Source organism: Dermochelys coriacea, chromosome 22 (genome assembly GCF_009764565.3).
Source record: "Dermochelys coriacea isolate rDerCor1 chromosome 22, rDerCor1.pri.v4, whole genome shotgun sequence".
In the NCBI taxonomy this organism is placed as follows: domain Eukaryota; kingdom Metazoa; phylum Chordata; order Testudines; family Dermochelyidae; genus Dermochelys; species Dermochelys coriacea.
Genome location: NC_050089.1, coordinates 6,082,416 through 6,226,594, shown reverse-complemented (window position 1 = coordinate 6,226,594; position 144,179 = coordinate 6,082,416). Strand labels below are relative to the sequence as shown.

The window sequence follows — 144,179 nt, the reverse complement described above, 5'->3', positions numbered from 1 at the left end:
TAAACTATTGAAACTTCTGTGTGTAGACAAGGCAGGCGATGGGGGGATGGGGAGGAAGAAGGACACAGACAAAAGCAAGAAAATTCCTGACAGCAGCAATCAGCCTTCTAATTAGTTCTCAGAATAGATGTTTGAAATTAAAGCAGCCTCTCCCAACCATCCCGCACTAAGTCTGGGACAAAAAGTAACTTCATCATGTTCTTAACCAGATACCTAAAAATTAGATTCCATGTGCATCCAATGAAGTGAGCTGTAGCTCACAAAAGCTTATGCTCAAATAAATTTGTTAATCTCTAAGGTGCCACAAGTACTCCTTTTCTTTTTGCAAATACAGACTAACACGGCTGCTACTCTGAAAGCTGTCTCCTGACTTCAGTGGACTGTGGATCAGGTCCCCATATGCTTTAGCAAGCTAAAAAGGGTAAAAAGAAAAGGAGTACTTGTGGCACCTTAGAGACTAACAAATTTATTAGAGCATAAGCTTTCGTGAGCTACAGCTCACTTCATCGGATCCGATGAAGTGAGCTGTAGCTCACGAAAGCTTATGCTCTAATAAATTTGTTAGTCTCTAAGGTGCCACAAGTACTCCTTTTCTTTTTGCGAATACAGACTAACACGGCTGCTACTCTGAAACCTGTAAAAAGGGTAAGAAATTGCTCAGACTATTTTAGAGCAATAAACACTAATGTTTAAGGCTTTGTCTACACTAAAGTAACAACCAAGTCCAGGGATAACAGGGTTTCCATTTGTAGCATAGGTGGGATTTTAACTGCATTGGATATTTGGGATATTTTCTACAATTAAATTTACATTCTTTCCCACTATGAAGGGGAATCATGATAGGTGAGCACTGAAGTCTCTTACCTTCAGTTCCTGTTTGGGCTCCACATTCTTAATTGTTGTATAATATATATGGTGGCCATACTGGTATGCCACCAGGTTCTGCTCCAGGTGGTTCTGGGCTGGACGCACAAACATCATCCAGTTACAAAGCGCCTCACTGGACAGCTCAAACCACAGATCCTCTTGTAAATCCCTGTCTTTTCTGTCACCCTTCTCAAGAGACACCTAAGGCAAAAACCAAAATACACAGAGTAGTCGATGTTCCACAGTGGTCACATAATACAAAGGAACCTGAGCTCTTAAAAATCTGTTTTGACAACTACAGCTTCTCCATGAGGAAGGTAATGCAGCCAGAGCTGAGATTTTCACTTTCCCCACAGGACTCCGGCAACAGACAGAACTTAGCAAGGGGCTTAAAAATAAACAGAGATGGGATCCATGATTATAAGGGACATGCAAAGACAGTGGTCCCTTCCTCAGATGGTGAGTGAAAGAAGTATGTTCATTCATCTGTACCTGATGTACCTCTGCAAATGGGCCATGGAAGATGGAGATGACAAAGACCTAATGTATTAGGTTATATGGACTAGTGGTTGTTAGTCAGTGACTCTACAGATTCTCAAAGCTCTTTATGGCCTCACCTCCACTGAATACAGGAGTACTTCCTGCATCCAAATCAGTGAGCAAATAAATCAGAGCCATTCAAATCCCTCCTCTTTTATCCAAACAGACTTGAAAAAGGGAGAAAATCCCTCTTCCATCTAGAAGTCGGGGGAGGAAGAGGCAGAAAGAAGAAATTTTGCCAACTGAAGTCACAGCATGCCACAAAGCAATGGCTGCAAAATGTCCTGAGACGGAGTTGCAACGTTTGTGTTGACACTCTGCTTTAAGTCTACTAACAGTGAACCATGTATGTCACAGCACAGTAGAATCAGGATGTGCACCTTGACTATTTTGTGGCTCCCTGCAACTACCTTGGACAACTAAGTAGCTCTCTGGCTGTACATGATTGGGAACAGTTGCATTGCAGTAAGATGAAGGTGTCAAGAGAACACCTCTGATAAAGTCAGAACAACAGATTCTAGGGCACAAAAAACAAGTAGGTGTAAGGTGTCTCTCTCTCTCTCACACACACACACACTCTCTCTCTCTCTCTCTCTCAGAGTGTTACCTTTAAATGGATGTAGCAGTCTTTCAGTTCAGTTTGTCTGACCAGAGGTCCCTCCACGGGGCCAAACTGTGTGCGTTTGGGAATGCGTCTTTTGGAGAACACTCCCCCCAGGAACCTGTCTATATAGAGCACCAGGGGGAGGCTGGCTCTTGCTCTGGTCAGCACTGGCCGGTTTGGGATGGGGTGCAAGGGTCCATGTTTCGGACACACCGAGGGATGTGAGTTATTACATTCTTCACACCCTGCAACACAGTCAGAGAGGAAATGAATAACTGACATGAATTCCCATGCACTGGCATAAAGAAAAGCCCTTACACATAAGATATGATCCCCCTTTAACCGCCTCTAACCTGAATATTTGCCAGAAACTGATGCAGGTACCACAGCACTCAGGTCAATGGTCTCTTTATGCTTTAAGAAGGTTGTTATCTTAAAGTGAAACACAGAAGAGAAGCCTCCCATTTTACTTATAAGCAAACAGTGCACTCACTCCTTGAAAGCTTCTCAGAGGCCCCAGCTCATGGAGAATGCAGCTGCCCACCCTCCAAGTCAGATAGGCTGGTGTGAGTATATATGCTTCTAGGTGCAATCTGAGGTGTTGGCTATGACCTCTAAAGCCCTGCATGGTCTTCGACTCCACTTACCAAATGGTTGAAAAAGGTAAGATTCCTATTTGAATTTTTGCCTGAAGGACTGGGACCACTATAATGGGTTATAAAGTTAGCTGCCTCTTTTTAAAACAACAGCCACAGAGAAGGAGGAAAGAGAAAAGGACCAACTACCTTTGGGGAAGAGGGCAATAAACTAAATGCTTCCTCTTACGCTTACACAGATCATGGGGGTCAAAGGGTCGAGGTGGATCTGGGTCCCATTCATCCAAGTCGGTGTCTTCCCCTTCTTCGTCTTCATCTTCATCATCCTCATCATCGTCTTCCTCTTCCTCTTTCGTTTCCATCCTCCCCATTGGATTCTGGAGAGGTGCTAAAGGATCAGAACTATCCACAGCCTCCATAGGAGGTAATACCTGGTTATGCACTGGTAATGATGCCTGAGGAAAGAATTCACAACACAGAGTTAGATGGCTCTCCTCTCCAGAGGGGATCAAAGCTCACAATTAGATCATCACCTCTATCACAAAGGCAAGAAAACAAGATTATTGACAATCTACTCTTCACCTGTTTGTTTTCTTTGGTAACCAAACAGACAATGAGGGAAAATGAAATCAAGTGTATATCACTGCTGAGGCTATGTGCCCTGTAATGCTTCACTGTTCATAGTATTGTGAACCTTGCCCAGTAGGCACTTTGTGAAAATATCTACCTAACCCCATAAAATAGTGACATGTGGGAAGGATGCACCAAATGAGAGGAATTTTGAATCTTCACAGAGTGTCTTAGCAACTAAACAAATCCCACTCCCTATCTGTGCTTGAAGAAAGTACCTTGGGTCTCCATGGTCTAGTTTATTTTATTTTGATTTATAAAATGCAACTATTCAATGCTCTGGCATATGATCTTCTCCCTCCTATCACGAAAGCAAATGAAAACAACCCCTTACATACACACAGAGGCAGAGTTCACACACTCTCTCTCTCACACACACACATACACACTTTATCTCACATGCACAAGTGTACACACACATACACACACACACATACACACACAGAGGCAGAGTTCAATAAGGCAGTAGATAATTAAGATCTAAAACCCTAACATAAGACAATGAGGCTGATTCTTAATAGCTAAAGGGTGTTTGGTTTTAGCTCTGATTTTAATGAAGATTTACTTTCTCTTCACCCACACAAAAAAGCAGAGGTAAATTCTACACAGTGTACAAAAATATCCAACCTCCAAAACAAGTATCTCAGACAGAGAACAGGAAAGATTATATATTGTAAAACCTGTCTCAACAGACTACCAAAAAGAGACCAACAGACACTGGTCACATATAATAGTAGGGATTACTAAATTTGATACTCAGAGCCTTTGGAGAATACTTTAAAGCAGGGGTTCTCAAACTTTATTGCAACGCAACCCAGTTCTGACAACAAAAATTACTTCCTGACCCCAGGAAGTGGGACTGAAGCCTGAGCCTGCCCGAGTCCCACGGCTCTGGGCAGGGGGGCCAAAGCTGAAGCTCAAGGGCTTCAGTCCCAGGCAGGGGGCCTGCAATCTGAGTCCTGCCGCCCAGGGCTGAAGCCCTCAGGCTTTGGCTTCAACCCTGAGCAGTGGGGCTTGGGCTTCAGCCAAAGTTTAACCCAGCCCTGGTGACCCCATTCAAAGGGGGTCCCGACCCACAGTTTGAGAACCGCTGCTTTAAAGTGATTGCTTCAGATAGAACAGTCCCTAGAACATGTTGCCGTATACAATAAACAAATATCCCCCGCCCCCTCAAAAAAGTCCCACATTGCATGACAAGACGGCGGAATGATGTAGAAGCCTTCACTAAAACTCTTTTTTGCATCACTTCCTGCATCACTCCGACATATTTAATCATCTGTTTCCATGGAGCAGTGAAATCAGAGTACCTTTACATTTAAAAGAAATGGGGTCCTGGCAACTTACTCTGTCTGCTTGTGGACCCTGCTCCAGAGCCATTTGCTGCGGGGATTCGGCAACGTTGCCGAGCACGGAGAGGTTGGTGGAATTCATGCTCTGAGCAGCAGCAGGCAAGAGCACAGTTACCTAAAATCATAGGCACTCATTTTAGCACTGCAGCATTTCCATCAGTCACTTACATATGGGCAATGCCTTGCATACAAAGCTTCTTGGAGCTCTTCACAAGATGAAAAAAATTCAGAGTTCTAAAGGTGTTTTTGGTAGAGATGATGGGCCTGAACAAAGCACCTGGACCCAAGCATTCCTGAATTTGAGGGAAAGGGTTTTGAATCCAGATCTGAATATTGCAGCTTTGGAATAGTCCATCTCCAGTTTTCAGCTTTAATTTAAGGTCCTTTTCAGTCTGGGATTAAAACCATGCTAGCTGCAAATGTGTTTAAATGCCCTTTAGCTAGCTGGTTCCTGCTAGAACTAGTGTACTAGGGACTTTATTTTTTCTTTTGCTCTTCCCATATACACACTTTTCCCTCCCTTTTCCTTTCCCTTGCAACAAAGACTATAGCTCCCTAATTTCTTCTCTGTTTCTTTTCCTTTAACAAGCCAAGGGACAATACATTAAAGAAACTAGTAATAATGAGATTAAGTTGAGAGATGAAGCACTCAAAACTCAGGTTTCCAAAAGTTAGCATTATCTACCACCCTCCTTAGTTGGCCACACGGCACATGCAATATTTTTCTATTCTTGTTTTCCTTGTTATAGTAACGCGCATTTTAATTTACAGTATTATCGAGTGTATTAATTTTCCTCTCCCATAGAACAATTGAGCTGTGTAAGACTGCTGAATTAACATTACAGGAATGACCTTTCCTGACTTCTGAGTGCTGCTTTCTACTTACCAGTGCAGGTATTTTACATGATGTTCATCACTGTCCTGTCTGAACTTTCAACTTTTTTAACCATTAACACTGCACTGGCGCTAGTGTTGTATATAATTATATAAGCAGTCTTTCAACTGAGACACAAACCCTTGTCCATCTATAGAGAGGCCTTGAGAGAACTAAATGATGATCAAAAGGTGTGCAGTCAAAAGCAGGGAGGGAGAAAGTCCCTCTTATAGATATATACATGGAGGTGGTATATGTTTTCTAATTCTAGTTCTGCTCTAAAAGAGATAATATTAGAACAGCCCAGGCTTCCCTATGGGCTAGAGTGGGCACAACAGAATGGATGCATTGGCAAGTATATTAGGGCTTGTCTACATTACACGCAGGATCAACAGGCAGCAATCGATCCAGCTGAATCAATTTATCGCATCTAGTCTAGATGCAATAAATCGACCGCTGTGCACTCTCCCGCCAACTCCGGTACTTCACCGGAGTGAGAGATGCAGGTGGAGTTGACGGTGGAGCGTCAGTTGTCGATTCAACGCAGTAAAGACACAGCGGTGAGTAGGTCTAAGTACGTTGACTTCAGCTACGTTATTCACGTAGCTGAAGTTGCGTAACTTAGATTGATCTCCCCACACTTAGTGTAGACCAGGCTTTAGAGAGCTGTAAATTAGTGCAATTCCCCAAAAGGCTAAAAAGTATTCTCTCAGGGAACAGACAAAAAAAAAAAAACAAACCCCAAAATACATGGATACTCAAGTTCCTAGTTCCTTTGAGTTTGTTGTTGTTTTAATTGGTTTAATTTATAAAATTGCTTTCAAATTAGGACTGCAGAGAACAGTGTGAAAATGACCAGGATGCAGCCAAGAAGACAGCTGAAATTAACTGTCTGGTATTGACATTTCCTGATGCCAAATGGCAATGCAATAGGCATCTTTATTCAGTGGCATGCCTCCAGGCCTGCCAGCAATGAGGCGTTCACACAAAGCTTGTGTCTGTGCATATATCATATTAGCACCTCCATATATATCACACTTCAAACACATTGTTACTCTCACCTCCATTACACGCATTGAAGGAATCAATATTACTTTTACAAAAATCTTGAAATGGCCCTTTCATATCAAGTTCTTTTGAAAGACAGGAGGAGCCTTCACTATCATTTTAAATGCTATGATTAGTTCAGATTTCACACAGGAAATGTGTATGTATAACACTCGCAGAAGCAGCAGCTGCTCTAATGATATGATAATGGTTCACAAAAAACATGGAAGTCCTAGCCTGGGAAAATTATGATATTAAAAGATGTTGGTGTAGGGACAGGAACTTGGTGGGAGGGTTGGGGATATAGAGATAAAGCGCTTAATACCCACGTGGCATATCCTGTCATTATCAGGAGTTACCGTATGTGTGGGGATGGGAGCCAGTATCTTTGCTGTGTTTTAAGTGTATAACTTGCATTGTGTACATAAGGTTTCTGATTTTAAGTTTGATCATACATTTACAGCTAAAAGCCTGCTGAAAAAACACAGATTAAACAGACAATAATAAAGGTGGGGGATATTTGTTATTTTTAAATGTGAATCCAATCTAATAAAAAATGCCAGACTGGCAACTATGGACTGCAATCCTCTATTCACAGAATAGGTGGAGCACAGACAACAGCACTGTAAGCTTTCTTCACATTCTACCAATGTGCCTCAACCCTGATTTGGAGGGTCTCCTTCTAGCAGTGAGAAAGGACCTTGTTCTTGTTTCTGTTCATTCCTTCGAGTCTCTGCTGAGGCTGTCAACAAGGTTGCAGGATAGAATCAATTGTAGTGGTACCTTTTATACAGTGGAACTGATTGAGATCTACCATTTCACTTCATATAGGTCACGAAACAGCTATCAAATGGTAATGATTTTTAAATCAGTAATGACTAGGGCTGACTTTGAACCAATAACTTAGATGTGAAAGTATCCATATCTTATTACCATTTCCTTGAACTATCCAGATCCTAGATACATATTAGATAAAATGAAAAACAATCCTTCCCCACCCACCCAGAAAAAAAAATCTTGCATCATCCAGCCTTCACAAACACAGTTCTCAATTTCATGCTGCTCCCAGTCAATTTCAAACTGGTGAGCACATCAAGCAGAAAGCCTGAAATACACATATCAGACATGGACCAAGTAATTTAACTATTTAGCCCTTACAATTACTTTCCTAAGAAATACCTGAGAAATTTTGGCAAATTAAGAACTGGATCCATAGTCCATTGACATCAGCAGAAAGATTCCATTGACTTCAATGGTCTTTGGATCAGACAAAAAGAATGTATGAGGAAACTTAGAAGCCCTGGCTACCTGTGACTACACTAAAAACCAAAAGAAGTAACAAAACAAAACAAAACAAAACAAAAAAATCAGACAGATCGATTCTCCCATTTAAAAGGGACACTGTTGAGGGATTTTTCATAATATTAAGGAGAAACAAATCAGAGCAGTAGTAATATAACTCCTTTAAAGCTTAAAATTGAATTCTGCTACAATTTTTCTACTCATTTATACACTCATTGGTCAAGATAGCACTGACTTGTTATTGTAAGGTTGGTTGCTCGTGATCACCAAGAAGCTGGTACTGAATGACTGAAAGAGAACACGATTTGTTTTGGACATAACTAAAAGTACCACAGTCGAATACACAATCCACAGTCGAATACACAATCCACAGCCGAATACACAGTGCCCCTTTACATTCCCTGAGAGTTCCTTCACTGTAGTATTCAGGATCCAGTAGAAAAAAGTGCTTCTCACCTGCTGTGTTGTGGCATCCTGCTGGACATAAGCCACTTGGGATGGGTCTGTAAACAGAGTCTAAACAAAGCGAAAAAGGCTTATCAATCAGGCCTCAGTTTACTACCAAATCACACAAGGAAAATTACTCTTCTGTTAAGAAGCAACCTATGTAAGAATTATTTATTTTATTGAAGTTCTAAAGTGCATATTACTGTGGCAGCTGTATTCAATTTATACCAGTAACCCTATGTATGTAGAAGTTAAACTGAAACTAGTGGCCTCCATATAGACTAGTGGCAGCTCCATAAAAGGATAATAATTTTACATTAATATAGCTCCTTTCATTCAGATACCCAAAAGGTGTTTACAGACTTTACTGAGCGTATATATGGAATAATATTTTTCTCCATTGCTAAAGGTAACAACCACTAGGATGAAATACAACAGCTGTATAACAGTACACAGTAACACTACAGAACAATTTAGGGCAAGAATTTAGACATATTGGATTTAATTGAAATTACAGGGGGATTTAGAGAGGTAAAATGGAATTGAGCCAGGATCAAAGAAGTTGGAGACTGCTAATTCCATCATTCTGCAAGTGTGGGAGAAGATGTATCAAATAGCTCCTATATTTAAACAATCTTTAATGGCGACAAGTGGTCAGGAAGTTGGGTTTTAGTCTCATGTGAGAAATGACACCTCCAGCATTGTTTTGGTAACTAGAAGGAGTGCCACCCAGTGAACCACAATCACTGCTTTTCACAGAATATGGGAAGAGAAAACCCTAGGAAAACCAATTACTGACCAAGGTCAACTCTGCTTGGCTTCCGAGATTTAAAAATATCACAGCTTAAAGGGGTCTGGCTGCAGGTTGAATAAACCCAATACTGTAAAAACTCAATCAGTGCTTTATAATGTACTGTGCTTAAATTTAAGTTACTGTCCTATTTACAAACTACAGCATCTAAGTCTGAAGGTCTTTTGAGGTACATGATTAGTAACTTTCTAGGCAATTTCCACTCGTGAGCCATCTCCTCTCAACACCTCAGTCCCTCACTACTTTGTTCTCAAACTGGATGGGACTCGAAGACTGCTGGCAGCCTATGCACCAAAGTATGAGAAACTCTGTATATACTAGCTCAGAGCTGTATGACATAGGTGGAAAATGGGGCAAAAGGCAACTCTGGTGTTGCCCCATATACCAAATACAGTTCCTTTACAATGTTAGTATAAATGCTGCCATATCAGCAAAGGGATTAAATGCTCTTGACAAGGTCTCTCTCCCTTTAAATATATTATATATACACATGGAAATATAGATACATACATATATATATCACATAAAATATATGTTATCAGGAACAGTAGTTAGTAGATATTTATTTAATCTAATAATTATGCAGGACAAAAATCAGGCCTCTGAAATCAGTTGTTTTGCCTAAATAAGGATTACTGGGTTAGAGCCAATGCTTTCAGATCCTATGACAAAAAGTGCTATGCAAGTGCAGACTCTATTATTATTAATTACTAGAACTGTGCTGTGCAAAATAAGGAGACTGTTTCCAAGAAAAGTATGGATTAAGCAGCACCTCTTCCCTCTCCTAAGTATTTACAGCCTACAGCTTTTAGCATTTTATATATATATAGTGCAGGCAAAATTTCTACAGTGATTAAAAAAACCTTTGATTTAATTACAGTCCAGTCTAATTGAAGTGAAATAGCCAGTACATTGTGATTAATAGCCCCAACATCCCTTGATTACCACATATGCAGAGTTGACTGGAATGAACAGTACATACTCCCTCTTCACCAATGGTTAGAGAGAGGTGGCTATGCACAGCTGATGGCCATTAATACAAACCATATAACTTTGCAGGTAGCTGGCTTTAATCCTGAATTAAATTATTACTCTGTACAGACCACAGGGGGCAGAAAGAGGACGGATGTGGAACTACACGTGCCTGCGTAGCCTCCACAGGATGGATGTAAACCAACGTGTGCTCCGAGGTGTCCACTGAGGTGTAAGAGGTGCCATCTGCTGTGTAGACCACCTGCTGCGGGGGACGGTCCTGATCATCACTGTACACAATTTGTGCCACTGTTCCACCTTCAGGGACAAAGTGCACCTGGAGAAGAAATGAAGATGATATCCTTAAATAAATGTCTCTGTGAAAGTGTCCACAAACACACTCCTAATAGCCAAATTCATCATGTAAAGACCTCCTGAGTCCATTCTACATAGCCAATTGTTATGGACATAACACAAAAATCATTGTATAATTTGAACTGAGAAGCCTAATCTTAGCCAGAGTATATGCAGGTACTGCACTTTCACAGAGTTTGAAATAAAATTCATCTTATTTTATTAAAACTTGTTATAAAATAATTGGATTTTGCTTGATCTTTTGGGATATTTTTTCTAAGAAAAAACGTAAGCATCTTAGTTTAGGCACTACTATAGATCTTGTAAAATAAAATGCCATTTCAAAACTAATAACAATGATGAGACTAATACATAGCATGCATACAGTGCCTTTCATTTCCAGGATGCTGTGAAAATACTAATGAACCCTCACAACACCCCTTTGCTGTAGCCAGAAGCAGTAAGTATTGTTATTTCCATTTTACAGCTGGAGGAGCTGAGGTACAGAGAAATGCAGTTTCTTGCAAAGTCCAGAGAGCAAGTTATTGGGACAGCCAGGATTCCAAGGTCTTACTCACAATCCTGTGCAAATTCAGCTCAACAAAAATTGAATAATTGTTTTTAATGTATATTTTAAATCATTCCTCTGCACTGCTGAGACTCTGAACAACCGTATCTTACTAATATTTGAGAAGTAAACATGAAACTGATTTGAAACTAATGTGAAACTAATCAATCTCAGTTTTGCTGTCCAAACTGAGTGGAATGTAAAGAGTGAAACAGAAGCAATGTAAAGTAAATGAGATTTTTATAAATCTAAGGCCCAATAATAACATTGGTTTTAAAAAAATTCTGTATTTACGATATTACTCTTGACAGTGATGCTTTAAACTGATCCACATTGGTGCTAGAAAATTAAAGAAAAGCAGATATGTGATGCGACTTTCTGTTATGCTTACAATGAAAAAATGGCAGTAGGAATCTACTACGTATGTATTATAGTCTTGTCTTAGTCATGTCACTAATCCTACTGACATCAGTTGGACTAATTTAATGAATCCTTATACATAAAAGAAGGATTTGGCTGTAGTGGTCACTGGAAATTACATATTTCCTTTTGGCATCACCCCCTCCCGCACTACCACAAAACTTTAACCAGAGGTCCAATTAGAAAGAAAGAAATTGTGGTACTTTCCCAAGCTTCCACCCACGCTTCCAAGCCCAGCTATGTCCGCTTCTGATGCCATTACCAGCAGATTGTGAAAAGCTTCTTATGATTGTCGTCCCCCTGCCCTGTGTGCTTATACTAGCAGTGAAATTGTAAACAATGTTGACATTTAAATGACCATTGGTAGGCTCCAGAGATCACACCCCTCAAAATGAATAGAGATAGTTAATATCTCTCAGAGCTACTGTTTCAGGCTGTCTGCAAACTCAGACAGACTTCTCAGCATTGGTTTTACACTCAGTTCAATTGCTAAAGCTTTACTTTGCAAACATAGTCGCTAGGCTTCGATTTCTTTTCAAGCTTAGCTTCTGGAGCACAAGATGGCAGGCTCCGGAAAAAAAGTACGAGCTTGTTGACCTGCTGCAAGCAAGCCCAACTCAATCCCTCACTCTAAGAAATAATTAGAGAAATTTCTAGGAGCCACTAGTCACCTGAGCAGTATTCTGTTCCTGCTCAGTAGATTCAGACCACACCTGTGGACTTTCCTCTTTTGAGTCCATCTCGTCCCTGCTGCGGTGCTCCATGGTGATAGCTAATTACAGGAGCAGTGTTTGGCTGAATAGATTCATCTGTTCGCTATGTCTCTACGCACCCAAGACAAGGTGAGCTTCTGTAACATGGCTATAACGAGAGAAAAGAGACCCAAGATGTTAAATAGTCGAGTACATTGCAGTCAATTTCAATTGTAGCTGAAAGGTGTTACTATTACCACATGCAGGGATGTGCTTCTATGATAGAAGTCTTAATTTTATGAACATATTTTTTTCTCAGTTCTCTTTCCCAAATCCTGCTGTACAGTATTTTCTATCGACAGTCGATGAGGAAACAGGCCAACAACTGCAAACGGCGGAGCTTCTGAGGAGGCCTGGGAGAAACAGATACTCATGAGCAACCCTCCCATCCTGCCGCACTGAATGTGATAATTATTGCAGAGCAGAGAGGAGTTTAAAAAGGATCCATTTCCCTTCCCTCAAGGTCATCACATTACAGGGACCATCCATCAGCTTAGGGTTAGATTGGATTCCCTTTGAATCCCATCACTGCTGCTCCTGCACTGGTCAGAAGGGGTTTGTTTCTTCCTGGCAACAAGGTGTTCCGTCTACAACTTTCGCAGCCTCTAATGGCCTAGGGATCAAGAGACAGTGCTGGGAATTGAACCTCAGTCTTTCACAAAAATAATCATTATGTTCAGAGGCAGCCACTGTTTTCTCAATGTATTTGTTTAATTTTTAGTGCAACCGATCCTGCGTTTAGAGGCAACTCTCCACGTGCACAGGTCTGAAATCCCAGCTGGCATTTCACATACTATTAAACTAGACATTTTTTTTAACAGAGAAAGAGAAGAACAATGAAGCTTAAATTCCTTTGTCTCCAATGTCATATTAAATGATAGACTGAGGAATTAGCATGGGGCTGAGCCCATTTGATGTTTCAGCAAGTCCAATTAACTTTATTTTATCCTGGCTGTCTAGTTGGGCTGATCTGATGCCAGCACCTGCCTGTGCAACAGGAAGAAAGCAGAAGGTCCCTGTCATAAATATAAAGGGAAGGGTAACCACCTTTCAGTATACAGTGCTATAAAATCCCTCCTGGCCAGAGGCAAAACCCTTTCACCTGTAAAGGGTTAAGAAGCTACGGTAACCTAGCTGTCACCTGACCCAAAATGACCAAGGAGAGGACAAGATACTTTCAAATCTGGAGGGGGGAATAAAGGGTTGGTCTGTCTGTGGGATGCTTTTGCGGGAACAGATCAGGAATGCAGACTTACCACTCCTGTTAAGTTAGTCAGTGATCTAGCTAGAAATGCGTTAGATTTCCTTTTGTTTAATGGCTGGTAAAATAAGCTGTGCTGGATGGAATGTATATTCCTGTTTTTGTGTCTTTTTGTAATTTAAGGTTTTGCCTAGAGGGATTCTCTGTGTTTTGAATCGGATTACCCTGTAAGGTATTTACCATCCTGATTTTACAGAGGTGGTTCTTTTACCTTTTCTTTAATTAAAATTCTTCTTTTAAGAACCTGATTGATTTTTCATTGTTCTTAAGATCCAAGGGCTTGGGTCTGTGTTCACCTGTACAAATTGGTGAGGATTCCTAACAAGTCTTCCCCAGGAAAGGGGGTGTGTAGGGCTTGGGGGGATATTTTGGGGGAAGACGTCTCCAAGTGGGCTCTTTCCCTGTTCTTTGTTTAAAACACTTTGTGGTGGCAGCGTACAGATCAAGGATAAGGCAAAGCTTGTACCTTGGGGAAGTTTTTAATCTAAGCTGGTAAGAATAAGCTTAGGGGGTCTTTCATGCAAGTCCCCACATCTGCACCCTAGAGTTCAGAGTAGAGAAGGAACCTTGACAGTCCCTCACTTATGCTATCCTTGATTTACATTTTAAAAGCAAATTATTATAGTCATAATTTATACCGATAAATTCTGACATTTGGTTTGTCACTGACAAGCTAGAAAAAGAAAAAGAAAGGGGAAAAAAAAGCAGGCATTTTCTGCCTTCTGTTAACCTCACAAACAATGAAGGAGCCTTGCAGGACCTGAGCACATACATCCTACACAGGCCTTCCCTACAATGCACAAAGCAATAATTCAGGAAAGCTTTACTATAACGTGGAGTGATGGAAAAATTAAGACCATCGCCACACTGAAAAACAACAAAAGAAGGAAAGAGGTTTTTGTGCTTTATTAGACAGTGTGTCAAGCTATCATCACTGGTAACAGCCTCCCATTGACTCCCTCATGCTAAGAAACATATCGCATGCAAGTTTTGCTCAACCCAAGGGGTGACAGAAGAAAGTAGGATATGTCATGTGACTTCATAAACACTCATGCTGTTAGACTCTGAGGAAAAGAAAACAGAAATGTTACATTCATGAGTGAAGGTATATATATCCTAAAATATAATCCTAAAATCTGGGCAAAGAGCAGAAGAGGTAAGAAAAAATGCAATGCCAAATCAATGAGTGACGCTTTAGCCAGGGATCTTACTAGTAAGAAAAAAACACTATTAGCTGCACTGAACAATGGTCAGTGCTGAGAATCATCTAACACTGCTGTCCAAGAGGCTACATTATAAGGTGTTAAAGAAAGAGTTTACTATAATAAATAATAATACATTGTATTTTGACCTTCTATAGCATCTTTCATCCAAACACTTCGAAGTGCTTTGTAATGTAGGTAAGTATTATTATAAGACTTTCTTCTTATTCTTATCAAATCCTTCCTTTAACTGAAATAATTCACTGATTTTGTTAGCCCTATGATCACCAGGGTGTATATAATGGATTGTGTAGCACATGACAGTGTTCATAATATTAATAACAAAGTCTGAACAAGCCAGCGTTTAGCTGTATTTATCTAAATATCATAACAATCTTTCTTGTGCTCCTTTTCTATTAATTTATTCTAAATTTTTGGCCGTCAGTATTAACTGAATAGCAGCAATTGCATACCCAGTATTTTAATCAATTATCCAATAACTACCGGCCTAAAACAATCAAAATGGATCAAAATAAATGCTGAAGTTTTATCGTTTGGTTTATTTATTCTATTTATACACACAAGAGAGAGAGAGAGAGATTTGGTTACTAAGAATCTGATCAAGTAAACCAAGCACTGAATTAAGTGGAAGGAATGAATATAACCAATTAACAGATGGTGTAACAGGGTGACAGAGTTTTTTGACTGACTCCCCCTTTAAACAGGTGTTGGAATCTTGAAGGCAGATGCTGATTCATTCCTGTTGGCTCATGGTGGTAGGAATAGCTCTTCTATGTTGAATATAAGGGAAGTTGGGATGACTCTTTGGCCCCAAACTGAACTTTACAATATAATCACAGCAGGAAAACATCAGGAACAACCAAGCTTAGGGAGAAAGCATAGGGTGTAGTTTAAATTTTTGCGGTGGCTCTGTGAGTTACTGATAAAGCCAAATCTTAGGAAGAGAGGAAGTTTGTTCTACATTCAGTGGGTCAAAGACTCAGCTTCTATCGACTGTCATAGTTCCATTATAGCTCCAGTTCAATGGAGCTATGTTGTTATACAGTGGCTGAAGATCTGGCCTGATGTATTTAGATTCTGTTCAGAGAACAGTGAAGATTTCACTGCTTACAGATGAGGAAATTTTGCTTACACCATAGCAGAACGGAGGCAGAGAAGTTAAGTGATTTGTCCAAGGCCACTTATAGAATCCAGGAATACTCAATCCCAGTCACTTGTTGTAACTACTAGACCACGTTGGTTCTGAAAACCACCTTCTTTTGAGAATCTGCAGAACTTGTTAGTGCCTTTGATTCAATTAGTGTAAAATAAATCTGGTAAGTTATTGTTCGATTTGAATGGCTATATAGCTGCAATACATGGCTATCAAAAATTGGTTCTTCATTAGTCTTTTAATTCTTCCATTGTAATCATCAGAATATATAGCAAAACACCTTTTCCTGAAACAAGGCACGAGGAACTTTGCAAGTCTCTTTGTAACCACTGCAGTGCATTTGCCCCAGTGCGGCTAAATTAGAGCAAAAGACTTCTAGTGGAGACAAGGCCTTTGAAAAAGAGTCCACGACTTCAGAAAGTTTGAAAATGGTTTAGTTAGAAGTCACTTTCCACCCTGAGACATTGAAGGTGAGAATGCCAGGAAATGTAAATACCTGAGGGTGTCTACACTACAGCAGCACAGCTATGGCGCTGTAGCTTTGCCACTATAGCGCCTTGGTGTAGACACGTCCTACATTGACAAAAGGGGTTTTTCCACTGATGTAGATAATCCACCTTTCTGAGAGGTGGTATAGCTAGGTAAACAGAAGAATCCTTCTGTCAGCCTAGCTGTGTCTACACTGGGAGTTAGGTCAACCTAACTATAGATTGCAATTGCATGGGCATGCAAGTTTTCACAGCCCTGAGCAATACCTAGGTCAACTTAAGTTTGAGGTGCAGACCATACCTGAATAAGTTTTATAATTGAGCTCACAGAAGCTCATAGAAGGATGCTAAGGGTACAGGCTGAAAGAAGTTTCCTTGCTGATCCTTATGCATAGGTGACCCTCCTTGAATTAATCTGGGAGGTTGCTATTCTTCCCTCCAAATGCATCCTCAAGATCCACTCCAGCTTTCTGACCTATAAGAAATGAGTGCTAATTTCTCTGCACTTCAGGGCTCCCCTATGATCTTTTCTCAGTTCTCCCAGCAGTACTGGCTCAGTGACAGTGGAGTAACAGATACCCAAGCTAGCATGTGGCTATGGAACTTTTAAAAGGCAGTGACAGTTGGGTCAAGTCATCTACCAAGGAAAATTCTTGACATGTGTCCAATCTCCCTCTGACTCATTACACCCAACAGAAATGTTGCGTTTAGATTAGCTGTTGAGAAAGGGTGGTAATTGAGTGAGTTGACAGTGACTTCACAATGGCCAAACTTAAGGGTTACATGAACTGTTTACTTTCTGTCTGTAGCCTATATAACAGGGGTGGCCAAACTGTGGCTCGTGGGCCACATGCGGCTCTTTTACCATCAAAGCGTGGCACGCAGAGCACCCCAGTTCCCCCCTCCGCCATTCTCCACCTACCAGACTGGGGTGGGGGAAGCTCAGGACCTCTGCCTTGCAGCAGGATGGTGTGGTAGGGGCTTCTGCCCAGGGAGGAGGGGGGTCTTAGGGCTTCAGCCCTGTGGGGCACCCCTGCCAGGGCTCAGGGCTTCAGCAGGAGCGGGGCTAAAGCAACAACCCCCGGCTCCCGGCAGGTGTGCCCTGGCTCTCGAACTTCTGAAGATTGTCATATGTGGCTCAGAGGGCCAATAAGTTTGGCCACCCCTGCTATATAACCATGAAAACAAGACACAATTCTCATTAATATTTAGCTTAATTACAACCTAGTTTCTTCAAATATAGACTATGTACAAGATTGCAATTAATTTTAATTACATGGAAGGTTTGTTGAATCTGTGCTAGTCCATCATTCTGACTGGTGCCTCCATTAAATTATAGATGAAAGATCTTTTCTTGGGCTTTTGCATATTTTAGAAGGTGACTTGCATGGGCCTTGACCTTTGCCTGGGATACGCAAACATCTAGCATAATGAGGGAATACTCTCTTCTATCCATGCTACCTGTCTCTGGATCATTCTCTACATGTATACATTTCTCTTTCCAAATATTTTGGGGGCTTTTCCACACCACGTATAGAAGTCTGACACCTTAGGAATACAGGGATATCAGTGCAAATATGCCAATGGGAGATTTTGCGGTGTCAGAAGGGATGCATGCAGATGCAGTATGAACCTGATGTAACTCAATTACTTGCATTTCTATAGCATCCCTGAGGCATATATAGAGCATAAGCAGCATGTTAAGCAGTATGCCAATGTGCAATATGCTAAACCATTTACAGCACCCCTGAAGAGAGCATTTTCCTCCTCAAAATAGCAGGCATGCCTCACTCAGTATGGAATCAGGTGATGACACAAGGGCTGCAATGATAATGGGTACATCAAATACATCATATCATCATCCTTGAGTGTGAAAGAAACAGGATACCAATAGAATGCAGCATAAACAACACAGCGGATATAGTGTGAGGTGAAACCCACACATTTCCCTTTATTAGGTCCAGCCCTCCAGATGCCAGCATGTAGAATGCAGCTGCCTGGCGTCTCAAATCTATAAAGTGCAACCCCATCAGCAAACTCCTCATACAATTCCACTGGCTCCTCATTCATTTCAGGATATAGTTTAAAATTGCCCTACTTTTGTTAAAATCCTCTGGGGACTCCTGCAAACCTCACAGACTCTGTCCCTCTTCTCTTCCAGCACTTGCTTCCTCTTTGACCTTTCCAAAATCTCATCAATGTTGCTCCAGTCTCTTGCCTCTACAATTCTCCATCTCTTTCCAAGCCTCATGTGTAAACCTGCCTTTATTCCTTTGATACCTTCTCATGTCTCACTTCTTCCCCTTGTCATATATTGTCCGTAACTGCAACGCTATTATTAATTCTTCAAATTCTTTGAAACAATTATATACAAAATAATATATTATTCCATTGAGATTCCCCAAAATTGGAAGGAAGATTGGGGCAAGACAAAAATGTAGGTGTGCACCTCAATAGTGACTTGGAAAACTGGAAATGTACAAAATAATGAGCTTAATTCAGAAATTCTCAAGTGAAGGGGCTTGACCCCACACCACAGGGTGGTTGAAACTCACCAATTACACAGAAAAAAGAAACTAGGGGTAACTGGACTCAGCAGGAGCAAGGACAAGGAAGGGAAGGAGCAATTCCTTCCCCCTTCCTCCTCCTCTCACCTTCTGTGGCTGCCCCCACCTTCTCCCTGTTCTGCCCCCTCCCCTAACCAATTTGTGTTCAGCTCTCACATTCACAGCATGCAGCTGTGGGGGAATCAGAAGTGGCATGGCCCAGAGCTAAGCACTGGGCATAGACAGACGCACCTCATTCACAACTCCGCACCCAGCATCAACCCCCTCATGGGTCCTGCTATCCCCAGCATGAGCTACCCTCACCCAGACTTCTTAGTCAGTTGCCCATCCAAACACTATCCTCCCTAACAGCACCACTCACTCTCAATCTCATCCCAATCCATACCACCACCCAACACCATCATTTAATATCCTCATCATAAAGCACTTGTTCCACTGCATGCTACCCAGCAATAGCCCACCTGCATCAGGACCCATATACCAGCCATAGTTTCTTGCCATGAACCCAAGGACAGGTACACAAAAAACTGTAGAATTTGGTTTCAAAGTGGTAGCCGTGTTAGTCTGTATCAGCAAAAAGAAGGAGGAGTGCTTGTGGCACCTTAGAGACTAACAAATTTATTTGGGTATAAGATTTTGTGGGCTAAAACCCACTTGGATTGGTCACAGCAAGATGCCATGGCTAGTTTCTGGGTCCCAAGTGGTAAAAGGTTAAGATTTGCTGGCTTAAATTGTTTATTTGATATTACTTTACATTGTAAAAGGCAGAGAAGGAAGGATTTTAGGATAGCACATTTGAAACACTAAAAATATTAGCATGAAGGGAACTTTTAGTGGTTGGACGGAAAATCCTGGATCACAATGAAACCAAAAAATGTTCCTTTTTTTGATACAATAAACGAAGATCCCTCAGTGTCCACGGTGTAGAAAATACAGAAAGAGGAAAGCAGACAGTATCTCCTGTACAGACCCTGCACTAAGCAGACAGTTTCAAGGAGCTCCTGATGCACAAGCAGCTGCACTTACATTGATTCAGTCATGCCCTTAGTCTGAGAAATGTTCACTAGAAAATAAAGCTGCTCAACCATTTACTGATATGATGGATTTTGAATTAGAGAATGATAAATAATCTGTCACTTAGTATTTGTGTTACTGCAGTGTCAGGGACGGGAGCTGTTTTGTATACTGGTTACTAAATTTTACAAACGTAAAATTCTTAATTTGTCTCAATTTATTCTCTGAATAATAGGGGTCTAACCTTTTACTTGCAGAAAATAACCGTTCAGCTAAGAAAGTAATTTGCACAGGGACAGTGGCACCTTTATAACAAATACAGAATAATAAATACCCTCTACTTTTGTACTCATAACACCAGTGTAACCTCACCTCAGAGTGAATTCCAGCAGCAATGTCTGTCATTTATATGAAAGTTGATGTTTCTATTTGGTAAATATCTTCCATAACAGAAAATGTCTTTAACCAAATTAATAATTAAAAAATAAACACACACACAAACCTTTTTAAACACTTGGAAGGCTTCAGACGCTTGCAGGAGAGAACAGTGTTCTTCATTTCTAGACCACCAGTTTGAATCCAGTTTACATCAGTAGCGACTAACTTATTAGCATCCCAGGGCAGCTCTAGTCGAGGTCCACGGGTGCAATTGCACTCACAGAAATCAGGCCCAGACCAACCAATATGCACTCAGTCCATTTGCACAGGACCCCCATCTCAAGCTTGGCCTAGCTGTCCCCCCATCACGATGCAGGCACTGCCAGGCCAAATTTGAGAGAGTGGCACTGTGACCCATTGTTGCAATGCCAGGTTGCAATGCCATTCACTCAAATTCAGCCTGGCCCCCCCTCCAACGAAGGGTTGGTTTGTCCTAGTCTGATGGAGGGACGACCAGGCCAAATTTGAGTGAGCGGAGTTGCAAACTGGCGTATGCAGTTTCAGTACCAATCAGGTTTGGCGCCTGCCATAGGTAGTGAAGGGAGCAACTTGCTTGTCCCAGATCCCACCATCACCGTCACTGGCATCATCATGCTGGGCCCAAGTCAACCTGCCAGGGCAAGAGCTCGGCGGTAGGCGCAGATTCGGGGATACCGCTCCCATCAGCAGTGGGTCTGGAGCTCAAGGAGAGATAGAACTGGAAGCAGACCCCCAGCTGCACGCAGGGCAGAGCCCGCCATCTCCACAGGGAAGGCAGGAACCCCAAAGGCCTGGGCCCTCTCTTACCCCCACAGCTCCCCACCCTCCAGTACTCATTGAATCAGAAGTCTACATCAGCCCCTGTATCATCAGATCACTGTGAAGTGAGTTACGGACGGGAGGTGAAATCCAGCCCCACCAAAGTCAATGGGAGTTTGTTTGGCTTTAATGGGATTCTCAGTTCAAGTTCTGGTGGACAAGTATCCATATCACCACAACTGCAGCTTGCATTCTTGCTGGCAGCCTCAGAAAATACATGAACTACGGGGTCTAGCCAAAGCACTGGTTTTCCCTGCATGATGTTATTACTGGGGTTTCCTAACTTTTTGAGAAGGAAGGTTTGAAAACTCTATTATGATGAATCCACTCACTTCCGACTGAGCCAGAAGACAGTGGGAAAGAGTTCCCTTTCAGTATCAAAGACTTTCAGAGAGGCTATATTTATCTCTGGTTTCAGAGTAGCAGACGTGTTAGTCTGTATTCGCAAAAAGAAAAGGAGTACTTGTGGCATCTTAGAGACTAACAAATTTATTTGAGCATAAGCTTTCGTGAGCTACAGCTCACTTCATCCGACCAAGTGAGCTGTAGCTCACGAAAGCTTATGCTCAAATAAATTTGTTAGTCTCTAAGGTGCCACAAGTACTCCTTTTCTTTTTATATTTATCTCTGAATACCTGAGAAAGTACATCACTTTCTTGTACAAAACATGAGGTTTGGTGTCCCCCAGCTGGCAAGCATAGGCCATGGTCATAGTATTGGCTAAAATGAAGACATGCTGATAATTTTACCTTACGAGAGCTAATGACATACCTTAGTTCTGGAAAGCTGATGCTGCAAGAGTTGGCCCCTGCATTAACTGATTGTTTGAATGGGCTCCCCAGCTGAAAAGACTGGTATCCACTGATGGGGATCTGGTCAATTCGATTTAGGATGAACTGCTTTGACCCTGTGCTTCTCAGTCCAGTAAACTAAGCAGATTATTGATTGGGGAACAGTATTATTGAACTGGGGATGACTCAGAAATTCTGGAGAAAGAGATACAAATCCAGAATTCCCAACTCCACCAAACTGTTTGAGAACCAAGAAGGAAGAGTTGACTTCCTGGTACCTCTCTTTCCTTAGAACAACTTCTATCACTCCAGTCTGAACTAACTTCCTGAATCTGGAGTTCTTGGGGAAAATGGACAAACTGAGAAGAGGGAAGAATTGATTATGAAGATGTTGAAGGGAGGGAGGGTGCTAAGAGATTCTGTTGCATACTCCTTACTACCTGTTCAAAGCAGAAGCCCCAGGAGTTGCTAAGTTGAGGAGTCTTCCCCACGGGACACCGATCTTTAGGCAGGCAAGGTGGTGAATCATGCTAAGGTCATGTTACAGCAAAGTGCTCTGAAATAAGTTGATTCTGAGTGAGTTCTGAGGTCATCTGATATTAAGTTCCTGTTTTCTGGTCCAATGAATATGGAGGCAGAGAAGTAGCCCCACAAGTAGGGCTTATTTCTATGAAATGATGTATATATTTCCATCTGCTTGGAGGGAAAAGACATCTGCTCCTTGTCCACTGCCTGTATAACTGCTTTCTTGAAAGGCTCTCCAAAGAGCTTTCCTCCTCTCATATGATTCCACTTCTTTTGTCTTCTATTTAGGTTCTTATATTACAATAATTGCTATGGTGTTTGAGCACAGGACATTTGCTTCCCATTTTTTGGGGCACAGATAGTGTTGCTTGTTTGGTCTGAATGGTTAGCCAATACATGGGGCCTTGCAGTATTATTTCCATTAGGGAGAGAAACCGATGAAACACTCAGCTACATTCTTTGGTTCAATCCTATTTATTTACAAAGAATATACACAAAGTTTTGCATCCCTGAATACAGTAGAAACAAAAAAACAGCAGGCAGTTTCCTTGCTCACTATTTCCAAGTCTGCTCCTCCAGTCAGTTCTGTGCCCAAGGAGCTGTCACTCTGATCCTTTTCTGGGTCATGCTCATGACAGCTTCGCTGGTTGTCTGCTGGTTCTCTGCCTCTCACACAGAGCCTGTCAAAACAATCTTCTAGCCCCTGCATTTACAACCAGTACCAGGGAAACCCTCTTACTCTCCCAGGGTTAGTTTTTTCTCAAGCCTCGTCGTGTAGCCCACTGCCTTGGACAGAAGCTTCTATAGTTTTCAGTTATCTCACTTCATAAAGGAACATTTAATTGCTCCTTCCAGCCAGCCAGAAAGAAGGATGTTTAGCACACCCATGATTTTAACCAGGTCTGTGATTGTCTATAGCAGCGGTTCTCGACTGGGGGTCTGTGAGCCCTTTCAGGGGGGCTGCGGAGCCCCATTACTGAAACCCGATTTCCCTGAGCCCCAGCACTGAAGCCGGGAGCGGCGCAGGGCTGAAGCCGGCAGCCCCCCTGCCCCAACTGGGAACAGCATGGGGCTGAAGCCAGCAACCCGCCTGCCCCAGCCAGGAGTGGCACAGGGCTGAAGCCGGCACCCCCTCCTGCTTCCAGCCAGGAGTGATGTGGGGCTGAAACTGATGGCCTGCCCCACCCCCAAGCCAGGAACAGTGGATGGCTGAAGCAGGGAACCCCAGCGCCCCCCTCCCCGCTGAAGCTGGGAGCCGCACAGGGAGCCCCCCCGACCCATACACAGGCCCAAGCTGCCCCCTGAGCTACCCCCTGCTTGCAAACACCCCCTAGCTACCTCCTGCCTGCACACAGCCTGTAGCTACCACCTGCCTGCACCCTGAGCTACCCCCCTGCCCGCACACAGCCCCTAGCTATCCCCTTCCCTGCACCCTGAGCTACTCCCCTCATTTCACACAGCCCCTAGCTACCCTCTGCCTGCACCCTGAGCTATTTTCAAACTTTTTGAACTGACCCCGCCCATGGAGTTATATTTTTGATTGCGTCCCCGTACAGCCCAGGCAGTCTGGGTGGCCTCCTGAGTGAGTCAAGTGTTGGAGGTGGCGCTCCCTCCTTACACCCTGCTGTGTGGAGTTGGTTCAAGCCCCGCCAGCCCTTGCACCCCCCCTCATTTAAGTAAAACTATGCCTATGCCCAAGGGTCCCCCCCGGCCCAGAGGCTCACGCTGTCCCCCCACCCCCTGCCAGGCCCTGGCATTTTTATAGCATATTGAGGGGGGGTCTCAGCAAGAAAAAGGTTGAGAACCCCTGGTCTATAGATCAAAGACCTGCCTGATGGCATCCATTAACAGCTTCCACCATACCAATATCTTCTGGCCACCACAGTAATTCTTTCTCCACTTTTTTTTCAGGGAAGCAAAGAAGGAGAGTGATTTCTTTCATCTCCTTATGAGGAGACTCAGGGCATGGCTACACTAGAGAATTTACAGTGGCGCAGCAGCACCCCTGTAAGCTCTCTAATGTAGCCACTCTAAGCTCTCCTGTCGACTTCATTACTCTAGCCCCTGTGAGCAACAGAAGCTATGTCGGTGGGAGAAGGTCTCCCACTGACAGTGTTGTCCACATTGAAGCTTATGTTGGTGTAACTTATGTTGCTTGGGGGGGTGATTTATTTACCCCCCGAGTGACATAAGTTATACCGACATAAACTGTAGTGTAGACATTCTCAGATCAGAGTCGCTCAGCTGGAAACCGTGGCTGGAGGTAGCATTTTTCTCCTGGGAATAGCTGGGCTCAATATATTTTGGTTCTTTTTCCATGGAGATTTTTGATATGGCGGTTCCTGAAGTGGACACACATACAAAATACTTAACAGTATCTGTATTTCAAGGCTATTGCCCTTCTATATTCCTGCTGTTGGGGAAAGGGCACCTTTCCTCAACGGTGAGAATATGCAGAAGACTGTAACAAATGGAGAGGACAGATTCTGCAGCAGGACCCTTGGAGTTAAAGCAGTGACCCTGCTGAGCCCAGCATAAAAGGGTTGCTTTGATTTACTCAAGGCTACAGAAGAGGTTTGCATACTGACTGAGGTTCCTTACAGCAAAAACAGGAATGGTTATTAACTGAATGCTAGTGGTGCTGAGCATTGAATACTCTCTTTCACCACTAATCATATACAAGGACAGCAAGATCATCATGCAAGGTGGGTTTTATACTAAATTATGCTGTGAATTGTCATCCAGCTTTTAATATCAAAATGGTTTATTATGCTCAAAAGTAGTAACCCATGTGTCTGTAACAAGCTGTATCCTACACTTAACTTAATTATCCCAGCACACATGGGAGGTAAGTCAGTAAATTTTCTGAGAACCTTTGGAAGAATTTGCTCTCATGGCAGCAAGAAGGCTGGAAGGTGCAATATGTTTAACCTCACTGACTACTGCGTCATGACTGCTGTCTTTTTTCTGAATTTTCATTCATCAAAAACATATTTATTTCAAGGAACTCTGATTCTAGTGCATTCTGGTTGGATGTTAGTAATCAGGTAAAGTAGGACCACAAGATTTATATTTCACTCGTGGAACAGAGATAGAAATCACACTTACAGTTAGAACACAAAAGTCTATTTATTTCCAGGACAGGAATAATGGTTGCAATTTATTTAACTATATAATAGAGAGAATAATTTGGCCAAACACAAATAAATCATTACTCAAATTGTGTGGAATGGATCTATCTAGGTTCTTATATCACATCCATCATCATATTATCTGATCATCTAAAATCTTATTATGATGTTCCTAAATCGTTTCCCACAGTTTATTAGATTTAGATGCTAAAAATCTATTTATTTTAACCATGGAGTATAACAGGGAATCAACCATTCTGAATGAATCCCAGGACAGTGTAACATTCTGATGCTTGAAGTTTTTCAAAAAGCAATCATACCAACTGATTGTGGGTTGCAAATTATAACAGGAATCTTCTACTCAGAGAAATGTGATTCTTTTTACAAACTCCCAACTGTAATTTGCACCCAGATTTGTCTATCAAAGAAACAGTCCTAGTCTTTTTTACTGGACTACAATGACTTCATCAAACTCCTACCTAAATCTGTGTCCTCATTTCATCCTCCACCTCCTCTTGTCGGCTAAGCTGCTACACATCAGCTTCTCTAACTACTCCCTTTGTCTTTCTCCCATTCTTGGCCTTCTAGTCTTTATGCTGCCCACTAAATTTGGTATGGTCTTCTTCAAACTTCCTTCTTTCACAAAGATTTCTTGCTCTAATCTCATTAAGATACTGCTTTGCCTTCTGGTACTAAGACTGATCTCCCACACATCAAATTGCTCAGACTTAGGGCATGTCTACCTGCAAGTGCTTCAACAGTGCGTCTGGTGAAGACGCTCTATGCTGACAGAAAAGAGCTTTCCTGGTGGCATAATTAAATCTCCTCAGCAAGCAGCAGAAGCTACATGGGTAGGAGAAGCACTCCTGACAACAGAGCACTATCCACACTGGCACTTATGTAGGTGTAACTTACATTGCTCAGGAGATTCACACCCCTTGGTGACTTAAGTTCAGTCGACATAAGCTGTAGTGTAGATTAGCTTCTAAGCAATTTGAGTCAGGGCTCTTGCCTGTTAAATTGTTCGGGAAACAGCAACATATCCTTACAGTGTTATGTAAGCAATATGTGTGGTAGTAAAATAAAGCTACCTAATGAAAAAAAAATACAGAGGCCTCAGAAACGGAAAAAGATAAAAGCAAAATAAGGGCCTTTATCAAAGTACATGTGCCACAAGCTGACATGTACAGAACATCCAGGCACAGAACATTCTTAGATTTCCATGAAGGGAGGTGACAGAAACATATCAACACTACAATACTGCTCGGTCTACATTTGTCATTTTGTTGTATTCCTCCTCTTGCTCACCACACTCATGCCAAAGTTTTATCTCCTAATTGCTCCGGTTCTGTATTTTCCTTTCTCCTTTCCTCTACTAGTGTTTCTATCTTTTTGCTAAATCTCTAGATTAAAGTATCATGCCATTTTAAACTTCTCAAAAGATTTGGAAAACAAAAGCTGGCTCTATGACAGAGATCCCAAATTGTCAGCATATCTCAATATATACACTCATTTCAACTGCCCGCCCCCCCCCCCCGCCCGCCCCGTGATTTAAGGCCACAATAGTGTCCCATGAGCTAGGGACGGAAGGATCACCCCCAACAAAAAACAGCACGGTGCCAAAAATGCTGGGATAGGTAGTCACTGTAAGGTAGCCCTGCCATAGTATTTCTAGGATAGCGATTGCTCAAATGGAGAAATCCTCAGACGTTGCTAACAAATTTATTAGAGCATAAGCTGTAGCTCACGAAAGCTTACGCTCTCATAAATAGAAAAGGAGGACTTGTGGCACCTTAGAGACTAACAAATTTATTAGAGCATAAGCTTTCGTGAGCTACAGCTCATGAAAATGCATCCGATGAAGTGAGCTGTAGCTCACGAAAGCTTATGCTCTCATAAATGTGTTAGTCTCTAAGGTGCCACAAGTCCTCCTTTTCTTTTCGCGAATACAGACGAACACGGCGGCTACTCTGAAACGTTCCCGTACCCCAAAGCCAAATCTGGGCCCTGCACAGGTCGCTGCATTGCAACTCATTGTCATTTGGATGGGGAGGGGCGCCGCACCTTGCCCTTGGGCTGCACTGGCCCCCCCCCCCGAAGCACCCACAAGGTGTCTGCCACCACGCTGGGCACCCCTCAAGGCTCCTGCCGGGCGTGGGGAGGAAGCCAGCGGGCCTCAGTCCCCAGCACGCCAGGAGAGGGCACCCGCCAAGCCCGCCCTTGACAGCCAATCACGGCAGGGGGCACCTGGGCAGAAAAGCAGCCCCACCCATAGAACTGGGCTCTTGCCGCCCCACGGACTCCCCCGCGCCCCAATCAGAGAAGGGGGACAAGACACAGCCCAGCCAATCAGAGTCGGGGGCAGAACCTCTCCCCCGCCCTCGAGCCTAGCGGTCTCCCCACCAGACACACAGACACCCCCGCCACCAGCCAATCAGAGGGTCCGCGGGTCCAAGGGAGACAGGGGTGCGAAGCCTCCGGCCAATCAGAACAAGGCTCTCTCCACCGCCCGGACTACTCTCCCCGCGACAAAGCGTGAGGCGCCACAGCCCCCGGCCTGGCCTGGCCCCCAACGGTCACTCAGCCCCAACCACTCTGGGACCGGGAGGGGGGAAGAGGCAGAGCGGTTGCGCCGCAAGGGCTGAGAGAGGAAGAAGACCGAAGCCGAGGGGGGAGGGGGAATGATCCAACCACGGGGGCAGGGGAAGATGAACGGGCCATACGGAGGCAAAATGCCCAGCGTGTTGGGGGGGAGTAAAATGGCTCCGACACCCCCCCCCCGTTAATGAGGTGCCGGGGTCCGGACTGTACCATCCGGGAGGGGGGGAAGTCGGGTGGGGGCAGCCCCTTACCCCCCTGTCCGGGGCGGGTGGGGGATCCCGATCGGGGAGGGGGGGGAAGAAACGGACTGTACCTCTCCGGCAAGCGGGGGGGGAAATGACAGCGCCCTACTCCCCCCCACCCGCGGGAGCGAACGGTTTGTCCCGGCCCCAGCGCTAAGGAGCCGCCGGCTCAGGCGCCATCTTGGGTGCGACTAAAACAACAAGCCCAAATCCCTGGCATGTCTCTGCGGTGCCCCTGGGCCGGACTCCCCTCCCGGACCGTCCCATCGCGTTACCTGAAGGGGTCCCATGCGGATGCCGCGCCCCGGCCGCCGCCGCAGGCCCCGCCGCTGCCCCAAACCCCCCCACCTGTCCTCACCTCACAATGGTAGCTGCAGACCAGGAGGGGGGGCGGCCGCCCGGACCTCATTACCATAATCTGCCTGGCAACAGCTATCAGTGCCGCATGCTGATTGGCCAGGAATCCCTAGCCCGCGGGGACCGGGCAAAGGCACCCCCATCCCAAAAAAGCACAAAGCGGCCGGGTCCCCAGGGGGAAGGTGAAGCAAAGCCCCCCCCCCCCCAGCCACAGGAAAGGGGGAACCCTTGCCAGGGCTTCCACCCCACCCCAGCACCACCCACCAATCACAGCGCCGCTCTCATCCAAGCGCAGCTCCGCCGGGGGCCTGCTCGCCAATCACAGTGTTTCTCTCAGCGTGGTGCTCCGCCCTCTAGCTGTGGGAGGAGGTGAGGGGAGTAGAGCAGCGCCCCCTGTTGGGTAGATGGGGAGAAGGGACGCCCAGCAGCGCCCCCTGCTGGTGAGGGGAATGGCCCAAGGGGTAAGGGGAGCAAATAGATGAGTACGTGGAGAATTGGGCTGGCTAGCTCGGCAGTGACAGGGCAGGGCGTGGAGCCCAGGAGTCCTGACACCCAGCCCCTCAGCCTATTCCCTCTTGTCCAGGCCCCCCACTCCAGGACTCAGCCAGCCCTTCATCCTCCAGGTAAACGGAGTTCAGTATCGTTTGCTGTGTGTGTGCGCGTTTCAGGGATGGGTCCTTCCATCCTGTGTCTCCATCTGCTCTGCCCATGGGACCTTTCTTGTAAGAGGGGGGCTTCTGCCTGGTACTCTTGGTCTACATTTCCCCACCCTCCCCCCTGGGCACTGGGGTGCAGCCCTCTGCCGTTGAGAGGTGGCTGCACTTTTAAGTCGAAGGCATTCTTGTGCTTGCATCGTATGTAATGGGTTTTTAGACTCTTTGAGATGAAGGGTGCTGTATAAATGTAAGGAATTATTATATTATAGACATAATAAAACACTGGTGCACATGCTGTAGGGATGCTTTCTGGAGGGAGGAACTAGATGACATAATGGAGCCTTTCATCTTCACTGTATTATTCTGAAGGGGAAAAAATAAATTTAAAATCTAACCTAAACTCACTTTTTGTTTGAGAATGTTGGTTTTCTTTTTTGTTGTTGGTTTTTGTGGGGGTGGTCAGTTGGCTTCCGTTGTATAATAAGGACATTGATCCTAGTCCATTTACACTTTATATTTTTGTATAGCATCTTTAGCACAGATGTGAACACAAAATGCTTCACAGGTATTTTTAAAAAAACATGTAAATACAAAATTATTAATCTAATGCACATTTTACTCTGAATTTGGTCTAGCCTGGCTGAAAAAGGTGTTTTTTTAAAAAACATTACCACTATCTGCACTCTCTCAAGATTCTTTGGGAAAGGATATTTGCAAATTATAAAAGAAACAGCGATTTGGTTTGTTTCTTCATAGACTCACTTAGAATTGGTGTTCTAAAGTGAAAACTATAAAATGTTATTGGGGTAACTTCAGTATACAAGGAAATGCGTATTCAATTAGGGGTGATCCTACCTGACTTTTAGATAATGCCCTGATATACTCTGGATACTCCTGCATCATTTGTCTCATTTACTGCTACTTTCTGTTCATGTGTTATATAAGAAATTTGAGTTTTAAATGTCATCTAAAAGAAATCAAGGATAATAATTGACATAGTTCAGAAACTTGATCTACCCATTTGATATTTCGGTTTCTTTTGGCATTACCATTGTTCTTTCTAAGGGGGAAAAAGACTTTGTATTGGTTATGGGACAGAAAAATACTCTTTTTGCTAAGTTTCAGAGTAGCAGCCGTGTTAGTCTGTATTCACAAAAAGAAAAGGAGTACTTGTGGCACCTTAGAGACTAACAAATTTATTTGAGCATAAGCTTTCGTGAGCTACAGCTCACTTCATCGGATGCTTTGAGTATAAGCTTTCGGGAGCTACAGCTCACTTCATCCGATGAAGTGAGCTGTAGCTCACAAAAGCTTATGCTCAAATAAATTTGTTAGTCTCTAAGGTGCCACAAGTACTCCTTTTCTTTTTGCTAATTATCTTAGTGTTTGTTTACCACATACCCAGAAAGTTTTTTATTTGGCAAGTTCTTTTTTAAAAAAGAATACTTCCGAGCATCTTTCATTCTCATAATCTTCCAAATTGCTTTACAAATGATATATTTACAGAGCCACTGAAATGCAGCCGCCTTGTGAGCAGTTATATCCTCAGTGGAATATGGCAGCTAACTGACAGAGCAGGGCAGTGGGGGGAAGGGGAAATTTTGATCAAGGACGCAAATCAAGCATTACTCTTACAAAAAGTGCCACAAAAACGCAATATCTTAGGAGAGCACAGAGAGGACTAGATCCTCATCAGACATAAATTGATGTAGCATTATTGATTTAATAGAATTGATTTTCAGGTGAGGATCTAGTCCAGAACCTCTATTTTTAAGATGTATGATACTTAGTTTTTCTATGCTGGAAGGGCTAATGGGTATATACTGAAGTAGTCTCCTCAAATGTTGAATGTTTACTAGATTATTTAAAGTTAAAACCTACAGGGACACTGTCAATTTAAAAACCATATATGCACATTGCCTACCCTGTATCAATAATTTCACCTGAGATTATTAAAACTAAAGTAGTTTTAAAAATTGAAGACAGTAGGATTACTTGCATGAGTAAAGGGAGCAAGATTTGGTCTGTTTTGCTTTTCTCCACTTATACTGTGTGCTTGCTTAGACAATTAAAACAGTATTTTTTTTCCTTTATTGTTATTATTATAGTCAGTTTCATACTTTCACACTGGCATGATCCTGAAATGTTTGAGTGGCAAACGCAGGAAGGGAATGTTTAAGAACAAAGAAAAACAGGTTCATTTTTCCTTTTATTTTAACTTCATGAAAACATTTTAATCATACTAGTTTTGTAAAGAAAACAAGTATTTTAAGCAAATCTGCATTTTAGGCCTATGGTACCTGATAGTGCCTTTTTAGTGTTCTGGACTGGAGAATAGGAAAGTTGTTACTTAAATACGCATATGCTACTGTGTTATATTTTCATGCAGACATGTCTTGGGTTATAACTTGGCACATAAGAATATGCGGCATGGGCTCCATTCTTTCTCTTCCTCCAGCACTGGCCACAATCCAAGGGTTATTTATGGGTATTTGCTTCTCTTTTTAGCGGAAGAGAACGATTGGGCCTAAGCATACAGTTCATCACATGATATAATGGGCTGCCAAATGCAGAAAACCATGTGTCATCAACTCTTGTGTTTGAAATCAGACGTAAAGCCTACATTTCCTTTCTTTTAATCCTTTTTGTTTCTGGTGTTTTGATGGAGAGCCCATTTATCTAGTATCCTCATGTTTACACACAGATCCCAGAAAGAAAGGCCTTCATTGTCAAACCAATGTATTTTTCTAGGTACCCAGAATAAACTACATTAATTAATTCCCCATTTTCCTTAACTGTGTGGAATATTGGTGTAATCCTTGATCCTGAACTTTTCCCCACATCTCTGCATTATCACCTTGGTATACTGCTGCCTCAATAGTACTTCAGCTGAATTTCTTATCCATTCCTTCACCTTCTCCTGTCTTATCTATTGCAATTCCCTTCCCTGTGGCCTCTGCAAGTCTCTCAGATGCCTGGAGAGTGGTACTCTCTGCCTTCTCGGATGTACAATACACCCACATCCTCTCAGCAATTCTGCTTTCTTCTTTTTCATTTCAAAATCCAGTTAAAAAGTTAATCTTGTGTCTTGTTTTTGAACCATTGCCGTGTATCAGCCTACTTCACAAAACTTGTGCGCCTGAACCCCGCTTGCTTATTGGTATACCACTCACACAAAGCCACTGTCAGGACAAGAACCTTCTCCTCTGCAACTCCAGCCATCTGGAGCAGCCTTTTCCTAATGTCTCCAGCTCATCAACTCTCCACCTCATTTCAAATCTAAGCTCAAGATACCTCTATTCTCCCCTGCCTATATCTCTGAATTTCCTTCTTTGCTATTATGTATTTGATTCTTTTGTGTGATACTGTCTAATTCTGTAAAGTATTGTGGGTTACAGATTATATAATCTGTATGGAGAACATTGATCTAATCTTGTAAATCCTTGTGAGCTGTTACATAAGTAGCCTCATTGACGTCACTGGGACTACTCATACACATGATGATTACTTGCATGAGTCAGGGTTTGCAAATTGAACCATAAACTGGACTGTGTATTCCATCACTAGTTTGTCACTCCCCTGCTGCTCCTCTGTGTCTGTCTATAACCTAAATAACTGGAAGATTGGAAAATTTCAACTCTATCTGAATTATTTACATACGATTGACCACCTCTGAACTGTTTGTATACATTGCACTGTTTTATACTGTAAGGGTAGAATACTAGATATAGTGGAGGTGTTGATATAAGATTAATAATTTAGAAAGAAGCCATCATGAATTTAGATTAAGGGGATCATTGCATCAATAGACCATACAAATAAACAAAGCTTTTCTCCTTTATTGGTTCTGCGTTTTTTCCAAACCAGTTCAATCTCTCATCGTCACAAACCAAGTTAATCATTTGTCATTCTCTAACAGAAAACTTAGAGTTATGCAGATGTGTGATATAATAGCGTCCACTTAACGCCCACAAAACTTCTACACTTAGTTTTACAGAAGATCTGTACCTTTTTTAAAAAAAAACCCTGCACATCTACACAGTTTTCAGATGAGCAAGTCAGTTCCCCACTACCATCTTTATTACTGCTGATGGCCACTTCACCTGGTGTACACCACACACAGCCATAATTTTGCCCTCTAATATTTGCAAAAATGTATGCAAAGGTCAAAATAAGAAATGAGCAAGAAAGTCCAGTTCCCATTCAAGGGATCCATTTTCAGTACAAAAGTTGCAACATTACTTACACAAAAAATGCATGTTAATTTCTAGACAGTGTCAAACTAATACAAGCTTGGAGACTCCATGCGTATAGACACCATCATATAATCAGCACACTTCAGAACATCAGACAGATCATTCACAAAAAATATTCCAGTCAAGCACATCATCCTATGAGAATGTATAGAACTCTGACATAAAGTAATACACTCTAAGGCAATGGTCCAGATCTTCAGCTCATGTAAATCACTTCAGTGGAGCTATGCTGATTTATGCCAACTGAGGATCTGGCTACATAATCCTTTCAAAAATCTCCATTGCATGCTTAACAAACAATATATCAAAGGTCTAGGGAAAAAGGTGAGTTTTACAGTTCCTCCTGAAGGTCTGCATTAACAAAGCCAAGCTCTAGTGTACCAACTGGAGGAATGCATTCAGTCAAGCATCCCCTCATGGAAAATGTCTTGCCACTAGCCTGCCAATATTTCTGTGGCTCCAATGTAAAATTATAAAACCTGCTGCCTAAGGTAGCATTTACGAAGTCTGCCAGGGGCTTAGGACCAGACAAAATTGCCAAGAGGGTTTTGTGCGTTATCTTGCTTTGATACTTCTGATAGACCCCATCTTAAATTGCAAGCTTTTGCATGGCAGGTACCATTTTTTTGTTTAGAGTCTGTACAGCGCCAAATACAGTGGGTCTTAGTCCGTGATTGGGGTTCCTGGGTGCTACCCCAACTCAAATAATAGTACATTACATGGAGGGCACACAGGGTAGGGTGAATAAAAGAGTAGTGAAGTATTGGCATTTGTCTTTCAAGATTTTTTAATAACTGGAGCTTTTTCCAGAAAACTACAGTGAACAAATTTATTTCAGTTTTAATTCCAATTTAACTAAATTCTTTTGTCTGGGATTATTTATCAGTTTAGAGCATAGTTGTCCCTTGCCTAGGAAACTCTTCTATTTAAAATGTTTGGAACCCAGTTGGCCGATTTTTATATCTAAAAGTTTATACCCCTAAGATAGCACTCCCCCTAAAATCATATGACATCAACATTTTATGGTTCTTATAACATTTTTTGTGCACACCTGAAGCTTAAACGATGGCTCTAACCCTCCCCAAATTTATATCAGCTGTTTGGGATGGATTTCAGCTAATATTTGGAACCCAATGTTAAAAAAAATATTCAGGTTAAAAGATGGATCTACTATGGGTCTTGAGTCAAGTTAACAGGCCAGAGAAGTTTCAGAGTGGTAACCGTTTTAGTCTGTATCAACAAAAACAATGAGGAGTCCTTGTGGCACCTTTGAGACTATCAAATTTATTTGGGCACAAGCTTTCGTGGGCTAGAACCCACTTCATCAGATGTATGGAGTGAAAATACAGGATCAGGTATAAATACATGAAAAGATGGGGGTGCTTTACCAAGTGTGAGGTCAGACTAACAAGATAAATCAGTTAACAGCAGGATAGCAAGGGAGGAAAAATAACTTCTGAAATGGTAAGAGAGTGGCCCCTAACAGACAATTGACAAGAAGGTGTGAGTAACAGTAGGGAGAAATTAGTATTGGGGAAATTAAGTTTAGGTTTTGTAATGACCCAACCACTCCCAGTCTCTATTCAGGCCTAATCTGATGGTATCCAGTCTGCAAATTAATTCCAGTTCTGCAGCTTCACGTTGGAGTCTGGTTTTGAAGTTTTTTTTTGTTGAAGAATTGCCACTTTTAGGTTGGTTATTGAGTGACCAGAGAGATTGAAGTGTTCTCCTACTGGTTTTCTTGCAAGTCAGAGGGTTTACAGGCAGCCTGATGTCAGAGTAAGTGGGTGACTGTATGTGATATACTGTGTCCATTGAACATAAGAAGCACCTATATACTGTGAACTTGAGTCCTTTCCTAGGTAGCTTTTGAGAATGTGTGTCATGTACATTAGGTGCTCTCTGCCTGTATTCAGCATGGCTCCTGGAAGTTTTGCCCTGAACCCAAAGCTGCTGGTTTAATACCTGGCATTTCAAAGTGCTCTATAATCCACATGCATTGGGACGTTATCTTGAAAAATGGTGTGTTACAACAGGTGCTAGTGTTGAGTTTGGGGTGCAAATTTGGGGTCACTTGATCTTTCGCTTCCCACTATTCATCCCCTGATACTATGTGCTCTTTTAAGTGTTTAAAATCTATCTTAAATATTGGTATGCCACAACAGGTGCAGGACTGGGTTTTTTTGGACATTTGGAGTCCTTTGGTCAAGAGTTTGGGGTGCATGTAGATGAATGAGAAAGTACAGTTCTGTGGGACACAACACTCCATATAAAATGGCAAGCTTACCTATCTCTGCCTATTGTAGGGCAGCCCTGACTGAAACGTACCTACAACATATCCTCAGTGGATCTCGCCAGCTCCAGGGACAGAGTTAAGGTTGTGTACTGTGTCTCTGTATTTCCTGGTTTCCAGTGGTTTAAGTATTCAATGTTTTGGAAGGACAGGAGGACACCATTAACTCTTAAAGAAATTTTTGGGAAGTGAATTATGTTATATTTAGTGATGTCAGTTCAGTCCCTGGGTTGGGAATAAGGATGAGGCAGTCTGGAGATTCTAAACAAAAGCCATTTCTCTGCCTGTCTGCAATTTTGCGGATTGATTTTTTTTTATTTCTCTGTACCACTGACTTGTCAGGTGGAAGGTAAATACTTCATAACTAATAATAAAATAAATGCATTATAAGTAGTCATAAAATATTCTGATATCTACTTTTTAAAAGCCCCTGACTGATTCATTTGCCTGCATTGTCTCTGCACTGCAGATATACAATTCATTGTTTTGGAAAGCTTGTAAAATAAAAAGCTTATGGCAGGGTTTAGGGGCAAATGAGGATTTAGTAACAGATTATTCTAATACAGGTTCTCTGTGGATAGTGCCATAAAAGAAAAGAAGCTGCTCCAGGAGCAAATGGGCTTTGAACCCAAGACTGCAGGTCTAGGGTAGAAATCCTGAACTAGAAAATGTTTTGGTAACTCTTATTCTTTGCTTGATGTATACAATTGTTCCTGAGAAGGGAACATGGCAAACTGGCCCTGTGTTTTTGTTTGTGTGGCTTTTTGGTTTGTCAACCTACAGTGTTATATATCTGAAAGGCGGAGACAAAATATAGTCTTAATAGCTGTATTACCTAGCCAGATTTTGAAAAACAATTTCTATTTTCCTATAGTCCCATATATACTGTGTAACATGGCAAGCAGTGCACTCTTTAGGTTCTAATTCCATTTAAACCAACAAAAAATGTTGAGCTTCCATCCTACACAAGAATTAAAATTGGGCCTGATGGTCACATTGTATTGGATCATATTGGAAAATATCACAGAGAATGTGTCTTCAATGCAAACTTAGCCAGGATGTTGCCCATAAGCATCCCTCCCATCTATATAAGCAAATCTCTCACTTGAGTTTGGGGGTGCCTTCAGTCCAGGCTAGCTGGCATGGCAGGGATGGGTGGGTTAGAGCTCAGGTTCCACTTGGCTATATATATTTAAAATGCTTTTACCATTGTTACTAATAATTCATCATTATTAAAACTGAAAGATTTTTTTTAAGAATTTGATTTTCTTTTCGCCCTTTGGGGTTTTGTTTTGCTGTTTACATTTTACTTAGCTTTGAAAAATGAAAATCAGCATGAGTTTTGGTGTTGTTTCTAGTTAATTTTCCAATTCTTAGGCACTTTGTGCTACCATGTCTAGCTTGCATACACTGCAGGAAAATTTAATACCTCAACAAAATGCTCTTTTCATTGAAATAAAATAACTCCACCATGGTAAAAGCATATCAACAGCAAATTTAGGCCTAAACAACTTTACAGCTGTTCTTTAACATACACTAAATGGCTTTATTCACCTTGAAATTATTATAGCTTCATGCTCTTTGATCAGATTTTTCAACATCTGGCCGTTTGATTGATCTGCAATAAAAGAACCCTCTACCACACAGAAGGTGAGGTGCTGTGACTACGCATTACCAACCAGTGAATCATATTATTATTGAAAACCCATAGGCAAATATTTGAGACACTAAATAGGACAATTTAGTGTGCACGTCTGATTCCTTCATCTGTATTTAAAGAAGAAATTTCAGACTGGAACAAACTTGAATGAAGAGAAACCATTTATACAAAAAATAAACTAACTTGGTCATTATGCCAGGTCTACACTAGTGACCTTAGAGCAGCACAGCTGTAGTGATGCAGCTGCGCTGCTGTAAGATTTCCCACATAGCCATTCTTTGCCGACATTAAACCACCCACAAGTGGTGGTAGCCGTGTTGACAAGAGAGTGTCTCCTGCCGACATAGTGCTGTCCACACCAGCGCTTCTGTCGGTGTAACTTATTCCCTCAGAGGGGTGGGTTTTTTTCTCCACACCCCTGGACAATATAAATTATGCCGACAAAAAGTGCTAGTGTAGATATAGCCAAGGGACAACCTGTGAGGAGATGGATGGATGGTTTGTGGCAGATCACTGGGAGGCCAGCTGCTGAGTGCTCAAAGTTAGCAATGGATCAAGAAGGCTTCCAAAAATTCTGCTTTGAAGTCACTGATATTCAGCCAATGGATAAATGGATTTACTTACTTATTATGACTTCTCAAATTCACCATTATGAGCTGAAACTTTCTCTGTAAGCATATGCCTGAAAAGCCCCAGCCAGAAGGGGTGCAAGTGTCATGTCCTGGTTCTGGAACCCCAGAAACCTGCAGAGAGGATGCTCTGGGGGGCCCTCAGCAAGAGTTAGGAGGGCAGGATCCACAGATCTTTCCATGCATATGCCCTGACTCAGACCCATTCAGCCTGCATCCCATGTCAATTATTCCCACTCCTGGCAGGAATAATCTGACTGGGAAAAGGGGATGCTCGATGCATTAGACAAACCCAGTTCAGGCTTCACTGCAAAAATCAGATACGAGGGGATTGGCTGGAAGAGAGCAAGATCGTGCAGCTCATTGTCAGTGGGAGTTAAACACACAGAAACTAGAGTTGCACTCAAACTATAAATTTTAGATCCAAGTGTGGTTTTCAAATACCTCAGAGTTGGGGCTTTAAGAATTAATGCTTTGATTCAAGCCAGTCTCTAGCACTGAAGAGAACCTCAGTAGCTTTGATACTAAACAAATAGAATCAGGAAAAAAAAATCAAGAAAATAGATAAAAGGCACACAAAGTTTTGTTTTTTATATTCTTCCCCTGCCCTCCACAATGTAAGTACCTCTTTGGGGAATACTTTCACTATTAACTAATTGTTCAGATTTTGGGATCTGCAGGTATTATTTAGTCTGTGACTCTGCCAAGGGATCTGTTATGGGATTTAACTTTTTGCCCGTTGAAGCGAACAGCACTCTGCATGTGCACAAGGGTCCATGCTAGCAGAACCCATTGCCAGATGAGGGCCTTAGATACGGGTGGCAACTTTGGCCCAGATCCTGCCCTGCTTTAGGGTGTTTTTGAGTCAGTGTCCTATACAAATTAGTCTTAAAACTGGCTTCCCTTGCTACCCTCCAGTATAGTGGAATCCTTGGGTGGAGTGTCACTGTAGTAGCTCTTATACTACCACCCACCACTCAAGGATGCCAGTGTGGGGATTGCCAGAAAAGGAGGCATGGCAAGGGCATCCTGGCAACCCCCAGCTGCCACAGTGGCCCCTTGCCCATTGGCAGCAGCCACCATGATTAAAATAGCCTATAGACTCCTCTGGTTTATGCTGCAGAGCAGCCTGATGTCCTTCCTGTGCAAATGTTCTCCAGCCACAGCTCAGGATCTGTGCCCTTTCTATAAAGCACCATCTTGGGGCTATCCAAATACTGTATACTTTTGTAACTAGATATTATTTGTTAATATTAGACTGCAATGGACATTTAGCTTTGTCATTCCTTTGTAGAAAAACATTTCATTCTCCTTATACCAAATAAATCCATTTTTGGAGGCATGAATGGGATTAAAATTGTTGTGTGTATGTGTACGAATGTATCTTTTTGGAAGGGGTTATATTAAAATGTGAGAATCAAATATATTTTCCAGGAGATGGAACAAATAGCAGATATAAGGACTTTAGTTTAACTACTTAGAGACTGATCCTGTGAACATTCTGAAGGCCCAATGACTTCGGTAGAAGACAGTGTCATTTAGCACCCAGAGAACTAGACCCAAATAGTCTTTACGAGGGTGCAGTTTTTTTAAAACATAATCTGGTTCAAGGGCATAAGTGTTTTCTGACTTATTAAGTTGTCTTTTATGTTTTATACTTGAAAAACTGGCAATTACTGAAAGTGAAATGGAAGAATAAGATGGCAAATTTCCCTTTAGAAAAAATTAAAGAAATCTCACTGTCACTTCATTGTTGGATAGATACCCATTTTAGAGAGCCTGTCTGTCATCTTTGAAGCTGAGATTGAGTGAGTGTATAGTAGGTAAAGGAGGCAAACAACTCTGTTAGCTGGTCCTATTTTCAGGATATACATGCTGAATTTTTAAGTTCTCAAAAACGCAGAATATTTAAGTGATTTCTTTTAAAGAGACAGAGATTTTTGCACTAATATATTTAAATGTGCTGATGTATAATTTTTACAGAGTAGACAATAGGGTCAAATATCAACTTCATATACACTCCAGTGAGGTTGCACCAAGGTGTATGTTGGGGCAGAATTTGGCCCGAAGCAATGATGAGTTATGAGTAATTGTGTTTCAATATACTGCCCCCTGTTGGTGAAGGTGCTTAAAATCCAAATGAATAAAGATATCTGACTAACTAGAAGTATCTGTACTCATGTAATGATGTTTCTTCATCCACACTACAGGACTTTCTGAAATATATTTTAAATTCAGCTGTTAAATCCCAAATGGGGAACTAACTACCAGCTATTTGCATTTTAAAGGGAAAAATCAAACCCCAGTAGGGCTCTACTTAAAACATCCTTTGTGTAACTTACCAGATAGCTACATCTCAGCATAGTCCGGAAGGATTCAAACAAATGACTGAGACAAGTGAGGAAAATTTAGAATCAGAATAATCCTTTTAAGTCTGTTTTAAAACTGCAGGTGTTATTGATATCTATGTTAAAAATGCCAGCTTCCCCTAGAGGCTGTCTTTGTGCAATGGTATTCCTCTACTGCTCAGAAAACAGGGCCCCCAATCTCAAGTGAATTGATGATGTTGGAGGCATGGGGTGCTGTATCTCATACACAGAGGAACACTGTAATAAGAAACTGTAAAACACTTGAGCAAAGAACCTAGCCACCCAAACTAGATACATTTATGAAGCGAGCTGTAGCTCACGAAAGCTTATGCTCAAATAAATTTGTTAGTCTCTGAGGTGCCACAAGTACTCCTTTTCTTTTTGCGAATACAGACTAACACGGCTGCTACTCTGAAACTTGTCATTTTAAATTCAGTTCATTTCAAGGCAGGTGCAATAATAAGCAAGCTATAGGAGAAGTGGCTTGGGCTTTAGAGAAGCAGAGTTCTCCCTGGGGGCGACCCCTCTTCTGCAACTCCAGAATACTTCAGGAAAGAATCAAAGTCATCTGATTTTCCTTTAAGGCTCTAAGATTGTGGATGTAAGCTACAGGAGAACCACTTCTTCTGATGGAGATGCCAGGGTCCATTTCCTGGTCAGCTCTCAATCTCTCCTAGCCGGCCTTACTTCCTTCAACATGAAACACCTTTTCTCATTGGGTCTCATATTCAACTGAAACTCAAAACACCTGCATTTCATGTGATTACTAAGAGTATTTGTTCTTATTTTCAGCATTTAGGGTTTAAAGAATGCTAAAGTGCAGCTACCTTTAGGTTGTCATTTGGAAAGCCACTGTACAACAGATGGAAGAACCCCACACATGAGATTCCTATTTTCTAGGAAGTGACTATTTTAATAGGGGCTCTATGCTACTGATCCAGTTGCAAGACTGGGGCCTAACTCAGTACCAAACTGCTTGGCTCCTGCCAGAAATGTGATATTGTTGCTAGCCCAAAGGACTGAAAGCCAGGACTTCTGGGTTCTGTTCTTTGCACTGCCACCCACTCACGGTATACCTTGTGCAAATCATGTAACGTTGCAGATTGCCCCTGAGAGGAATTGTGAGAAGTAATATGGCTACAGTATAAATGAATTTGAATTGGGAAGCACCATACTTCCATCAAGGCTGCCAATTTAATGATTTTAACAGCTTTATGATGACTATCAAAATGGGACCGTCAGAGATGTAGTCACTGATTCAGATCTCAAACCAGTGTAAATCAGGAATAATTCCATTGATGGAGGTACATTGGTGTAAAAACAGAATGAGAGAAAAAATTAGCCCTAAGTATCAGGTATAGGTGCAACTGATGCAGAGAACAAGACCTGGTAATAGAAAAGCTTTCAGAGTATCATGATTTAATGTCTGCTGGACTTTAAAATTACTCTGTTCTTGTGTGTCATATTACCACTTAACACAACCTGCTGCTTATGAACCAAGTAACCACTCCAACAAATGAAGAATGAAAGGGCAACCTCAGGGTGCTGTAAAAGAGCTTGTTAGCATAAGCTAGTTCCATAATGTCTGACTGAATCGCACCCGATTGCTCCCCCCCCCCCCCCAAAAAAAGGTAGGGTGCGGGGAACCCACTTAGTTTTTATTGTGCTGCAGATGATCTGACATCTTTACCAACAGGACAAGTTGAGGTTTTTCACATTCCATGTTGCTTATTTGCCATGTAACTTGTTTAGGTGATTTCAGTTTTAATCTATGAGTGAAAACTGAACTCTGTTATGAATCAGATCGCTGCCTTTGCTTGTAAGTAGTCCAAGTCATTTTTTATTTTCATTTTCATGTTTATTTTACTGCAGAAGGCAAATAAATGTACATTAATAAAGTTCAAATCTCTCCCATAAAATAACTTCTACATCAGTGCTCACCTTCCCATCATGTGTGAAGTCATTATTAACAATGCAACTGTAATATTTTACATTTATATAGAATATTCCCATCAGTGGCTTTTAGCCAGAATGGGCAGGGATGCAGCCCCACACTCTGGATGTCTCTAAACCTCCAACTGCCAGTAGCTGGGACTGGATGACTGTGGATGGCTCACTCAATAATTGCCTTGTTCTGCTCATTGCCTCTGAAGAATCCAGTGCTGCCACTATCGGCAGACAGGATACTGGGCTAGATGGACCATTGATCTGACCCAGTGTGGCCATTCATATGTTCACAGTGCATCTGCACAACAGGCAGGCATAATCCATTCCTCCATGCTCTGGTCAACAAGGCGGGATGGGAGGCTAGTACAACCTGCAGTGCAGACTGACCCCAGAGGCACCATTTCTAGGTCAGGCTGGGAAGAGTACTTTGTATAGCTTTTTGAAAGTATGTCAAGATTCATCCTGCACTGTGATCCTCCTAGTGCCCAGAAAGCACAATTCCTTTCAGGCTTTCTTCACTACTTTTGCAGCAGGAAGCTCTGGGCCTCCAAGCATGGAATTGTCTTCACTCAAGTTATGTGCATCTCCTTCCCTGGGTAGGGTACCATAAAGCAGTGCGATTTAGGTAGTCCAAGTTGGGAATCCTTGTATCTTTTCAGTCACCTCTTTGTCTTGGGATGCCTCCTTCCCTAAACAAATAGTACACTGTCCCATCAAGGTCTCCAGGATCACTGTTCTTATTCTGCAACTAGGAGATGATTGGGGAATCCTAGTCCTTCCACCTTTCCAGGATGTTAAATAAGTATATCCATACTATTTGCCAGGCTCCTGCTAATTAAAGGATGCTTAAGCATGAGACACAATCCGGCTTCTGTTTGCAAGGGCCAATGTGGCGATGCTTCAACTCATCGAGGAAGCAAACTTCCCAACTTTCTTTTTTAGTTTATTCTGGAGTCTACTTATGTAAGGATCAGACCACCATGATGATCTCTTTATAAGAGCGCTCTACTATGTGAGACAGGATCCGACTAGAATCCATCACTATAACAGATAAGATTTACATTGTGGCTTATGTTAAAAAATTGTTTAATTAAAATACCTGCCTAACATCATTATGTGAAAGCCAGATTAATGGTACATGTTTATGTGCAGATTACAGAGCAGTAGAACTCAAATGCTAGGGGTCCTGTGAGATAACTCAAGATAGATTCCATGCCCCTTAAAGATTTGAAGGCCAGTGGGCTGCATCACCAACCCAGGGGAAAAAACTCAGTGCCACATCCAAGTGTCTTTCAGGCCCTCCCCCCAGGGCACAGTTTATTAATGCCAGTAAGAAACAGGCAAGACATTAAAACGGAGCAGTTCCTCTGACCATCCTGGGCTACATCTCCCAGAGGCTTTTCCTCCTGCCTCTCTTAGGACTAATAGGAAGATATATCCTTCCCGTCAATCCCCCTACTTTGGAGTCTGCTGCAGGAGCCCATCTCCCTCCAGCACAGTACCTTTCAACTGCGCTCACTCAGCCCTTTCTACCTGACCCTTTCCTAGCTGGGTTTTGATACTGAAACAGGGCTGGCTGTTCCCAGACTCCTGGCATGGAAAAGGGCTGTTACAATAGGCATGTGTGGAGGAACAAAAGGAGTTATCACTACCCACAAAAACAGCACTCTCTCCATTCTACCACATTACTTCCCCTCCTCAGACCGCTGCATTGGCTTCCCTCTTACCAGCAGCATCATCTTTCATGTCTTTATCCTAGTCTTCCAAGCACAGCTCCACCCCACTTACAATCTGTATTTATTAGTGTTTCCTCCCTCATTCCCTAGGCTTCTTAAGAGTTCTTGTCCTTTTTATTCTTGTAGAATTATGCCATTTTTCATGGTTTAAGGCCTCATCCTTCATACTGCTCCTCAGTCCTTGGAGCAGCCCCTTGTTCCCCCTATACCAGGAGCCCTTTCCTTCAACCATGATTTAAAACCCACTTCCTCAGCAAAGCTTCCTTCATTGCTGTCCTTACCAATGAAGTCTTTGCACCTCTTGTCCCATGTATTGTGTTTGTGACTTGGAATGTAATCTCCTCAAGGGCAAGTTTGAGTTCTGACTATATGAGCCTTGGACCTTTTCTGAGCAAGCTCCATTGCCAAATTCAAGTGACCAGTGTCAAGTATGAGTGGAGACTTTCTACTGGAGTCTACTGTTTTTCAGATAACTACTCACCCAAAGGCTATTGTGTAACTAAACTTTGGACCAAACTGTAGGTCCCAGATCCTCAATGACATTTAGGCATCTAACTCCCAGTGACTTAAAAATGGGAGATAAGTGCTCAAAGGTATTTAGGCAGCTGGGCTTAGCTGACTAGTAAAGGCTATGTGTACACCACATCTCTTCACCAGCCTTGTAATCTGTTTGACCCTAGATATGGCTGCTGCCCATGTACAACGTAGTTAATAAATTGTGGTAGCTAAGGCCCAGATTTTAGAAATATTTAAATGTTGCTTCACTCAACATTGTAATGCCTAACTGATTAGTAGCCTAAATCTCATTTTCTACAGTAATTTAGACATTTAATCTAAATCCCCTTTACTGTCAATGCAATCTTGGCTTTTAAGTGCCTAAATCCCTTTTGAAAATGAGATTTAGGTATTGCAATGCCGAGCACAGCAACAACTACATACCTTTAAAAATCTGGACCTAAGTATTTGACCTTTGTCAGATGGTTCGAGTGGCACATGGTTTCCTCTGAAAGCAAGTTGTAAGGTGATAATCGCCACATGGTCAGACCCCCACTGTGTGCCTGTATAACCAGTTTGGCCAGTCCTTCCTCCCAGAGTGCATTACCCCACATGCTTCTTGTGCTGCCCTGCTTTCATATCCTCTAAACACTTTATCCCCTGCTGAGGTATTATGGGATAGCTGCCCAGATTTTCCAGAAACACACACCAACCACAAGCAGCAGAATAGGTGTGCACAGATGCATCCATTTGACTGGTAGTTGCATTTTGAAAAAAGCTGCTGTGTTTGAACACAACTTGGCAATGTTTCTTGTAATTGGATCAGCTGAGCGTCATGAACTCTGTTAACAGAGTTTGAAGCCTGGATGGGACCAAAGGTGAAAGGCAAAAGGCTTTCCACTCATTCTAACATCTGCTATAGTTGCCTTTGTTAGAAGAAAGTTATGTACAATAATGGAGGAAATTGCAATCAAAATATTTTTACATGGCATCTTTACAAAGCTGCTTAGAGGACTGACAGCTGCAAGCATCTTTACACCTGCTAATTTTCCTTGGTTCGGGTGGTAGCGTAGCTCCTAGAAATCAGATTTGGCTCAGTTCTACCTCTGCCATTTCTAGCTTGCATGGAACTATCATTCACCACTATTACAAATGACATAATTGCATTTAAATCTTCCATCAAGATTTTAATTAAAATCCCCACATAATACTACTATTTGAAGGCTAGTTCAATTACAACCTTTCAATTGCAGGGTTGAGGAGAGCAGAGGGAATATTCAAGGGCTTTCTATTTCAGACTCATTCTGCAAGGATGAGTCTGATTCTGACAAATGCTCTTGGCACAGCTTGCTGCTGCCAGTGCCTCTACTCGAACAAACCACAGGCCCCTCAACCTCTTCTGTTCTGCCCCCAAGGCATGTTAAGTCAATTGGTAAGGAAGGAAATCTTTTCAGCTAGGAGTAGCCTCTTTCCTTATAAAGAGCTGTGTAGACTCACAAGTTGTAAATAACAGAAGGTTCCACTAGAACATTTTTCCTTTAAAAAGGAAGCTAACTAAAGACACAAGATGAGAGCTGCTGCTCTGACACAAATACACTAGGAAAAATGGCCAGAGCAACAAAAAAGGATTCTAGAAGCCCTGGATCCAGTTGGAGAAAATTCCCCTGCGACAGAAACTAATCAATACAATAGCATACTGTTTTCCAACCCTGGCTCTCTCTTCCCACCCCCCCTCCACAAAGGCCTGGTGTAGGTGACTGAGCTGGGGATAGGAGGAGTGTATCAGGGTTGGGCCGCAGCACGTAGCTGGGGTGACCAGATGTCTTATTTTTAAAGAGAGTCATTTTTTTGGGACTCAGAGATGTGATGGGGTTGGGACTCACCACCACAGCACCTCCTGTTGGTCATTCTGGGAATTAGCTCAGTCCATGTGGAGCACCCCCCGCTGGTGGTGTCCCATCCATCTCTTGCCCTCTATTAGCATCTGGATCTACATTGCTCTTTTCTCACGGGGTCCTTTTCAGGACACTGCTCTCCAGCAGTGTCCTCTAGTCCACTTTCACCCCTTTCCAAGGGGCATGTTATCAGCAGTTCTTCCCCTTTGCCCCAGCCACAATAGCCAACCACACCCCAAAATCTAACCCCTTTTGGCAGGGTCTGGTGCAGTCTGTACCAGGCCCTCATAACAGCCAGGTGTAAGTGCCAGGGGGGATAGGGGAGAGGAGAGGGGCAGGAACAGGATGCAGGTCCACCCTCTACTCTAGGTCCCAAACCAGGGACCCTTTAGCAGCAGCTTTCCTGCCTACCCTCCTTCTCTCCCTTTGCCCATCTCTCTCCCTGAGCCATTCCCCCTTCAACCCCTTTGCACCAGCTAGGCCCTTTGCTTAGGGCCTACAGCCTAGCAAGTACCAGGTTGGAGTTGCTCTCTACTCTCCACAGGAACTGGTCTCCTCACACAGAAGAGAAACCATCAGCCTCTAAAAGCCTAAGAGAGACTACCTACTGCTTTCCTGGGCAGTCTTTATATAGGGCCTAGCCTGGCCCTGATTGGCTGCCTCTTGCTCAGCCCTGATTGGCTCCCCGCAGGCCCTAGCTGATTGGTTGGCTGTCCGTGAAGCCACTCTGGCCTGCTGTAGCCCAATCTGGCCTGGGGGTGGGGCACCGCCCCACCACACAGCGCCTATAACCCCCCACCCCCTTCCCATTTTTTTCACGGTTGCTATCTGGTCACCCTACATATAGCAGTGCTTTGATTCTGGGTGGCAGTGCTGTTCATAGGTACTATAGGCAGCCTAGCCCCCAAGGCTGTCTGCGTTACAATAGAGATCATTCTGACGCCTGGAGCAATCCAGAATAGCAGGGCACAAAGGTGGCTTTCCGACACCGGTCCATGGGCTATGAGTTCTGTGGTGTACCCCTATGTACGGCACAGAATCTCACCTCTGATCTACAGAGAGTTTCTGCTACTATCACGACTAGACTAAAACAAAGTAGAGTTAAGAACTCTTTAGAAACTGTAGGTAATAACATAGATAATAATTAATATTTTCACTTACAGAGAACCTTTCATTGGAGGTTTGGAAACATTAATTAAAGCTTCACTCACTCCTTTGAGGTAGACAGATATTACCTCCATATTACTCATGGGCAAAATGAAGTAGAATTTGAGTGATTATCTCAAGGTCACACAGTGACAGGGCCAAGAATTAGAACTTAAGTGTCTTGCCTCTCAAACCCTTGTTCTTACCATACAGTCATATGGTTGTCAATACAACAAACAGTTGGACGGAATCTCATGCCGCCTCACTCATCTACTTTTCCACAGAACTCCCTTTCACTTCCTGTTTTTACCCACGTCCCCGCCCATTTCACAACCTTGACTTTATAAAGTAAACAACCTTCCCAATGGGACATTTTGCATGGGTGGGTCATGGTGATAGCAACAGTCCCTCCTTGAATTCTGGGCTTGCCGAGAGCACTGTAATACTGAGCTATAAATAATCATCCTCTTCACATTTACATTTCTTGATAAACTCAGCAAAGGCAATCATCGAAATCTGCACCTAACTGAGCTTTAGCAAAGTAACCCCAGAAGATGATAATGTCATCAGACTATTTTTATAGAGAGCATCTATTAATTTTATCACAAGCGATTTGGAAACTCTGTCCCCAAACTACTTCAACTGGGTGGGTTTTTAAGCAAAAGCTTTAGTTTAAAAATTCCTTTTCTCCTAGGAGTTCCAAACACAGTTTTTTGCACCACATGTCATTTGCAAACTGTTACACTCCATTCCTTTTTAATTAGGCTGCCAGATGGATATCTGGTCTTGTGATACTGAAATATCAGTTTATCATACCTACTGTCAAACCACCATGCTATACTTTTTAATGCATTTTGGCTAATATTCTCCCCCCTTCTAGCTAGGCTTGATGCAAAGAGATTCTGCAGCTGCTGAAGGGAAATTAATCCTCTGCACCGGGCGTTAGACAAGTAGTCAAATGGAAAACACTATTACGGACCTTTCTAGACCCCCCCCCCCCCCATTTATATCCCCCCATTCCACAAGAGGCAGTGGCTGATGTATTGTTGTAGTAGCAGATGCGTTGTCCCTGCAGCTGCTCCTTCCCTGAACTACTCATGTCCTGGACATGTGAAAAGATCCTACACATGTTGGCCCTTAAATCTAGTTCCTGTGCAGCAGAACTGCACTAGTTCTGTTGCTTCTAGAGTCCTCTGTGCCTGCCTGGGAAAAGCAAGATTTGCCTGTTACAGCACATTTTGTTTTTGTTGTATCTCTGTTTTAATGGAAAATATGTCATGGGTCAGAAGCCCCAAAATGTGACTTACCTTTTGTTTCCCTGTGTAAATGTGACAATATGGCCATCTGGCTACTTTGGTTTCTGAGCTAGGGAATTGAGAGTTCAAGTCCCACACCAGGACTTCACCTGATACCTACTGCTAACACTGCAGCTCAGTGGCAGGAGGCTGCTGTACTAGAAGAGGTAAGAAGCTAAAATACAGTCCCTTTGCTCCCCTCTGGTGACCTTCCTGGTGGAAATTATAGAACTAAGGTGCTTTCCAGAAGGGTAGTATAACCCCACTGTCCTAGCTAAGACTCTCTCAATAACCATATTCAAGATGCATAAGACTGTGGGTGAGTTACAACTGGATGAACAGATGTTGCCGTCTTTATGTGTACAGCTGCTACACTGCTATAATTTTGTAGCAGCGGTGTGGATGATGCAATGGACAGAGCATGGGCCTGGGAAGTAGAAATACCTGAGTTCTGTTCTCACCTCTGATACTGACTCCATGTGACCTGCACAAGTCACTTAAGCCTAAATTTTCAGAAGGGTCCACAAATTTTAGGCCCCTCAGCCTTTGGATGCCCAACTGAAAACACCTGCAGGTTGATTTTCAAAGGTGCTGTGTACCCATACTCCAATTGACTTAAATCTCTGCAGCAGCTCTGAAAATCAAGCTCTAACAGATCCCAAGTTGGGGACCCAAAATTAGTGGACACTGGAAAACTGACACCTGAATTTCTCCTTGCCTTCTTTTCATCATCTGCAAAATTACTTACCTCAAAGGGGAGTGGTGAGGATTAATTAATGCTCATAAAGTGTTATATAAATATAAATGCTTAGTATTACTAGTTTGTTAATTTATATAGCACTTCAAGATACCTTTGCTATGAGAGGCTGTACCCAATGATATATAAACAATGTGTTTTTGTAGAGCTGGGGGAGAATGAAAAATACCTGAATGATAACTTTGTAAAAGGGAAAAATGGAACTCAAAATATATTCAATTGAATCAAATACACCCATATTGTACATTAAAATGTATATTCATTAAAATGTATTATTTTAAAGGAGTCAATTAATATTCCAGCTGGGTTTGGGTAAGTTTAAAAGAAGATTACAGATGCCAGAGGACTGCAGTAAAAGAGATTTAAAGGTTTTCAAATACTGTAAAAAAAATGAGACTGTAATAAGTGACTAGTGGGCCAGCTGGCCATTTTAATTAAAACTGGGCTGCTTATTGATCTGTATTACAGATTGTCCCCATTACAACACTTCAGCAATGTTCCTTGCATCTATTTCAGGGAAAAAAAAATCACTTGTGATTGTATGTAAAGAATGTAAAAGTTAAAGAATATAAACAGTTTGTAATTTTATCTAATTGTCCGAAAATCTCAGGATTTTTCTGTTTGCTTTGTTTTTTGATGTAACCACTCTTGCACATCTGGCTATGAAAATTGTGGAGAATAAAATGTGTAAATTATAGCAGATGTTTCCTAATTTATTCCATAAAATAATTCTGATGGGTTTTTATACATGTTTTAAATAATGTTTGTTCTTTCAAATGTAGAAATTGCTTCTGAAGTTATTCTGATGTATATTAAATTATATCTGTTTTTTAATTACATTACCGAAAATATTTCTGCTTTAGGTAATGGCATCTTATAGATTTTGGGGGTGAAATCTTAGCCCCATTGAAATTAATGCCTAACCATTGACTTCACGGCTGCTACTCTGAAACCTACATTTTGTTTGACTATCTTCTCCATCATTGTGAAAGCCAAACAACAAATAATAAATAAATAATAAATGGCTTACATCTATTCTATACAGTGTTTTTCTTTCTGACGGACTCAAGTGTTTTACAAATTAAATACATAGTGGAATCACGTCAACTCAAAGTTGCTACAATTGATTTTAAACATTTCTTGAAATGCTGCAACTCAAACATAACACCACAGAAGCTCTAAAAGTGAAACGATCAATAGCAATACAACTGATTTCACTGACTTTTTTTTAACTGAGAAAACCAAAAATTAAAAAAGTGCTACAAATGTGACAAGTAAATAGGATTTTAAAATTTGTTAAGTTTTAATCATCTGTATTAAGTGGCATAGGTAGAGAAATATGTCTGTTTACACTGATTATTTTTGAGTTGACAGTGTGCTCTTTTGTCATTTGCAATCAAACCATTTCCTGGGTGAAGTGCAAAAAAAATAACGGGTCTGCAGCATACTACACAAAAGTGGGGGTAGGTGACATCTGAGGGGCAAACATATTATTTTACAAAAATTGCTCTGAGATCTTTAATGTAGATATTATTCCCTTAAAAACAAAAACAAAAAAACAAACAGACCCCCAAAGCAGTTTATTATATTGTCATCTTTTCCACTCACAGTTAAACCCAGATCCTCAATGGTATTTAGGCACCTAACTCTCATTGATTTCAATGGGCGTTTGCTGCCTAAATACTTTTGAGGATTTGGAGCTTAGTGCTTTCATTTTGTTTACACAATACCTAACACGACGGAGCTTGGATTTGGAGTAGGGCTTTACTGCAATCCTGTTACTATTACTATTCAATTTTTGTCTCTCAAAAACACGAAGAGCTGATTTCACCATGCTGGGATTTGAATCAGTAATTGCAGAGCGTAGCATTCCAAACCTGCTGTTAATGTAAAACTGTATAGAGCAGGGATGGGTAATGGCTGCCTGGGGACCACAGCCAGATGATTTGGCCCATCAAAGTTAAGAAGATTTTAACTTTCGTTATTTTCATTTAGTAATCCCCTGCAAAAAAAGGTTAGTGAAAGATTTATGTTTAAACTTTGTTTTATTTTATTTAAAGGTTTTGTTTTATATTTAAGAACACTACAGTTTTACACTGTTAGTTGTATGTTAACATGCTGGGTTGTAGCAAACATTTCAGAGTTATGCAACGTTTAGTCTGTAAAAATAAATAACATGGTACAAAAGGGTCTGAGTGGATTTTGTGGCCCTCTCCTTCCTTACAGGGACATTGCAATAATGCAGACCAATTGTTCCATTTTATGAAATGTACTAATTAACAAATGGATTGTGGGATTGCTGTTTGGTTGTTTTATTTGCAAACCAGTGTAGCTTCCTTCTGTCTCTTCTAGAGAGAGGTTCCTTTTTATGCTTTTGGTTAGAGCTTTTTGTTCTTCATTTTTAAAAAACCCTACCAAATCCAATCGAAAAACGTTGAAAACAGAAAGCTAAGGTTGCAAATGCATTCTGAGGCCAGGAAGGCTGCCCATCCAGCCTTAACTCTGCCCCTCTGAGGCTCTGTCTTTCATTGCATGGTCTTATGGTGGGTCGGGAGTAATGCAATACCGCAGGTGGCAATTCTTGCAGGGCTTAGGAAAGCGGTTGCTCACCGGACATTGCGCTTGGGCCTGGAAGTCAGAGATCAGGGGAGCCCTTCTCCCACCTCCCGAGTCCCCGCCCCAAGCCCAGCCCACGCCTGGGTAGCCGCGCCTGCTGGCAGCCGGCAGCCTGGGGCCGCTCCCCGTGATTGGCTGGCGCTTGGGGGCGCGGGCGCTGCACGGCTGGGAGCGGCGCTCCCCGGTCACGCTTGCTCTGATTGGCGGAGACTCGGAGTGATGGGCGTGGCTCCCTCCCTCGCAGGGTCTCTCTCTGGTCGCGGCTGGAGCTGGGGCGTGGCCGTGTCGTCTCTACGTCGCTGTGATTGGCCGGAGCGGGGCCAGAGGCTGTGATTGGCGTGGGCGTGGCTTCGTGAGGCGGCTCCCCGCCGTCGCCGGACCCCGAGCGCTGAGGCCGCAGAAGCTGCGGGGCGGCGGCGGAGACGGACGCGGACGGGATGGCGGCGGGCGCGGGCGCGGGGCTGGGGCTGCTCCTGTTGCTGGCGCTCACGGGCCCCGCGGCCACGCTGGCCGGCTACATCGAGGTGCGGCCCGGAGCGGTGGCGGTTCCTGCGTGGGTGGGCCCGGGATGCTCCCGCCGCAGAGCCCCCTCCCGCCTTGGCGCAGTGGCGGAGCCCGGCCGCCGCAGAGGCCGCGTGAAAGGCACCGAGGGCGGGCTGGGAAGGGGGATTTACCAGCCCACCGCCTGCTCCCCTCAGGTTACCTGCTCTGACCCCGGGGGAGGGGAAGAGCCCCCACTTTCCGGGCGCGGGGGGGGGAGGGGAAGAGCCCCCACTTTGCGGGGGAGGGGGGCCCTTTCCCAGGGAGGCGCGGGGGGGAGGGGAAGAGCCCCCACTTTCCGGGCGCGGGGGAGGGGGGCCCTTTCCCAGGGAGGCGCGGGGGGGAGCCCCCACTTTGCGGGGGAGGGGGGGAGCCCCCACTTTCCGACCGCGGGGGGGAGCCCCCACTTTCCGGGCGCGGGGGAGGGGGGCCCTTTCCCAGGGAGGCGCGGGGGGGGAAGAGCCCCCACTTTCCGGGCGCGGGGGAGGGGGGCCCTTTCCCAGGGAGGCGCGGGGGGGGAAGAGCCCCCACTTTCCGACCGCGCGGGGGGGGGGGGGGGCTTTGCTCTTTGGGATCAAACACTTGTCACTGGTTTCACAGCCTTTTTTCCCTCCTGACTCCATATCTACAGCTTTGGGTAACTTGGCCCCCACCCACCAATGTCCAGCTCAGGGATAACAAATCAGGGTGAAACGAGACTGGGAAAGGAAGTTACCCCATCGCCCTCTGGGTGATAAAAGTCCGTGGGGGGGGAGGGGGGTGGCTGCTGTCATGTTCTTCGTACATAGGATCTGAACTTGCCATTTCCAGTTTCACAACCTGATTTGCTTCTGATAACTTTGTTCGCCTGGATTGTGTTAGGTTTTTAGTGCCTCGGTGTCTCATGCCGTAGCATAGAAATGCTGGCATACCAGCAGGCATGTTTGGCTTGTGTTTGCCCGTTTGTTAAAGGTGTCCAGAATCAACCGGGTGTAATTGCCTTCCTAATTCGGTGGTCTGCAGATTGAGTTTAAGGAAAAGGTAAGGAGTACTTGTGGCACCTTAGAGACTAACAAATTTATTAGAGCATAAGCTTTCGTGAGCTACAGCTCACTTCATCGGAAGGAAAAGGTGTTATCCGTGTCCTTATGTTTTTTACATGTACCAAAAGGATCTAATGCTATCCAAGGGCAGCACTTTTGTAAAAGAAAGCAATGCAATATTAATTCACCGGCAGACTTAGCTAGGAGATGGTTCAGCAAAGGTGGTATCAGTTCTGTAGAAAAAGAGGACATTTCACCATCTTACCATGTTGTTACTAAAGCAGCAGCAGCAATTTCTAATCTGAAAGGATAAGTGTAGCTGGAATTTCCTTTTGCCTGGGAAGACAGTTTAGGATTTCTGGAATACATAAAGCTTCTTTTTGCTGCGTCGAAGGAACTGATGCTGTGGTCTTGAGTTGGATGGGTATTTATGCAAACCTGTCCTAAGGAAACAAATTCTTATTTTCATTTTGTTTCAACAATAGTGCTGCAGCATTAGGCTGGGAATGTCTTTTCCTGTCTAGTTGCAAATTTCAGGGTTAACTAGCTGAATCCCTCTGTGGTACCTTTTTCCTCTACCCCACCTCCCCCTCAATGAGAACTGACCTCTGCATTCTTGGCACTGTAACAAGAAATGTGTGTTTCTCAGATTGGTCTAGAAGCTTAGACTATTAGAGGGCAACTTCATAGGGAAAAGCCTCAGTTAAATGCATCCATTTGGTCAAAGCTTTATTATCCTTTTAATAGATTCTGAATAAATCTTAAATTATCAAGTATCCATTGCATTGTCTTTCAGATTAAAGCTTTATGCAAGTGCAGTGGGTTTGCATCTGATGGCTAGGAAATATTTAAATGTCTTTTTTTTTCCCCCCAAATTACATGTAATACAATGTGTGTATTTGGTTGTGTTTTTTTTTTTTTTTAAGGCTTCCTTCCTTCTCCTTAAACACCAAACTTCTCTAATCTAACTAAGATCTCATGGTAGTTTAGGACTCTTTTTTTGACATAATCTGTCTACCAGGGTGAACTCTCAAAATAGGTAGTTAAGCACATGTTGATCATCACAAAGGTTCTAATTTAGTTATACATACTTTAAGTTGCTACATCCATCTTGGATTGATGGTGTTTTAGAGAGGGACAGACATGTTATGGATATTTATGAATGGCCTGATTTTGACACACTTAGTTTATGAAGTGAGCTGTAGCTCACGAAAGTTTATGCTCTAATAAATTTGTTAGTCTCTAAGGTGCCACAAGTACTCCTTTTCTTTTTAGTTTACTGTAAGACAGTAGCAGCCTTGATTAAGCATAACGGCCACAGGAGCACTGTACAAAAATCTGAAGCCCTGAACTTTCTGTGATTACCAACTGACAATAACATTTCTTTAAATGTTCCTCGTAGATGTTCTGCAGAACTAATGTTGTCAGTGATTTTTCCCCTTCCTGCGCAGCTATCACTTAGAGAATGGCATTTCACCTATTTATTTTGCATGAGTTATAGTTCTCTGTTAAAAATTACTACAGGTCTGATGTGACAAGGTGGTAGTCTGATGACAGGATGTGATCCTGAAAAATCCGCCTTGGTGTTGTTTTGTCAGGGAGATAACTAAGACTGGCCTGAGGAATTTCAGCTAAAGCCCAGATCAGATTACTTGGCACTGACTTGCCAGTGAAGAACCTTTAGTATGTCTCTGAGATAGCTGGATTAATATCCTGCACCTGTTAAAACCTCTGCCAACTTTGTAGGCCACTTCCTCTGTCATATCCTAGACTAGCTCAGCTGCTTGTATGCATCCCTTGTGAAAGATTTGCTTATGAGGTTGCAGTACATGTGGTAAATGCCAACTGCTTTGTTTGAAAGCAAAAATAGCTTCAGTTTCATTTCAAGGCCTTATTTACACTAGAAGAATTAGGGGTATGAATGGGGGAGGCTGTAGCTTGTGCATTTTTACCACTGTTATTTAAACATACTCTGAGTAGGGTTAAACAACTTGGTTTGAATCCAGTTGATACTCCTGCCTCTACTGTTGCGATTACCTGTGGAGAATTGCAGCTGTGAAATGTTAGTGTAGACAAGATATAAAACTGTTGTTTTTGAGACCCTGTGAACTCAACACCAGTCTACGTTTTTATATTCTCAATGCTGTAGTATGGGTGCCAGGTCATTTCCTAGAATTTGCAGAACATCATGGTTTTGATAGCGTATAATTAAGTTTTTAAAATTTGGTTACTTGCAGTAGGAAAATGCATGATAGTATGTGTGCTTATTAGTTTAGGTGCTCTGGCATGTTCCCATTGAAGTGATAGAAAATTCATCTAATATCTCAGATGCCATTCCCTGTCTGTAGTATGTCCAGTAATCTGCAAACAACTTATTTTTCTTTCCTTATTTCAGGGTGTGTGTTTTGTTGGGAAGTATCTGTATATGCAACTTCATATTGGACAGGGCATTCTGCAAAGACCTGTCAATTGGTGACGGTCAAACTTTCTACCCTGCGCCCTATCATGTGTTGATGAAAGATACAGCTTGGACAAGGTCCCTTCCAAATAAATCGGAATATGAACACACAGCAGAAGTGCTGATCCATTGGTTGTGGCAACTATCTAATGGTGGTTTCTCTTGCATAGTGATATGTTTCCAGATGACTTAAATTTCTTGAAAAAAGAAAAGGAGGACTTGTGACACCTTAGAGACTAACAAATTTTAGTCTCTAAGGTGCCACAAGTCCTCCTTTTCTTTTTGAGGATACAGACTAACACGGCTGCTACTCTGAAACCTTAAATTACTTGAACTCTCATGCTTCCTGCCTCTTGTTTGCAAAGTTTGCTAGGAGAGCTTCAAAAAGACACTGGACATCAAGCTTAAAAATCATTCTAACTGATTCTTTCTTCCAACTATCAACTCCTTCCTTTCTATTCTCAAGCCCTTTGAAGACATTAAGTTTCTGCTTTATTCACTTGACCTTTTATGTAATTGAGTCTGAAGTAATACAAATAAGATTTGAAAAATGAGGTTTATTTTTTAATGGCCTTTTTATATAGCTATTGTGAATGGCCCCTAGATAAGCTGACTTGAACTACTACTAGGATTTTGGGTGAGGTATAAACCAGATCACCTTGAGGCATAATTGTTTAGTCAATGTCATTATTTTTTGGTACACTTTGGCATTTTCAAATATAGCTGTTTTGTACCATTGCTGCCAGCCTCAGTGACTTGTTCTTTTGACTCAAAATTACCACCCCCACATTACAGTTCCAAGAAATAACAGTTCTGTGAAATTCCAGTTTTAACCATGTGGCTGTTAAATTTTGGGAACTGAAAGCAAACTAGGTTTGTAGTTAAGTTTCATGATGCATTTTAACAATCTCCATATGTAAACAATATGAGCATATCTAAAGACTTGCCAAGCTCTTAAAGATAAGGTCCCTCTGATATGTATTTACATATAAGGAAGAAAGACAAATAGAAAACATGCATAAGACTGCAGGGAGGTGCTGTTAATCTTACTGCAAGTTAAAATGCTGGAGAGAGGTAAACTCCATTCTTTGGAGAATGTTTTCAGCTTTCCTGGAATTTAAGGTGTAGTTTTGAAACATTATTTTCTGTGTGCATTGTGTAAAGAATTCTGAATCAGTGTCTTCACACATTTGATCATTGATTGTTGTTGTGTAATTTTGTAGGACATGGATTTATTCACTTTTTAAAAATACAGATTGTAATAATAATGCTTAATTCCTTGCTTCTAGACATACGTAATAGGGCTAAAGTGACTATTGCTGTATATTGCCTCTGTCACCCTCAACACCCAGTAGTCCAAGCTAAGTTTGGTGTTGTAATCTTTTACTTGTGTAAACTTGTCTAATGTAATCTATATGCAGAGTTCTGTAAGATTTATGGGCTAAATATCTTACAGGCAGAACTTATTTTGCCTGCAGCATCTTCAACAAATGTTTTATTAAAGGTTCAGACTTTGATCCTAGACTCATGTAACTTGAAAATGCAAAAGGAGCACAACACTTTGCAGTTGCACATCAATTCTAGAAAAACTGAGCCATTAACTCTAATGCTAGACTGAAACATTTTAAACTATCCTCATCACAAACTACTAAACTCTCTGAACATTAAGGTAGTCTTCAGTCTGTTCACCTTTATTCTTCATTTGTGAGGGAAAACTAACTTTTTTACTAAAGATTTTAATTAACTCTCTAGAAGAAATCATGGCATTTAATCTATAATGATATATAGCTCATAGTTGGGATGCTTCAGACACCTGTAGTGTTCTATAAATGATTCTGGTAAAATTTCACATCTAGTTCTGTAGCTGAAGGATCCTGAGTTGTTTCCTCCTGAAATACATATTGTTGAATTTCCATGTATGTATGTGATGACTCATTTATCAGCCAGTAGTGACAAATTGATCATAGGCAAAGCATGAATGTTATAATTAGATTATCTTGAAGGGATACTATCAGCTTGATATCTAGTTGTGGCATAGTCCCAGATAATCTGGGAAAATAACCAAAAGTAAAAGTTGATCAAGTAAAACTGAAAATGAGAAATTATTTTCACTGACAGTGATTGCGATGGTTATTAAATAGTAAGGGGGAAAGAAACAAGAGGGTGTCAATTCCGAATGTCCCTTTAATAATGGACTAAAGCGGGCTTGTAGTGGGACTGGACACTTGCAGTTCTTCCTACAGCGCAAGGGACCTGAATGTTCTTCATTGAATTAGGGCTTGTCTAAACTAGAATATAAGGGCTGTTTTAAAAAGAGATTTCTACTTTCTCACAAAGGTAGAGGTGAAGTCAGTGTCTTAATAGACTTTAAACCTAACAAAATTTTAAAAATCAAGCTGTTAGAGGTGGAAAAGATTTTAAACTCAATCTCTCCTTGGATTGTTTTCTAGTGGGATATCTACTGTGCCTCTGTCTTAAGTGAAAGGTTTTTCATGACTTCCAAGGGAATCTGGATCTGTTAGACAGTTGTCTGGTATTTTGCCTGTTTTTAAAATTTGAGTTGGTTCCACATTGCCACTCCTACAAGCTTTAAAAATATAACCTTTTAATTTACTACTCCATGCAAGTATAACAGGAAACCTAAGTGCCTGATATCCTCCATGCATTTACATGTGTAAGTATCATTACTTATGCAGTGAGTATTTGTTTGTTTGTAGGATCTGGCACTAAATGACTAATTCATGTTGTGAGACTTAATAGTGTCTGCCATGGGACTGCATAATAGGCTGTTTTGCTATTGATTGAATATGGTTTATATACCTAGCTATTAAAGTGCTTCAGCTGTAGTCCAACCTCACACAGGTACACTGTGAAAATCTATTTTTTATTTTATTTTTTTTCCAAAAGAAACTAGGCTGGAGTCATTTTAACTTCATTGTCTGGCTTCCTGTAGTTGATATAAAATGGCAGCTTGGCTAGTTGAGCTAATGTTTGAGTTCAAAAAATTCAAATCTTCAGAATTGTATTCCAAAAGGAAGTGTTAAGTTTTGACTTTAGATGGGTCACCAAAATACTAATGGTTCTGTACATGAAGCTAAACTAACTTTGGTGGCAGCAAAAAATACTCTTAGCGGGTTTTATGTAATTGGGTATCCACATGATCAGAAACTCGTGCAACTAAGCTGCTTACTAGCACTTCATTTTCAAGCATTACAGTGGACCTTTAAGAACTATTTAGTTGGAGGAAAAATAAACACCCATTTGGAGATGTGTACCTGTATGCTTTCTGTGTAAAAAGGCATAGTTGCACCCTTTGCCTGTCAAGAGCACACTTACTTGCAATCAATTTTCATGTTGTCAGTGGTAAAATATTTTTGTTTAAACTAAAATAACTCAAACAGGAGTTCTCTCCTCCTTTTGGTTTACTCATCTGTATGGCGCTTGCTTATATTTAGGTGCAAATGTTATGAAATACAGCATCTGAACGCTGGGGCAACATATTATTTCCCTTTTCACCTCTGATGGTGATGAAGGAAATCCAACAGCATTGTGTGACTCTAACTTAAGTGCCTTGAGGAAGGCAAGTGACCTTGAAACTTCGCTTGTAGTTGAACCTACTCCTAGGTATTGCATGTAAGACAGAAGACAAGCATAGTACCTGAAGATGAATTTCTTTTGCCCATCCTAGGAGTGAGATCAGATACTGATCTCTGCTGGCAAAGTAGCAAAAATAGACTACTTAGAATTTCTTTTGTTCAGCTCCTAGGAACTGGGTGTGTTGACTATAGAGTATAACTGCCTTACAATTAGAATAAAATTTTTCCTTATAAAATCCTCTTCTATTAGAAGCCAGAAAGTTTTGAGATAACATCTTTTGGGTGGGAACAGGGGAAAAAAGCAATATTCACATTTGTAGTCTTAGCTTTGGAGACTGCTGCAAAATCTAATATATAGATGAAAAATGAAAGCAAGCTGAACTTGTTTGAACAACTAGTAAAACTTGCAAAGGTTCAAAGACTGGATAGGAAATTATCTCCAAACTGCTATTGCAGCATGATTCAGTGTTAAACAAGTGATAAGATTTTGCTTGGTAAAATGCTTTAGCTCATGGAGGGCAAGTCTGGAGTAGATAATTGCTCAGTGTATGAACTGAGCATAAAACAGGAGATGAGTTATCAAATATTTTGTACACTTTACATTTCATAACTTGTGGTCAGATGGTCTCTTGCTTGTTTGGTTCTAGTTTGAAAAGTGACTGTAGAAAGGCAGTTCAATACAACTCCCTGCCCTGTGTGTTAATGGCTGTTTTTTTCAGTCCCTTATTTCCAATCTGAGTAAAGAAAATGCAATATCACAATAGCAATAAAAAAAACTATTCCCTAACTGCGGGGGGCAATAGATGGCATGCATATTCCAATTCTGGCACCAGACCACCTAACCACCCAGTACGTTAATTGAAAGGGGTATTTCTGAATGCTTCTCAGGCTGGTCTGGAAAGGTGCATGAGACACGCATCTTTTGGAACACTGGCCTGTTCAGGAAGCTGCAAGCAGGGATTTTCTTCCCAGACCAGAAGATCACCATAGAGGAAGTCAAAATGCCCATTGTGATCCTGGGGGGTCCTGCCTACTCAATTCTGTGGCTTATGAAGCCATACATGGGGCACCTTGACCACATCAAGGAGGGGTTCAACAGGCTGAGCAAGTGTAGAATAACTGAGTGTGCTTTTGGCTGTTTAAAAAGCCCGCTGGCGCTGCCTATATGGGAGGCTGGACCTGGCAGATGACAAAATTCCTATGCTTGTAGCCGCATGCTGTACGTTCCATAATATTTGTGAAGGGAAGGGTGAAAGCTTCACTCAGGGCTGGACTGCTGAGGCTCAGGTCCTGGAGGCTGAAATTGAACAGCCAGAGACCAGGGCTGTTGGGGGCACAGCACAGGACCCTAAGGATCAGGGATCCCTTGATAGAGCAATTTGAAGCTGAAAGCCGCTAATATTTGTTTCTATGCTTGGGAGTGCAGTGCTTGTAGTGCTAGGAGGTGACTGTGATTGGTGCAGACAACTCACTGTGAAGGTTGAAGAAAATTGCCTGGTGCTTTGCAGAGCTTTTTGCTTTCAGTTAATGGAATAAAGATGGTTTTCAAACCAAACAATTCTTGTTGTTAAACCAATAATGGGAAGAGAGACAAACAAAACACATCAGCACTGAGGTGGGTGGGGGAAGGGAGGGTCCTAGGAGGAGGTGGGGTCCTGGGATGGTTAAAGATTGTGTATGTCCAGGTATCATATCCAACCTTCTCCTTTGGAGTAGAGTACAGTGCAGTGGGTACTGTACTGCAGCAGGGCTAAACTGCAGAGGGCCGGGTGTTGAGTGCAGTGGGTACTGGGAGTCTGCAGTGCTGGACTGTGATGGGGAAGGAGTGGAATGCAGCAGGTACAGACTGGAGCCAGGAGGTTAAGTGTGTTGGCAGTGTCTGGGGGGTGCATGGGAAAGAGTTTTGTGACAGCGGCTGCAGGGGAATGTGGGCGCAGAGCTGCTCAGTTGGCAGCGCTAGTAACGCCTGGAGCCTGTCCGCTTGGCACTTCATTATGTTTAAGAGCCCGCTCTATGGCTTCGTTCTGGCGCGCCACATTCTCCTTTGCATCCGTCCTCTTGCTCTCCCGCTACTCCTTTAATTCTTGGGTTTTTTTGACCATGGAGTGCATCATGACATGACGCAGAAAGTCATCCTTAATTCTGTATGGCCACTTCCTAATTCTACGCTGCGGTTCAGCCGTGACAACGAAGTGGGAGGCTGGGCTCCCAAGGTCGTATCTGTGAAGCCAAAATGCAACATTTTACAGAAGCAGTATTGTTTGCAACACACAGACCACTGAGTGTTTTAAAACACCAGCCACTATTCACATCCTGTCACTAACTGGCTGACCGCAGGCAAGCACACATGAGCCACAAGACTCCCAAAATGGTCAGTAATCACAGGGGCACAGGAAATCAGTGTTCCAGGACTGTACTGGACACATGGCTCTTTGGGAGAGCCAGCACTATACGAGGGGGCCTTATCATTCCTGTCCCCACATTTTCCATAGGCTGTTTGTTATGGAAGATGGCTCACTGCTGAGGGTGAGCAGGGAATCAAGAGAAGACCTTCTCTAAGACTGCAAGTTTCCACCTGGTCCTTATGCAGCTCCCTTGTGTGCAGCATGGTCTGTCCCATCCCCCCCCGCCTGTGACAGAGTGGTGTGGGAAAGTTACCCTTAATGGGGCAAGCAACAAAGCAGCTCTGCCAAAGAACCGGTGGCAGCTGATTTGTCCAGTAAATCCATGAGTTTCTTGGAGATCTGAGGCAGATTGACTCCCTCACTTCACAGCAATCAGTGCTCTGTTCTGCTGCTCAGACTAAGTATGTGGTGGTATGTGCATCATAGAGACACAAGCCTGCTTTCTGCAACCTTCCTGCCCCCAACAACTTGCTTCAGCAATTCCCAAAATCAAAGCCACTTAACAGGGGCGGCCTCTCCTGTTTGCGCTTCGCCAAGCTCTGACAGCTGTGACCGGCTAGCCTCCTCCAGGGTAGAGAGGAGCTCCTGGCTGCATGCATCTCTGACCTCCAGATCATCCTCTGCCTCTGGTCCCTTTCTCCCTCCATATCCTCGTCCAAGATTTTCTCCCCCGGCTCTGTCCACTCAGCTGGCATGCGAGCAACCAAAGTATCTGTAGTGGAGGTGGGGTCACCTCAGAGTATCACATCCAGCTCTTCGTAGAATCGGCAGCTTCTGGGCACAGCACTGGAGCGGGAGTTTGCTTCCCACACCTTGTGGTAGGCTTTCTGCAGCTCCTTCACTTTGACCCTGCACTACAGTGTGTCCCAGTCATGGCTTCTTTGTCATGCATCGTGAAATCTGTCCGTAGGTATGATTCCTATGGCTGAAGCGCAACTGAGACTGGACAGCCGCCTCTCCCCAATGCTGATGAGGTCCAGCAGCTCAGCATTGCTCCAAGCAGGGGTCCCATGGTGCATTGAGCAGTCATGGTCACCTGGAAAGATGTGCTCAGACCACTGCATGTGTCACAGAGGCAACAGGAAGGGGACTTCAAAATTCCCAAGGAATTTAAAGGGTGGGGCTCATGGTTGGTCAACTGAGGGCAGGGCAGTAGAGTTCAAACCAATGACCAGAGAGGCGAGAACTTGCATTGTGGGACACCTCCCGGAGGCCAATTGCAGCACTGTAATCGACCAGGGTGTCTCTACTGGCAACGCGGTGCTGTAGCCCCGGCACAGAAAGCTGTACCCCTCTCATCAGGGTGGGTGGTGTTTTTCAACAGCATTGCAACTGCGCTGTTTCTGCGCACTAAGTGGCTTGGCTTAGTGTGTACACCTCGGGAGTTGCAATGCAGAAAGCTGCTTTATTGCGCAGAAACTTGCCAGTGTAGACAAGGCCTAACACACTTACAGTACAGTTAAAATGTATAGTGTGGATGGGACCCAACCAGTCTTCAGTGTTGGCCTGCCCTAGGCATTGGCTCAGTTACAGTGACACATGTAAGTCCCTCCCATGCTACCAACTTTGAGGGGGAAACATTTTGTGACTCTGCTGCCTTGGTTACACTTTCTGACAAGGGCAGAGTCATTGTTCCTCTTCTTTATTCTTGTAGCAGTTGATTTCCACCACGGCAATTGTAAGAGACTTTATTTGCAAGCAACTGGCCATCTTGTCCAGTACAGTAAGCTCACTGGCCTGTAGCTTAGGCAGGATAGGTGAAAAGGGGCAACTGTACAAGGAAGCTTTTATACAAAACCTCTAAGTCAGAATATCTCTTCCCCCTCTTTCCCTCCCACCAAAAAAAGTGACTACTTTTGTTTCTGTATTTTTCTGTTTCTGACTTATTGATTGGGCCTACTTTCCTTTCAGTTGCCGTATTGTACAATAGAGCAAGATCTGATACTCAAGAAGTTGCTTACTGAGCACATGAATACCTAGATAGCTACTCAGTTGCTGGTATTGAACTTGTTACTTTATCACGAGTATAGCTAGGGCATGAAACCTATAAAACTGTTCTGTAACAATTTTTGCTACACCATTCAGAAAATATCTACTCGTACATTGAAGTGAGTTAGATGTAAAACATTTTAAGGATCTGTCCTAAATTAAATTCAGAACCTTGATGCCTAAATCAAAGAAGCCAAATTTGTGCCTTTTTAAAATAGTCTTTAGGCTCTTCTTTACATTCTCTTGCATTATTTTTTTAGATCCAGCTCCCTGCCAAAAGCTTTGTCCCATTTCTGTTTCAGCGCGCTAGTGGATGAATCCCACTAATTGTCACTATATAGCGTGAAGTGACAGCAGCAAAAAGAGAAATTTTAACGATACGATCTGTTACAATAAACATTATGCATTCATCTGAGCTTTCAAGTGGATTTGAATTGCATATTTTGCAACAGAACCTAGTCTCTGCTTTGATGTATGGCCGCATCTAGGAAAGCCTTCAATCACCAAATTCTGTTTCGGTTTTGGACTCGGCATGCTTTGTTGCCAGATCTGAATTAAAGAATAAGCTTTTTATCTGGACTTATTAGCACCAATGTGAATGGGAAAAGATCGCTTTAGGAGTACTTTTTTGTCACATTAATCTGCACAAATTAATGTAACTGACTATAACTGGAGGTTGATTGCTAGCTGGTTACTAGTGCTGCATTGAGGGCGTGATTCATAAAGAATTGGCTCTGGAATGGACCCCCCCATGTAAATAACTGGAATAATTAAGGGCCATCTTAGTCTGAACAAGCTGCATTTTGTCAATAGTGGTGAGTCGAAAACATTCCCTTGATTAGAGGGACTTCAGTTCTGCAAAACTGATGGCTTAAGCTTTTATTTAAGAGTAATGAGTTCCTAGCCCTCGTTGTGAAGATGATCTCGCACATGTATTCCCAATGCTATCTTTCTGAGTCTGCAAATGGAGTTCTATCCTCCAGTAATGGAACCGTCAACCACTAACAAGTCGTGGAGGCTCTTTGCTCAGAAGATGACCCAAGACCGTGGAACCTGCTCCTGGAAGAGATCAATGTGACCAAGATCCTTGCTGCCTTCAGAACAAAATGTACAACCCTCTAGATGGATAGGGTAGCAAGAGGGACTAAGACTGTGTGGTCAATTTAATTATTTCAAATCTGAACCCCGCAGGCACCAGCAAAGCTGGCCAAAATCTCATCCATTTCACTTTACTACTACTACTACTACTTGGGGGGTGCAGATGCTGTGAAAGAGGATTCAGAATGGATTTGAGGGGAAGGGCATAGAGTATCAAACTCGGCTGTTGCAATAGAAGTAAGAAAGAAAGTGGCAAGTGGTAGTATCAGGAAGCAATGAATGGGATGTGTATAAGACTGCTTCTCTTTTCCAGCAGTGAGAGGGGTTTGGAGGAGTCCTTTGCATGTATATCACTCCTTGCCATAGCATATGACAGACGGGAGTCCTGAATGTGATCCAGCAACAACACCCTGCTTGGAATTAGCAGCTGGGCTTCTTACCAGAGCTCCATCTTTTGTGTTAACCTCTCTTAGGTATTCAGCTTTTCAAGCTCTGAAAGTTATGGGTTTTGTGTTTTGTACCTTGGTGGCTATGTGAATGAATGACCCTCTCTTACTGCCGATCTGTACCTAGAGGTAAGTTATTCTAACCTTTTAGCTGTTGCTAGTGTGACTTGATCTCCTCTTCCCTCCCCCCGACTCCTGTTGCTTTGTTCAAATTGCATCAATCCTTGCTCAGTACCAAAACTAAGTCAGTAAGCGACCCTTCTGCTTAGGGTGACAGCCGCCACCTTGCACGCCATCTACAAATAGCAAAGGCAGAAGATGGATGTGCTGCTGGAGCATAGCCCTGATGCAGTATAGCATCCTGCATGGCTCTAGCTCAGATAGAGCCGTATCTGACCTTAGAGTTCTAGCTTTCTAAATCTCAGCCTACAGTTTGCTTAAGACCTCCAGCCTTTGGCTACGTGCTCTAACCTAACATTTATCAAGCTCTTCCGTTATACGTAGCCGATTGTACTCCATAGCTCAGAATATACTCCAGTCAGTAAGTAGTAACTTCACACTTGGATTCTTCTGAGCAGCCGCTGTCTGCAAGGCTTGGTTTCATTAGTGCTATTTTCTTGTGTGCATTAACTTTAGATTTGTTATATTTACAAAGTTCCCTTTAACCATCTGTCTTGCCTCAGAACGTTTTCTCAGGTTAAGAGAAACAGAAAAGGCCCCGAGCAGCTCAAACCAACCCCCCATACCTTCCATATGTCAGTTACATCATGTTAATTCACTTGTACATTTCAGATAAGGAGTACAGGACACTATATTAATGCAGGTCCATACAGCACAAATTGTTTGTGTATATTGCTTGCAGTGCTGGTATAATTGACCTGAAGGGCACTGGAATACAGATTTGGAGAACATGATTTTGATTAGCAAACGGCAACTAAATCACTTGCTTTAGAGAGACGTTCTGAAAACAACCCCTAAATCTTTGGTCCTTGGATTGCATCTATTTCAGTAAACAGAGGTAGTGGAAGACAAGTTGATAGAAAGCGATTTAGTGGCTTTTACTGTTTGGTAGGCCTGGTGTCCTGACTGCAGCTGGATTTTTTACCTTGCCTGTAACTAATTTTGAGGAATCTCTTGGAGTTTAACTCTCATTTTTTTTTAAAAAAGTGGCTTATTTTATTCATGCTTTTCTGCTATTAGGTGTAATAGTAGATTTGTGACTTATTAAATCTTACTTGATCACATAACAATGAGGACATAGCTGCCAGGTAGAGCTAACTGTATATTTGACTGAGACAAGTTGAATGCATGCAGCTGTTTGTAGCTAAAGTTTGAACACCCATCGACTGTATGCACTTAGGCAAGCCTTGTGTAATAACATTCATAGCTACAACTTGAACTTGTAGGTATTGATTTGCCTATGGGCTGATTTTCCTCCTGAACACCGCTGCCTTCCCCTCCTGCCCCCCAAACTCCTGAATTTGGGCCCTTCACTTTTGGTGGGTGTCAAACTACTCTAGTGGGCTGGTAGCTCAGTGTTCTAAGCACTTAGTGCTTTTACTGTATTGGAGTATTTCAAGCTTTTTCAGAGGTTTGCCTTGTGATAGTTGCTTTGGAATGAGATGAGGATTTCTGTGTGCTTTGGGAAAATATTTTTGTCATTAATAAGGTTAGACTGGCATCCCTCCAATAATGTACTCCTCTCATTGCAGAGTATATCCTCATATGTGATGCAAAGAGGATAAAAATAACATTTATTAAGACTCTTTTTTTAAAGAGGCAAATCACACAACATGGGATGCATGAAATAAGGAAATACATAGAGACTCTACTACTACTACTACAGTATATTCAGTCGACTGGAAAAATTTTTATAGAAAAACAAGTGCATGGACACAGCATCTTTCATCCTAAAGAATCCTAAATGACTTCAAAGCAACCTACACCACTGAAATGCGATCAACTGATGCAGAGCACACCACACAACAATTGTGGGAGGAAAAGCTCTTGATCAGGGTCCATTGGGACCAACTTCTATTCTAAGCAGATAGCACATAATCCTCCACTTCAAAACTATGTGAGTACACTAAGGTCACCTCAAACACCTATACGAAGTAAAAAGGAGGGAAAGATGAAGGGCTGAATTGATCTTGCCATGATTTGGACTTGTGGTTCCAGACTATAGATATTGATCTTCGGGCTACTTGACCATTCCCATTGACCAGAGATCTTACTCTGATTACTTGAAGGAGCTTCCAGCCCCAACAAAGTTGTGGGGGTGGGGATGGATAGGGGGCTTTATAACCTCAAAACTGTCAGCAATTCAGTATGTAGGAGATCTGGGTCAGAATTTTCTCGTGGGGTTTTTTATTTGGGGTTTTTTTTTAACCAACTCCTACATAAAGGTAGCTGATTTATAGAAAACTTACGTCTACAGATACTTGTGTTGAGTGCAACACTGGTATCTAGGCTTCAGATCCTGTCTAGAATTGCAGTATAGGTTAACCTCTGAAGGACCCTGTTCTCTTCTGCCTATTAATTCAGCAGCTGTTACTTGATTAGTTTAAGTTACTTTCCTCTCCACCTCCATGCTACTTTGTAATTTGAGTCTCCTTTGTGTGGGGAGGTCGGCATGTTTACATGGTGATCTTAAGATAGTTGGGTATGGACCCAGTCTAACATGTTACGGATTTCTATAATCTTGGGCCCTCTGAACATTCCCTGCCTCCAATGCCATACAGTTAAGTTCAGTCAAACGTAAATCTGTGTCCCTATTGAGCATATCAGTTTGGGGCCATGAATGGAGCTACTCAAAAGTAGCTGAACTATGGTCTGTTAAGGGCCTTAAATGTTGGGCATAGGACCTTGCTTTTGATTTCTTAAATAGAAGACTATTGAGGCATGGAGGGCACCAGTGTGATGTATTCTATCTTGTGGGCTGCTGTAATTTGTGTGGAAACATCTCAAGTGGCAGATCGGTTGCCTGTGAAAAGCATATTATGTTGCATGGGGCTAATCTGCAGTATTTCACTTGATTTCAGTGAGACGAATCTCTGTGGTTGAGACACAGTTGCATTCATGAATGTGTCTGCAATATAAAAGGCCTCAGTGGACCATGTCTAGAGGCAGCTAATCAAAAAGCCTCCCTGGAGCCATAATTGGAAATTGACTTAGTCAATGTTTCCGTACGTTGACTTTGGAAAAAAGTCTCTGAAGTTGCTCACCGGTTTCCTACCCACAGGCTGACATGACCTATTGAATCAATACTGGAATCAATCTGCCCTCAAATCGGCGCGGTATTGATGGGATTTGTGTGTTTTAAGTCGCACTTCTGGTGTCATTTGGGTCTGGGTTTTTTAAATGCAAGGACGTTAAAGCTTGTTCAGTTGTCCAGGAGCCAGCTTGATTTGCCGCCACTTGATCAAGGCAAACTCATTCAAGTGCACACTTTTTACAAGAAGTGCCCCGATTGTTTTCTCAGCAGCCTCATACCCACATTACCTCTAGCAAGAAGCATCTGAGCACCCAGAAATGTCTACACAGGAAAACCACATCCTGTGGTTGCCTTTTTTAGGAGAAGGTGATTCCACAAAACTATTTGAGGCAGTGACCCACAATCTTCTCATTCAAAACAGTGAATAAACTCCACCCGTATCTTCATCTTGAGACTTGTGTTTCTGTGGCTTGCTGGTATCTGAGCCTTGGGTTTAAAAGCATTAAGCAACTTCAAAAGGAAGTTCTGTCTAGGGGTAAAAGTTCTTTGGGGTTTAGGTACTTTGGACCTGATTCTAGAGTTCACTCTGGATTAGCCTGAAACAAGCTAGTTGCACACAGTCATGGAAATTGCCCATGCTTGCATTACTTCAACCACTTTTTGCAAAAACTAGTTGACTTCCTGCTTTATACTAAAACTTCAGACCAATAATAGTCCAACTCTAAAGCTTTAAGCATTACCAAGCTTCGTGTTTGTTAGAAACCCTTTACCAAAGACTTGGACTACCAGCTGTAAGCAGCTGAAGTAACTAACCTAGTAGTAAACTACTAGAAAATTTCAGAAGTTAAAGATTGAGGTTAGAACCTGGGGGGAAATCCTTCAAAGAAACCTCAAGGCTATTGTGTATCGGTATGTATATTGGTTTCCTTCCTCTTGAAACAAGAAGTTGAATGCAAGAGTTGAAAGCTGCTAGAAAGCTCTTTGACAAACATTAAAAGCAGTTTTCCCATTTAGTTTTGACTTCATTTGGCAATACAACAGTCCAACCTAGTTCAATACACTCGAGCTATAAAACCCCAGTGCATTTAAAAAGCAGATGTGCATGTACGAAGTGCAAAAGTTGAATAATTTACTTAGATCAGATTTACACTTTAGCAAGTGCTCTCGTATTTACTGAAGTCAGGTCAGATAATTTGACTTTTTGGACCTAGTAAAACCAGTTAAACTGGCTAGGATCCAATCCCCTTTACTTAAATGCTATAAATTATCTAATTTTCTAATAGCATTAGACTGTTCTAAATAGAGATCTGTAGCTCCTTCTAGAGAAACTATTCACAGCAATCAACAAAAATTTCATAATGCTGGTCTAACCACAAAATGGCAATTTAATAACTGAACAAAAATATAGACAAATGAGTGTTTCAGAAGTAAATTGTTGCTAAATTAGTCCCCATTTCTTAGTGAAAGTTTGAGCTACCTAAAATGTTGTAAGTTTTTGTGGGTTTGTTTTTGTTTTTTTTTTCTCAATGAAAATGGCGAGGGTGGGAGAGACTTCAATTATTGTGGTGTGTGGCTATATGATCTTGTCTTACCTGTTTACATTTAGTGACTAGCTAGTAGGTCGTCATGATTTAGTTCTCCCTTCAATTCGTAGATCACTTAGTGTTTTATATTACAGCAAGGCCAGAGGCTCCAAACTAGACATTGTATGTACACATGCAAAGATCCTTGCCTCCGAGAGCTTACGGTCTGAGAATGTAATGGTTTTAAGACTAGTTTAATTAGATCTGAACATACCTCTTTTTCACTAGCAAGTTCCAGTCAAAATACTAGACTGGATAGTTAAATACTAGAATCGATTACCAGGGGAGGTTGTGGAATTTCCCTGTAATTGGAGACTTCTAAGAACAAGTTAGACAAACAACTGTTAACAATGGTATAGGTATATGTGGTCCTGCCTCAGTGTGGGGGGCTGGACCAGTTGACCTCTTGAGGTTCCTTCCAGCGCTACATTACTGATTCTATATTTAACCTTTACAGAATAATACTAACCTGTGTCAAAAGAAGCCTTACTGTCGCTTTTCTCTCCTCCCATGCTCCATGCGCACACTTATTTCCCCTAAGAAGCATATTATTGTGCAGTAGGACTGTGACAAATGAAAGGCAGCCAATTAGATTTCATAACTCTGGAAAAATGTTAATGAACGCATCCAAATTAGATGGAAATATAAGTAACGTGTGTGTGTGTGTACACGCACACAATCTGATAGGGAGTAATCTGACTTGGAGCTATTTACTCACTAAAAAAAATTAATGGATCACCTCCTGCTGATCTTAGTTTAATAACTGGCACACCACTAAATAGTGATGCTGTGCTAAATAACTTTTAAAGCACAAGGCAATTACAGTTCTTTAGGAATTCAGCTCTCCAGTGATGGGGAGGCAATATTGGCTACAAACACTGTTCTGTCTCCTAGGTGGCTCAACAGACAGTGGGTCTTGAACACTTGCACAAAAGGTATGTGGACCTTACCTATTGGCATAGCACCGGCCAAGTACAAGATATCATTCTTACTGAGTGTTGAAAATATAATCGCAGATCACCACTCAGTGTTCAATTAGAAAGCAAGCCTTAGTTCAGCATTTGTCTGCCTCTCCTGAGCTGTGCAAGTCAACCCGAAGTGACGAATTTTTGCACCAAGATGAGATTTAGTAGCTATGTCTCCTTTCAGGGGGGGGAAAGCAAACAGTCTTGTGATCTATACATTTCTAAGCACACCTGGAACAGCTCTAGTGGTAGTGCTCCACATCTGTTTGAACCTCTTGGTTTCACTTCTCTAGCCATCCATTTACATGTGGTGGAAGCATCATGTTGGTCTCCAGTGTTTGAGATACCAGAGTGCCTCCTACAGCAGTAATGCTTATCTGATTAAGAGGAACATATCCAGTTGTCTGTGATTGCAGAATTGATGTTCCTTGGGCACCTTTAGGCGTCTCCGAGGGTGCAGAAGCATTTCAGAAACTGGTTTAAATCTGGGCTTGAAGATCTTAACAGACACCTAGAGGTTGATCCAAAAGATAGAAGGGAAAGGGCACCCTGACCAGCAGAAAGGCACTGGTTAGAACCTGTCTGAGGGAAGGGAGGAAGTGCTTGGATTCAGTTTCTGGTGCTGTACTTGGACTCTGTTGATGGTTTTCTTCCACACTAAATTATGTCATCTAGACATCTGAAATGTCAAACGTTACACAACTGTGCTTACAGGAGAGGATGACGAAGATTGAGCCTTCCAATTCTCACACCATACTTCCTGAATACTTAAATAAGGAGTGTTAGTCTTTCTGCTCCCCCGGCCTGTGGTTTCTGCTTGGTAGGAGGAGAATAAAATTCTTACTCTCCAGCCCCTTAAGACCATCTTCACCCTTGAATCCTTCCTCTTGCTCATAGCTCTTCTGAATGACAGTGGAGGGAAATTATGTGCCTGCTTCACGGCAGCCTAGTGTGTTGAAAATAGCTGTTTTCATTCTGTTGCAGATTGCTAAAACTTGGACCAGCAACAAAGGCACTGGAGTTGTCTGAGGATTTGGGAAGGCTGCACTGAGTGGGGTCATATTTGTAATGTCACCACAGCAACTTAAGTGCTAGGAACCTTTTTTATTGAAAGACTAGTTTTGAATGAAGCTGCTGGCCCCCGATCCTCAACTTACAAGGGGAAAGTCTTTCCTGATTTGTCGCTGGAATAGGTCAAGTGGGTTTTCCCCCAAGCCCTGTTTCACAATGAGAAATAAAAATCTTGTTGCTTGCTGTGGCTTAGTAAATTCAGGCATGAATCACACTGAATCATTTATTACGGCAACCTAGAAATAGCAGATGCTTGCATTTCTAAAGCTCTTATCACAATAGCATCTACTCAAGGTGCTTGAAGTCAAAGGGTTTTCTGTGTAAACAACCTGAGGTGCTGTCTAAAATGACAGTTTACATCAAGATTGGACACTGGCTGGAATAAATAGCAGGGGTGGGATTCTGCATTTAGATTTAATTCTAATTAGCGCCATCTCCAGACTCGGTAGAGAATAAGCACTATAAAAGACTCACTCTCAGTGACATCTACCAGCTGCTGGCTATTTTCATAGGCCTGTAATTTATACAATTAACCTATGCTTTTAATAGCATTTTAAAGATTGCAGTATAAATGCAGCAGCAGTTCAGAGACTAGAAAGCAGCCTTGCTTTCTCAGTTTTTTTTTTTTTGGTAACGTTTAATTTTAGTCTAGATCAAGCACATACTTGGCAGAGCCTAAGGGCTGAGAGCAAAGAATAAAGTATCCCTGTTCTTAAGCAGTGGCCCTTCTAGGTTCAGGAGAATGTCATTAGCATAGTATGAAAAGCTGATGCTTTAAAAACCTATTGCTGCCTGTTTGATACCTCCACATTCTGATGCTTTAGATTTGGGTATTTCAAGGGGTTTTCACTTTCAAAGGATTTGAATGTTTATTGCAAGGATTAACTTGTTTAAAAACCTGTCTCAGAACATTGACGATGTTGGGAGAGGGTTTGGAGGATGGAAGGGGTCAACATGACCTGGAAGCAAAAAGCTTTAATACATTCTAACATACCAAAGCATCTCAGCATGCTGGAGGAAAATCGATGCTTCACCTGGCCTTCCATCTTAAACTAGTTGCAGAACTTCCTGGTGTCAAACCCATATTGACAAGTTCTGAAACAGTTGCAGGATGCACACACAGCTATCCAGCCTAAGTACTGAATAAGTTCTTCCTAGGAGGTTAGTTTGAACTTCCAAATGGTTGGAATCAGTGTGCTGAAGTTGGTCCTGCCTTCCTTCTCCTGTAAACGTCTGTACCTTCTTCCAATCATCAAGGGCAGCAACACAACACACCCTAAAAAGCTCCTCAGTTTCATGCTTGCCGCAGTCAGATCTTTTTAGAGATGAAAAACTCATCTGCAGTACCACCCAACCCACAATACTTGAACTTACAAGGCATGTGGCTAAACTGAGTAACTGCAAGTTCATATATTGGTAAACCCTGTCCTTCCAGCCACTCCGCTTTCTGTCACGTAATATCCCCTCACTTGTCTGTCAAGACCATCACTTAGACTTTTAGCGTTTTGAAGCATGGACGTGTTGTTGTCTTTGTATTTCCTGTAAAGCGCCTAACATGCTCATTAGCGCTCTAAAATAAACCTATTTTGGTCTGACTGTTCAGAGGGGCGCCAATTACATTAGAATTAGTAAAACAGGTATCCCCTTTCTGTTTTACCAGATGACTTGAACAAATCTGTGTTACCAAAGTCTCTTGTCAGTTTACATTGCTATCCCAGTGACTTTTACTAGTAAAAGGTATGAAGACTTTCCCACAAATATCTTTTGAGGTTTGTATTGGTGTGTGGTTTTGGGGAGTAGTTTTTGCTTTGGAATAAGATTTATACATTAGGGTTTATCTGTTCCTGAAGTGGTAAAGAGCTCTCGTTTTAGGACAGGGAGGGTAAGTTATGCACCAGTAAACACATTCAATGCAGCCTTATCTAGCAGAGACGTTTTAAGCTAGTGAATCATCACTTAATCCATAAGAGAGCTTCAGCAGGTGGTTTAGCAGCTATTAATGCTATTCCCAGATTTGTGCTGCTATCAGTGAAGCCTGTACTCTAAGGAAATCGTAAGTCATCTTAACTTTCAGCTTGGTTAGTAATGAAAAAGCAAATGGCTTCACCTTTCAGAAGCTGCTTTACCCCAGAACACACTTGCTAAATGTAATAAGATGGCATTAAGTCAGTTGTGCACCAGGGACCTTCTAGATTTTTGTGGGGCATCTGTAGTCACTGAGTAAGATGGATGTCCAAAGATCTAAAACTGCTCAAGATCACTTTCCTTTTCAAGATAAAGTATACATCAAGTGGTGATTAAGATAATTCTGCAATCTCCATCTCCTTCTGCAGTGTTAAAGAAGAAAAAGGATACTGCTAAAAGGTTTGCGCGCACACGCCTCCCCCCCTTTCCTTGGAGTAGTCTGATTTCTGCTTTAATAGGGCTTTGGTTTATAAAATAAATGTAACTTGTGCTCTTCAAGTACGTACACGGGTCAGAATATGACATCATCGTTGGCTTCTCTCTCTATCAGATAATTCCTGTGGGAAAGCAATAATAGACTAATTACACAGATTGGTGAAATGAGGGGCTGGAGACTAATCCCAGCTGAGCCATTGGTTGTGACCTTGGACAGGTCACTCGAATTTTTACTGTAGTTCAGCAGTAAAATAGGTCCTCTCTATGTACGTGCTGCATATGACTTTGCTTTCTTGTAGGTAAAAAGCACTTCAACAGCACAAGCCAGCAAGGTTATTTAAAAAGGGAGATTGTTCACTGCTTGCTTGTATTGTGGCAGTACAATATGAAGAAAACTTCAGCAGTTGTGAGCGTGAGGAAGATGGTGGCCTTATCAGTAAGTTGCATAGGATCTCCCAGGGTTGGAGTAGTGTTTGCTACCTCTCCACACAGCGCACTTCACACTTTGTCCTTTAGGGTAGATCTGATGAAATCTTCGCTGTCCTCCTGGTTACTATTCAGCTCTGAAAGCCTGCAGTTTTTGCCACTGAACTGAGTTACAGACAGCAGCTCTGAGTTGGGCAATATTTGTTCAGGGAATGTTCCAGTTTAGTTGATCTGGACTCGGTCTCTCTTGGGGAATTGTAGAGGATGCTGAAGGAACTTTGTTGTGCAACCTTCAGCATGCAACAAAGGCTGTGCTCAACCATGGGTGTGTCTCAGTCACCACTGACTGAGACTAATTTACTCAGCTGCTTACGGGACCAATTTGCTTACCTGTACTTGGCAGTTCGTCTGCCCAATGACTCATAAATGCTTTAGTTTATTATGCTCCATAAATCGAGTAGGTGGGGAAATAGTTTTCCACAGCCTCCAATTAATATTCTAAATTAGAGTGAAAGGTCACAAGCTAACAAATCTCTGCCTCTCTAGAAAGGTAAAGCAGGATGCAGAAGCAGCAAAGAATGTAGCGAGTCCTGAGTACTCCTCATATATTATGCACTATAACTGCAGCATATGAAAATATAAAGCGAGTTAATGTCTTCAATATACAGGCTTGATACAGTGTTTGATAAAGCTGAGAGGGAATTTTAGTTTCAGGTGCAGCTCCTGCATTCAGCTCCAGTAAGCTGTTGGTACTGTATTCCCCATCACAGAAGTCAGTAAGGGACAAGCAGATGAAAATCTCCCCTCTTCCAGCAAGTTAAAATAAGCCAGAGACTACTTTACTACCATCTAAATTCACAAGCAAATACAGGCCAGTATTATCAGCTCACGCCAGATCTGCCTGCAGACAGTAATTCTTCCTGTCTTGGACCCCTGCCCACGTGCATTATTGTAATTATCAGCAATTTTAAAAAAATAAAGCAATAAAGCTAGGATGAGCTGCTAGTCGGTAGATTTACTGCCTGCTGCGTCAGGCATTAGTCTTCCTTGGTTCCAGCCACGAAGCCTGCTAAATAAAGGCAGGAAGAGAAGCTAGGAAAAACAAAGCACGAAACACAATTTGAAGCACAAAACAAGTTCTCTGTTAACAAGAAGTTATAAATCCCACTAAAATTGGTGAAATTGAAGTATTATTCACACAGTCAAGTATAAAATCCCTCTTTCTCCAACCTTCCATTACAGTGTTGGCTTACTGAATGCTAGCCTGCCCTAAACCATCATTTCACGGGTGACAAATGCAATTGCATTTTGCAGTCATGTTGAATGCTCGAAGGATCTTCTGGACCTTGCTGTATACATTGGGCCCTGGAAGGGTTCAATCCTACATCATCAACCCTGGGGTTCTGTTTTTTTCTAAAAGCTTCAGATTAAAGCCTCAAATCAGACTGAAACAGTTGAAGCTGTACCCAACAGAGGCATCTGTCCAATTTTGTTATCAAGGAACATCCTCCTGGAGAGCAGGGAATCACATGCACTCCAGCCATATGGGTGGCAGAAACATGCCAGTTGTAACTGTGTGCCAAAAACCAGATTGGTGCTACCAAGGAAGGGGGTAAAATATTTGATATAAAGAGAGATGAATACGTGAGCCTTAAATTTTTTGTTAAAGCAATGTTTTCAGTTCTGATAAGCAGTGAATTTCATCTTTGCTTCAAAGGAATTGCTGGAATTCCCCAGTGCATTTAAATGAGTTCATCTTGTATCCTCCCAATTCATGGATATTGCATCACCATAGGAAGGGCTGCAGTTGTGACAACTCCCTTGTTAGACTCTAGACTAGAATTAAAAAAACTATAAATGTGGGATTTGTGGCTTACTTAATATAAGGGCCGTTGTATTTTGATGGAATAAATAGGCCCCAACAGTCAAAGATGTTAACATAACCCAGTCACTATCCAATGTTAAATTTTAAACAAGGTTTGGGGTGTTGTCATGCTGCTGGGAAAGATTGTGAGCCAATCTCAAGGCAGACTGTCAGAAAACTAGGGCAGACACCCCAAACTGGTGGCATATTGTATTAGATTTCACCAAGCGAGTAACAAATGTTAACTCCCTGGATCATCATACCAGTCTTATCGTGGAGTCTCAGACTGCCCTTTAGACCCTCCAGCCTGTCTTGCCACCCAGACAAACTGAGCCTTGTGATAAAAGGATATTAAAACCAAAATTCACACCACATCAGGTTTCTTCAATCCCAAAGGATCAGTCACTTATCCAGATGAGTTGGTACTTTGGATCTCACACCAAAGACAAGGCTGACAAACCTTTAATTAGCCAATAGTTCTCTAGTAAACTAAGAAAAATAAACGAGTTATTGAGGGGTTAAAGCAGGTAAAAAACAGGCGAGTCAAAGTTTTGTAGGTCCAAAATTATAGCAGAGATGTAGTAGTCAGTTTTCCAAAAGTCTTTTCAGGAACCCAGATGTTTCTGGGGATCTCCACTTTGCATTTGGTACCTTCCTTGTAAGAGTCCAAACAATCAGATAAACTATCTTACTTTGAATCATTACTTTAGTTGCTTCTCTAGGCAAGAGTCTGAACAGACTTCACCCACATGGGCCAGTGAATTTCCATTGTCAAACACAATGGCCCTCGCTTTGAAGTTAGCACTCTTCTTTTTTTACTTTTCCAAGCCTCCAATCGCGTTTGGGCAATTTAATTACAGGGATATACACCATATAAAAGATGTAGTAGCAAACAACCACCCTTCATTAGTTTTCATGATGCTCACACATCAAGTATGTTCTCATCTTAACACTAACACACCCTTTTGATCTAGGGTCAATTAATTACAGGGATATACATAAGGTAATGCAATAGCAATCAACCGGTTATAGATAAGTGAAGACAATGCCACTCACATTTCCTTTGAACTAAACTAATGCACTAATGAATTGGTCTGATTATGCTACAATACCTTTTGACACTCCTTTTGATTTCTATTGGCATGTGAATGAATTAACCTGCAGCCTCGTTCTGAGCTGGCACCAGGGTAGAGAGCATCACAGTGGTAAATGGAGCTCAGCCTGTTGAGTACCATGGTGCGAACACCACTACAAATACTTCTCATTAAAGATGCAGAAGTAAAAACAAAGCATTTTAAACGAATTTTTCTATAAGACTTTAACAGCAGTCCTTGTTCACTTTCCCTTTGGCTGGAGAAGTTTTAGAAGGAAAAATTTTCTTGTTTGACGTTTTGGATGCATCAGAGATGGTGATAACTGTTCTTTCTAGAGAAAAGAAGTTAATTGAGATGGGCTGGAGCTGTTTGATCTTTTGGAAATATCAGACAAACACAAGGAAGAAAAAAACAGTAAAGATAGAAAATGCAGCTTCTCTGATGCTGACTTTCACATGCAACATCATTGCTGGGGGAAAACACAGGCCCAACATAGACTTTTCAAAAAAGAAAAGGAGTACTTTTGTGGCACCTTAGAGACTAACCAATTTATTTGAGCGTAAGCTTTCGTGAGCTACAGCTCACTTCATCGGATGCATTTCGTGAGCTGTAGTTCACGAAAGCTTATGCTCTAATACATTTGAGTCTCCAAGATGCCACAAGTACTCCTTTTTCTTTTTTGTGAATACGGACTAACATGGCTGCTACTCTGAAACCTGTTATGCAAACTAATCAGTCGCTCTGAGACCTGGCAAACTTGTACCAGGCTCTAGCTGTTTTAGGGCATGGCTTTTAACTGCTTCTCAAGTAACAGGCTGTCAGCAGTGTTGCATAATAAGTAGTCTTGTCTGGCCGAGCCAAACTCTTAGAAGGAAAAAATGGGAGAGAGGAAAGAAATAAGATGGGGAAGGAAAAGAATACATAGCGGCTAGACAGTCTCACGTCCCAGGTGGTGGTTGGGATTTAGCTGGAGTCAGCAGAGGTGGGTGATGTCCTCCGGCTTCCTCTTTCTGGCCTGGTTTGATCAGGACATTTTTCACGATTAGGATGAAGAAGGTCCCAGGGGAATGATGGAGGTTGCGGTCATGATACTGAAGCTTGCTCCAGTAGCTAATTTTTTCTCCCCAGCCTTTCTGTAAGGAGTGATGGGTGGAATAGCCCATTCTCTCACTACTTTGTCCACGAATTAAGCCTAGTTTCTGACAGTCTTTCATCTCACTGTCCTGTTTACCAGGCATGAAATTAGTTATTGATATAGTCCTTGACTTGTATCTTTAGTCCTTTTTGTTTGTACTAATTCACTGTCTCCCTTTTGCAGTTTTTCCATCAACACTTATCTTGTAGTTTATTGTGACACTTTATAAACTTTCACTTCTACCTTGTGTGCTCACCTGTAAAAATTTGTAGGCCCAATTATTACACCAGGTCTATGCAGCAACGTGGTGGAGAAATTACCACATTGTGCTGCATACTCTGAAGTATGAGTCAAGCTGCATTGACTGTACGCTCTGACTTACCAGCAATATTACTGCCTGCAGGTTATGCTCTAGTTTAATAATTAAAGAGAAACCGCAGTGATGGATTCCAATACCCTGAAGCCAAATGAGATGCATCACACGCAAGCTGAATTTCAAACTCTTAATATCTGATGCTGTTTTGTATCACCATAACAGTAATTGGTTCTGGTGCCTCAATGCTGCCATTCCCCGTAGGAAATCTAGTCTGTTGACATACAAGCCAGGGCTATAAGCTTCCCTGTGAGGTGCTGTGTACCCTCAGTAGCTGTTAGTCTGTATATGATCTGTGGCCACTCAAGCCCTCATTATTAGGGTTCCACCAATTTTTGGTCCATTTTGGTCAATTTCACAATTGTAGGATTTTTAAAAATTGTAAATTTCATGAAATTTCAGATTTAAATAGCTAAAATCATAGTGTTGTAGTTGTAGGGATCCTGACCCCAAAAAAGGGGGTGTGTGTGGGGGGGGGGGGAGTGCAGTACTGCTACCCTTACTTCTGCACGGCTGTGGCCAGAGATGTACCCTTACTTCTGTGCTGCTGCCTGCAGAACTGGGCCCCCAGTCAGCAGCCGCTACTCTGTAGCCACCCAGCTCTGAAGGCAGCAACGCAGAAGTAAGGATGGCATGGTATGGTATTGCCACACTTCTATGCTGCTGCTGGCGAGGCACTGTCTTCAGAGCTGGGCATCTGGCCAGCGGCCACCACTCTCCAGCCGCCCAGCTCTGAAGGCAGAAGTAAGGGTGGCAATACTGTGACTCCCTAAAATAACTTTGCAACCCTTTCCCTCCCTCCTCCCCCCCCCCACTCCCATTTGGGTTAGGATACACAGTTTGAGAGATGCTGGTCTCCCTGTGAAATCTGTATAGTATAGGGTAAAAGCACACAAGACCAGATTTCACAAGAGGAGGAGAGACTGGGTTTCATGGTCCGTGACACGTTTTTCATGGCTGTGAAATTGGTATGGCCCTAGTCCTAATTTATGACCAGGGCTCTCCTTAGTAGTATACAAATGTTAGAGGCTGGAGTTTTTTAGAGCAACTTCTTTCGACTAGAAAAATCTCCAGTGGTCTGATTCAATATGGCAAAATCTGTGCTCATCTAATGAGAGAAGGTGTTGCTTAGTTAATAGGTAAACTTGAAACAAAGCTGTACTTTAGTTTTCTACTCACAGTATGTTTAAAAGGGATGGATAAATTTGAACAGTAGTGTAGTTCAGTTCCAAGATATGAGGTAACGGGATCTTTTGCCTTGGTGTGTCAGCTGATCATCTGTCAACTAGGAAAGTCTTTCTTCCATGTACAGATGCTGCAAAATCAGCTGTGTGGAGGTGTTTGTTCCCTTTGAAGTATGTTATTGGCCACTTAGAGGCCTAATATTGGGCTGCATGGAGCAGTGGACTACTCTGGTATACCAAATTGGAGGTTTCTGTTGTGAAACCAGTTTTTCTTGGTACTAAAATCTTCATAAAACTAAATTTGTCACCTTATTAATTCAAAAGCTAAACAGTCTCAAAGTATGGCAGAAAAAGAAAAGGAGTACTTGTGGCACCTTAGAGACTAACAAATTTATTAGAGCATAAGCTTTCGTGAGCTACAGCTCACTTCATCGGATGCTGTAGCTCACGAAAGCTTATGCTCTAATAAATTTGTTAGTCTCTAAGGTGCCACAAGTACTCCTTTTCTTTTTGAGAATACAGACTAACACGGCTGCTACTCTGAAAAGTATGGCAGCTTACTGTTACATTAAAAATGAATTAGAAATTTAAACCATTTTCCAACTTACTGCTTCAAGTAGTAATTGTAAAATAAACTTAATTTACCCTAATGAGAGCCTATGCATGCAGATCTTGTCCACTATATAATAGACCTGACAATAGGTCTGACTTCCAGTTGGGGCACACTGCAAATGCAGAATGTAACACTTGATGTAACTTTAGTATTTTGACGCTGAATTTGAATCCAAGTGCTGTTTGAAAAGTGTAATCAAGAGCCAACAGTTTTCAAGAACAAATGCTCCAGATAAACTCTTTGAAAGCAGTATGCTGCATCAATAAACCTTGTTAGAGTCAAAAAGAATCCAAGAGCTCCTGTGACTCTCCTTTTTTGCTCTGGTTTTGTGGGAATGTAGTCTGGGACCTGTTTACTAATCTGTCAGATGAGGATGATTGGACAAACACCTGTAACATTAATCTTTGAAAAGTCAGAATGGAGTTGAATTTGACTTTCTGCAGAAATCTTGCTGCTTGTAGAGGAACTCACAGTTCCTATTTCAACAAACAAGACACAATGACTTTCCTTTCACAAAGAGGAAACTCAGCCACACTTCTACTTTGATTGAAAAAAAAATCCCCTGATCTGCCCAAAAGGTTCTACATTTGAAAAATAAAAGATAATTTCTCTGCTTTCCCCCTTCTTCAAAACAAAAAAGTTGAAGCCTGCTGAAGAATTGAGACAAACCAGTTTGTAGTTCCCACTGACAAAATTATCTGAATTGAGGGTATGTTTACACTACAGAAACTATACCAGCATAGCTATGTTGCTGTAGCTATGTCAGCATAATCCTGTAGTTACATGCTGCCTAAACTACACTGACAAAAGGGGTTTTCCATCTGAACACCATCTCCCATAGCTGCCGTTACACTGGAGGCTAGATTGGCATAGCTGTGTCAGTCCCAGGTATGGATTTTTTTTTACACCCCGATGGACAGCTGTCACCCTAAATTAAGTGTAGACCAGACCATAGTTTCTGAAATGGCTGAGAGCTCCTTCAGAACTGGCAAGAACAGAGGTTTGCATTCCACATGTTGAGTCCCCTTGTTTGGGATCCAAATTGCAGTTTTGCAGGTGTGGGATTTTACTGTTTTTTAATCAGAACTGGTGTATTCTAATTAAACTTGGACTCTGTCCACCCCTCACTTTCTCAGAGATCAGGAGGTGTCTGGAGAATGAAGGATTTCAGTGGCCTAAGTGTGTATGTAAATTGACTTTTACTAGTATGCTAAAGGGCTGACCATAATAACATTATGTAATAGCCCTTTAAAACATACTTTGGGGCCTGTTGCATGCTATCAACAGAGGCAGTGTTACCACAGAAGTGATATCCATGATGAGTTTAGAACCTCACTAGTCCCAAGTTGTACAGCTAACCAACTCTGTGCTTTATTGCCATGAAATTTAGTATCTATCAAGCCACAGGAAGAGATCCTGTACCAAAATAAATCTGTGCACTTCCTGTTTATTTCCCTTAAATGCACATATCTGTGCAAATGTTAGTGCAAATGGCACCTTACGGCATTATTTAGCTAGTAGGATCAGTCCAGTCTGACACTGAATTATTACTACCTCGGCAAGTGACCTCAAACCAATGGAGACACTACATGCAGAATAGGCTGAAATGAGTAAAGGAAAAGCTTTCAAGGGGAGTCCTGTCAGGTCTGCTTGACTCTGCAGTGGAACACATTATAGATATTTCAGTCCTTGAGTGGTGTCTGGAATTGGAACCTCGTGCCCCATTTGCATGTGATACAGTTGGGGAGAAGACTTGGTAGGTGTCTGCACCTGGTGGTGTGGTGCATATTGGAGCTCTGGTGTTGCATTTGCTGTTTAGAGGCTGGAATTGATCCAGTGAGGGTATTTAAAAAAAAAAAAAATCCCACAAGTTAGAGCTCATTGAAATGGGCATCAGGCCCACCTGGAGTTCTCTCCCTAAGCCATTGCTTCTCCCACCATTTTCTGGCCCTGTCAATCAAAATTACTTCCCATAGCTAAGCACTGTTAGCCTTGCCAACTTCAATCTGTAGAATCTTTCCCTTCCTGCCAGCATGCTGCCTGGAATATAACAGTGAAATCTGGCCATGCCAGCTTTGAAATCACCTTTTAGGTCTCAGTGGTATATTATAAGCCTCAATTTAATTTTATTTAATAATGCTATTTGAAGATTGTCCCTTTAAAGAACAGGATGCTCAGAGGGAAGGGTATGACAGACTTTTGAAGTTGAACACCAAAAAGCTGTACTTAGTCATCTGAGCCATGCTGCACATGCAGTAACAACTACCTGCTCAGTCTTGCTACAGGACTGTATAGCCAATGAAGAGGAAGTGGTGTCTGCTGAAACATTTAGTAATTGATGAGGCTTGGAAATGACATGGAGAATGTCAACAATTACTTTGAAAAAATCAAGTGTAAAGGGTCACTCCAGTGCTTCGGAAGAGCTCACAGCACCTGAGTTGATGTCTGCTACTTCCCACCTCTCTGTGTGTGCTTTACTAGGTAAGAGGTAGTTTTAGTACCGCTCTGAATCCAAAGTACAAGTTCCAAGGGCTTCCATTTAGGGCTAAAACAGAAGCTGTTGGAGAGTAGGCCTGCAGGTTTCTGGAACCTAAGCAAGTTTGACTGTTGTACAGCAGCATTACAAAAAGCAGCTCAACTGTAATGAAGATGAGACTTTTTCACTAAAAAGCAATATAGGTACTTAAATTGCTTATCCCTGTGAGTGAGACTCTGAATTCCTTGTTAATTTCTGGCCAGTACATCACAAATGTTGGCAGAAGTGGAAAGGGCCCAAAGAACAGATGACTCTACTCTCAGAAGCCTTTCTATGCCTATAACAATTAAGACCATTCCACTTGGAGGTTGGTTGGGCACTCCTATACACCATTGCTCTACCAGTTTCCCAAGCTTAACTCATAGGCAGGTCGAGGAACTTAGTTAGCTAATTGAACCAAAATCCTCTGACTGGAGATGTGTTGGGTTTTTTATTTTTTTTTTTTTAAAGTGCTGTTTATGGATTAAACACTTACAATCTTGGAAAGTGCACTAGAAACCTTTCTAAAACTGGGTTACTAAATTTACTAAATACACAGAAAAAGGAGAAGGGAGGGAGTCACCTAGTAATCTAGAGAGCAAGCTGAGGATGCCTTCATAGCTATTACAAACACCCCAAAAACATGGGGTTAAGGATCCTGTTATGGATGTTATCCTATCTTGCTAATGGGAGAATAGCGTTTAAGGTGCTTTTTTTGCAAGGTATGTGCAAGACTGGCCCATCTCCAGTGTGCCTGGTTACCTCTTCATTTTGAAGGCTGGCTGCCTACTTTGTAATGATCCTCTCTGTGGCTGGAGTCCCACAGCTGAATATCTGTACTACTTCCCTGTCCCAGAGTCAACTCAAATGTATCTAAAAGGTCTACCCAGTCGGGACCACCAACTAGTAAAAATGGATGTTGCTGTTAACAGAGGAGAACATAACCTATGAGAAAAAATGCACGCCTTCAACTTGCTGTCCACTATGCAACATGGAACTGGTAATTCTCCTACACAAGTGCCAAAGTGTATGGCTAGGGAAGAAGTTACTCCCCTCAGCTCCTCCCTCCCACAAGCTTCTCCTCTAAATAGATCCCAGGAAACATTGACCTGAATTTTATGGGTTAGTTGTATGGCTCGCCACTGCTCACATACCCAAGTTTTATAGATTCTTGTCCATTTTCAGACTGCAGGGTCTGAGAACTCAAGCTTTCTATATCGGGTGAGGATTCTTGGGGTGCTTGGCAAAAACACAGAGGACAATACCAAATTGATAAAAGCTTCATTGAGATTAAAAAAGACAAATAAATGCTATGAAACTTATGACTGCAAAACAGTTAAAAAAAAAAAAAAAAAAAAAATATTCCAGAACTCCTGGTGGTAACATTCATATTATAAGTACCTTAACCTGACATACTCTCACCCTTCCTTGAGGACCTGGTAATAAGAGGTGAAGGACCAGCCTTACTCCTGGCTTGCCCAATAACACGATCATTCTTGCTTCCCCAATAGCTAGGAATGATGATTAGTTGTACTATACTACACAAGCTGAGCTGATATCATGACAAAACAGGAGAACAAAAAAAAGAAAAAGCTAAAGCTCCCTCAGATATTCTTACAAGGTATTTTATAGGATCTTGATGCTATGGAATTCAGGCCCAACCTACTATACCCAAATCTTATTTCCATACCCTAAAATTTATGGGTACCCTTATTGTATAGGTTAGTGGATTGTGATACTCTGTACATATCTCACTCCAAAAACTGCCAACCTAGGCTCTTTTGGCAACTTCAAGGTTTGTGGTATACCCTGCAGTTACAACCGGTTGCAGACGCCAGATAAACCTGTTCAGTGTTGTGTGTAGTTCCTCCCTTTGATTCCCCAAAGTTCAGGGACCATTCCTATCTGTGCCAAAGGTTGCCAGCTTTTATGCTGATTTACTCTTAACTGATTATACTTTTAGCTATTCAGCGGATCTTACTGGATACAGGCTAGTAGGCTTCTTGCATTTCAGCGAAACTTACTCTATATGTATAATTATTAGGAAGCACATATCCTATGCTTCAACACATCCTAATTTTATAGGAATTAGTACTGATAAAATATAAGAATCTTGTGTGAAATGGATTAATTCAAAAAGAGGAATGTTATTTGATACAGCTGTCTGGATTAGTAGGATATAATAGCTAGCAAAATAATCCTATGGACTACAGAAGCTACCTGGCCTTATAACCTAGCTGAATTCCCTTCAGACTGTCTTCAAAAATTTCCATGAAATGGAGAGCTCACTGCTGGCAGGTCCTAGTGGATTGTTATAAAGTACCTGAGGCCAAATATCGGTTTGTAGAGAGAGTTCTTTTGTGGTTTTTTTTTTTTTTAATTTTTGCTCAGTTTTGTCAAGAGTGCTTTCAAATGTGTGGCCTCTACTTCAGCACATGCACATGAAGTTCTCTCATCAGAAGTAGGACAAGATAGAAATGTAAAAATAGTTAAACTTCTGCAATTGCTGGGAGTGGGGGGTGGTTGGTTGACTCATCTCTAAACCTTTTCCACAGAGATTCCTGCCTGGGATTGAAGACTGTTTGAAGACCACTTCTTGTGTACCATACAAGTTCATTAACTTATTGGAGCAACTGTGCAATCCATGAAAGTCTTCCATGTAGTTAAAAGTGATGGAATCAGCGTCTTGAGCAAGTGACTAGACTAGTGTATTTGGCTGTAAATTAAGGTTTAGAATATTCCAAGTAACTATGGTAAAAGCACTCCACTGATAAGCAAGCTATTTAAACAATCTGAGGAGGAAAGATCTTTGCCATAGTACCAAGGTGGTAATCTGGAAAGATAGCAAATATAAATGCATAGCATCAGTGTTCAAAGACAGGGTGGTCTTGATTTGTAGATATCTGTATTTGAACAAGGTGTATTTGCATACAGAAATTAGTGTGGATGGATTTAGTCTCCTAGGTCTTTCTGCCTATCAAGGTGGTATCGGGGCATCCCCTCGCATACAGGTGCCTACTCACATTTGCTATACTTGTTCTGAGGAAACCTCTTTCAAATACAGTGCCCTGATACTGATCCATATGATTGCCAGTTCCGTCAAACGTATCTAGTCCATGCATAACTTAAATACTACGTTTTATCTGGTGCTACATAGTATATGTTAGCGCTATGGTTAAAATTCCAGACTCACCCCATCTCAAATTTCTGTTGGCAATATATGATATTGTTCATCTATTTGGAATTGTTGATCCATTGGCTAGCATGGTCACCCAATGATGAGCTTTAATTAGGCACCTATGGAAAAGACAAACATAAATTTCAGTTCCTGCAACACAGTGAGTCTTGTGCACTAAGAAAGCATTCGAGCCAGGATGGGAGCAGGTGGGGGTCACGTCATGCGCTTATAAACCAGAAGGCAGTGCATCTTGTTGCATAGTATGGGTGTCTCAGACCTAAGCTGTGAGAGTCTAACTGTAACCGGGGTCCTTAAACCATTGGGTGCTTGTGGTAAACATGATACGTCAGGGGCATGGCGTATATTTGCTGGTTTTATTTTAGATTTTTGTACTTTGCCAGAACTGTGCACGAGAGGAACCAGTCATGTCGTAAGTTGACTAAACAGTATTTTCCCCATGCTAATTGGTTTATCCTACAGTACGCCACTGTGGGAACTGATGGTATCTGACAGGCTAGCCCCATGAGCAGGCTGACCGTTGCCTGAGCAGATAGGGGATTAATACTTATAGAATTTTGTATCCAAGCATTCAGTTTGTACAAATGCTATAGCAACAATAGTGCCAGGGATGTGGGAGAGGAGAGAGGTATAGGAACCATCATACAGCTGCCTTGGACTTCTGCCACATCTCCCTTTTCAGCCCAAAAGAGCTTAGAGCTTCTCAAACTTCTCTTTTTATATGGATAAGGGACACTCTATTCACTTTATCTCATTATTGAATTCCTCAATCACTGGTCAACCATGGTCTTGTCAGCAGGGGAACCTAATTGGTATATTCCCATAGGATAATAAGCCATTTCCTCCTTTTGCAATCTTTTTTGTGTTCATCTTGGTGTTCCTGAGGGTTTTCCTGGATGTGTAGTTGGGATGCAGTAAGTCATTACAGCTGTGGTTTTTGTCAGTTCAATGGGATTTGGGTACCTAACTCCCTTTATGCTGTCTTGAAAATGCCAGCCTTTATCTCTCTAAACAGATATACCTCACAGGTATGATGGGAGGGAGGATCAGTTCATGGCTTTTTGTTTGACCATGTATTTCGTACATGGTCCCCCGAGGAGAGGCTAAACCTAAGTGTGGAAGTGCCCTGGTTTAGATGAAAGAGGATGCTACCATAGTTAGAAGGCCAGGACTTTCCAGAGTTTAGTAGCAGAAATTCCCATGCTGGTCTTTAGACTCAGCACTCTGATACGCCGTTTTTTTGAGTGATGTGTGATGGCATTGTGTTCAAATGCTTCATACGATCAGATGAAACATCACTGTCTGGTACCCAAAGTGGGGGTCCCTTCTGGGATAACCTTGATTCACATGAACTCATTAGCACTACAAATGTGAGGGTTTTTTTTTGTTTTTTTTCCTCTCCCTTCTTGTCAATGGTTGAGAATAGCCCACTTCCACCTTAATTTAATTGGCTTGTTAGCACTGACCCCTCCCCCCTACTTGGTAAGGCAACTCCCATCTTTGCATATGCTGTGTATTTATACAGTCCATGCATCTGATGAAGTGGGTTTTAGCCCATGAAAGCTTATGCCCAAATAGATTTGTTAGTCTCTAAGGTGCCACAAGGACTCCTCGTTGTTCTTGTTGATACAGTCTCCCACACTGAAACATGGAAGAGGAGTTGATCTTGGGTCCAACCAACTGAAGGTTAAGAAGTGCTGTGCCTTTTCCTGGAAAGACAGATGCTCGGGCATTGCAGTGATGAGTGCAGTAGAAAAGCAGAGCTCTTGTGGTCATGCATCATTTTAGCAGTAACCTGATAAGTGAGCTGGACTGGAACTTTGCTCCCTGAGAAGGCTGACTTTCCTAGGCCAACTTCTGTCCTGCCTAGGTGTCCTTTGGCGAAGTCATAACTCCTAGGCTTGTGGTTCTTATCTACCTACTCCCCATGGGATGTGAGGGGGAAAAATCTGCAGTTCAGTACCTAATAGCATATATGCTACTGGCCAGAGGCAGAGCCAAGTTTTGGTGGGGCTCTGCCCCTCCCCCCCCCACTGAGCTTCCAAGACAGGAGAAGCTCTGTCCCCCAGGGCTGCAGTGGGGAGTGAGAGCTCCTCCAGCCCTGAGGCCGTGGCAGGGAGCCAGACAGAGCTCCCCCAGTCCAAGGTGACAGCCAGGGTCCAGGTGCTGCTGTGTGCCCCGCCCCACCTAGTGCTTGTGTGCTGGGGGTGGAGCACCCATTTTTCTGGGGGCCCCAATTGGCTAATCCGCCACTGCTACTGACCCTGTCAACCAATTGGTGTGATTGCCCCTGTGCAGTGCTTGGGAGGTATTGCTAGGCCCCTGTCCCATGGGAGGAGGGTGCATTTTCTAGGGTGGTTACTTAGTACTCTGGAATGTGACACCAGAGTAGAATAGCAATGGAAGCTTCTCTCAACTACTGCCTTCCCTTACACCTCTGGGGTAACAACGCTGCAGTAAAACATCTATGGCTGACCCATGTCAGCTGACTCAAGCATACAGGGCTTGGCCTTTGGGGTTTTAAAATTGCAGTTTAGACATCCAGTCTCAGGGAACTGACAAGCATCTGTTATATCGACAAAAGAATCTGGAACAAACCAATGAATTGTATAGAACAGATCTTATTTGCCATCTGCCACAGCACGGGCCCGTAAGGTAACTAACAGGCACAGACAACTGCCCTACAATTTTATAGCCTCACAGCCTGATCCCAGAGAGCCTGAGTTGCCTGACACAGGCCAGCTATGAGTGTTTTATTGCAGTGTAGACATACCCTAAGTGTACAGGATGGTCGCGGGAGGGGTCATTTTTGGGGCCTTGCTCCATCTCGGCCTTCCATGAAAGAAACACAGCCAAGTCATTTAAACCTTCTCCTTTCTTTTGAGACAATGGCTAAGATATAATTTTGAGCTTTTTCCTCTCTACATATTTAAATTTTGGATGTGTGGTCTCTCTTGTGTGAGATGGCAAATGAGATCTGCTCTAAATAGCAGTTCATTTGTGCCAGCTTGATTTGTTGATAGAATGGATGCTTATCAGTTGCCAGCATGTAAATTAAAACAGTTTTTAGAGATTGTTGAACAGGGCTCATGTTGAGCTATAGCAAGATCTGAAATGTTTTTGTGTTGGCAGTATTCTGTTCCTGGAATATGGATATTAAACAGCATTTGTATTAAGTGGAACCTGGTGTGGTCTTCCCTCCCATCGCCAGTCATCTGGTCTTCTGAAAAGATCTTAGCCAAAACTTGGCTTCCATGTTAGCCTGTTGTGTAGATGCTGAAGCACAGACTTGGAAGCATGGAGTCCCCTGACGTGAGTCCCCCAGGCCCTTGTCTGTGCTATGCTGCTAAATTAATCTGAGTGAGTGGCACCCAATTGAGCCTAGCTCAGGTGGAAGCAGCCCCACTGCAAAGGCCTGCCTCAATTACTGTGTCTTCAGTGTTTCTGCATTTGCCTGTGTCTGTTTGGGGGGTATATCCCATGGGTTTTTGTGCTGAGGACTGGTCTACGCTACAAAGTTAGGTTGAATAAGCTGCCTTGCATTGACCTAGTTGTGCATGTGTCTACACTTAAACTTGTATCCACTGATGTAAGCTCTCCATTATGCTGACACAATACCACCACCTTCCCAAGAGTGTTGAGCCATGATTGATCTCTTGAAGTTGACACCGCGTGACTGTGGAAGCTATTAACTATGTTGACCCTAACAGTCCTCTAGCAGCTGTCCCACAATGCTTGACGCTGACTGCTCTGGTTGCAATTGGGAACTCTGCTGCCTTGGGGTAATGGGGACCAGAAGGCTCCTTCCTTCTTAAAGACCTGCAAAGGTGGTGTGGTTTTTTTGTTTTGTTTTTGTTTGTCCAGCTTGGGGAGCACAGCTAGTAGCTCTCCATTGTTGTGCACAACTACCCAGCCAATCATCCTAACTACACAATCCAGACGCGCTCTGGCTTGGAGTAGACAGATATTAGATCTTCTGGGCCTGTGAGGAGAAGAGGCTGTGCTAGACCAGCTGTAGAAACATGGTCATCTATGAGCAGATGGCAAGGGGGATGCAGGAGAGGGGGTACAACAGGGATCAGCTGCAGTGCTGTATGAAAGTAAAAACTGTGGTAGACGTACCAGAAGGCCAGGGAGGCCAACAGTTGACCCAGTGCCTCTAAATATGTTGCAGCGTGGTTAGTGATATTGAAAGCACCCACTTGATGATACACTTTGATAAACTCATAGGATCAGTGACAAACTGTGTAATGAACATAAATGTATGTCAGGCACAACAAAATTAATAGGTGCCTTGTTAGTGTTACATTCATAGATGTTCACCAAGCACTACACAATTTGTATCAGGCCCCCAAATTGCAGGAGCACAGTATACCACAAGGCATTACTGTGGCTCGCTGTTCAAATGCTCTTTCAAAGCCTCTGAGCTGTATAGCTCCCCACTGAGCTCTTCTGATAGCACTTGTATCTGACTGTTAAAACTCAGCAGACAGCTGCTCCACCACCTCCTGCTATCCCATTGACTTTTCTTCCCCCTGTGCATCACAGATACTGTGCAGGACACAGCAGGCAGCTATAGCCATGGTGATATTTTTTCACTGAGATCCAATCTTGTGAGTAAACAGCAGTGCCCCTTCAGTCTACCAAAAGCACATTCAACTGTCATTCTGCACCTGCTGAACTGGTAGCTAAATCTTTCCTTGCTGCTGTTGAGGTGAATGGTGTATACTACTGCTTATGAGCAAGAGGTAGGCTGGCTCCCCTAGGATCACTCTTGGCATTTCAACATCGCCAATGGTAATCTGCCAGTCAGGAAAGAATATTGGTTTGTAGCTTTATGAACAGTCCTATGCTCTTAAAGTTGTGAGCATCACCCACCTTCCCTAACCAGCCAACATTGATGTTGAAGCATCCCCCGTGATCCCCCATCGCTTGAATAACCATACTAAAATAGCCCTTTCCATTGATGAACTCTGGCAAAGTGGCATGGTGTCAAAATAGGGATGTGCATGCCAGCAGTCTCTCCCTGCTGCTGTTTGGGAACCCATTGCTGCAAATCCATTCCTAACACCTTGCCCATTGCCGAGTCAGTCCTGCAGAGCAGGCACTGATTAATGGCCCTGCACACTTGCATGACAGTAGCCCCCCACAGTCGATTTTTCAACTCCAAAATGACTTCTGTCTGGCCGGTAGCAATAGTGTTGCGAGTTTCCACAATGCGATCATTTCTTTGCTGTCAGTGCAGCTCTTATTCTGATGTCCATGTGCTGGAGCTCTGGGATGAGCTCAGCATACAGATCAAGGGATGTGGGCTGGCACACCCGAAAGTTTGGCAGCCACTGCTCATCATCCCAAGCCTCCATTACAATGCAACTCCCACCACTCAGTGCTGGCTTCTCCCAGCCAGAAGCGATGCTCCACTGTTTGCAGCCGCTCCATGAATGCCACCAACAATCTTGAATTGTTTCTTGCTATGTCCCACAGCAATCTGACCTCTGGGAAACCATGTTCCTTGCAGCTTTCCTTGTGCATCTGCAAGTACCAGAGGGTCAGACATGCCACACTCAGGACAAAAGTGCAGAGCTCTGCAGGCTCTCTTCTTCTGTCAGATATGGCGGACAGTGACCGGTTCTGAGTGGATTTGTGGGATTTTGAAAATGTGTGGAAAACTTATGGGATAGAGATGGCATTATGGGCTGGAGAAACTTGCATGATGGGAATTTGTCCCCATAGTCTCTCACCTGCATGATTCATTTCTTCCCTACCATGAATTCCCAGAACTTACCAAAAAACTATGCATTGGATGGTGGGGAGTTGCACGGTACCCAGGGTGCACTGCACCGTCCATCAAAAGATTCACTCTTACTGAATACACACAGCGCTGATGGAGCCAAGTATGCACGTGCCCAAGCAATATGGTACCTGTGGCAATTTTTTTTATAGTCATGTACCTTGTGTTGGCAATAGTTCACAGTGTAGACGTGTCTGGAGACACTCCAGGGTTCTTGCCCTATCAGTTGTGGAATCATTTGACTGTCCTCTGGGGGGGATTATAGGAAGAACATAAGACTATCAGCACTCAAATGTGTTTTTTTTTTTTTGTCCGTCCCCCCCCCCCCCGGCTTGCATCCTCCGCTGGTAAGTGGTCAGGTTCCAGACAGTTAAATCAGAGTCCCAGTTTTAACCTTATCCCAGCTGTGTAAGCTAGTGTGGGCTTAAAGCACCTCCAAACCAAGTCAGGTTTATTTACTTGGATGTAGGGTTGTGGTTTGTTGGGAAAAAAACAAGTCTGGGTTAACTGTGTAGTGAAGATCTACCCCAATGGGTTAAGTGGTTTGAGTAAATAGCAGCCAGTCCCTTATCTGTCTACTTGAGGGCAGCCCAACTCTCAAGAAATGTGTAAATATTGAGTTGACCGTATCTCCTAAATGCCAACAGTATGCTTGGTGCTATACAATTCTTGCCTCAAGGTGTGTTGCAATATCTTCTCTGGTAGTGATTCAGAAGGGCGGGGGGGGGTGAGGGAGACTAGTCATTATGCAGTCTAGTTTCTCTAATTTAATATATAGCAATTGGTGGGTGCCTGCAGCATGATCCAGTTGAATTCTTCACTTGATAGTTCAATTGCCTGCTTTAAATTTACTCTTGTTGACATAGGTTAATAGGGACCTGTAGGCAATGGAATGTGAACAGTACAGTGCGTATGTGTATGCTCAGAAGGTTAAACATGCAGGGAAGGTTAGTGGCCTAAAGCTACAGTGTCTGGTAGGGAAAAGGAGCCCTGAGGCAATAATGCTGCTTCTCTAATTGCTGCTAGTCCCCTTGTCTGAAACACTTACAAATCTCCATGTTCAAAGCTTGAATTGCTTTAGAATTGGGAGTGGATTTTGTGGTCCACCTGCCTTAGCTTCATCGCTTTACAAGGACTATATTAAAAAAAAAAAGCAGGATGTTGAGTTTCCAGTATAACTCTGGCCTGATCAGTTAAAAACTCAGTTGCATGATGAGTTTGCTTAATCCCCTCCTCTTGGGCAGCGAGCAAGATTTCAGAAGAAGCAGCCTGAGCTTTCATTTCATTGATACATTTGCTGTGTGCCCAGAAGATGGGTTTGTACTGAAATGTGCTGCAAGTTTCGCATCGTATGACTCTAATCTCAGTTGGTGGTGGATGGAGCGGACAATGGAATTGGCATCAAGGTTGTGCCAATACAAATATCCATAGGGATGCACTAAAGGAGGGAGGGGATGGCAGGCTTTGCAGAGTTTAATTTAGCAGCTACTTGGCTCTTGTACCATGTATTTATGGGGTACAAGAGCCCCCACACACACACCCCCATTCCATTTATCAGCAACATCCATCTTGAGAAACAGTCTGTTTAAAACTCAGAGCAGGCCTGAGCCTGTGGGTGGTCTTTCTGTTGGGATACACAGGAATGGTGTTGCTGTTAGGTGGGTTTCAAGGACTCTCTTGCTGGGAACTTCTAGCTGAGGACTTTCCCATGTTAACTGTTAATGTCACTTTTCCTATGTGTTGGTGTTTGGAGGTGAGCTCTTGAATCTCCCCAGAAGTCTTTGCCCCAAAGTTTGTTCTGGAGTCTACAAATGACTTGTACTGTACTGGTCTTTAGTAAGCTATCTAATGCTGTGGAATGATAGAGGAAGGGTGGCAAGGCTTTAGAGAAGAAAACTTTTTGTACCCCTTTTAAAGATGACTAAAACAATTCTAGTTCTCTGAAGCATGTGAAACTGATTGCTTCATAGGAATAAACGTATCTTCATGTCTCTCTTCACAGGCACTTGCAGCCAATGCTGGAACAGGATTTGCTGTGGCTGAGCCTCAGATTGCAATGTTCTGTGGGAAGCTAAATATGCATGTGAATATCCAGACTGGGAAATGGGAGCCTGATAATTCTGGGACCAAGAGCTGCTTTGGAAGAAAGGAAGAAATTCTACAATACTGTGAGGAGGTGAGGAGAGTCAGCTCTGGAGCAGAGCTTTAACTGCTTTCCAGATTGTGAATCTTATGGTAAACCATCACTTGAATTCCCCACCTAGTATGAAGACTTATTTAACCACTGCATGGCACTCTGTTTGCATAATTTGAACTTCAGTGTATCGTTGAAGACCAAAAAAAAATTGAGATACTTTACTCAGACTATCCGGGTATCGATTTTTAGGCTGGGTTTTCCATAGGAGCTGAAGTGAGCTAGGTAGTAAGTCTCATTAAAATTCAATGGGACTTGGGTGCCTAATTCCATTGGGCTCCTTTGACCATTCTTGCCTTAAGCTTTATGACCAAAAACCAATATGTACACTTATATTGGAATAATATGTGCAAAATAGTGTAACCACTCTCAGGATTCCAAGACAGCGTTTCATATCGACTCTAAATATTTGAAGTTCAGTCTTGTTATCATTGGCATTACATTCAAGCTGACACAAAGCTGCTAAATGTTAGGAAAAGTCTCTTTATGAAAACGTTGTTAGTGTTTGCAAGCTTTTTATTCCTTTTTGCAGACTCCCGTTTCCTCTCCAATATGCTCTAGAAACTCAGCCTTGCAAAATCTATTTATCCACTCATCTGAGATTAAGTGACCAGCAAATAACTCATAATTTTTTAAAATTTTACTTTTATTTCTTTTGAGAAGCATGATGCAGGTGGTAGAACAGACTGTGGCTGGGCTGGAAAACTTTCATGACTATTTTACAAGCCTGATACAATTAGTACTGCATCTCATTTACGTAGCACTAACTAAATATATAAGCTAAGTGTCTAGACTTGTGGAGAACTTCAACAAGACATAGCAATCATATTAATACGTTCTACACCTTTTGATTTCCTTAACCCAGTTAAACTGAATGAGCTTGTTTTAGTTTAGAGAACCAGTTTGCTTCATGTCTCTTCTCCTCTTCCCTTCTCTTCCCCCCCCCCAAGTATTCATTATAAAGAGTCCTTTTATTATGCCCCTTCGTGTTTTTTGCCAGTGTTTTAGCGTGCATGTATCTTGGTCTGTGTTTTTAGCATATGGGTTTTTTGAACAGATCTATCCAGAGCTTCAGATTACAAATGTGGTAGAAGCCAACCAACCAGTCAGCATTGACAACTGGTGTAAGAAAGGCAAGAAGCAGTGCAAGGGCCACACCCACATTGTTGTGCCCTACAAGTGTCTGGGTAAGTACTTAATGTGGAGCAGGCCTCTAATGAGTGAAGTAATTCGTTCAAACACTTTTTTCCTTTAGGGATCAAAGGTTTGCGCAGAGAGGAAATGGAACTTCTAAACTGACGTTTCACATCAGATCCCTACTTTTGTGTCAAGGTTTCTCTAAAAATATTTTTAAGATGAAATTCTACACACTTTTTTTTTCACCAGATCAACAACTGGATAACTCCTGTGTTGTGATGATAGTGCCTGGCATGGAAAAGAAATCCCCCTCCCCTCCCTTCTCTCTGCCATGGGCATAAAATCCAAAGGCTATTGTATTAGAGTATCACAAATGCTGGGCGCTAATACTCTGATCCTATTTCTGTGAAGCTTTTAATATTTTGTTTCCTTGGAGACTCAAACACTCAGGTGTGTTCGTATTCCCTGCTTTGGTCTTGGCAAGACATCTTTATTTTTTTAGGCTATGTATATCTAGCGGTTTCAAATGGTTCCTCTTTTTCTTGTGACTGGAATCCCAAAATGTCTTTGGTTTTAACAGCAATTGACCACTAGACATGACATGATTGATTGCACCATACTTATTACTAAATCTATTGATCAGGCAAGATGTCTAGCTTGTTTGCAGCCAAGGCTTTTGACCTGTGACTTGTCACTACTCCAATAAGCATACTATGCCTACCCCAAGAGTTACCAGCAGACTGAGCTTGGTCCAATTTCTTGTCCGTTCTTTACTGAAGCAGATTTGCTTAGCTACTTGCAACAAATTCTGTCTTGTCTCATAGAACACTGTTATAGTTGCAGGAGGGCTTCCTAGGAAGTGCTCTGAGAACTTCTCCTCCTAAAGTGCTTCAGAGGATTTTTTGCATCCATTTGAGGACTGAATACAGCTAGAGTCTAGCTAGGTAAAGTAGATCCACAGGATTACAGGGATATTTTGCTTTTCTGTGTAAAATCTTTCATAAGAGGATCTGAAAACACTTCACAAACACTAATACCGTCCTCCCAAGGGTGTTTTGATACTAAATGTAATATCCTGACTTTACACATGGGGAAACTGAGATACAGAGGAGAAATTACCTGTCCACATTTATTCTGGGTGCCTCTTGCAGAGGTGAGAATGAAAACCAGGTCTCATGATGGCCAGCCTAGTCCATATGACACAAGGCAATCCTTCGTCAAGACTGACCTTCAACTAAGAGCCAAGGTTTTTAAGATGCCTGTACTATAGGACTCTGCCCAACATTTGACCTGTTTTAAATCTGCTGTGTAATATCCCTTCTCTCATAAACATACCTAACCAGCATCTTGCCTGCTCTGGATTCTGTAGACGGTCAGGACCGTTTAGGAGCAGTGCTGACATGCAAGTAAGCCTCTTAGTCTTTACATGCTTTACTTTAAACTATCAAGCTTTGGAGGACAGGTCAGTCAATGGCTATTAGCCAAGAAAGTCAGGGATATGTAATCGCATGCTCTGGGTGTCCCTAAATCTCCAACTGCCAGAAACCTGAGACTGGATGGCAGGCGATGGATTACTCAAAATTGCTCTGTTCTGTTCATTCCCTGTGAAGCATCTGGCATTGGCCCCTGTCAGAAGGCAAAATACTGGGCTAGAAGGACCATTGATCTGACCTAGTTTGGCCATTATTATGAAAATGAAGGCCTGACATGTAGGGCAACTTCTTTTTATTTTTGTTTTCCCAGTTTCAAGTGATGGGGTGGTTTTTTCTGTTAAAACACACCTTCATTGTTAGGATAGATTTCTAAAATCACTTGTAAACAAATTACCAGTCTCCTGGGAATGAAGGTCTGATTTTTACTCCAATCAAAGTACCTATTGTTCTCATGTACAAAGTAGTTCTGTGTTCCATTTGCTGCTTATCTCTTCCATGCTGCACTAATCCCCTGTCCATCTTCAGATAGGATCTCACTACCAGGTCAAGTTTAACCCTTTGTACGCTGTGGATGGGGTTTAGTTTCTGTGGGGTTGGGATGAGGCCCTCTTAGCACCTTCATTCAACTATCAAATTTCACAGTGGGATGATGGGTGCAGGACTGAGTTTGGTGAAGTGTGAAAAGGCATACGGCTGACTGTTCTGGTGAAGCTGTTAGCAGGGAAATGCCTGATCTGGGTGGCTCTGATCTCTGAGGGTATGTCTACATAGCACTTGAGCAGCTGGCCCATGTCAGCTGACTTGAGCTTGCTGTGCTAGGGCTGTAGAGCTGTAGAATTGCTGTGTAGACATTTGAGCTCAGGCTGGAGCGTGGGCTCTGAAACCCCATGAGGGGAGAGGGTCTTGGATCCTGGACTCCAGCTCAGGCCCTAATGTCTGCCCAGCAATTTTTAACCCTGCAGCCTGAGACCCGCAAGCCTAAACCAACTGACCCGGGCTATCTATGGTCTTGCTGCAGGACTTAATCTAGTGGAGATGTACCCAGAAAGAGGAGAGATTTATAAGCACTGGGGCAAATATTGCATAACATAGACTGTGGATATGTTCTGTTCCTAAATTGTGTCCATCCTTCAGTAGAAGAGAGAACTTTAAACTTGTAAGGGGTGGCAGGAGATGGAGACCAGCAACATTCTAGTTTGAGTAACTGAAGAATGGATGTGGCCTTCATTACTTGGCACCTGTTTTCATATTGAGTGTTTTGACTTGCACAGATTCCTGTGCAGAAGAAATGTTTCGTAGGGTTCTGAAGTCTTTGGTATCATGAGAAGCATAAAAAAAAGGAGTACTTGTGGCACCTTAGAGACTAACAAATTTATTAGAGCATAAGCTTTTGTGAGCTACAGCTCACTTCATCCGATGAAGTGTAGCTCACGAAAAGCTTATGCTCTAATAAATTTTAGTTTCCAAGGTGCCACAAGTACTCCTTTTTCTTTATGCGAATACAGACTAACATGGCTGCTACTCTGAAACCTGTCATGAGTAGCATAGGCGCTGACTCCATGGGTGCTCCTCTGGAGCACCTACAGGGAAAAAATGGTGGGTGCTTAGCACACACTGGCAGCCCCCCATCAGTACCTGCCCCTCCCACCAGTGCATCCCACCCTCTATGATCAGCTCTTTTGTGGTGTGCAGGAGGAATGGGGAGCAGGGGTGGGGCCTTGTAAGGAATGGAGTGGGGGTGAGGCTTGGGGCAAAACCAGGAGGGAATACCCTTCTCCCCCCCCATTAGAAAGTCGGTGCTGATGAGTGGTATGGGATTGCTGCAAATTTGTGCATACCGAGCCATCAAGATTCCTTTTGCAAAGGACGCGTTCAAGGTTACTTGGCCAAATATTTCAACTGTCTAGATCAAGCTGAAAGACACTTCCCCTTGGAATTGATGGACTTGAGTTTAGTTTATAAGCTAGTCAAAGCATACGGTTAAGTTTTTGACCATCGTGTCAATGTCAGATATGAGCTAACGCAGCCATTTTTGTTAGACTGCAAGTCTCGTGCGTGGGTGTTCATTTTATTTCTCATGGGTTTGTTGCTCCAAACACCTGGGCTTTAAGGGGTTTTTTTCTAAGCAGACTAGGAGATTTGGGCATGTCTTTGGGTAAAATTACTGGAAGATGCATCTAAATTTGTTAGACTGACTAGTCTCTCACCTGGAGCCTAGAATGTTAAGCCTTCCCAGTCATAAGGTCTGCCAAGGTGAACTTTCTGCCTAATGATCTAGAAAGTGGTGGTTATGCTGAATCTAGTCTGGCATATGATGATTAACTCAAACTGTAGTGATGGTTTAGGTTTAACTTTCTATAATCCTTGCTAATGCAGAAGTTACAAAAAATACCACAGGGCAAACTGTTCCAAGTTGGAAGTCTGTAGCTAAGGTTTTTGCCAAAAACAAAAATACAGAGTTGATGGTTAGGTGTACATCAGAACACAGCGTAATCAGTTTGCCCTGAGCTTTACTGGGTTGTGTGGACTTCAGGGCTTTTATTTTCCTGCTCTTAGCCTTTTGGCTGGAGTATCCAAATTGGAAAATCGTTACAGCTGTGGCTGAGTTGCCCTGAATCTAGTTTCAAATGCATGGTACCCAGCACATAGATTTTAATCTAAATTCTGAAACTGCCTCACAAAGCTGACACAGTGGAGTGAGTTTGCTGTCATCTTCTCTTGCAAAAGCAGAAAATGGCTAGGGAGCCGTATAGTCCTGGAAAATGCTCATGGCCGCAAATAGCCAGGCGTCTGAAGCTTTTGGCAACCAGGAATAGCTTCTTCCGTGTGTCACTAGCCAGTTTAGGAATTGGTTGATTAAAATTGTTTAAAGACCATCATATATGCAATCCTTTCTTTGTGAGAAACTTGTTCAATCTACTCTGCAGATTCCATGAGCAACTGTTCATTGACATGCTTTATAAACTTGCATTCAGCTTAACCTGCAGGTTTTGGCTAGCGTATTTCATTGTTCAGCTTCTCCTACTTTTTGTTCTGAGCGCCAAGAATAGAACTAGAGGCTTTGTATTAGAGCAGGTCTCTTAGCTGTTAGTCTGAACTGGGTCATTAAGATTTGTATAGCAACATAGATTCTTAATGGGGTCAATAATGAAGTTCACTGTTGAAGATTTTAGTGCTAGTCATCTTTTGAGTTTGAAGGTCAAACATGTATCTGATAGGACATGAACTGTTGTTTGATAGAAACATCTTGTTTTCCAGTGGGTGAGTTTGTAAGTGATGTCCTGCTGGTTCCAGAGAAGTGCAGATTCTTCCACAAGGAACGGATGGATGTGTGTGAAAGTCATCAGCACTGGCACACTGTGGCCAAAGAGGTAATGGGATTAACATGACTGTCATTAGATCCAGATACTTGTAGGGTCTCCTTTATTGTTACATCGGAACAATCAGTGTTCTCCTCACAACAGCTCCTGTGAAATAGGAAAGTGCTATTATCCTCACTTTATGGATCTGGAACATAGGCACTCTGTTAAATATTTCGGAACTCAAGAATCTAAGTCTCCTTGGATTTCAATGAGATGTAGGATCCTATGTGTCCAGTCACTTGAAGGTTTTTACCCTAAGTCACTTGCCCAAGTTCACAATCCTAGTCTGTGTCAGAGCTGGGAATTGAACTCTGGTCTCCCAGTTTAGCACCCTAACTACTGAACTATCCTTCCTCTCAGGGATGAGGATCAGAGTGATAGTGAGAAATTTTTTCATAGATGTAGCACTCATTTCCTTAAATGGAAGGTCAGATTTTACATTATTATGGTTGGAGCTTGGAATTGAGTGCCCATTTTGGAGTAGTGAGAGACTCCATTTTACAGGCATATCCCACTTTTTCCCAGAATGAATCGAGCCCTATCTTTCTCTTTGGCTGATTTGATTTGGCAAGAATTATGTAAATTCTGTGCACACTCAGCTGGTGGTGATTGGATGGAAATATCTAGATTTACAATACAGAGCATGTACTCGTATGAGACTAAACCACTTGGTTTTAGTCAAGATTGAAATGTATCAGCTTTGGAGCAGTAAAGATTATTCCCTTTTTTTCAAAGCTTTCAGGAAGTAAAGCTATTAAGAAATCTGTACCAGTGGACCACCTATTAATTGAGGGCCATCGTGCCAACTTCTAAGTGGTTGTTCCCAGCGAGTTCAATCATTTGGCTTCAAAATGGAGTTGACAGCTTCATCCAGATTACAAGCTTGGCTCGTTTTTTTTTCTATACTTCGGAAAGCAAAGGGAAATACAGAAGAGCTCCAACGTACACAATAAAGCTTTCGTTATATCACTCACTGGTCAGGCCATAAAACTATATATATAATATGGCAGTTTCAAATAAACGTGCAATTAAAGCATCTGCGTGCTGTTCATATTTGGCTTTGTACTGAATTGTCCAATTTCTAGCCAGAACATGTTAAAATAAATTATCGTATATATTCGTTCGTTTATAAGCCCACTCCCCAAGATGGATAGGTAAAAACTGTATGACCCTTTCGTAAGCCGACCCTATATTTCAGGGGTTGGCAAACTTCCGCTCCTGGTCTGTTAGGGTAAGCCGCTGGCAGGTCGGGACGTTTTGTTTACCGGAGTGTTCGCAGGCACGGCCCCTCAGCTCCCAGTGGCCGTGGTTTGCCATTCCCAGCCAATGGGAGCTGTGGGAAGTGAGTGGCTCCATGCCTGCAGATGCTTCAGGTAAACAAAACAATTGTATTAGATATTCAATTCACTGATTTCATAGTTTAAAATCATCAAATTTTGGTGTAGACCCGTTTATAAGCCGACCGCTGCTCTTTGATGCATCGCTTTTTTTACCAAAAATATTTGGCTTATGAACACATGTATACGGTAGTCAATTTTTATGCCTTTAACTTATCTCTTTAGAATGAGTAATGAAATGGTCAGCAAAAAAGGAGGGAAAACCCAGCTCTAGCTCTGAAGTGTTGCCTTCCTAATATGAAACTATTTCTGTTCTTTGCCACTAAGGGTACATCTAAACTACAAAAACAAACACGGCAGCAAGTCTCAAGGCCCAGGTCAACTGACTTGAGCTTGCACCATGGGGCTAAAAATAGTGTAGATGTCCCTGCTTAAGCTGGAGCCTGAGCTCTGAAACCCAGGGAGAGGTGGGTCTGAGCCTGGGCTCCAGTCCAAGTAGGAACATTTGCTCTGCTGTTTCTAGCCCATAGCACAAGCCTGAGTTAGTTGACCTGGACTCAGCAAAACAAAAAAGCCACAACAGCGAGTCTCTCATTTACCCTAGAGCCTGGTTATTTACCTATAATTGAACATCTTATTGTCAGAAATAAATAGGCATTGGCTGGTCTTATTAGCCACTCTGAGACCTGGCAAACTTGCACCAGCATCAGGCTGCTTAGGGAACTGCTTTTAGTTACAGCTCTAGTCAGACTTAGAGCAGTAATATACAGTATTGGCCAGCTAAACCAGGCTCTCTTTAGACAGAAAACAAAACGGGGGAGAGAGGAAAGAGCAGAAATCAAGTGGGGAAGGAAAAGGACAAAGTTGAGCCAAGGGGGGACAGTGTCTGACTTCCCAGATGGTATTTGGGATTGTGGAGGTGGTGGGGGTGAGGTCTCTTTCTGGCCTGGTCTAGTTGGGACATCTCTCTGGCTCAGAATGATGAAGATACAAAGGTGTCATGCTGGATCCTGGGGTCCCAGGAGACACTGGGGGTGGCAGCCATGATGGTGAAGCTTGCTCCTTCCTTTTCTCCAATCAGCAGTGTTGTGGTAGTCAGCGTTCTTCCCCCTTCCCCCCAAGTCTTTCTGAGGACCCCAAAAGGGAGTGATAGGCTTAATAACCTATCCCTTCATTGTATTGTCCAACAGTGCTGCCTAACTTCCAACATACTGAATTTTGATTCATTGATTTCTGGTCCCACACTGCTCTTGTTAAGATCATGCCTGATATACACAGTCCTTGAATTGTATCAGGAAGCCTTTATGTAGGTCTTTGTCCTCCTTTGCACTTTTTCCCCATCAGCATTTAAGTGATTAGAACACTTCATAAATGTTTGTGCTCACTGTTTCCACAACTGAGCTCACAATTATGGTAAATTTGTAGGCCCAATTATTATAAGTGCTTTGGATTATCAACAGCAAGGAATACTGGATGCAAAAAAAAAAAATAAAAATGCCTGTGGCCTGTCTGCAATACAGCTTACACCATTGGAATTACCACTGGCGCTGCCTGAGTGGCAAAGGCTATTTAAACCTGCAGCATGAGGGGGGAGCAATGAATGCGCTGCTTTAACATACGACTTCACCCCCGGCTTCTCTCTCAGGCTTGTTTGACAGAGGGGATGATCCTGCACAGTTATGGCATGCTGCTTCCCTGTGGGGTGGACCAGTTCCATGGCACAGAGTATGTATGCTGCCCTCAGACAAAAATTGTGGATGAATCCCTTTCCAAAGAGGAAGAGGATGAAGATGAGGATGAAGATGACTACGACCTTTATAAAAGGTAGAGCTTCTGATCACTTCGTAGAGTCTGGGTTAATGTCTTTTCTTACATAGATTGTAAGTCCCTTGGGGCAGGGACAAACCTTTTTTCTGTTTGTACGGCACCTAGCACAATGGGTTCCGGTCTGTGACTAGGGCCACTAGGTGCTACAGTAACGCAAGTAATGATGAGGCCACTGCCTCATTGTTACCAGTGGTGATTCCCTCATGGGTGGGAATAGCAAAGAAAACTTGCTCTGCTTCTGGATTCAGAGGAAGAGAAGTATGATGAAGTGGAGAGGTCTTGCAGTGCACAGGTGGACAAACGAGTTCACAGCACTTCTCTGAAATGAGTGGAGCACCTCCATCCATAGCCACTCAAAAATGGCTGGCTGCTCTGCCAGATGTTTGGCTTCAAATGCTGTAGCCTTTAGTTTAGGTAAGTAAGGGTAATTGGGGGTAAGCTTTTTAAAAAGTCCCTTTTGAGCTAGAGGCTTAAAGAAGCTATGGCTCTACTCAGTGTAGCTGTAATGAGAGAACTCCTGTAACTGCTGTTGATTGGGTCATCATCAGTCAGTATGTTTATACTCCCATCTCTTTTGTGCTTCTAAGATGAAAACAATCATTATTCTTATACATCAAAGGTTGGCTGCAAAGTGATTAGCATGAACATTCCCTTTTTAATTGAATCCCTCTAGTGAGTTCCCGACGGAGCCAGATGTGGAAGACTTCACAGGAACAGCTGTGGAAGAGGATGAGGATGAGAATGAAGAGGATGAGGAAGAAGAGGAAGTGGTGGAAGATCGGGATTACTATTACGATAACTATAAAGTAGATGATTACAATGAAGAGACCCCTACTGAGTCCAGCAATGACCAGTCTCTGACTGAAAAGGAAATAATCAGTGATATGAAAGGTAAGTCATACTCCACAGTGTACATGACTCCTGGCTCCCTCAGGCTGGCTGTCCAGTTGATCTTGTAACCGCTGCATTGGTGATAGTGCTTTCGATCCATCCAACAGATTCCACTGCAGAGGCCTTAATTGCCAAATCTATCATCAAAGAAAAGCTGATGCTTATGTTTCAAATGTTGAAGGTGACACTAACTCTCTACAGCATGGTCCATACGTTGCCAGTTGTTAGTAGTCTTGTTGGCAGAAAGCCCAGTGGCTGGCACATAAACAAGTATCTCCAGTCAGGTGCAGTGTTGAATCAGGAAACAGTACTTGGGTAGCCTAATTTAGGAGAGGCTATAGACCAGCTTGGGGCACTTGGCTGACTGGAATATCTCCCTAGGTTTGAGTAGCCAACTTTTGATTTGTCTTTTCTCTAACATGGATTCCAGAAAACTCAGACTGTTGGGTCAGGGTCTCACCCGGTGTAAACTTTGAGTATAATGAAGCTACACTGATTTACACCAGCTAAAAATCTGGCCCCTTTACCTTAAACAAGATGTTTCCAGTAGATACTTCCTTTCCTGCTCTATTTTAAGCAACCCAGCCGCTGCATGAAATCCTTCTCTTCCTTAGAAAAACTGAACCCAGTCCAACCAACCACACCTCTTTTTATCTAAATATTTGCTGTAGCTCTTGTCAGGAGCAGGTGCTATTGCAGTGGAGCATCTGCCTACTGTGTTGTGATTCCATGCTGTAAAATCTTAAATTTTGAGTGTCTATCTGCAGAGGGAGGGGGCAAGAGTGAAATTCAATTAACTACTGATGACTGAGTCCCTGCTAGCAGTTCTTGTGTTGTGGGTAAAACTCTTGCTGGTAATGTGCCAGTGTGCTGCAGATAATTTCACTGAAACAGTACTTAGATTGTATATGTGGGGTTATCGGAGATCTGCTGATGTTAAAATAGGCTTGGAACAGGGTGAGCTGTGTAGCTGGCTAGCTTCTGAAAGGTCTGTTCCAGGGATGCCCAGTTTTTCCCTCTACAGTGCTTCAGGCTACCTTGTTTCTTTGCTGTAATGGTGGTCCAGTCCTCTTCAGAATGGTTAAATTGTTCCTAACCTATACAACAGATCTGCAATCCTGCATCTAAACAGAGCCACTTGTGCTGACTGCTTACTGCAGAGATGTCCATTTCTGTGTAAAATGCTGTAGCTGTAATAGTTGTCTTGAATTCTCCTGCTTTAGTCCCCAGGCTTTTTAAAACTCTAAAATCCAGCTGCTGCTGTCCTCCAGTGACATGTTCCATGTGTATAGCCTGCATTTTCCACTTGCTTTTATACCTGTGCAGCTCTGAATTCAAGCTTCCATCCAAATAAACTGCAATGGAATGTCTTCCTTGTCAAATATCTTGCGCAGCACTGAAAGGCTTTCTTTCCATCATATCTTAAGCATTTTAAACAGTGGAAGCTCTGTCATTAGGGCACATGGGGTATAGCCCCACAACCTCTGAAATTTATCTGTAGCCCAATTCAGTGCTCTGCTCCACTTAAAGAGAATAGCTCTTGCAGATGAAGGCTCCATGTTAGGCCAACTGCTCCAGTGTCCCAGACTGCACATTGCTCACGCTCTAAAGCAGCAGCAGTAGCAGCACTGCTCTGGTAGCCTGCACTGAGGGGCACTTTCAAAAGTGCCTCTAAAAAGCATGTTGTATAGTGAGGCAAGCCGCAGCAGAATTTCTCACCTAGAGCCAGCAGTGACTTTTAAATCGCTTAGCAAAGCCTGTACTCCTCACTAGCTGATGTTCTAACCCGTCTCCACACAGCTGTCTGCTCCCAGGAGGCGATGACAGGTCCCTGCCGGGCTGTGATGCCTCGTTGGTACTTCGACCTATACAAGAGAGAATGCATTCGCTTTATATATGGAGGCTGCGGAGGCAACAGGAACAATTTTGAGTCAGAGGAATATTGTATGGCTGTGTGTAAAAAGATGAGTAAGTCCTGCCTGCCACTGCCACCTTTTGCAGCAAGCCACTGTCCTGTCTGGCATTTGGTGTTTCCTCCTCCTTGTCTAGGTCAAGTGAGGATACGTGTGTAGCCCGTTCTGGTGTTTGCAGCAGTTCTGTCTGTCCTTTTGCAGCAATCTCCTCTTGTCTCCGTGCTTCTCTAGATTTTTAGGTTTAAGTTCCTTCCTACAGCTAGGGAAAACTGGCTTTTCAACATGCGAAGTGTCTCTCCAACCTAAGCCCACACTTGGCCTGCAAACTTAATAAACACAGGGCTCAATTATCCTCTTCTAGATTTGTAGCAGGGACTGGGAAACTTTTTAATCTCTATTTTTTTTATAAAATTACTCCATTTGTTCATTCACCCAGCTGCCTTCCCCAGTCAGAGTATTGTGTATCTGTCCAACCAATCGCTCTGGCAATGTAAACTTAGTCAAAATTCTTCTGGTAGGATGTTTTTCTTACTGGTGCACTTTGGAAAATCCTCACTAAAGTAATGCAGAATTCTGGTTCCCACCTTCTGCTCCATTAGAAATATGAAAGATGATTTAATCCTTGCATTTGATAGCTTGAGGTTGTTGGCATCAGTTTCTGCTGCCTTTTATGGCAGATGATAAAACTACCAAAAACATTTTAACCTCCTTATTAATCTTATTGTTGAACTCCAGCACTTCCACTTCAGCTGCTGTGAAAGCCCTTTGAAAGGCTTTTTGTTATCTGGGGCTTGGCAGTCCATCTATACGAGCCATAATCCTGTTTACAAAATGAGCTTCATGCAAGTGCATTAGATTGGGCTGATCTGACTGAAGTGGTGACATAAAAGCTGCGGCTGTCAGGAGCTTTTTGTACAAAAGTCTGTCCTGTCCCAGAGGGATTTGGGAATGGAAATTGCGGTCTCCATTTCAGAGATGCTATGAGCAGGCTCAGGATACAACATGTATCTGGCCATGACACTTACATGCAGAAATAATGCCTGTTTTACAGTCTTGACAATGTTTCACCTAATCATTTTCCCTATGGGATGGGGAGATGGTACGTTCAGGTGCACACTGGGACTAAGTAACCTATCCAATGCTGATGCTTGAGTGCAGGATGAACTGAGGCCTGTGTTTGAGGTTTGCAGTCTCTCATACTAGATGTTAAGCAGAGGTCCTGCCTGCCTGTATTTTAAGGCAGGCCAGTTTAATTTGAGATATTCAGTCCCATTTAAAAATAAATAAGGGCTAACCCAGTGTTCCTGTCATTCACTCTCTCCATACCCCCACTTCACCCTGCAAGATCTAATATCCAAGGTTGAGTGTGACTGAATAGGCAGTAGCTGCCATGCTTGGTATGGTCCATCTGGAAAGGGCTTTGTGGTATGACTTCATATCCAGAGTCTCCATGTAATTGCTCCTCTTGCCAAATTTGAATGCTTCAAGAAGATGGGAGACTTCCTTGCTTTCCAGTTGATTGGATAAGTTGAAGTCGTCTCGTTGAACCTCCTCCTGTTGCTGTCTTGTCTCATTCCATTGCCTGTTAGTCCTGCTTGGTGCATCTGATAGGGCAAGTAGGATTGAGGTGTAAAAGCCCTTGCTCCATGGGAATGGATTGCTCCTTTAATGTTCTGTGGGGGATTCCCTGTTGTGATCATGGAGTTTGCTGTGTTGAGCCTGTTTGTCAGTGAGCAGCTAATGCAGAAAATGTCCTATTCAGGCAGAGACAAACTGGTGTGGCAAGGAAGAGAAAGTTCTGTCATCTGCAGTTCTACGTAGCTCTGTTGCTGGGTAACACTTGCCTCAGAATTAATGTGAAAAGTGGACAGATGCTGGTGGCCCCAGTGCATTACTGTGTGTGTTTGGAATGTTGTAACTTACTGATGTTGTTGTGCAGCAAATTGGCCATTTAATTATACCAAAATGAAGTCCTGGTAGGTAGTGGTTCAACACAGTTGACAGAGGGTGAACTCTGCAGGTGTGAAGGTGCCTCTCCCTCCCCACCCCTTGCAACCATTATCACAATAGGCCAGGACTGTAGAAATTGTCTGAGCCACTCGCTTTCTCTTTCTAGTTCCCCCTCCTGCTGTACCCACTGATGATGTGGATGTGTACTTTGAAACCCCAGCTGATGATAACGAGCATGCCCGCTTCCAGAAAGCAAAGGAACAGCTGGAAGTGCGACACCACAACCGCATGGACCGGGTGAGTCTCACGTCATCTCATTCATCTGAGCTGCACAATTGCTGCCTGTCGTCTTCTATACAGATCAGTGGCTAGCCACACTTTCCTTTACAATTACATTCTGCGTTGCTTTTGTAACATGACCATGCAGGTTTGTGGGGGTTTTTTGTTTTGTCTTTTGTTTTTTAGTACACCTCCTAGGTGTTGGGACAGAAGTCAGCAGGAGTAACAAACTGGCTCCCTTTTGAGGTTAAATGCTAAGATTAGACCTTGGGTTGGTTAGAAACAGCTGTCAGTGATTATAGGTGTTCTGATACAGCTGTCTTGTTAGGCCTCTGATTCTAGTACAGCATTGCTAGGTATTCTCACCATGTGTGCATGTAAAAACAAGCTAGTCCAAAAATATATACATGAAATAAGTTTCTGTGCCTTGCTGAATTGTGCTCCTCTCTGCCTGCTTAGGTGAAAAAGGAATGGGAGGAAGCAGAATATCAAGCCAAGAATCTTCCTAAGGCAGAGAGGCAAACTCTCATTCAGGTAAGAGTTGAGACATCTTAAAAGGGGGAGCTGAGTCTGTTCCCAGAAGTTCAGTGCTTGGCACCTATCCTCGCCTGAGTAAGCTAGATAGCTTGTCAGTGTTCAAAGCCAAAAGCACAGTGAGTGAAAAGCAGTCCGTCCCTTACTTGGATGAACACCTAGTAGAGGGAGACTTGACTCAATTGTATCTTTTGTCTGAAAACTGGAAATGGTGCTATGTCCCACCAGTTTTTCCCCCCCCTCTACTAGCAGGAAAGTAACAGGACCATCAGGCATGTCAGCAGTCCTGCCAAAAGGGAACTCTAAACCTCCTACATTTGTTTTGCTCAGCTGTGCTTGCAAATGAACCCACAGCCCTACTCAGTCTGGCTCTGATGTTCTCTGTGGACACAGGCTTCCTATTTGTGCAGATCTAGTGAAAACCCATGAGGCTGAAAATAAACGGCTTCTTTGCAAACTGCTGAACTTCTGCTTTGCGGGAATGATCTCAGTGGAGACCTAGGGTTTGTGATGGGTATAGAATCCTCTGACAGTTGGCTGTTGTAAACTCACACTAGGCTAAGGACAGCTGTTACATTTTCTCTTACAGTAGGCTAAGGCCTCTTTCTCTAGTGTGGTCTGTTCATATGGTTTTGTAAATCCTCTGAAGCCTGTATCTTCTCTCTACCAATTTTATTCCTAGTTCGGGAAATGGTTTTTCTTGGTTTCTAATGGTGCATACCGAAACTTAACATGGTGTTTCTACTCTGGTCCATGGTGGTGGTAATATGCATAGTGTTGACAATGGTTTATTACTGCCAGGGAGCTCACTCTCTAATACTTTGAGTAACCTATAGGTGAACAGATGCTAGATATGGTGCCTTTCATAAAATTAAATTCCTAGCCCTGTGAGGGAAGGAGATGGTATTATCCCCATTTTATACAAATGAGCGATAGGTGGATTCTTAAATCAAGTCTGTACTAGAGCTGAAATATGAACCAGATCATCTGATTCCAAACCAGTTGCTCTAGCTGCAAGACCCCCTGCCTTCTCCACAAACGGTTTAAATTGTTGTGAAGTACATTTGAAAGGCATATTGGATTATCATTTTAAACAGCACATTTGAAGTCAAAATCAGTCTTGTGTCCTTCTCTCCTTACTGTTAGATGCCTTGGGCAGGGAGTGTGGGATGCGACCATCTTGGTACACTCTAAGGAATTAGATTAGCAAGAGTAGGTGTTCTTGCTAGGTTCATTCCTCTCTGTTGCTACAGTGCTGTAGCAAACCTACACAAGTTGTTTCTCTTCTTTCCAGCACTTCCAGGCAATGGTTAAATCTCTAGAGAAAGAGGCAGCCAGTGAGAAGCAGCAGCTTGTGGAGACTCACCTGGCTCGAGTGGAAGCTATGTTGAATGATCGCCGTCGGATTGCCTTGGAGAACTACTTGGCTGCCCTGCAAGCTGACCCACCACGAGTGAGTTGTGTTGGAACATTTTGAGAGTGGCATGAACAGTGACCACATGGGCTGAAGTGGGGAAGACTGGAATGAGCCTTGTGGGGGTATGAGTTAGCATGCTGTGAAAGCAGACTCTTAGGAAGCTGTGCCAAATCATGGTAACAGGTACCAAAGACCTATCAGCAGAGCATCTAAACTCATTAAGTGCTCTGCTTATTGTGAAGAAAACTGCACTTGGTTCTCTCTCCGTTCGTACTTCAGGCATAGCTGTTTGTGTCCAATACATGTACTGTAAAAGGAGATTAGCTGAGAGATTAGAATAGATGTTTGGTCCAGTACTAAAACGGAATAGACAATTTTAGATTTTTATATATTTTATTTATATATATATATATATATATATATATATATATATAAATATAAAATTATAATTTCAGTGTAATTGTTGGATGGGATTCTGTTCTTTGTGCCACCAATTGAATTTTAACTCTTCTTAAATTCTGCAGCCCCACCGCATCCTCCAAGCCTTGAAGCGTTATGTCCGTGCTGAGAACAAGGACCGTCTGCACACTGTCCGCCATTATCAGCATGTCTTGGCAGTTGACCCAGAAAAGGCTACACAGATGAAATCTCAGGTACAAAAGAATGTTTGTCAAGAGAACATTGTTACTCCAGGAGTGGTTCTTGGAGACAGTCTCTAGAAAAGCCTTTCACAGAATCTGTCCCACCTCCATGCTAAATGGCTGAGTACCTTAGGAGCTTGACATCTTTGTGCACTGAAGAGGAACTCTCATTTCCCATTTTGAATGCATGCTGGTTGTTGCTAAAGATGCTCTCCTTAGCACCTACCCAATGTTAAATACTTACTGTTCAGATAGTACCCTGGAATAGTCTACGGTTTAGCCATGCACTATGCATAATATCTGGCCAGTTCAACCATTAAGTAGTTTCAGATACAATATCTGCCCTTCAGCCCTTAGCTAACATCTGTGGTTTTACATTCTAAAATTTCTTAGAGTAACACTGAAGGCCCAACCAAGATCAGAACCCTATTGTGCTAGATCCTGTAAGTACATATAGTGAAAGACTGTCCCTGCTCCAAAAGGCTTACACATGCTTAGATGAGACAAGTGTGGGAGGGGAAACAGGTGCAGAGAGAAACTGACTTGCCAAAAGTCAGCAATAGAACTGAAAATGGAATCCAGGCCTCGTGAGCCCCAGTCCTGTGCCCTAGCCACTGGACCATGCTGCTGTTCCTCTTTCTAAAAAAGGCGGCTTTTCCCCTGATGCTGTGTGAAACGCCCACACAAATAAAAGGGAACAGGCTGCATTGTGGAGACAGTGATACTGGTGCCTCTGAGAGCATACTGTATAGTCAGTATCTTTCATTAGTGTGTCTATAGTAACCTGAGGCTTTACCTGTAATAATGCAAGGCAAAATTTCAGAGAGAAGTGTGGGCTTTGGGAGTGAGACTAGGACTGGGGCTTATCCCTAAATCTCCCCCACTGCAGTACATAGCACTACTGTTAGTATTCAGAAGTTAATCGAAGTATCCTGTTTCCATTTGCAGGAGTTCTTTGGGTATCTGGTTTCACGAACTTCAGGTTGACTTGAGGTGCTGGTGATGGACTCTGAACTTTTGTCTTTAGATCTTTCTGCGTCAAACTGTTCCCTGTCTGTTGGTTACACACATTAGACAGGGTTCTATAGTAAATACAATGCTCAGTGACTGGGAGCTGTCTCCTAATGAAGAATATCCAGTACTCTCATCGGAGACAGCCCAGTATATCATACACCCCCCCCCCCCCCCGACTCCTTTGTTTTTGTGCTGCCAAAACCCCACAGTGGGGTATGTGAACTGTAAGCTTAAGCTAAGACCTAAACAGTCCTTAATTCATTCTGAATGTTTCAGTGTCAACAAATTGACGTGTGAGGAATGTGGGTAGTACAGTTCAGTTTCAGTTCGCTTTACTTTTCAATACACTTTAAGCGTCAGTCGATTTGCTTGATTGACAGGTGGCCACATGTAAAATTAAATTGCTTTCATCCTAGCTTTTAAAGGTCAGAATCACTTCTGACTATAAAAGCAGGTCCATTCAACTCATTAATTTTCTTCAACATTTGGCCATCCATATTAATGGTCTCTCTAGTCCACATGATCCCTGATCATGTAGCACCCTCTGTGGGTGAAGTGTGGAGTTACTGTTAAATTTAACATGAGCCTAATGGGTGAATTGAGGCTATGTACAATGTGACCCAATTTTCAAATGAGGGCAGTGAACTGCTGCATATAGGCATGTGGTGTATTGGTTTGAGAAGTGCATAAAATGCCCTGTGTCCTAATTTAGATGTCCTTGTTTGAAAATTGGGCTTACTGAGCAACATGTGCTGTCTCTGAACTTGCACTTACTAATAGATCTATTATGTGGGTGATGAGGGAAGCCCAGAATTCCACTAGAACAAAGTATAAACCATGGTAGTTTCGTGGCTTGTAAAGCAGCAGTGTGAGTAAGACCCTGTTCCGCCTAGAAACTCTGTGTAGACTCAGCATTGTATTGGCAAAACCATGCTTTTTGTTTGGCTTGTAAACGTCCTTGCCATCCTTTGGGTCTTCACTCACGTGCAGTCTGTTAGACCAGGGGCCCTGCCCTGTACACCTTGGCACATTTAAAGGTCTCCACTGCCAAAGAGAGGCAGGATTTTCAATTTACTAGTCTGCAGTTACATGAAACAATATTTAATATTGACCATAGTTAATGTCTGTCAGAAGCATCAATTTGTATGCTTCTGAGAAAAAACTAATTGCTGTAGGAAGTGGGATTCCTCCCTGGCCCCTGCTGCAATGTGCAAATGGCTTGTTGCTTTATGTGGAGGCTGCTTTCCTGTGGAGCATGATATAAGCCAGTGCCACAGTTGGGATATTTGACTTGATGTACCAGTGGACTGTCTGATCTTAGGGCAAATCCTGTGGTCCTGTTTCTGTAAGATGATGATACTACAGATGCATTACCTTCTGTGGTTCTTAAATTGGCCCTTATGTGTTGTCAGGTGATGACACATCTCCATGTGATTGAGGAGAGGATGAATCAAAGCCTATCTCTGCTCTACAAGGTACCATACGTGGCTGAAGAAATCCAGGATGAGATCGGTTAGTGTCTCTATGCTGGTGCTGATAAACTAGGACAGCTCAAAAAAAAACCACCAAGGCCACATTTCTCAGGGCAAAGTGAGATTGTCTGAGATTCAAATCACCTGGGCCTGATGAAATGCATCCTAGAATACTCAAGGAGCTGACTGAGGACATATCTGAGCCATTGGCAATTATCTTTGAAAAGTCATGGAAGATGAGACATTCCAGAAGACTGGAAAAGGGTAAATATAGTGCCCATCTATACAAAGGGAAATAAGGACAACCCAGGGAATTACAGACCAGTCAGCTTAACTTCTGTACCGAGGAAGATAATGGAGCAAATAATTGAGCAATCAATTTGCAAACACCTAGAAGATAAGGTGATAAGTAACAGTTGGCATGGATTTGTCAAAAACAAATCCTGTCAAACCAATCTGATAGGTTTCTTTGACAGGGTAAAAAGCTTTGTGGACATATGTGGGGGAAGTGGTGGATGTGGTATATCTTGACTTCAGTAAGGCTTTAGATACTTTTGGAGGCTTTTGACCTCCTCATAAGCAAACTCAGAAATAGAACCTAGAGCTACTATAAGGTGGGTGCATAACTAGTTGGAAAATCATTCCCAGAGAGAATAGCTATCAGTGGTTCACAGTCATGCTGGAAGGGCATAATGAGTAGGGTCCCGCAGGGATCAGTTCTGGGTCCTGTTCTGTTCAATATCTTCATCAATGATTTAGATAATGGCATAGAGAGTACACTTTGCGAACAATACCAAGATGGAGGGGTTGCAAGTGCTTTGGAGGATAGGATTAAAATTCAAAATGATCTGGTGAAATGGTCTGAAGTAAATAGGATGAAATTAAATAAGGAGGAATGCAAAGTACTCTGCGTAGGAAGGAACAATCAGTTGCACACATATAAAGTGGAAAATGACCGCCTAGGAAGGCGTACTGCAGAAAGGGATCTGGGGGTCAGAGTGGATCACAAGCTAAATGAGTCAACAGTGTAACACTGTGGCAAAAAAAGCAAACCTCATTCTGGGATGTATTAGCAGGAGAATTGTAAGCAAGACACTACAAGTAATTCTTCTGCTCTGCTCCACACTGATTAGGCCTCAACTGGAGTATTGTGTTCAGTGCTAGGCACCACATTTCAGGAAAGATGTGGACAAATTGGAGAAAGTCCAGAGAAGAGTAACAAAAATGATTAGTTCTAGAAGACATGACCTATGGGAGAAGATTGAAAAAACTGGGTTTGTTTAGTCTGAAGAAGAAGACTGAGAAGAAGTAGTTTTCAAGTACATAAAAGGTTGTTACAAGGAGGATGGAGAAAAATTGTTAACCTCTGAGGCTAGGACAAGAAGCAATGGCCATAAATGGCAGCAAGGGTGGTTTAGATTGGGCATTAGGAAAAACTTCCTGTCAGGATGGTTAAGCACTGGAATAAATTGTCTAGGGAGATGGTGGTGGAATCTCCATCACTGGGGACTTTTAAGAGCAGGTTGGACAAACACCTGTCAGGAATGGTCTAGATAATACTTAGCCCTGCCAAGAGTGCAGGGGTCTGGACTAGATGACCTCTCAAGGTCCCTTCCAGTTCTGATTCTAGGCTCTAGTTCAACTACAAATGATTTGGCTGATGCCGGCATTAAATGGTGGTAATTCTCTGGCCTGTGCTATATAGGAGACTAGCTGTTGTAAAGGTCCCTTTTGGCTTTAAACTGTGAAGCTGTAAAAGGCTACAAAAATTTCACTAACTTTCAAGCCTCCTTTCTTCCCTGCCCTGGGGTAAAAAGGAGATCAGTGAGTACAAGCAGATCCCTGCCCTATATTGGAGTGTCAGACGGTCTCATTCACCCCCACCATACATTCCTTGTCACAAACTTATCTTGGTTCGGATTGTACCACCTCCTCTAGCCGGTATCTTATTGACAGCCCCCTTTAGACTTAACACAGGTCTTAAGTCTGATAACCCACAGGAAGACCAGCTTCCCCCGCTGCCCCACACCAACTGCATGTAAAGGATAATGCACCCCACTTTCTCCCCCAGCCGACTCAGTATCTATACTTGATCCCTTGTATTCAAAGTCTACCACTCTTCCATAAGCACTTGGCTACTACACTGATGGGTACCAATATGAGAATCTAGGTAGACTTTGTGGGAGAATTCTAATCCTTAAACAATGCAAGGTGTTGAAACAAAAGGACACAAATTGGCATGGTCTAAAGAACAAATCATTAGCTGGCTGAGCTATAATCCTAGTTCTGGTGTATTGTAGCTTCAAGGACCAGCTGCATGCTGCTGCTACACAGCACATTACCAAAATAGCAGGAGTTTTCTATAGGGCAAGGAGTAAGTTATTGCCTTTCTAAAACCCTGGCCATACAGAAGATGATGATTGGAACATTCTTGGAGAGAGGCTATGAAGTATTAGTTTCCCACTGCAGACATTCATGTTGCAGCCTCTGCAAACTAGGGTCTCTGTGTCCCTGTCCCTATAAAAGACAACCAGCTAGCACCACTGCATTCTGAGAGGAGCAAAAATTGTTGTCCTTGGAAACAATGAGGAGTTCTAGCAACTACATGCAGTATAGGAAACAGTTTCTTCCTCCTCTTACTCCTCTCCTGGCTGCTTGTTCACCCTTATAGATGAACTGCTTCAGGAGCAGCGTACTGACATGGACCAATTCACATCCTCCATCTCAGAGTCCCAGGTAGATGTTCGAGTCAGCTCTGAGGAAAGTGAAGAGATACCCCTCCAGGAGGGCAAACCCTTCCGTCCATTCCAGGTGAAGACCTTCCAAGCCTTGCCTGGAAATGAAGGTATGTAGAGGCAAAAGTGTGCTTTTGTTTTAGGGAACCTGAACGCATTCAGCTTAAACTGACATCAAAGCCCATGCAATACAGTGTGCTCTATCCCTCTGTGGACTTCCAGGGCTGAAGCAATTGCTGCAGAATTTCCCATGAGAGCACTGCTGTCAAAGTTGCCTGTATGATATAAAACCTAAGTTGTCCATATCAGAAGATGCTCTACTGGTTTGGGACAGAGCCGGTGCAGCTAGTAATCTACAATCCCTAATAGCCATCTTAGTTCTTGATTTTGATGCTGTTGGCCATTTCCGGAATTTTATTTATTTCCCTTCGCAGGGCGTGCTAATTTTTTTATTTTTATTTATTTATTTTGCGCTGCTTGATTCTGGAATTCCTTCTCTAACCAAAATGCTCCAGTGTAACATTGAACTTCGTTACCAAAATCTGCTATGGGGGAGTCTTTTTAATCAAAGGGTATTGACAGCTGGCATTTGTGTGGCTTTTTAATTTTTTTTTAAAATGCCTGAACAGACTAAGCTATAACAAAGCTGTAAAATAAAAGCTTTATCCAGGGTCAGTCAGAAATCACGCAGAAGCCTTTTTCCTTTCTCTCTTAATCTCCTTTTTCTGCTATTTTTGTTTTTGTTGTTTTTCCTTCCTGCTAGATCCTCAGCCGGATTTGTACCATCCAATGAAGAAAGGTTGGTTCTGAGCTGCTCCCTCAGTGTCTCCCATCACTCCCCTACCTTTACAGTGTTTGGTAGCTTCATTTTTTAGTTTCTCAGTCTCACCTTCTTTTCACCTTCCTGCTCTCTGTGTAGATGACCACGGCTGACTTAGCCATGCCCTGTTTTGCTAAAGAAACAGGTTAGTTTGACTGCATCAGTGACCTTTTTCCAGCCTATCACAGAATTCTAGGAACCCATAATTAGTTTGCCCCCAAAAGCAATTTAGGTTCAGCAGTCCCCTTGGGAACTGTGTAGCAATTCTCACCATCTTACTTTGAGAAATGTTTAGCACTAGTTCAAAGAAATTTGACAGCACGGAAGGTAAATCCAAATACAGTTTCATGTACTGTAGTGTCTGTTCGTCCTACCTGGTGACTGCACTAACACAGGAGTGAGCGACTCTGGAGAGAGGGTGAGGATTCACTCTGGCACTCGGACAATACCCAACAGGGCATGTATCTAGTGGGACCTAGTAACATGCAGGCAAATGATTCATTCATTCACTCTGCTTTATAGTATCCTTTGCATCTTCCCTTTTTAACATCTAGAATGTCTTTGTACTGTGCTAGTTCTCACTGTTCATCTATTTCTGCTTTTAGGTGTACCAACATTGCTAGCTCTTGCTTAATTCATGCAGCAAAGGACTCTGGCTGAAGGGGGATTGACTGGGCTGTAAGGGAGGTGGAGAACTGACAGTAAACAAATTGCTTTAATTTGTCAAATCCTTTGTTAAATACTGTAGTAGACAAGCCAGGTCTGATTCTAGTCTGAGTGTGCCTTCTGTAGGAGAAGGCAAGTCTTGTAGTAATGTTTGTGTATGAAGACCCTTGCTATTTAGTCATACTCATGTAGCATGCTGGAAGTGATCCCCTTTGCTTCAACCTGCTTTTGATTCTAAATTTGCTCCAAAATTTCCCAAGGGGAGAACTTTTTTTTATAACTATTTAATAACCACACAAGTCACTGTTGTAGACCAGAGGCTGGATGGCCTACAACTCGTTTCACTTTTGAATATTTGTTTAACTGCAACTGAAATGAGCTCCATTCGTTGTCTAGAACAATTGGCAGCTGACTGAATGTGGACATTGTACTTTCACATTGATTTCAAGAAGTGAAGAACAAGCCGATCTTTTCCCATTTAAGTAAATAGCAAAGCTCCCACTGACTTCAGGGGCAGAGGATCAGGCCCTACGTTCTCCCTCTTTCAGGATATTCCATAAAAAGCTGCTGTTTTTCAGGGATGTATATAATCTAATCAGCTGCATCTCTGAGCTCCAAGAAGCTTGGGCTATTAAACAGTGCACAGTACTATACCAAATGACAATACTTGTCACAGCAGCTGAATTTCTAGCTTAGAAACAGCTATATTGGCTCCTTAGAACTGGGCAGAGCAGCCACAGGCCAGGGTTGACAAGATGGTTCTCTAGAAACACTTTTTGGTTAGTATCTCCAGAAACTCTGAACCATTGACTTTCACAGTAATGTGACCCACCTATGCAGCCCTGGGACTTGACAGGTTTGTGGTTGTGCCTAGAATCTGAATGTCTCCAAAGAAGCATATGGGGAAAGGGATGCAATAAAACCCCAGTGGTTCCTTCCCGGAGGAGCTGGAGTGAGACATTAGTTTCCTTGGCATTTTCAGGCAATAAAAGCTGTCATGGTGAAGGCTTGCCCTGGAGCCAACTCTCCTTTCCTCCCCCTCATCAGAGAACTTGCAACAACTCCAGCAGCAGCTAATATAATGCATTAGCCAGGCTGCAAGCTCAGCAACTGCCCAGAGGTGTGTTCAGTCATTTAGAAGTACTGTATTAAGTGCTGTATGTAATTTCCCCACAGGCCCTGCTCTGAAGCTGGAGGCTCAGCTGAGTTGCGATTGCAGCCCCATTGTCCCCTTTACTTTGTCATAGGTGTTGTGAAGGACACTTGTTTTGCATACCCTGATATTTGATGCTTGCCATCTCCCAGGTTGTTAGCTGTAGACCTAAGTTGTGTTGCATCAGTCTTTTCTGTTCTGATCTATTTATAAAAGCTCCAGATCAGACTATTTATGCAGAGCAGCCTGTTAGTTGATGATCTCCTTTGCAGCCCACACTAGATTTCAGCCCAGTCATGGATGAGTGATACTCTGATTCAAGGACTAGCTTATCATTTTCTCCTCCCTTTCTCTGGGATTGATTGTTTTTGGGCCTGTGCCAATGATGGGACAACAGCTCATTACAGAGCTGTGCTGGGTGACCTTGTGACTCCTGTTCCTGAGGCACTTGCTGATGTGCTTGATCTTGACAGAGATGTGCTGACCATGCTGTTGTGTCAAGTGCTCCCTGTGCACTGTTAATGGAGAGGAGGGTATGTTCTGCCTTCCTGGAGTCATGGTGATCCAGCAATGTTCTCCTCTGCTCCCTTTATTTGTTGCCATAACAGATTTTTTTTTTGTAGCAGAATAGTTGTGGATTTACACTCAACACCTTTTTGTGCATCGTCTCCTCTCCAGTCACACCCGCTGCATTTGTCTTCATCAACTAGGAAATCCCCAAATCGTTTCACTGTAGCTTAGCACAAGCTTCCCCCTCCTGAAGCATAGCATGAAGAGGGGCTAGTAATTGGCAGCCTGCGATCTGAATCTCACTAGCAGTGACAGCGCTCCGGAGAGTAGGCCGTCTTTCCTAGTTGCTGCTAAGGTCTGATGAATGGTGTCTGCCTACATCTAGTGTAACACTTAAGCTTTTTGGTGTAGGTTCTGGCATGGCTGATCTGGATGGACTGATTGGGGCTGAAGAGAAAGTGATTAACAGCAAGAACAAAGTGGATGAGAATGTGGTAAGCCCTCTGCCTGTATTTTTCTAAAGCACAACCTGACTCGGAGACTGATTAACATTAGTGGCTTATTTCCATGCCTTTTTCCTGCTCATCGAATGTCAGTGTTTTCATTATCCATATGGTGCAGGGGAGTTGCGGTTTTCTGACTAACATAATTTTCTAATACTGTTTAGTGCTTCAAGTGTGGGAAGACAAGTGAAGGGGGAGATCCAGATCCCCCAGTTGTAGAATGACTTGAAGTGTATGGTTTAGAAATGGCTTCCCTAGATAGAAAGCAGAGCTCTTTGATAGACAAGGTAACCTGCTGAAAACCCACCTTTGTTAGGTAGCTGCCTATCTTCAGACCACATCAGATGTACTGAGTGCTGTTCTGCTCCACCTCTACAATAAGACCACATCTACTAAGTAGCTGATGGTTTTGGCGACGTTTTTCAGTGGTTTGACAAGCTTTGCTGCACACTAAAACTGAAAGTCAGTGACACAGTGGATACAGTGTTTACTGTTAGTATTGGTTCTATCTTCAGTGGAATGAATGAGTTGAATTCTAGTTGCAGCCGCCTTGCCCTCCTTCTTGGGTAAAATCAACAGTGGGGTTTGACTTCTAAATTCATTTTAGAGCCAAGAGGATAGATTTATGTAACACAGCTGATGTGCCCAAAGCAAATGTCTGCAGTTGAACAAAGGTCCTTGAAATAGTCTCAGCTTGGCCTCAGTTAACTATTCCTGCCTGTTCTTGTGCTGGCACAGTGGCTGAGGGCTATCCCCTTATGAGAGGGTGAGAAGGTGGTGGGCATCTAGCAGAGTTGAGTGGCTGCTGACCCAGCAGAAGCACTCTGCTGCATTGTGCAGGAAAGGTCTCTTCTCCAACCATGAGATCCTGTGCCTGTTGTTCCTGGCTCCTTGTATAAAATGCCTTCGTGACTGTTTTCAGGTAATTGATGAAACCCTTGATGTGAAGGAAATGATTTTCAATGCAGAGCGAGTCGGTGGACTGGTGGATGAGCCGGTATGTATGTGGCCACCCAAAAAAGGGGACTTAGCCGTTAGTGAATCCTAAAATCAGTTTCAACGTCTGGTGTTTGTGTCTCCACTTATTCTGAGATGTCTCTAAAGTTTTGGGAATGGCCAAACCCTGCTGACACCTTGCAGGGAATGGCATTGCTCTGATTTCTTCCCTAGAACTACAGTTCTAAGTAGCTACTAATAAAGAGAGTGACACTGACTTGCTTAAAAATGCCTTGTGGGACCTGTAAGCAGCATGGGTCAGCATCTTGTGGGAAACCATTTGTTACATTCCCTTTTTGCCAGGCAGGGAGATGTTAAATATTCAGGCTGCCAAGCATAATCGCTTATGTCTCCATATCATAGATGGTTTAAGACCTTATTGGTGGCTACCTCCTAAGCTTGCATTAAGTATCTTCTTCTCCTTCTCCCCGCCCCCCTTTCTCTGCAGGATGATAGCTCCCTTCATGAGGACTTCAGTTTGAGCAGCAGTGCCCTCATCGGTCTCTTGGTGATTGCAGTTGCCATAGCCACAGTTATAGTAATCAGCTTGGTGATGCTAAGGAAGAGGCAGTATGGGACCATCAGCCATGGGATTGTGGAGGTGAGACACAGCTTCTAGTAACTGTTAGCATTGAGTGAGTTTATGATGCTGACCCCCCCCCCCCTCCCCCGGTGCAGTATCCTCAGATTTAAGCATCTCGGCACCTACAGGGTTGTTGCTTATGTATTAGCATGCAGGTATTTTTTCATTTAGTGTCTTGTGCTGGGATCTGCCACTTAACAGTGGTATTCACTAATCACAAAATTCAGTTAAAAAGAAAAGGAGGACTTGTGGCACCTTAGACTAACCAATTTATTTGAGCATAAGCTTTCATGAGCTACAGCTCACTTCATCGGAACTCACGAAAGCTTATCCTCAAATTTTAGTCTCTAAGGTGCCACAAGTACTCCTTTTCTTTTTTTGCAAATACAGACTAACACGGCTGCTACTCTGAAACCTGTTAAAATTCAGTTAGGCATCAGTGTCTGTCCGAAGATGGGATTTGGCATTAAATGAGCTTTCAAGCCTAAATTTTGAGCAAGGGAATAAGCAGGTCTGATCGACCGACTGTAATTCACTCTCCACATAATGTAGCAACTATTACAGTGCATGGAGCTGGGAGGCAGCAGCAACTTGATTTTTATCCTAGCTGTAATGGGGATGTAGTGCAGCTGCAGATGCGCTGCTTTACCTCTTCCCCCAGCATGTAAAAAGACATGATCCGTTTCACATTCAGTGTGAGGGTCATATTTGTAACATGCTGTTTAAGTGTCCTAAAGAAACATTCTTCTCTATCCACTGCTCAGTCTGATGTGGGGCAGAGGGCAGGCAAGAGAAGGCCTTGGTAGCTAGACAGCTTCTGAATTTTTCAGCTACCACACCACTTGTCAGGGAATAATAAACAAGCTGCCTCCAGTGGCTGATATTTGTTGCATCTTGCCACCTATAGTCTAGCACCTTCCCAACAACAGTAGTTTCGAAGAAGTTAGACCTGCAAATTGCTGTGGGGACTCCATTGTTTGGTAATTGTCTGGTCTCTTTTTAAGGTTGACCCAATGCTTACCCCAGAGGAGCGGCATCTGAACAAGATGCAGAACCATGGCTATGAGAACCCAACTTACAAATACCTGGAGCAGATGCAGATTTAAAGGATATGAAAAGGCAGCAGCCCTGACCGGCAAAGGGGCAGGGCAGGGAGGGCCAAAATGGTCCAGTGTTTTTTGGATCGACTACTGACCAACAGTTGCTTCAAGAGGACTTCATCTTACATTCAGAACTCCTGGATCATTAAGACTATAATTACTACTGTAGAGCTGCAATTTCCATTCTTTTAAATGGGTGAAGAAATGATAATATAACAATATAAGATATATAAATCTTCTTAAATGGGACAAATGGATCTATTGCAGATATTTGACTGAGATGTAGTTTTTCTTTTTTAAAAAATTAATCTGAAAATCCCAGTTCGGTTGTGTTGTTGTCTGATACAAGCGCTATATATATAAATGGGAAATGTTGATTTTTATTTCTGATAGGCCACTTGTATATTGAAGGTCATTTGTACCGGCTGCATTGTATAAAGGAGAGACTTGTGGCTCTTTGGTCATTTTGGCTTTTATATATAAAGCAGTATTCTTTTTTTTTTAAAGTGAATTTTGCCAGAAGTTGCAAAGAGATTAAATAGGGTTAGGAGCTATGAGAACATAATTAAGGGTGCAATTCAAAAATAACCAACAGCTTTATAAAAATCCCCTGCTGCCTGCCAGTGATCTGCAGCATAGCGGTGTGGTTTCTAAGAATCTAGACTCCCTGGAGGCAAGGAGTTAAAAGGCTTCTAGCATCTTTGTTTAGAGCCATTCTAGTGGAATGTTAGAACATGGTGGTTCTGGAGTCTGCACATTCCCCCCTCATCTTCTGAATTCAGTCTTGCTGTACAGTTGGAAGTCTTTGATATTGAACTAAAATCCCTCCTTCTGATCCTCTAACCAGCCTCCTTCAGTGCCCATCTGGCATTAGCAGTGCCCTGTTGCTACTACTTTGTAACTTTCTCCAGTCCACCCTCCCCCCTACCACATGGTAAGTAGTCTCCAAATGGAGGTTTTGGAGCTCTGCATCTCTTTCTAACGAGGCTGGGCTGTTCTGGAGTTGTGCATGCTCAGAATGCCCAAGCCTTGCAATAATCAAGCATTTGGGGAGCCGAAAAACATGGGATTTTACTTCAAGTTGGGGATGTGGGGGAGATAGAAAATGGATACTGCCTATTTTACAGAAAACTGGATGCACAGACCTGGGGGGGTGGCGGAGGGCATGTTCCATTCACCATCATGTCTTTGTAATGCTTGTATAGTTGATGTTCATGCTCATGGCTTTTTTTAAATCTGGAGGTTCTGGTAACCTGTGGTGTATTTTTTTCTATTTTCCTGTGATTTTGTTTTCTTCCCCCCCTCCCCCCTTCCGTGTCTCTTCCCACTATGCACAGATTTAACTTAACCTGAAAACTCCTTAATGTGGTCTGTGGGGAATGTACAAAGTTTAAACACATCAATAAACACTTCAACTTCCAGATCGATTCCTTTCTTTATTCATGGGCGTTCAGGATCTTGTCTTTTCCCTTCTTGCCCTTGTCAAAGCCCAGGGGAGTTTCCCCTTTTTTTGCACACTTACAACTCCAGTTCATAGTTAGTCCTTGAATGAAAGGACTGCTATTGAGGGGGAAGTATTCCTCCCGCACCACCACAGAGCGTTCACAGTGCACTCAGCCCTGCTACCCTTAGTGAAGGAAAGGGGACAATAGTGATTTAAACCAACAGTGAGGACTACTCTCTCTAGCTGTCTAACAAACCAGGTACTCCAATGTCTGAGCCATGGCTGCTGTTCACATTCAGATTGTTTCCAAAATGTATTCCAAGTTAGCTAGTTCTGAAATGCCAAATTCATTCCCTGGATACAGGCTGATGCTGGCATGCTCCCTCAGAAGTGTCAGAACTACACTGTTCTTTTTGGAGTGCTTGCTTATGTCCATTCCGTATTAGGGGTGTGTGCACCTGGACTCCATGGGGGTTCAGCCTCCTTCCCCACTGTCAGAGTTTCCAGCAAGAAGTAATGGAGGGTGGGGGGAGCCAGTGGCACCACTCAAGAGGGTGCCAGAGCCAGTCCCCTACAGATACTGCTAAGGGGAAAAACTTCTGGCAGCGGTGCATGGGGCAAGTGCACACACCTAATGTGTTGCTCATGTCCATTCCATATCTCAAAGAACTGCAGTTATGGAAAAGATAAGTCTTCTAAAGCAAGCTGGCCAAGCCATTCTGGCTGCCAGCCCTCCACCCACCCCTCTAGCTGGCAGTGATGCATACAATTGGGGGTTTTTATAATACATGCTCTAACCTCTGCCCCAGGAGAGCTTAGTTCTAATGTTTGGTTTAAATACATGCCAGCAGGTTATATTGTATACAAGAGCTGTGAAGGCTATTGCATGGAAGTGAAGGGAGCTGTAGCCTCCACTCTCTGAATTCATTCCGGGATACAAAGACTGACAAGCCATTAAACCTCCTGGCTTAGCATCAAACCTTTGACTTGGCACCTTTTAAATGTCTTCAGAATGCCACAAACACAAAGTAAAAGTGCCTTTAAATCTATATAGCAGCCACGCTCTGTTTTAAGAATGACAGGCATTTTCTGTATGCCTCTCCCTTCCAAAATTCATTTAAAAATGAATGGCCTACAGGGCTCTCAGCTTTCCTTGTTTTGTATGTTGCTGCTCACCCTTCCCTCTCTGAATTGTGACCTCATGCATGAACTCTGCCTCTCCTGCATCATGCTAAAATAGCTTGAGGAGTCGTTGCCATTCCCACATCTGGTTCCAAGATAGGATTTTAAGAGTTAATCTTTCTTGGACTCAATCTGAGCACACCAGCTTCAATAGCTTTTAGTGGGGGTCAGGGTGAGAGAGGAGATGCTGCAAAGGTTAAAATACAGGGGGTAATGTGCTGCCCCCCTTAAAGAGGGGCTAGTCACTCAGAAGTGCCATGTTGTGGATGAATTCAATCTATAGGAAAGAGCAGATGCTGTCCTAAAAAAAACTCCTGCTGTTGGCTTGTCACAACTCATTTAAATGGCGAGTTTCACTTAAATGACGTAGTTCCTCATCCAAATCTTGTTTGACAGCTGGACCTTCACTATAATGGTCTGAAACACCCTCAAATGATAGGTGTTGACATCTGGATCTAGAGTTAGGGCTTAGGCTTCACCTCCAACAGGTCATAAAATATTATGCATCAGACTTGAATCCAGGTCTGTTATGTCTGTCTCATACTCAAAATGAATTGCTTATGATTTAGTTTCAGTGCACTGTCAAAGCAAATACTGTATTTAAATTTTTTCTTAAGATCATTGGTAAGCCATCCACAACTGACCCAAGCATAATTTGTTTAAGCCATGGCTTAAATTTCCTTATCTCCTAAGTGCAGTTGTGAAAGCTCCATCTTGAACTAGACTGCACAAAAGACACAACAACTTTGCACTCTCTACTGTAGGAGCAAGGACTACAGCTGGAAGAGAACTTTTGTCCTAACACCGGTCTTGGGTGTTCTGTGCTCACTCTTAGCCAACATGAGACACAGCAAGGGTAGAAGATGGCATCTACCATGACCTTGCTCTGCTAATCAAATATAGCAGAATCAGAACATATCCAAGAGCCACCTATCACAGCACAATCAAGAATTTGGTATTTTTAAAAAAAGTTATTTCTAAAGACATCTAATAGGACAATTGGAGGAGCTTCCCCTTGAGAGTGTCAAAGTACTTTACCTTGGCATTTATATTATACGCGGCATGGTATCTGAGCACTCAAAATGTGGTTCTCTGCAATGTATGAATGAAGTTGGAGGGATTTTTTTGTTTTTACTAGAGTTGGGCAGGAAATGGTTTTCCAGGCCTGTGACTTTCATATCCATTTTCTTGACTCAAATTAGGATGAAAATTCAAATTTTTGCCAACTGAATATCCCCCAAATTCACTTTAGGTCAAAGTTTTGTTTAAACTGACCATTTTAATTTTTTTGCTATAATTAACTTAAATTTCAATTTCAAAGTCCATTTTGAACCAACTTTTTTCACAATTGATTTACAGCTCAAGTTGAAAAATTTATCTCAATCAACCCTTTCCTACAAAATGGCTTTGTTTTGGTTTCGCTGGGAGAAAAAACATTGGAAATGTTCTGACTAGCTCTAGTTTTTATGTAGTTGAATGAGCTGCTCACTTTAGTGACAAATATGTGCTGCCTTATACTTCCCCTTAACCTAATGGTGTTATGGGAGAGTGGGCTGGAATCGAGCCCTTCTCATACACCTTCAACAGAATCATTAAAGTTCCAGTCAGATAACCAGAGTTGCACAAGGGCCAATGCAGGCAGAACTGGAGCTGCAGAATCTTCTCTCTGGTAATGCTTAAGAAGGGAAGACCTCAGCATGCTTTAATATAACACAGGCATATTAAATATCTACCTAGATTGATTTCCCCTCACCCTTTTGCATGTTACTTGTGGATTTTTGGGGGGGGGGAGAGGAGAAACTTGCCACAGGTGTAGTTACAGCCCTGCCAGCCCACTTTGCTTTATTCTGTTCCCAACTCACAATCTAGCAGAAACCATAAGTGAAATTCTTTGAGATGGGCACTGTTTTACTGCATGTGTGAATGGTGCCTAAAATGACTGAGGGCCCTTAGCTATAGAGAATTATTTATAATAGTCTCAGATCTCAGCCTAAACATGAATGGCTGCCAGCTAGATCTAATTTACCTGTAAAGTGAGCATATTTGGTGTGGAAATTCAAGAGATGACAGAGCCCTAGCATGCTTTTTATAGAGTCGCATTGCAGAATAGAACTGCAGCAAATCCCCATTTAGTCTTTCAGAAGAGGAACCATCTGAGCTTCTTGTTCATACACTCATCTGATCTGTGGAGGAGGGATGCACAGGAATGTGTCTCCACTTAATGCAGCTGTAAAGTGAATATTAGGGCACAATTAGCACAGCTTGTGTACTAGGTGAACAAGGGACATTCCCTCCCACAGGTCTGGGAATCCTACCACATTTGTACAGGAAAATGTAATCTGTACTGATGCATGAGCTAGAAAGGTATGTCACTGCAGAATACCTCCCAAACTCAATTAACCTTTCCAGTAGATTTGGGCTGGCACGGTGCTCCCCTGCCACTTGATTGGTTTAATTGGTGGTTTTGCAACTCGGATGCATTTATATATTGCTGGTAGTGTTAAGCAAGGCAGGGCTGTTCTCAGCTCTTATTTAAAGGTTTTCTGCACTCCTAGAACATCAGCCAATAGGAAGCTTTTGATCCATTTGTGTGTGTCTTCCTCTTTAATTGTTTCAGCATTTTATTCCTCTCTGGACACAGGTGTGTAACAGTGCCTGAAACCAATGGGCATGCAGCAAAGCAAGACTAGACCCCTCTGGGCTAGATTCACAAACAAACTTCAGTGCAGTACCTGGCCTACCTTTTTAGGCACCTAGAAAATTACTGGGATGCCCAAAGCCCGAGTTCAGTGCTTAGGGTCCCTGCACACTGAATGGGAAGAGAGCGCCTTAGGTGGGGATTCACAAAAGCCAGCACACCAGATTGCACCTCACCTAAGCTAGGCCCTGACAGGTGCTAGCTAAGGGTGTGTACTAAGCCCCACCCCATCTGAGATTGGGCTGCTGCAAGGCAAGCCCTTTGCTATTCTGGGCTGCAAACCCTCTCTTGGCATTAGGCACGTATGCAGGTTTAGCAAGGAGCTTGAGGGGGAAGGAGACCTTCCTTGTAACTTGGTGCAGCGGTCAGGCTACTTACCTGGGATATGGGACATTCTGCTTCAAGCTTCCCCCTTTCCTGCTGGAGAAAAGAGATTTGTCCTGGGATCTGCCATGTCTCTGGTGAGTTCCCTAAGCCCTGAAGCAGGCAGGGGTCTCCTCAGTCTCCTGTCAAAGCTGTTCCCCTGTTGAGCTATAATGAAATAATTGAGACTGAGCACAAAATCATGGGTGATGCTGTAGCCTACTGCTTAGAGCATGCACGCGGGAGGTGGGAGACCCAGGATCCAGTGGAACAGCTTCAGCCGCTCAGACTATCCCATAGCCCAGGGGTTCTCAACCTTTTCCTTTCTGAGCTCTGCCCCTCTCCCTCCAACATGCTTTTAAAAACTCCACAGCCCAGTTGTGCCACAACTGTTTTTCTGAATATAAATGCCAGGGCCAGTGTTAGAGGGTAGCAAGGAGGGGAATTGCCTGGGGCCCCAAACTAAAGGGGGAACTGCAAAGCTAAGGTGCTCAAGCTTCAGCTTCAGCCCTGGGTAGTGAGATTTGGGGCCCCAGGCTGCAGTTCCATGTGGCAGGGCTTTGGCTTTCTGCCCTGGGGCCTACTGAGTCTAATGCCAGCCAAGCTTGGCAGACCCCCCGGAGCCCTGGTTGAGAAGCACTGCCATAGCCCATTGGTTAGGGCCCGGAACTGAGAGGTGGCAGATCCCAGTTCAAATCCCTGCCGCCCCGCAGGTGGTAGGGGGTCCTCACACATCCCTCTTGAGTACCCAAACACCTGGGCTACAAGTTATGAGGCAGCAACTCCTCCTCTGTTTTGGATCATCTTACCACTAGGGGCCCAATCCAGCAGATGAGGTCTGAATGTGCTTACCAGCACAGTCCCCACAGGGAAGAGTCAGAGGAGCAATCTCTCTTTCTCCATCCGTGCTGAGGGGCTGTAGGGTGCTTGCTCAGAAACAGGGGCACCTGCAGGGTGTGGGAGCAGATGAGCAAGGTTTTGTGAATCCCAGCAGGGCCTAAGTCCTTTTGTGAATCCAGCCTACTGTGTATGTGGGTCACTGACTAGCACCATGGCTAGTTAGTACAATCTGTACACACCACATTATGCCCCCACTGCCCAGCCCATGCCAGAAAACTATGGCGTCACTGAAGATAACAATGAGGAGAGCAGCCATATAGTGCCAGCAGACGCACCTGGTGCTGAACATGATGTTTCCAACATCCGTCTGGTCCCAGTCCGGCCATCCCCGTGGTGGGTACAGCACAAAAGAAATCTGTTAAAATAAAGTGGTATGTTTTCTGGAGAAAAGAACCTAACCTAGCCTCACAGGTATTTAGGCTCCTAACTTGCATTGGTTTCAACGAATGAGCATCTGGGTTTTGGTCTGCAAAGCAGTCACACCTGTGTGTTTGGCATCAGCATCTCACCCATGACCGTTATTGTGATGGCACAAATTCAGCTTTAGGATTTCACTGTACAGATCAAATGCTGGAAGCAGCTGGATGGGGAGAGAAGCCCTTGTTTGCAACACACAGTAACTGGCAAACCTAGTTGTAAATAGTTACAAAGAGGATGTGAAGGGTAAGTGGAGTTAAATGCGGAAATCCTATATTGGGAAGTGTAAAAATCTCACTAACTCCAACCCTTGGAAGCTAATAAATAATGTACTGGAGGGTGGGGACACGGGACTGCCTCCCCCCGCCTTTTGACCCTGGCTCTGCAAGTTGTGGGAATAGGGAAGCTAATGTCTGGGGGTGGTCTGATCAACCACAAGTTTCACATCACTGATTCTGGCCTGGCCTAAGCGAAGGCAGCTTCCACAGGGCCTGCTCCTCTCTCTTTGCCCAGAGGCCAGCTGGGAGCTTAGCCTTTGCCCTAGGATCCCGCCAGGTGAGTGTGTGGGGGATGAGCAATGCCCTTTATTGTTGGCATTTCTGAGAGGAGAGGCAAGGGCAGGTGTTGTCTTTCCAACCCGCCTCCGAGAGCCAAAAACCAATATTTCATGAGTGTAGCAGTTTTGAGGAGAAAATCCTTGACCCAACAAAGAAACCAAGACAAATCTTAAAAAACCCAGTGAAAGCACTTCTCCAAAGGGAGACCTGCAGTCTGCCCCATGCACAGCCTGGAGGCAGAGACTACAGGGAGCATTCTTCCTAAGACGAGCCTGCCTCCTGTTGCCATGGGGATTACCCATTGTGAAGACTGACTGACAAGGAGGGGATTCATCTAACATTCATTATTTGATATACTTTTATCCTGTCATGTCCTCCATCTCCCCCCAGAGTACTCAACAGGGTCACAACCAGGATGATGTTACGGGAACAGAATGACTGACCTGCCAGAACCAGGATCCCGCATGAGGAGAGCATGGATGCTGAAGAGCTTCAGGAGAGGGGTGGTGTGGGATGAACACTTCCAGCCGAAGGCCGAGGGCATCGCCACACAGGGCAACGATCAAGAGCAAGTGGACGTGTTGCTGCAGGGCGGAGCGGTTACAGACATGAAAGTGGAACAGGAAGTCTGCCAAAATTCAAACCCTAGTGTTCAAATTATAATGTCACTGAGCTGGTGAATCACCATGGACTGGTCCTCAAGTGTGCATGGAGGTTGGGCTACTATAATGGTGTTGCTGTGTTTTTTCCCCCCTGGTGCGTGCATGTGCAAACAGCTCCTCAGGGAAGGTAAATGAGCATGCCACATGCTCAAGTGTGATGGAACAAATCATAGAGAGGATGGGTGCTCCCCATAGATATTCTACTTGAGTTGTAGGGAAAGGGGTAACCCATCCTACATGCTAAGAAAAGCACCACCACCACATTATTTACTGTACCTGCAGCCATGTGGTTTGACTGTTTCCCCTCTATGTGAAAACCCCGTAGTGATACACTGGATTACTAACCTTCAACAAACACAACCTGAGAGAATAGAAAGCGATCCAGCCCCCGGGGCTACTTGAGATGGAAATAGGTGAGCATGTCCACCTTGCCTGGGAATAGGAAGGAGAGGTACATAGTTGAATGCTGCCAGGTGTTCATGGGGACCCAGGTACGCTCCTTCCCAGTGTACAGATGCAAATGGAGGCCAGTGGGGACAAACTGCCCAGCCAGCATGCCTAGGGAGAGAGACTAGAAAAGAGGCAAACTCGGGGTAGAGCAACAGTCTAGCTTTGCCAACTCCATGCCAGGACAGGGTGACAGAGGATTAATATCCATTAGCTCAAATGAGTGTACCATAGGTAGTGTTTCAAGGCACTTCCTGGGTTGGGTTGGAAAGGAGGAAGAAAAGCATTGGTACTTTCCTCAGGCTCCACCCACTTAAGAGGTTTCTTGCTGTGAATGGTGCAGATCTTTATAATATGGTCATTCCCCATCTTTCTTGCAAGTACTAATATTTAGGATACTTTACATGCCAGCATCCGTGGCAGCACTCACCAGCATTGGCAAAGGATGCTAATAAACATGTGTTTTAAATACTTATATTTATATGGAATGTAGGAACCTAGGTTCCATTGAACTTCATTGGGATTTAGGCTCCCAAATCATGTAGGGGCCCTTTTGAAAAATGTTATCCATAGTCTAAATTTTCAAAATAGATTAGTGATTTTGGGTGCCTCTGTTTTCAGGTGAGATGAATGGGGCGCAGTTTTCAGAAAACAATGAGCCATCTGAAAGATCAGGCCCCTTTAAGAGGTATTTTGAATCCATAGTTAGGCACTTAATGGGATGATTTTTGGAAGTGGCTGAGTGACTTAGGAAAATTATTCTCAACATGCATCTAAGATTTACCATGACTCAGTTTCCACACAAGCATTCCTCTATTAATGTTGGTTGCATCCAAAATATCAATATAAGCATATACACCCTTATAGTATATATCCTAGTAACAATACAGTTGTAAGCATTGGCCAAATACTTATAACTGCATCGGGTCTGGGAGACACCTTCCCATCATGGCGTGACTCCAGAGGAGTAAGGAAAAGCTCTGACAAAGAATCCCTAGAAAGAATTGCTTTTCTATACACTATAATGAACAAATTATGTCATTATTGGACTTGAGCTAAAGTCAGCTGAAGCAGTTTTAGGGTTGCACTCTGCTATCTTTAAGGTTTTCCCCTTTTCTCACTTTGCCATATTTTTTCCAGCTACTGGACTAAGCATTTCTAATCAATAATTTACTGTACCTGTTGCCCAATTAACCATGTTTTTTTATTTCCCAAACCTTAAATAAGATAACGCTGGCATTCCAAAGGGTCACTACAAAGTTTAACACATACAATCCTGCTTTCTCGTGAGTCCATTTCTTTTGGTCAATGCTTTGGGCCTATTTCTCCTGGTCATAGCCAAAGTCAATTTAAAACCATAGTTCACTCAGGGCAAATATGGACCATGTTCCTACAGTGCACACAAATCCCATTGAAACTTCTTTTTGCTATCAATGAGATTTGTGCTCCATAAATCACTTAAGGAGCTTTTGAAAATTGCACTGTAAATATGGAGTGATGGGCCTCTTTTTGAAAATTCTAGCCATGTGTTAAGTTGGGCACCCAAAAGCGGAGGCACCAAAAATGGCTACTCACTTTGAAAATGTATTAATTATTATTATGGGTAAAATTTTCAACAGCACCTAAATAACTTAGCATCCAAAGTCCCATTTTCAGAAAGGACGTAAGCACCGAGGAGCCGAAATTCAGTGTTCCTGTCATTTAAATGCTTTTGAAAATATTACGCGATATTTTATGCTCACACTCAAAATATCAATACAATTAAAGTACCCCAACGTATGGCATTTTTTTAAGCAGGCCATGCTTGGGGAGTTTGAAGAGTTAGCAACAAGCCATTTTTAAGATATAGGGATCCAGAGCCATACTGGACACCTTGAATCCAATATTTTACAGCACCTTTATAACATTATACCTAACACACAAGGTTAAACAGTTTACTTCATACTTTCAGAAACACAATTTTGCATATAGCCTGAGAGGCACTATGAACACAGAGGCCCAACGCATTTTTTGCTATGCCAAGTCATAAGGGAAGGTGTAAATAAAACATTTAATGGAACCTTGACCACAATGTTGAGGAATGGAGACACTAATTGTCCCTCTATAATATTAATACATGCATAGGCGCCCTCTCCTGGTAAACTTTGGGGCGTTATGGGTCAGTTTTGTATATTGCTGTGTCTCGGCATGTTTTTGGTAGTAAACATTATGTTAGATTAACATGAATTTGCTTACTGGCAGCAGGCAAGAATTTAAGAAACTTACCCACAAAAGAGAAAATATGTTTGCCAGCAGCGTCAACAAACTCCAGACTCTGGTAACACCTGTTTGTGCAGCAGTTTTTATTCAGTCTCGTCAGTGGGAAGTTCAGAGACCATCACAATCCAACCATAAGGATTAAAGCATCGGGAAAGGCGTGGCCACCAAAAATTCCCCAACTCTATGCCAGCTCACTGGAAACCTGGACCTAAAAGGCAAAAACAGGCATTTCAATAGCTCCATGTACAGTAACGCTGAGCAAATAATGGTTTTGTTTTTTTTAATTGAAGCCGACCCTGGGAATCCAGGGGAAAATAAAAATCCAGGGAAATTTGAACAAAAAACGGGGTTTTTTTTTTTGCTATTTTTTGTCAAATCAAAAATCTTGAAAACATTTGATTTTGAATCAACTAAATCATTTCAAGTAGATTTGAACAGAATTTTGGAGAGTTTTCTGTTTGTTTCAAGTTAATCAAAACGTTTTGAAATTAATCAAAAAGAATGTGGGGAAAAAATCATTTTGAGTTGATAAATTTGACAAAAATGCTCTTTATTTTTTTTTTGGACCAAAAAAATCTAATCAAAAAAAGGTCATCCAGGTCTACTGTTCAGAAGCCTTAATTAATTTCTTGATTTCCAATGTTTGGCTTCTGACAGATAAAACCTTCAGAGCAAAAGAAAGGAAAATGCCTGAATAAGGTGAATTCTGCCCTTTGAAAACAAATCCTTTAGGAATAGGCGGGGCAGCATCACTAGGATTATAGACATTGTGAAAGGACAATGGGAATATGTTCTTGTGAGCTCTGTAATTAATGTTCTCCTTTATGATGCTCCCATGACTCTTATCAGAATCTGCAAAGTAATAAACACTGGATGAAAATATGACCATTCCCTGTGGTAGTGCAAAGAATAAGGACTCAGGTAGGGTCCCTTCTAAGGAAATCCATCATGTAATTTAGGGTGAAAGGAACCAACTTTTTGTTGTGTGTTTGTACAACGCCTAGCACAATGAGGTCCTGGTCCGTAACTGAGGCTCCTAAATGCTACAATAATACAAATCATAAATAGCTTTATTCAAGTTGACCCCTCTTTAAGGGGCAGTTCTGGGAGAAGACAATACTCAAATGACAGTGTCTTATTTTCTAATAAAAAGAAAAGGAGTACTTGTGGCACCTTGGAGACTAACAAATTTATTTGATCATAAGCTTTCGTGAGCTACAGCTCACTTCATCGGATGCATTCAGTGGAAAATACAGTGGGGAGACTTATATACACAGAGAACATGAAACAATGGGTGTTACCATACACACTGTAAGGAGAGTGATCACTCAAGGTGAGCTATTACCCTTATGCTCAAATAAATTTGTTAGTCTCTAAGGTGCCACAAGTACTCCTTTTCTTTTTGCGAATACAGACTAACACGACTGCTACTCTGAAACCTGATTTTCTAATGTGATTGACATCATTAGCTGTGTTTTCTTCAGTTTATTCCTCTGTTGACATCTTTAAGGAGAAAGTAGTTAAGGACATTGAAGTCAATGGTAAATGGGACAAAATACAACATGGTTTTACAAAAGGTAGATCGTGCCAAACCAACCTGATTTCCTTTGAGAAAGTAACAGATCTTTTAGACAAAGGAAATGCAGTGGATCTAATTTACCTAGATTTCAGTAAGGTGTTTGATACCGTGCCACATGGGTAATTATTAGTTAAATTGGAAAAGATGGGGATCAATATGAACATTGAAAGGTGGATAAGGAATTGGTTAAAGGGAAGACTATAACGGGTCCTACTGAAAGGTGAACTGTCAGGCTGGAGGGAGGTTACCAGTGGAGTTCCTCAGGGATCGGTTTTGGGACCAATCTTATTTAATCTTTTTATTATTGACCTTGGCACAAAAAGTGGGAGTGCGCTAATAAAGTTTGCAGATGCTACAAAGCTGGGAGATATTGCCAATTTAGAGAAGGACCGGGATATCATACAGGAGGATCTGGATGACCTTGTAAACTGGAGTAACAGTAATAGGATGAAATTTAATAGTGAGAAGTTAAGGTTATGCATTTAGGGATTAATAACAAGAATTTTAGTTATAAGCTGGGGACGCATCAATTAGAAGTAACGGAGGAGGAGAAGGACCTTGGAGTATTGGTTGATCATAGGATGACTATGAGCTGCCAATGTGGTATAGCTGTGAAAAAAGCTAATGCGGTCTTGGGATGCATCAGGAGAGGTATTTCCAGTAGGGATAAGGAGGTTTTAGTACCGTTATACAAGGCACTGGTGAGACCTCACCTGGAATACTGTGTGCAGTTCTGGTCTCCCATGTTTAAAAAGGATGAATTCAAACTGGAACAGGTACAGAGATGGGCTACTAGGATGATCCGAGGCATGGAAAACTTGTCTTATGAAAGGAGGCTCAAGGAGCTTGGCTTGTTTAGCCTAACTAAAAGAAGGTTGAGGGGAGATATGATTGCTCTCTCTAAATACATCAGAGGGATAAATACCGGAGAGGGAGAGGAATTATTTAAGCTCAGCACCAATGTGGACACAAGAACAAATGGATATAAACTGCCACCAGGAAGTTTAGGCTTGAAATTAGACGAAGGTTTCTAACCATCAGAGGAGTGAAGTTTTGGAATAGCCTTCCAATGGAAGCAGTGGGGGCAAAAGATCTATATGGCTTTAAGATTAAACTTGATAAGTTTATGGAGGAGATGGTACGATGGGATAACGTGATTTTGGTAATTGATCTTTAAATATTCATGGTAAATAGGCCTAATGGCCTGTGATGGGATATTAGATGGGTGGGATCTGAGTTACCCAGGAAAGAATTTTCTGTAGTATCTGGCTGGTGAATCTTGCCCATATGCTCAGGGTTTAGCTGATCGCCATATTTGGGGTCAGGAAGGAATTTGCCTCCAGGGCAGATTGGAAGAGGCCCTGGAGGTTTTTCGTCTTCCTCTATAGCATGGGGCACGGGTCACTTGCTGGAGGATTCTCTGCTCCTTGAAGTCTTTAAACCACGATCTGAGGACTTCAATAGCTCAGACATAGGTGAGGTTTTTCGCAGGAGTGGGTGGGTGAGATTCTGTGGCCTGCATTGTGCAGGAGGTCAGACTAGATGATCAAAATGGCCCCTTCTGACCTTAGTATCTATGAAAAAAAAAAAAAAAAAAGAACCAGGCAGAAACACAGGCCCATAGTCAGGGTTTGCTGTAGGCAGCATTGTTTTGGCAAGTCAATTTTTCTCCTTTTAATTCTTCTGGCCACCAAAAGGGAAAGGATGGGAGGGGCCTGGGCAGGATAACCAATAAATACATCTGATCAAAACCAGTCAGAGAGACCCTGGGTAGTCCCTGTGCCCATCACGAGAGGCTGGAAGAGGCTGCCTGCCTCAGCTACACTGTTTAGATGGCAAGGCAAGCACCCGGTGCGTGAATGGGGTGTATGTGTGGGGTGGTCAGCCCCCTCACCCCAGTCTCTGAGAACTCCTCTTGAGTATTTATATGGATTAACAGCATATCCAAAGTTACAGCAGTTAATGCTAGGAAGAAGAGCATGGGAGTAGAGCTAAAACGTCATGTTTCTATGTACCCCCCTCTTACAGAATCTCTTGACTTCAAACCCCACACACTTTGGCTGAGGGCTATGTGCATGTGAGTGAATTTTGAAATCAGGTGACTCTGCATAGGCATCACTGGCCTAATTAAATGGACTTCCCCAGGGATGTCTCCTCACCCAGGCTCTTCACTCCAGATCCATCCTAAGGGCAAACAGTCCTGTGAAACAAACCTGGTTCTTCGGAAAGTCTCCAGCACATCCTTCGTAGCTATTAGTGCCAACTCCCTGGCCCTTCCCATTCCCTTACAGGACTTTCAGAACCAGCCCAGGACTTAGAGTCCCTTTTATATGGGAAGAGATTTACCAGTGCTGCCTTTGCCACTCTGCACACTTTTTCTCCAATGCAGAGATCTAGGCTGTCATAAATATAAAGGGAAGGGTAAACACCTTTATATCCCTCCTGGCCAGAGGAAAAACCCTTTCACCTGTAAAAGGTTAAGAAGCTAGGATAACCTCGCTAGCACCTGACCAAAATGACCAATGAGGAGACAAGATACTTTCAAAGCTTGAGGGGGGAAGAAACAAAGGTTCTCCCTGTCTGTGTGATGCTTTTGCTGGGAACAGAACAGGAATGGAGTCTTAGAACTTAGTAAGTAATCTAGCTAGATATGCGTTAGATTCTGTTTTGTTTAAATGGCTAATAAAATAAACTGTGCTGGATGGAATGTATATTCCTGTTTTTGTGTCTTTTTGTAACTTAAGGTTTTGCCTAGAGGGATTCTCTATGTTTTGAATCTGATTATCCTGTAAGGTATGTACCATTCTGATTTTACAGAGGTGATTCTTGTTCCTTTTCTTCAATTAAAATTCTTCTTCTAAGAACCTGATTGCTTTTTCATTGTTCTTAAGATCCACGGGTTTGGGTCTGTGTTCACCGATGCAAATTGGTGAGGATTTTTATCAAGCCTTCCCCAGGAAAGGGGGTGTAGGGTTTGGAAGGATTTTGGAGGGAAAGATGTTTCCAAGCAGGCTTTTTCCCCCATTATATATTTGTTAGATGCTTGGTGGTGGCAGCAATAAAGTCCAAGGGCAAAAGGTAAAATAGTTTGTACCTTGGGGAAGTTTTAACCTAAGCTGGTAAAAATAAGCTTAGGGGGTTTATCATGCAGGTCCCCACATCTGTACCCTAGAGTTCAGAGTGGGGAAGGAACCTTGACATCTTCCAGATGTGAGCATCAGCAGTGGAGACAATTAAAGATGTCCCTTCAGATGCGAGTGCAGGAAGAAACTGGGAAGTTCCTCTAATCCTCACACAATGCCAGAAAAGGAGGAGTCTAATGGAAAGAATTGTTATTTTTGTTCTGACCTACTTTGGCTAAAGAGATTTGGAAGCTTGGTTAGTAATAAGATAAGCTGTGCATTTCGGAATAATTAGAAATGTGTTGAGGCACAACCCAATTCTGCAGCAGGTGGTTTGTTGGGCACTTTTATTAGCTTTTTCTCATTGGTAAGTGATCCTGACAGAGTTCCGATCAAAGATCTTAAAGATACGTTTTTGGGTGGAAAAGGTCTCAATATTTGTTGATGCTGCCAGGGAAACACTAGCTAGGAGACCAAGTCAGGCTTCTGAATGGAGAATGTGCCAAGAAAAACACGGAGGGAGGAATGCCCCTGCCCCCAAGATCTTTACAGGATAAGTTGTCAGACAAATCTATAAGCACAGACAGCTAATATCCACTGAAAGCCATGTGAGTCTTTCCATTGATTTCAGAGGGTATTAGATCAGGTCTATGATGCAGTGGGTGATGATTCAGCATATATTTTGAAAGTCTAGTTTTACATAGAACACATAGCCGGACATTGGCAATACTAGCAGGGATGAGCTGGAGTGCTGATGAGAAGCGCAGTCAGGAAAATAACTGAAATACTTTCCTCATGGATTGAATTTTCTAAATGGGCAACCTACTCTCAATTCTCAGTTACTAAGGGAAAGTCTTCCACTCATTCCTATATTTGCTTTCTACAACCAACTCACTGTATAAGTTTTCATAAGTGATGTACCCAAGTACTTGGATGCTAATATCTAAACTGTATTGTTAAATTTATTCACCTAAATTTGGGTTATTGCTGATTATGCACTATATGTAATCTTATGGCTTTTAAAACAAACTTTGTATTTGTGAAAAGAAAAGGAGTACTTGTGGCACCTTAGAGACTAACAAATTTATTTGAGCATAAGCTTTCGTGAGCTACAGCTCACTTCATCGGATGCATCCAATGAAGTGAGCTGTAGCTCACGAAAGCTTATGCTCAAATAAATTTGTTAGTCTCTAAGGTGCCACAAGTACCCCTTTTCTTTTTGCGAATACAGACTAACACGGCTTCTACTCTGAAACCTTTGTATTTGTGGATAATCTAAGCACTATACCCAGATGTATGGACATGCTTCTCTTAACCTGTGTACTATATAACTTTTTAACATTAGCTTTAATCATTTTTTTATTTCTTTGAGAATCTCTTGGGGGGGGGAGGAGCATTCTATAAGTGAAAAGAATGTAGCGGAGGATCCATTTGTAACCTTATTTCATTCAAAGCTTGATTTATGTATTTGCTGATTTTTTTTTTGGAAAGTTGTTTTTGAGGTTGGAGAAAACTTGGCCTGGATATCACATCCCCTTCGCCCAGGTCAGCAATTTCTCTCCACGGCCATACAGCACAGGAGGGAATTTCATCCCTAGGCCTCAACATCCCGCCAGTTGCAGGGAAGTTGAAATCTGGATCCAATCATCATGACATTGTTCACTCTCCCATAATTTTGTCTGTATGATAGTCATCACTGGGGCCTTCATAGCTAAGGCTGTGACCCTCTAGAGCTAGCTAGCAGACCTGAACACTATGTGGATCACGTACAGAGGGGGGTGTGAAATTCACATTGAGCAAGAGGGTTACATGTAGATAATTGTTGAAACACATTTTCTCTTGGTTAAGTTAAAAAAAACCCAGGCTATATTTCCGATAATATCATTGCACTGTTTATATTGCTGTTAACATCTGATAAATTGTAGGTACATACTGTTCTGGGCCACTTAATTGGATTATTACTCCCTTTTGCATTTAGGGATAAAAATCTATATGGCTCATCCCTTGTTCCCAATCAGGTGTGATGGCTCAGTCAGTCTATTATATGACTTCATCGTCACCAGGGGGATTTGCAAGCTTTTCCTTGCTTCTTAAGGAGTTATATTGTGATCTTCCAGAGCATGCCCATTATCAGAATGGAATGTTTCTTTGTGCACCTCTATATTCCATTTGATGGATTTAATCTCCACACTTAATAAATCTAAATACCGTTAAACCTGTACCATATCAGCTTAGTATTAATCACAATTTTGCAATCTGTGTCAAATACTTATTTTCTGAAGAGGTCAGACTAGATGATCAGAGTGGTCCTTTCTGGCATTGAGCTCTGCGAGACACCTCAACACCCATCAAAGAGCAGATTCCTGCCAACCCCGGAGCTTTAATTTGGTAGCTTTTCTTCTTGTTTTTCTTCCAATAAAGAATTATCCAAAACATCAAATTTAGTGGGTACCACGAACTGACAAAGCTAAGGAAAGCTGTTAGTGTGGGCCCCAAATTATTGCTGAATTAGTCAATTAGAATTAGAATTCTTGAATTGAATTAGAAAAGCCATGAATGAGTGTGAATGTGATCTGGATTCTCTCATCCTTACGAGGTATCCGATTGGCGTTTATTTCACTGGTGTCTGTGAAAAACCAGTATGTGCGCTGTGAAGTTAGGCCATTCTGGATACCACAGCATCAGTTCAGTCCCTGTTCATGCATGTTTCATCTTTCCATCCTAGTTTCCATGCTCAGTCCAAATAACAATAAATCTTGGTGCCCTTTAAGCAACATTTTTGGTATCTTTCTGAGGTTTTCATTGTCTTGATATCTTAGAAATATATCACTGTTTGCTTTTGAAGTTTCTTTTGGTTTAGCCTTTGATCTTAATGCTCTGTGTACTCTTTTGACTTCAGGATTTGGGACATCAGCTTCTCCGCTAACACAGTTTTCAACATGTTGGATAAAGATAAACATTAGGCTCCCCTTCCTCTTTCTAGTAGGTGGAAATTAAAACTTCTGCTCCAGTCTTTCAGCTCATTGGATTCTAGTTTTAAAAAGTTGCCACCTTCCTTGGGCCTTTGAATATCTATTTCATTTCCTACTTCTGCTGTCTAAACCACTGATTCCGCTATAAGCTTTCTTTGCATTTGGGTTTGTATTAAATCTAATTTGTTATGGGGTTACAGAGAGAGAAGATTTTTATCTCTGCAATATAGTTTGTCTTGTTTCTGCCTCAAATTCTGGAGCATACCAATTATGTTGTTTCAGAGTAGCAGCCGTGTTAATCTGTATTCGCAAAAAGAAAAGGAGTACTTGTGGCACCTTAGAGACTAACAAATTTATTAGAGCATAAGCTTTCATGTTGTGTATGTCTTCTCAGCCTGGTGCTTCTCTTGGTGCAATACTGGGGATCAGCTCAGAACTAGGCAGGGGTTGCTTTATGAATTGTGTTTTTATGAAAGATACTTAATGGAGCCACCTAATTTGTGGGTGTTTGCTTTTCCTGATGGTTCATGCACCTCTTTGGGTTTGCCAGAGGATGTTCTTTTTGTTTAAAAGTGTTTGGGGCAGCTCATGTTCTGAATGAATGCAGAGGCATGGTAGTATGTGTCTGCCCTAGTGCCTTCAGATATTATCCATAATTAGAACTGTAAAATATACATGATTAGCTCTTAATTCAAAACACTGCTTGCTATACATAAGGCTTCAGATCTTGCCTACCTTACTCAGACAAACTTTGCCATAGAAGAGATTGAAATTCGGCCCAAATATTTTGAATAAATGGCCAAGTATTCAAATAGCAGTTGCTCGTGCTAGAGTTAAATTGTAGTTTTTGGCTATCCATTCTTTTATTTCAATGATCTTTTATTGTGCAACTCACAAATTTACAGAGAAACCCTCTGTGAGCAGCACTTGCACCGCCGTTACACGAACAAATTCCCATCTCTACATACCTACTAGTGAACAAATAGAATTATAGCCACTCAAGGGAGCTAGTTACAACACAATTCTTAATTTGTTGGGTAGCCAAAAGTTTATACATGTTCCCTAGCCTTGGACAGGCCCAAGTGTAGCCCTGTTAAGGAACACAACTAAGATCCCATCTACTTGGCATTGAAACTACATTATAATTGGGTCAGCGGATAACTGGGTTCTTGACTCAACTTTAGCTATAGCATTGACAGTTTGGACACAATCAGATACAGCTCTCAAGCCTGAATCCCATGCCTGCAAGCTGAACTTTGAAATGCCACCTTATAAAGCGTATTGTATCATCTCCTGAATAAATGAATATTTAATACACCAGTCTTGTACTCTTTGTAGGTAAATTCCACTGAATTAAGCTCCCTGTGGTCTGAATCACACACATGCCCCTCCATGAGTACAAATGGTCTTGGAAAGAAGGTGAGCATATCTGTGCTTTTAGAGTGAAATTCACCCTTTCACAGAGGGCCTGCACAAGGCCTATGCACCGTGTAAACTCTCAAAATGGGACTTAAGTGGGGCATAGGCCTTCTACTATTATTTATATTAAAGTAACACCTACAGGCCCCAACTGAGATTGGGGCTCCATTGTGCTAGGTGCTGAACATACATCTAAGGACAGAATCCCTGCCCCAAAGAGCTGTAAGATAGATAAATGGTG

At 42.7% G+C, this 144,179-nt stretch overlaps 2 protein-coding genes and 1 long non-coding RNA gene across 22 annotated transcripts in view; 2 read left to right on the top strand and 1 right to left on the bottom strand.

Annotated features, from left to right (window-relative positions):
• The window catches only part of PRDM10 (PR/SET domain 10), a 69,351-nt gene extending 40,473 nt beyond the window's left edge, over positions 1-28,878 (bottom strand). For 4 of the 12 annotated variants that reach the window (XR_006276681.1, XM_043501036.1, XM_043501037.1 and 1 more), the window contains exons 1-8: positions 28,641-28,786; positions 12,053-12,242; positions 10,212-10,376; positions 8,266-8,325; positions 4,582-4,701; positions 2,843-3,062; positions 2,015-2,256; positions 865-1,068 (exon numbers count right to left, since the gene is read on the bottom strand). Coding sequence is in view for 11 of the 12 variants with exons in the window: in XM_043501036.1 (XP_043356971.1) it covers positions 865-1,068; positions 2,015-2,256; positions 2,843-3,062; positions 4,582-4,701; positions 8,266-8,325; positions 10,212-10,376; positions 12,053-12,145 (1,104 nt within the window). In the remaining variant the exon portion in view is untranslated. Of the gene's footprint in view, positions 1-864; positions 1,069-2,014; positions 2,257-2,842; positions 3,063-4,581; positions 4,702-8,265; positions 8,326-10,211; positions 10,377-12,052; positions 12,243-12,330; positions 12,513-15,749; positions 15,947-28,640 lie in introns of those variants that run through there. The other 8 variants (XM_038380467.2, XM_043501028.1, XM_043501033.1 and 5 more) reach the window with 8 other exon arrangements.
• A 23,928-nt stretch (positions 28,879-52,806) lies between these two features.
• Positions 52,807-125,338, top strand: APLP2 (amyloid beta precursor like protein 2). Of its 9 annotated transcripts, XM_038380452.2 has the most exons (18): positions 52,841-52,996; positions 95,453-95,626; positions 96,702-96,831; positions 101,473-101,585; positions 104,559-104,737; positions 105,414-105,631; positions 107,432-107,599; positions 109,661-109,791; positions 110,233-110,307; positions 111,602-111,760; positions 112,249-112,377; positions 114,792-114,891; positions 117,523-117,696; positions 118,350-118,385; positions 121,147-121,229; positions 122,161-122,235; positions 122,683-122,835; positions 123,822-125,338. In XM_038380452.2, the coding sequence occupies exons 1-18, from the start codon at positions 52,910-52,912 to the stop codon at positions 123,921-123,923; spliced, it is 2,286 nt and encodes a 761-aa protein (XP_038236380.1). In that variant the 5' UTR covers positions 52,841-52,909; the 3' UTR covers positions 123,924-125,338. The 9 variants fall into 9 exon arrangements, with proteins under 9 accessions (XP_038236387.1, XP_038236383.1, XP_043356962.1 ...); XM_038380455.2 differs by lacking the exon at positions 122,161-122,235 and having other exon boundaries at positions 52,822-52,996; XM_038380457.2 differs by lacking the exon at positions 107,432-107,599.
• Positions 53,850-58,009, top strand: LOC122457225. The gene is made up of 2 exons (XR_006276680.1): positions 53,850-54,032; positions 54,123-58,009. It is a non-coding gene; the product is annotated as an uncharacterized LOC122457225 (long non-coding RNA).
• Positions 125,339-144,179: the final 18,841 nt, after the last annotated feature.

What these genes read in the sequence shown, in the direction of transcription:
- APLP2 (XM_038380452.2), top strand. Translation starts at nt 52,910, where the DNA reads ATGGCGGCGGGCGCGGGCGCGGGGCTGGGGCTGCTCCTGTTGCTGGCG. An exon ending in AGCCTTGCCTGGAAATGAAG is followed by an intron (nt 117,697 to 118,349) that starts GTATGTAGAGGC and finishes CCTTCCTGCTAG; the next exon opens with ATCCTCAGCCGGATTTGTAC. An exon ending in ACAAAGTGGATGAGAATGTG is followed by an intron (nt 121,230 to 122,160) that starts GTAAGCCCTCTG and finishes GACTGTTTTCAG; the next exon opens with GTAATTGATGAAACCCTTGA.